This window comes from Bidens hawaiensis, unplaced genomic scaffold, assembly GCF_021521415.1.
Source record: "Bidens hawaiensis isolate Kalapana, Puna unplaced genomic scaffold, B.hawaiensis_p1.1 tig00012557_1, whole genome shotgun sequence".
Classification (NCBI taxonomy): Eukaryota; Viridiplantae; Streptophyta; class Magnoliopsida; order Asterales; family Asteraceae; genus Bidens; species Bidens hawaiensis.
The window spans coordinates 501,148-632,333 of NW_027492029.1; the positions used below are offsets into that span (position 1 = coordinate 501,148).

Consider the following 131,186-nt stretch of genomic DNA (forward strand, 5'->3'; position numbering starts at 1 on the left):
CGGATCTACAGTGTTAACGGGTGGTTCCTCGGAACCACCCGAGTTTTGAAATAATAGTGTAGTTATATATAGAACATAATAAAGGAACCACCTTATAAATTAGAAAGGAACTACTCCATAAACATTTGAAGCGCTTGTCTAGATGGTAACATGTTGGTTTTGTAACCCAGAGGTTGCAGGTTTGATTCCGGTTTTGAAACATTTTGTTTTTTCTTTTTTTTTTAATAACTTACCCAAACATCAGTTAGGGTTTCAAACATAACCAGTCCACAATTAGAGCCCTTCTCCAGCCTCCACAGTCCGCCCCAGTCCCTGAACCTCTTCAACCCCTGACCGTCGGCAGCCTCACTCCGTCAGGTCAGCCACTCGTCCCCGTCACTCCGACCATCGCGGAACGCCGTCAACCTCGTCTCTGTCTGCCACTCAGCCGTCCCCGTCCTCCTGTCATTGCCAACTCTTACTCGAATCCTCTTATCCTCCCACTTTGAAGGTAAGTTTACATTCATGATTCATTGTTAAATGTTAACTGTTCTTAATTGTTAACTGTTAACTACTTAATTGTTAAGTTATTTGCTAAATTTAGTTTTAGTTTGTTAGATTGTTGGTTTTAATTTGTTAGTTTGTTAGTTTCTTTTATTATTTTATCGTATTTTTGTTATGTGATGAACTTTTTCCCGAACCATCGAACCGACCCGAACCTCAAACCGACCCGGAAATTTTTTACCCGACTTTATGAAATTGAAACATCTAAAGTAGTGCACCACCCGAAAAAAATTCTTGGATCCGCCACTGGTGTCTCGCCACTTTTGCCATCATGATCTACCTTTAACCTGTGGTGATAAGATTGACTTGGATAGCATATTTCATGCTCAAGAATATATATATATGAAAACACATGTTTTTCCATCATGATATGGCCAAGATACTCGTGAGATTAAACATTTAATCAAGTTAAGCAAACACATAAAACCATTGAAGAAGTTGCATAAGCATGTTAAATTTATCAACTTAATCATCACCAATTATAACAAACATCGTCAAAGTTTAATTAATAGGGATTCATCTAATCTATAAGTGAATCAAGAATTTTAGTTCATGCTAGTTACAAAAACACCCAAACAACTTGTATAAATGACTTGAAACATAATCTAAGCTAGAATGTTTTAAATCTAATAATAATGAAATGATTTTAGACCGTTATATGCTTCCTTTGGAAGTGATAAACTTAACCTTTATGAAGCAATGCAAGAATCGACTTTGGGCATGAGAGAAAAGTAGGTTTTTGCTCCCTAAAGCGACCTCCTTGCAAATGAGTCAAATTAGGGCTATAATAGGTTATGTCAAGTTTGAACGGTCATTTAGATGTCCATCAGAACTAGGGTTTACGAGAACTACCATTTAACTCTAGTGAAAACGGTGTTTATTCCATAAAAATCCGGCTCTATGAAGATTCCATTAGATAAGATTTAAAGAGATATTTGTTAAGAAAAATGGGGTTAAAGAGAACAGCCGTTTAACTACATATGAGCATCGCTTTAAATCCTAACTTTAACCTCCAAACTTTCCACATCATCTTCATAAATCTCTAGCATAGGCATCTTTACACGCAAATCCAACTATAAGGCGATTAAGTGTCATTTCAGACATATTTGTAGCAAAATACACTTATAGTGGGTCAATATGATTTGTTAACACACATAATTATTCTCATGTCAACAATCATAGGCAGAAAACCCACAAAGGTGCTAGTTTATAGAGGAGTGAGCTAGGCTCAAAACTAAAGGTTAACATACGTTAACTGAACTAAAAGAATTGTCTTTTCTTATAAACGAAAAAATTAAAACTGTTTATAATTGAAATCGAACGTTTATGACAATATAAAAACCAAACGAGTTGTAACACCCCGGCTTTAAGCGGAATACGCCCGGGTGCAACGTACTGATCACTCATAAGCTCGTAACACTATTAATAGTGACAATATATTTATTTTATTTCATAATTTCGTAAGCACACAAATAGTTTGATAATGAGACAAAAAAACATCACATCTAAATGAAGCAAATATTATTCATTCAAATAATCCTAAGGTATAACTAATTTTCTTGTCTTGACACTTCATCGTATCAACCTGCAGCATGTTTAAAATAATATATTTTGTCAACAACACATGATGGTGAGTTTTCATAAGTTTTTTCGTATATAAATATATATCAAATGTGTGATTCAACGATCGCCATGCAATAAACATTCAAACATAATGTAAATGAAATTATATAGTGTCGTCCTCCCGTTCATTTAGCCAAAGCCGCAGAAGTCGGGGAAATGAGAACCACCTTACGTAAACAACCGAAGTCGTAACGTTAAACAGCGCAGGTACGTCCTGTCGGACCCTCCCACTATGTGTATGCGTTTGCGTAACTTCCACCATAAAAACAGTAAACATGTTGCAAGCAAGTTCACGTATAATCATAAACAATATGCAAGAATAATATTAACATCTACGATAAATGTGAATCGTTTTGTAAATAAGCGCATAACTAACGAAATAAAAATTTGTGAAATGCTACACCCCAAAAATATTGAAAGAGTTAAAAAGGGGTTATGAAAAACTCACTTGTTAAGTAAGCGAGTCGAGAGCGAAAAATGCCTTTAAACGAGTGAACCGACAAAGTTCGGTTCAACGACGGCCCTAGATAAATAAATAGCTAGGCTTAAAAATAAGTTGCGTAAAGAAAATAATTTGGCGAGGACGTTCGGTTTATGGCAAAGCAATTTATAAGAAAAAATATATATATATTTTGGGTTTATAAAAAAAGGCTTTTGGTTATTTGATTTGTTAAGTTAATTTATTTTAGTCTTAGAAAAACAAAAGGGTTATAATAAATATTAATTAATTTAGATGAGTTCGGTTTGTTCCAACCGAACAATTAATTTATAAAATTAGTTTAACGAGTGGTTCGTTTTTTGGTCGGACACGAACCCGGTTATTGAGTCGGGTTTGTGAGTAACATAATTTGAAAAATATGAAGTAGTATGTTAAAAAAAATGTTTGTTCTTGATTATTAGTTTGTAAAAATAAAACTTGACTTTTAAACATAAAATTCATAAACCGAAGATAAGCAAGCCAATTACGCATGATGATATGTCTCCATGAATCTCGTTTTGGTTGTCATCATGGAAACAATCGTTATGCGTAATGACAAGAAATAAATATTACCCGGGGATTGTATCACAAAAGAAGAAGAAAATAATAATTTTTGAGCAATTGTCTTTTGAAAGTCAAACTTGAGACTTGGGAGAAATTGACAAGCATGAATGATTTTGAGTGTAAATTAGTTGTGCAAGGAATGTAGAGAATGAGTGAGCTTTATATAGGCTCAAAATCGTTAATAACATGGTCAAGTGAGTTAATTTGCTGGCTAGTCAAGAGGCTAGTCATAAGGCTTGGAATCATGGATTTTAACTAATTGAATGTTTAAACCCATTAAATGTCTTTGACTCAATTGATTAAAGAAAAATAATATAATACTTAGAATTAAATTTGTACATCAAAAATAATAAAACATTATAAACCTAAACAACATCATGAACATAAATACAACAACAATTCACCATTTTATTAATAAATGAAGATCTGAAAGATAACGAAATTTTAAAATGGATTGGATTTTTTGGCTTACAAAAATGACGAGTCATCCTCCTTGAGTCCTTGACACCAAATTTAATGGGTAAATCTTGACCCGACCCTACCTGACTATAAAGTTAGTTGTGCATTTTAATAAAGTTGATTAAACCATTACGAGTAACAAAAGGAAAAGGAAAAAGAAAAAGAGGGATATATATTACGTTGAGATTGAGGAGCATATCGGCTGACAAGATCCATATGAGGCACGCACTTACTCCAATTTCCACTTTATTATTAAAAAATATATGGAAAAAGCTTACACATTTGCAAATTGCAATGGGAATTTAACTAAAGCCAATTTCAAAGATTTTACAGGGATAACAAGTGATTGAATTTTGTGTCTAAAAGCCTATTTTAGTCATTTTTAGAAAAAAAAATACATGTATTTGTCACTGGGAAAATTCTTAAAATAGCCCATTATAGAATGTGGTTTCAAGTTTGTCCCCCCAAATTCAAATTTCCAATTTTGTCCCTTTCGTATCTCGTCGCCGGCGATATGTTAGCGAACACCGACGATGTGTTAACATAACATAGGGTTGACAATGCTTTATGTTGCTAACATAGGGTAGCAGCGATGCGTTAATGTTTAAAGCAGAGGTTCCACGATGCGTTAGTTGATAGCGCATCGCTGCTACCCTATGTTAACTACATAAACGCATGGTCAACCCTATGTTATGTTAGCAATATAAACACATCATCGGCGACTTGTTGACATAACATAGGGTTGACGATGTGTTTATGTTGCTAAAATAGGGTAGCAGCGATGCATTATCAACTAACGCATCGTGGAACCTCTGCTTTAAACATTAACGCATCGATGCTACCATATGTTAGCAACATAACGCATTGTCAACCCTATGTTATGTTAACACATCGTCGGTGTTCGTTAACATGTCACCGGCGACGAGATACCAAAGGAACACATTTGGAAACTTAAATTTGAGGGGACAAACTTGAAACCACATTATATACATGGGCTACTTTGGAGATTTTCCCTTTCACTTAATATAAACTATGAAATTATGAAGTATCTTTTTTTTAACGACTAAATGTTATATTATATCATGATTGAACTATTGATTTCCAATTTTACAACTTAACCACACTCCACCAAAATGAGAATGCCATAATGACATAAACTATGAGGTTGTAATTTTGTGATCTTAAATTAGGAAAAACGTTTCTCCTAAGACTATGTTTATCAACAATTCAACCCAACTTTTTAATAAAAAAAACTAATTTCTCTTTCTTTCACATACAAAACCCAACCTAACCCAATTTTTCACTTTTATTTACAACCTAACTATACACAATTATTTTAATACATAATACATATATATTATTTATGTTTTAATTTATTATATAAAATCTATTAAATTTAAAAAAATATCTATCAAGACTAATACTCCATGTACTAGTCGCAGGACTAATACTCCATGTATTAGTCACAGGTCCATGAATATATGTTAGAATGAGTAGATAATATCATATTATTTTTATCTTACACATGAAAAATCAAATATCTTACACATACATAACTTGATAATTAAACATCTTACACGCTAATTAAAAATAAACTAAAGATAAAACATACAATAGATAATATTGCACATACATAATTTACATATAATAATATTAAAAAAATACATGTTTTTAAAAGTTGAAATTCTTATTTTCGTAAGTAAAATAAGCAAATCCTTATTTCGAAATGGATGAGATATCTGGAGTATTAAAATTTGTTTTACAAAAAATTTGTTTAAAGAATAGAAAAGAAAAGAATATTTAATTTAAAGGTGGTGGGTTGTGACTTAGGTTGGGGCTGTGACCTAGGTTTGGGGTGAAAAAGATTTAATTTTTTTGTTTATTTCTTGAATAGTGCCATGACCTCCTATGAGATCACCAATAAAACTAGTCTAAACGTTTTACTAATGTTATTTATATTTTCTTTTAATCACTATAAATTCCACCCCTGGTTCAAAATTGTTGTATTGCTGTGAAGTATTTTTAAATCAAGTTATAGACTTTTCGAGTTAAACTTGAAGTAAGCAGTATTCATGAATAAACTTATAAAAATGTTGTTATATAATAATTACCAAGTTTCATAATTATCATATTCTAGTGATCAAATCATGATATATATATATATATATCTATAATATATATAAACGAAAACATAAAAATCCTACGTGTCGCGATGTGGTCGCTCCCTCCTTTTTTGGAGTCACCACATTTGCTTGAATTTTAAATGGAGGCTTCTCATGCATTTGACCCGAATTCATGGGTATGAGTTTTTTCAAACCCAGATATTCCTTAAACGGGTTATAACATCCTATTAAATTAAAAATTATTCTCACCAAAATTAATGTAAAAATCCTATAAAATAGGATATACTAAAAATTAATATCTTATTTATTTTAAAAAATATATATTTTATTTATATTAAAAAGCCATTTTTATAGTAAAAAAATTAAACGGGTCTTGGGTCTCATCAAACCATAAGTGTATTATTAACTTTCATAAATATTATTTATAATTAAACAACCAATTTATAGTAAAAGAAATAAACAGGTATTGGGTCTCATCAAAACCATATAGCTTTTAAACCGGGTTATAACATCTCATTTATTTGTCAAACAATTTATCATCAAACTATAAGTATAGTATTAACTTTCATACAATAAAAAAATATAAATGTAAAAAATAAATAAATATTAGAACAAATAATATAAAATAACCCCCGTAATACATGGGATAAAAACTAGTATATATATATAATGATATGAAAAATATCACAATATCATGTAAGTTCAGAAAAAGAATGTAAAGAGAGAAAGTTGATACCACATATTTAGACTTGTGTTAGATATGTTCAAACAAATGATGTTATGATGAGATTATTAGTTAGGTGAAATAACAATATTATAGTATTCATTCTATATTAATTATAAATGATTATTTTATTCATACAACGAACAAAATGATTCAATTATAATAGAGAGACGTGTAAACATTTAAATATTTGTGTATGCGTATAATCATTTAAATTAAGCATTTAAATAATATATAAATTAGGTATCAAACGATATTAAACATATAAAGACATTTTAAGAATGTTCAAAGAAAATTTTATATTATTAAATAACCGATATAAATAAATAAAATTATGAGAGATAACGGATAAACTGGTATCGAATATTCGAAGAATAGAGTTTTAATAAATAAAAAAATGTTAGTTGTAAAAAAATCTTTGCTCGTTTTTTATGGTTTAACAATACTGGCAAAAAAATAAATAGTAGAGTAAACTGCATGAATCATGCCTCAAACAGATTGCCTTGTAACTTTATTTTCTACATTAATTAAATTCGAATAGCAATAAATGTTTACAATAACTAGTTTTACTAGTATTTAATTATTATTAGTTTAATCAACCCCTTTAAATATGTTGAAAACTTAAAATAAAGTTAATTAATAATTTATGTATTTTACAATTAACCTTGAATTATTTAATATCACGATTATATAAAATAAATATAAAAATAAAAATAAATAAAGGCCAACAGTGCCAGTTCATTAGTTGTTAAAAAGGGGGTCCACGTGTCACCACCCCAAAATAAAAAGACAAAAAGTGTCCCTCCGGTTGGTTGGTCTACTCTTCCTGGTCCCACCTGGGTCATTTTTACCATTTACCGTCTAATATAAAACGAAAATAATACATATTTAAGGAATAATATAGTTTTGTTGGTAAAAAAAAAGCAAAAATATTAAAATGAAAAATCTATTTATCTATTCTAATAAAAGTCTATCATTTTTGCCACTTGTCAATACCATAATCATCCTCATTTTTTTTCAACCAATTTTCATATATGGTTTTTATCTTTAAAGTCATTTCAATATATGATATTAAAATTAAAGGTTTATTCTAACTAAATCCATTACTACATATAACAAGTATTCTTCATATGGATTGACAAGAGACGATTAGTGAATTTTGAAGTGTTAATATGGTTTATATTTAAAATAATAAACAATAAACATTCGATTCCTAAGGGGGGACGGGGCACTGCGTGATAAGCCATCCATCACGCGTGATGGCTCTTAGCACACTGCCGCCGGTCATTTTGTCAAGCGTGATGGGGAGTGTTGCGTGATGACCATCACGCAAGTGATGGGGTGAAAATCTAGGAGAGAGCCGTTGGATGTATTCGTTGGGGATGGAGGAGCCGATGGAAGGAATGTGATGAGAAATGAACACCACCCGTTGTAAAATCCATCACATGTGATGGATTTGGGGTTGGTGATGTGGCACACTATCATTGGTGGTGGTGTGTGATGAGAAATGAACCACCCCCCCTAATATGTGGAATGAGAACAATCAACTTAGACTAAATTCCGATAACGTTAGCGGCTAAGGCTTAGCCTTTAACACCTAAAATACATATGATTTTAAAACTAAAAGTTTTCGGGTTGACCTAAAACCTATAATTCGGATCCAAGAACCAACCCGAATTACTTCGGTTCAGGTTTGGTTAGTATTTTCTTGGGTTCGAGTTTTCCGGGTCATGTTAGTTTGGGTTCAGGTACGACTTTTCTTGAGGTTGGGTTTCATGTTACAGGTAAAAGTGACAGAACTACTTTCAACGATTATAAATAAGAATCACTATATTCATTTTAGGCAACTTTAAATCTTCTAATATTATTTTAACTTAGAATAATCGTTATTCTTTAAACATGGTTTTAATGTTAGTATGTATTTTTCAATTACATTCATATGAAATAAACAAATCGTTTTGTTATATTTAAATTTTTGATTTTTATGTTGCTTGATTATACAATTTTTAATTGTAAAATATAAAGTCAATTAAAAATTTGTCATACACAAAACATTAATGACAACAAATTTATCATGATTAATCAATTTCAAATTGTAAAGATTCTAAGGATAGTTATATCATCAAAGTTCAGGTATATGGTTTTTGAGATAATCATGTTTTTTTTAGATAAACATGAGGAGATGTTCTCAAATGACATTATATTAATTGATTAAAAGCTATTTTTTTATTAGTATCATGGAGAACTTTCTTTTTATCATGGAAAATATATATTATCATTTATCTAGACTTGGTATGTACTTGGAGAACTTTTTTTTTGTCACACGGACAACTATATATAGCTATATCAAGAGTTATAAGCAGGCTTATATGTTACTTTATTAAGATTTACAAGCAGATATGGATTAAAAATTTTGATTTTTGATAAACAATGTATATCTGTTAATACAATCACATATGTAGTGTAAAAGAAAGTTTTTACCTATTTGTAACATATTTCTGTAATCTTAGTAAAAATAATGTAATTTCTGTAATTATAATTTAAAGGTAATTGTATTAACAACATATGATCAATTTGTTGACTGTATTTCACTTAATGATCAAAGTTTAAAATTTTCAATAATTACCCATGTAATATACGGGCCTCAAACTAGCAATATTATATATTATTAATATATTTAAAAAAAATATTAGATAAGCTATTAGTAGGTTGATACTAAGATATATATAATTATTAGATATGAACTAGTTACTTTCTTACGTTACTTATTTAAACAGATAGACAATGTGTTGTGGATGGGCTAGAAATTTGACGAATTGCGATACGTGACGCCCAATTAGTAAAGGGTAGATTTTTTTATTTTTTATTTTTGTGTAATGGTGTTGTAGTCCCCTCCAGTGCCACGTCACCATTTTTTATTATTTTCTTTTAATAATTAAACTAAACAAAAAAAAACCTATTAAATTAAATAATTAAATAAAAATACATTAAAATTAATAAGAAACATTAAAAAATACATAACAACAAAAAACTAATATCCATAATATTCATGTTTTTTTTCAACTCGTCGCCGTTGCAATAATACGGCATCTTCGTGTAACTTGTCCGCTCTAAGTGATTCGTAGTCTTTTTTCATTTGTTTTAGTTGAAGCGTCTGGGCTACCATTCCCTGATATTCTGTGGTTGCTTTCATGTCGCTTCCCATACTTACGACATGTGTTTCGAAACGATCGAACACCTTGTTTAGATATTCAGTTTCTTCACTAGCCGCGGGGTTGAATCGTGACGACGACGAACCCTCCCTTTTATTTATATTATATTTTCTTGCTCTGCCGCGGGGTCAAGCCACTCAGGTACTTGGTCGTCATCGTCGTATAAATTAATCGTGTCGTGTTCCTTAACGAGGTTAAAGTTACGAGCATCGGAGGGTGTGTTAGGTGTGCTCATATTTTTCGGACGATGTCCTAGACTTTTTTGAACCCGCGCATGCAGTTGTATATCCCGACAAACTTTTGGCAATCCGAATTAAGGCCCTTCCAGTGGGTTTGAACCGCTTCTTTGCCTCGGTAATCTTCGGGTTTACCTGTTAGTACGACCCAAGTTTCAAAAACTTTCCTCCAAAATAACTCGGCGCCTTGAAAGTTAGCTGCAAAATAAAATTATTTGTCACAATTATTATACATTTTTAATATAAAATGAATAAAGTTATATAAATAGTTAATATTAAAAAACTTACCGACGCCGATCATTCGAAATGACGATCCAAGCCCTTGCGAGAGCTACTTCCTCCTCCTAGGTCTATTGCTTGTATGGATCACGTTGCGCCATCGGCTCACCCAGTTGTTTTTTTGTTTACGACCCGACTTTGGCTTGAATCGGAGGCCCGTGCCATCTGGGTCTCCGGCACCGTCTCCGGCTACCGTTGGGTAGACCCGAACGCCGGCATGAGGTTTTGGGGCATGAGGTAGTTTGCATACATGTTTAGGTTCGGGTCCGCAAAACCAAACGGAAAATTTTGGTTTGGTTGGTTTTGGGTGTTCGGGTTCCATTGCATGTTTACGTTCGGTTGGTTTTGCGAACCGTGGAGTTGACCGAAAGGAAGGAATGGGTGTTTCGGTTGGTTCGGGTTGTTTTTAGGATTCATTTTTGTTGTATTTATGAATAATTTGGTTATGTGTATGTATGAAATGGGTATGAGTTTGGAGAAGAATGGTATATGTATATATATATATTGTTTAAATTAAATTTGTTCTTTTGTTAACAAAATTTTTTGACCGTTCGAACAGTATTATTATTATTTTCAATTATCGTCGGCGACAAAAGGTTGCCCCCCCTATCACCCCACATTTCGCCGGGGGGGGGGGGGTGATTGCCCCTGTCGCCCAAAATTCGCCCACTACGGATGGCCTTAACGAATTATTTAAGGGTAAGGCTAAACGTACCCTCTCCCTTACTAACCATACATCCCCTTGAACTTTCACTTTCTATTAACTTTTGTAATGGACATGTTAGTCCCTCTTATTTTATTTTATTTTATAATTCTATCAAAATATCAAATAAAAAACTATTAAAATTTTATTTTTGTTTACAGTTTTTTATATGGTTTTGGTATTTATTTTATTATTTTATTTCTTTAAGATCTTATTAAATGTTTGTTTAATTTTTTTACATGTATTAAAAAGTTTTGTATGTTTTCTCTAGCTAGTTTTATTTTTTTATTTTTTTTAAATGTATTCAAAACAATTTGATTTTTTTGTTAAGTTTGGACACTTAAGATTAATGTTATATGAGAAAAGAGCCACATTTGTTTATCAAGTTGTATGTTATTTTACCTTTTATTTATAAAAAATAATATGATTTTTTATAAAAGAATGTAAACTATTTCTTAATTAAAAAAAATGCTTTCCAAAAAGATTAAAACAAGTACATAAAAAAATATTTTATTAAACAAGAAAACTAACGGTTTTTAAATAAGAAAAAAAAAACATTCTTCTAAGTAAGAAAAAATATGTTTTTATTAAAGGCTTCTAAATATACATAAAAAGATAAATAGAAAATATTTTGTTAAATAAAAATAGAAAAAAATGCTTTTATAAAAATAATAATGATAATAAAAGATAACAAAATGACAAAAGAAATAATAAAAATGTTTAAAAATTGTATTATGTAAAACTTGAGGGAGGGATATGTTTAGTAAAAATGGATGTGAGGGAAGTATCGTTTTTAGATTCGATGAAAACCCTCACCTGGGCCAATACCCGTGAACATTCGCATTAAGGCACGATAATGTAGTGAGATAAAACTCGTTCAATTAAAAGATCCAACTAGTGAATGTCACATACTCGTCTAGTTTCCCATCACCACCCTAGTGCCGCTGAAATAAATGCTTAAAGCATGAATCGAACCTGAGTCACAAGAAACACCAAGTCTCTTCCTTACTACTTCACTACCAGCTCATTGGCACTTTCTAATATCATTGTAACATTAGTGTAATACTTATAAATAAATATGCTAAAATAAAGTTTTTATTTATTTATTTTGGAACGACCAACTAAGTAAAGCCGGGTACTTCGTACGCGGCCCCCATTGGCTAAAGGTAGCCCGATCCGGCCACGAGTCCGGACGGACGGAGCCCCTAGCGGTCCACCTATTGAGGGATTCCCCGGATAAAACCCGACCCCCACACCCGCCAAACAGCACGACAGCGAGAAGCCGGTAAAACCAGGTAAGATCAGGACTCGAACCCTGACAAGCCAGGGTCGTCCCTCATATCTCCCATATAAATTGGTGATAGTGAGGTTTGAACCCCTACCTCTCACTAGTAAATTAAATGCTCTACCATTGAGTCACATTCAATTTATTGCTAAAATAAAGTCATAAATAAAATAAATTAATTAATATGTGCATCAATTTAGTTTTTTCGATACATAATTATTTTTCGAACTAATTGAAAGCATTTATGTTGATATAATTATTTAACTGATTTTTATGACCCATCACCCATGTGTTGCGGCTAGAAGGTTATAGCGGATAAAAAAAATAGACGCAAAAAATGTTAAACCATCTACGCAAGTTAACTCGTAAAACATAAATTAAATAAATTTATAAAGTAGATATATAGAAAAACCATTAAAACGAATATCAATATGACACCGAAACATGCATCAATGTTATAAAGGATATCGAAACTTGTTTTACATCGAAAACCATAAAAAAATGATATGCGTTGCAACGGAGCTGTTAAACCACCCAAAAAATAGGCATAGAAACATTAAACCACACATTATTGGTGTGACGTGTTAACTCGTAAAATTTACTTTGAAGCATAAAACAAAAGTTTAATAAATTATAAAGCACATAGATTATTAAAATTCAAACTAAACTACAAGACTTATGTTGTATTTTATTAATACTTAAAGAGAACATAAGTAAAACTTATTAATACTCAAGAGAAAAAAAATGAAAACTTACTAAAGTCTAAGGGGTTAAACAAAAAAAATTATGTGATTTGTTACAAATTAAATAGCATGTTGTACCATTCAACTTTACTCGATTCAGCCTTCAACGCGGCCTGACCCACAACAAACCCACGGTCCCTGAGCCCAACAAGAGGAGACACTCCCGTAAGATCCACACAAGCGTGTTTCCCCTGCCCACCCGAACACAAGAATATCAGCTACTCGTAAAGTAGACATTCCTTCAAGAGGATACGTGAGAAAGTTAACATGGGCCTCATTTTTAGTAGAAATCTCTGTCCGTTTAAGAACATCACACAGAACATCCATAACCAAATCATGCCTGTCTTTAAAGCCAGACAATTCTTTGCAATGCACCGCATGGTCTCCAAGAGAATCCAAACAGACCTTGCACCAATTGGACAAGGCTCATCAGTCGGGAACATATGGATCATTAACCGGTACTTAAGGATAGTCTGATACTCCAAACCCGACATATGTTGACCCAATCCTTCAATGAGGATGGCCGTTAGAAAATCCTGAGCTCGAGGAGTCCGAATGCATTCAAACACCGCCTTTTGTCGAGGGGATAAATCACACTTCACTCTAAACTCTGGATGATTCCACTAAATAAGGCACTCACCACAATATGTTGGGCTTTAGGGGGCGGTGTCCTTATTAGAGAACCCGCTAAGATTAAATCTGAAAGTGAAGTACGTAAACGATCCATCACACACCTATAATTAGAGTTCAGCCCATAAATATATGCATACGTGCAAAAAATTTAGTTATGCAAAAAATATATGCATAACTATGTTCTTAAAAAAATTAGGTAATAGATGGCCTATATGCACACATGCAAAAATATATGCATAGATGCATTCATTCATACACTCATGCATATGTTATACTTCATGTTGCGATCCTCATACGATATTCTTCACGGTTTATCTCAACCTATGATATTCTCACTTTCTCGTCACAATGTATAAGGAGCTTCAAGTGAAAACTTATTCATGTTACTCTTCATCAATCATCATCTAGAGATTAATCTTGTGACGAGGTTAGAATCCTCAACCCATAACATGGTGTTAAGATGCGCACCGCCTCAATGATAATCACAAACAAATGGTTGTTTCATTTACTTAAATGACCACCTTCATTCATGGACAACTAGTTACTCTTGCTTCTTACCAGGCTAGTTTTGTAGAAGACATAAAATGGTTACCTTATACTATGGCTTTTAGAGTTATTTTTGTGAACAAAGAAAGTTCATTGTGACAACAAGGCTATAAAAAGCAACCCCTATTATAGATGACCTAAAAGCTCTTTAAGATATGTTTCAATAAATGAAGCATGACGTTCAATTGACGAGACATGACTTACCATTTAATGAATACGAAGGAAACATAAAGTCAAAAAATGATATATGATGCGATGTTATTTCAAAAGTATCTCCTACAATATGTGCTTGGTCATCTAAAAGACTAAAAGACAACATGCAACTACTGTCGACAACAACATTAACTACTAAATTTGTGATTAGATACTCGTATCCAATCTCGTTGATGTTGGTCTCTTGATATCATTAAGCATGAGGGAATACGTCTTTTTACGCAGAGCTAAAAAAATTATTGTTACTATATACACTAAACTCATATAGAAAACAACACACGACTACTACTGACAACATCATTAACTATTAAGCATGTATATAATCACCCGTATCCAACATCATATAAGTTAGCGTCTTGATACGAGTAATTGACAATAATGTGACTACTATTGACAACAACATTAACTGTTAAACATGTGTACATATACTTGTATTCAATCTTATTGAAGTTGCCATCTCAATAGCATTAAACACTAGGAAAAACATTCTTTTAAGGTTAATAGTTAACTCCCAAACGTCTATGTTCACCCTGTACATTCAAATAAGTCGAGAGCAAGCAAATCTTATTTGTTTAGTTAAGTTATGTAATTTCTTATTTACAACAACCTTTACTGTATATATATATATTAATTTATCAACAAACAAATTAATCATCAAAAGCTTCAAAAGTCCTCCTTGAAACTAAGAAACACTACGAACACATGCTTTATGCGGTTATCATGATTATATACTTCACCACAGGTTTGTAAGGAAAGACAAAATTAGTCATAAGCAGAGATCAATAAGAATCACATAGACTAGAGATGAGCAAATGGTACCGTGTATTTCCTTACCAATTCAGGACTCACTTTTTTTGCTTTTTTCGGAAGATATTGGTATTTTTAGTTGACTATACCTTCAAATACCGTACCACACCAAACACTTTCGATACCAATATCCATTTTTTGACAATTTTCGGGATCAATATCGGTACAGTACCGAACTTATCCCTAGCATAGACATTACGGTAGTCGCGTAAGCACGCAAACATCAGTGTCATCTTATAAGCAAAATACATCTACAAAAGAATATACTATTTTTGATACATTGAACATTAAGTATTCATTATTATTTTGATATTTTCCTATGAGGTAAATTAGTTTTACCATCACTACTAATCAATACATATCATATTCAATAAATATTATCCTCTCTCACATACCCTAAAACATAATCTCTCCCTCTACATAAGCTGCACTCTTTGCCTTTCATTTCCATCACTCTCTCTCTCTAACTCTAGAGTGAGACACAAACCAAATAGTGTGTCTCATCTGTTTGTTCGTCATTCTCCTATAAAATTTAATCTTTACAACAAAATGAAGAAATCCCAGTTTTGATTTGCATACATTCTTTCATTTTTATATATTTTTTCTTTTTTTTTTGGGTTTTTTTGTTGTTTTTCTAGGGTTTCTTGTAATGGCACCTTCTTTTGATTTTGGGCTGTTAAGTTTATTGTGTGAGGAAGAGAATGACAGTATTTCTTTTGATGTTTATGGTGATGTTGATGATAATGTTAGTCAGACTGATAATCAAAATCCAAACTTGAAAGTGAAAGATGAAACAGAGTATTATGTTCTTGATCTGCCTTGGCAAAATGAGGCTAGGTTGACTTTGTTGACTTCAAAAGAAAATGGACAAAATGAGGGTCTTGATGCTTATTTGATTAGACTGAAAAATCAAAACTTGTTTTTGGCTGCAAGACAAGCTGCTGTTGATTGGATTTCAAAGGTTTTTTTTATTTTTATTTTTTTAAATTTTGCAACTTTAATTATTATTATTATTATTATTATTATTATTATTTATGATTTGTGGGTTGAATCTGTTATAGCTCAAAAGAAAAATAAATGACATTCTTTTATGAATTAATTTTTGAGTTCTTGAATTTTGATGTTGTAATGTTTTCTTTTTGTATTAATTTTGACTTTTTTTTTATATATTCAGGTTCATGGTCAATTCAATTTTGGACCTTTATGTGGATATCTATCTGTAAATTATTTGGACCGATTTCTTGCAGTCTATGGATCACCTGTGAGTTTAATCATGATTAAATGCATACTTTTTTTTTTTCATCTATTTTAAATCATTAATAACTAAATTTAATGTTCATTAATTCTTGTTCAACAATTAATGATAGGAATTCGTGTTCAACAATTAATTCTTGTTCAACAATTAACTAAATTTAATATTCAGGTTTTTTTCATACTTTTTTTTTTCATCTTTTTCATCTATTTTAAATCATTGATTTGATAGACCTAAACCTCTCCGAGGACATGGTTGAGGATATGAATTCGTGGAGAAGTAGAATTAAAGTTAAGGATTTTTAGAGAGAATTGAATACCTTAGGGCTTAGACTTAACTTATTTAGGTCACATACCATAATGGTATTTCCCTTACATATTTTATTATTATTATTATTATTATTATTATTATTAGCTTTTATATTGCGGTTAAACTGTGACCTTATTATTAATATTATTATAATTAGTAGTAGTTTTTTATATAACTGTTAAACTTTGATTTCCTTTTTTTTGCTTCATACACATGTTCTTAGAGCCGAGGGTCTCTCTGGAAGCCACCTCTTTATTCCTTTGGATAAAGGTACGGTGTGCCTACATCCCACCCTCCCCAGACCCTACCTATAGCTCTGCTGTCGGTGGGATTTTACTGGGTATGATTGATTGATTGATTGATAATTCTTGTTCAACAACCAGGACACACCTTGGATGCTGCAGTTGTTGAGTGTAACATGTTTATCACTTGCTGCCAAAGTGGATGAGACTGAAACTCCAACACTTTTGGATTTGCAGGTCTGTAATGATTAATGAAATCAAGATTTGTGATTGAACAGTATTTTGACTTTTTTACAAAAGTCAAACTGAAAGATCTGATTTATTTTTGCAGGGTAGCGAATCAAGGTATCTGTTTGAAGCTAAAACTATTCTCAAAATGGAATTGATTGTTTTGGCCACATTGAGATGGAGAATGCAGTCAGTGACTCCATTTTCATATATTGATTCATTTATTTCAAAGCTTAATGATGGTGGTCAAAGTCAAACCATTTCAAGATCTTTGATCTTGAAATCTTCCCAATTGATTTTGTGTTTGATTCAAGGTAAAGATTGAAACTTTTGTATAAAAATCATTAATTTATGTCAAGATTGTGTTTCTTGATGAAAAGTGTGATTCATTTGTGATTTGACACAATGCAGGTATTGACTTTTTGGAGTTTCGACCATCTGAGATAGCAGCAGCAGTGGCCATTTATGTAGTTAACATTGAAGTTGAAAAGATTGAATTTTCAGCAGTTTTTGAGAATTTAAAGAAGGTAGTACATGGTGCATGTTTTGTTGTACATTTGAATTCATTTTTGGTATAAAATGATCAATCTTGATGATATATGATTTGGGCTTTTGCAGGAGAGGGTTCTTAAGTGTGTTGAGTTTGTGATCAAGGGTTGTACCATGGGCTTTAGGAGTGGTACAATAATAACATTGCCTGAAAGTCCAATTGGTGTGGTGGAGGCTGCAATCTTGACCCATAAAAATGATGATTCACCTACTTGTGCTAAAAGGATGAGGTTTAGCAAAGATTAGCTTCTGAAAAAAAAATGGATGTTATTTTTCAATTTTTGGTAGTATGGTTTGGTTGGTATGGATGTGAAGTGTCAAAACTACCCCCTAAGAATAAAAAAAAGGAAAAGATAAAGAAATTAGGAATAATACTATAATGGGTAGTAAGCTGTTTTTTTAATAGAATTTATTAAAGGAGAGTAGACGAGGAAAATATATAAATGGAAACATATACATCCAAATTTTGTTTTTATTGGTGGATACAGTTTGTCTTGATACATTTTTGTTCATGTTTAATTAATTACATTTATTAAATTCCTTTAATTTTTTATCTAACGTCTAAAATTATTAAAATTTTAATGATTAAAAAATAATACTATTAAAATTTAATGATTATAATAAATGAAAAGTTATGTTGATTTGAACAGATAATGTTAAAGCATTCACTATTATATAATGATTTCACTTTCATTATATTATTTCAATTGGAATGACATATGGTTGAAATTTGAGCTACCCTATCTTATCATACATGCATCTTATCAGTCGTATGTACTATGTTATAACTTTATAGGTGTGGACGTGTGGTATGGTATCAATAGGACAATAGTCCAACCTTGTTGAGAGCCCAAAATACATTAAAATAAGTCAGGCCCACCACATAGTGAGCTCCATTTGGCTGAGCCCAAGCCCAGAAGATAAAACCTGTTCAATGTTCGTGATGGTTTAAACCTTTTGTGTTTTCAGTTTTCAGGTCATTAAAATCAGATCTAACAATATAAATGTAAATAAGTTAAAACCAAAATAACAACACTCAATGAATACAATCAAATAACTACAAATACATATCTAAACGACCAATACAAGAACCTTAAAAGCACTAAGGAATCTGTAAATGCCCACTTGACGGGTACAAGCCTACAACCTTGGCTTTTATTTAACATCGCACGATTCTTTCCCGATCCCACCTTTAATTAATATTAACTTGTCACCGAAAAGTCAACATCTTAAATTTGACTACAATATTCAAACATTGAGCTGGTACTTTTAACAAAGTGGTAACAGTTTGACCACAAAATCAAACTTTACCCTCTTGGTTTTTAGACCGTTAAATATATGTCATTTCAAATCATGAAAGCTTTCGAGAGCTTGGAGGCCGGGTATCTAAGGCTCTAAGCAACGGGGTGGACAATTTTCTTTTTTGAATCGGCAGGATAGACAACTTGATTCATCATTCTCTTCCTAGTGTTTTTTTTTTCTAACAGAGGTTTGAGTGTGTGATCATTTTATGTGATAATACTTGAGGTGAAGGTAAAAGTTTGGGTTAACTGTGTTGAAGGCCAAATTTAGAGGGTCAAAATGCATCATTTAGTGAAAATTTATGCAAAACGGCTAATGAACTTACTAAACAATTAACAAATTCCTTTAGTTTGTTCAAATTTGCCCTAAGAGGTGTTCGATGTTGGCCCAGGCGGATCAAACAATTATATCAAACTAACTTATCAAACAAACGAACACGATATATTGGGGTGACAACCCGTGACTCTTTTCATATAATCAAACGAACTTAACAAACGAACATATAAAACGTATATGGAGATGAGACTCCTTGACTCTCTCTTGACTCTCTCTCAACTCTCTCCCAACTCTCACCAATAAAACTAATAATCTAGACCATATTTATATACCTACTTAACTTGCTCTCCAAGACAATAACTAAACTTCTTCTCCAAACCAAGACATTTCCTAAACCTACTACAATTCAAATAACTAAATTATAACTTAACAAAATAAACATTTAACTTTACTAATAATTCAAGATTAATTCTTCATTTGAACCTTTAATGCTAGCTAGCAAGATATTGTGATTTCTTTAAATTTTGTTTTTCACAATAAAAACAAATATTACCTGACTTCAAGTAGTGATTACATTGAAATCGAAGGAAAGCGGGTAACAAGTTACGCCGCTACCACCTTTAAATGTTGACTTTTCAATAAAGTATTTACCAATTGTGGGATTATCAAACCCCTAAACGGTGGTCACAAATTCAGAATCTTTTTATCGGCATCACTGTGTCTGTATGCTCAATTTATAAATCTCTCATGAACTGGATTGAGTTGAGTCACCTAAATTGAATGAATAATAATATAGCAGAAAATATGATGTTATTGGAAATGAATACAAACCACATGCTGTAATTGTCATCTGCATATTTTTATGTTTTGGAAACAACTTATTACATCTTTGTTGGAAACATTGTTATATACTTGTTTTTCTACGTATATACAACAATCATTAATAAAATCATCACTTACACGAATCCAACTTCACATTTTCAATGATTAACGGACACTAAAGAGGCTTTGTGTTTCAACGAACAATTTTAAAAGATTAGATATACATCATATCAACAAATCACAAAACTTTGACCATTTGTTACATTTAAGAAACAAAAATTCAACAAAATACTTAACCTGAAACATATTCGTAACCCAATCGTTACATGCCATGAAGAGCTATTCACAACCATCAGAGCGACATGATACTTTAAATCTAGACTTTGAAGATTTAACAATCTAAGCTTGCATGCGAAACATTCATCAACATGCATGCATTCTACTCCGTTCGATCTGGTTTTAGTTAATCTTTATCTTTGAAGTATCTCCTCTGACATTTGGATATATTTTACCACTTTAGGTGATGTATTTATATCTCCCATGCACGTTTAAGTTTCACTTAATAATTTTCATGTGTTTTTCAATTTTGTTTTGTCATTATGTTTGTCTAAGTCTAAAGTCCATGATTAGAGATCATGTGTTAGTGGGTCACTTTGTCTTTCAATTTTATTATTTATAAGTTATAACCGGCTTGTTATTTCCATTGCTAATCCAAGGGTAGCAACTTGGGTAGTGTTCTTTGGAACCTTTTCTTGATTTAGGAGTTGAGTTATGTATCCTAAACTCAAGTTAGGAAGTTCCACGGTTCAAATCGGGTGGTGACTTACTGACTTATGCAAGTGGCGGAGCCACACTATCACCAGTCCTTTTTCAGTTTTATGTATAACGTGATGCCGTTTCGACGGCTTTACTCAAATGGCTCAAGAACACATTGATTTCATTCAAACGATTTAAACCGAATGATTCGGTGAACAAGCTTAAAAGCTTACAAATACTTTAATTAAAAACAATCAACTGACTAAACAAAAGACCTAACAACCATATTTATAAATAAAAATAAACAGTTGGACCGGGCCAACTTAATGGACCGGATGCTCTTGCATCATACTCCCGCATCATACTCCCGCTCTTGAAAAAAACTCGCCCTCGAGTTTTGTTTTCGGGCAAAGCCACCTGGATCAAATGGAAAATCAACCCGATCCTGATTTATTATTATGGCCCATCTAAACAACTTAACTTCACAAATCGTCTCGCCCAGCTCTAGACGTATACCACCGGGGTCGAATGGAACATTGGACTGACTCAAGTTCACTGTAGACGTAACTTGCTTAAACATCTCAACCCTATGCACTTTGTTTTTTTGCCCTTGAAATTTATTTATCCCTTGGGTGGACTTGGGTATCCTTGATGTAAAAACCTCATGCAAAGTTGGCATGCTTATCCCATTAGCAAGACATTTTTCAGTAGAGACCGTGATATTTGGAGCAAAGTTAATATAGCTACTATTTTTAACTTCCAATAACAATGCTTTATGAATATTATTATTGGAAATATTATCATATTTATTGAAAATATCACCCACGAAAACGACAACAATAATATTTTCCTTACCTTGATTTTTCAAATAAATTAAATCTTCATTATTTTTGGTATCATCCGTAGACTTTGCATAAATTTCAAACGAAGATTCATCATTGCCGGTAGCCATCTTAGCGACACCATTAACCACCATATCAACCTTTATGAACTCATCAAATTTAACAGAGGATGTTTTTGCATACTTTATAGGCTCATGCTCTTGGCTAGTATTCCCGCTAAGAAGTGTTTGCACCAACAAACATTCTTCTTCGTTGGGGCCGATAGTGTCTTCATCGTATCGAGGTTCTTCGTCCGGTAAGAACTCCTGATTAGGTTCGTCTTCATAGATCGGTTCACAACACCGAGAGTCGGGATGGTCTAAAGGATGCTCATCTTCCTCGTTTACATCGTTCCAAACGATGGTTCCCGATTCGGTTTCCTTTACGCGCCTCTCCCGTTGTAACTCAAGATCTCGAACCCGTTGACTGAGTCTTTTGATCTCTTGTTTTATTTCAAGATCGTGGACTCATCGTTTGATCTCGTAATCCCATGGGTCGGGATAGACTCCATCGCTGCCTCGGGCGGCGAATCTGCGAGGGCGTCGATCTTCTCAATGAGCATGTGAATCGAACATACTTCTCTCGTTGCCTCTGGCGGCGAATCTACGATCGAGCAAGTATCTCTCTTCACGCAGAGCCATTTGAACAACCAAAGCTCTGATACCAAATGATGTCGTTTCGACGGCTTTACTCAAATGGCTCAAGAAAACATTGATTTCATTCAAACGATTCAAACCGAATGATTCGGTGAACAAGCTTAAAAGCTTACAAATACTTTAATTAAAAACAATCAACTGACTAAACAAAAGACCTAACAACCATATTTATAAATAAAAATAAACAGTTGGGCCGGGCCAACTTAATGGACCGGATGCTCCTACATCATAACCTATAGTGTTAAATTAACGAGCGAACCCATTATTTTTCGACGAACGAACCCATTATCGTTTTAAATAAGTATATTCGAACTCATTGATTATAAAAAGTTTAGTTAATAAACAAATAAAAACATTGGCCATCGACTCAACAACAATCAACGTTTTTCTTCGTAGTTCGTCTCAAGGTTTCAACCATCGCCAACAACCAATACCTGTTTGTCTATCGTTTGAGAAGTGTTTTTCTTTAATGAAGCATGTGAATTCGGATTTGCATAATCTTGTGGGCGACGATTATATAAATGATGCTTGTATTTGTTGTATAATGAGTTCTTTTACAAAGTCGCGATTGAAAATATTTTTCAAAACATGAAAACACATAAGGAAAAATTATAATATGTAATATCTTTATATTTAATGACTTTGTATTTTATTGAATGTTAACGGTATATTTTTGTAATGATAGTGATATTGCATTTTATTTATCTAACCGAATAATCAACCCAACCCTACCTGACCCATTTGGGCGAGAAAACTTAGACACCGGAAAAAAAATCAAGCATCGAAAATTCCGAACCCGTAGAGAAAAGTTTTGTAGTAGAATTGTTGGACACTGGCTCAGATTCGAACAAAATTTAAACTTGAGACTTTCGTCGATCTAAAAGTGGCTTCAAATCATGGACGTAGCTTTACTTGGGCCAGGGGTGGCCCCGGCCCCTCCGTTTTTTCGTTCGGTAGTGTATAGTTATCCTTTATCGGCCGAAATTTTGTATACGTATTGTAAATTTACCCGTTTTCGACCTAAATTTTGAGCTCGGCCCCCTCGGTTTTTTGCTCGGTAGTGTAGATTCATCCACTTTTTGCCTGAAAATTTTTATACATAGTGTAAATTTATCCATTTTCGATCGAAATTTTGAGCCCGACTTCCTTTTTTCCACTCGGCAGTGTAACTATATCCTTTTTCAGCCGAAAATTTTAATATATGATATAAATTTACCCGTTTTTTACCTAAATTTTGAGCCCGCCCTCCTCTAGTCTAGGAATTTTTTTTATACATATTGAGTCCAGCCCCCTCGACATGCATGTCCAATCTTCACCACTGCTTCAAATCATATCGATCAATATTAATGGTTTAAAGTCACGTAACTCTTGATAATTATTAGCATAATGTTCATCATTATTGCATTAAAAGAAATAGTTAAATGAGGAACAATCATCACTATTTGCGTTGGTGTTAAAATGGGACTATGGGAGATATTAGAAAAGTGTATGTGTTATTCCTATTCGCGTGACTTGAAAAGGAAAGGAAAAGTGAAAAAAGAAAGAGTAAAAGTAAACTAAGAAACTAGAAAAAAAAAATAAATAAGTGTTATTCCTGTAAAAAAAAAAGTGAAAAGAAAGTTAATCGAACGAAGTATCATAAACATGTGTTTTGAATCATATCAAATCTCATATTTTAATTCAGAATGTCACAATCAAAACTTATATTAATTCATTCAATAGGTAAACCTTATCCGACATCTTGATACCGTTAAACAAGTAACTAATAGATTTTTTAGCATTGTGTTTTTGTCATTATCTGTTAACTCAAAGGGTATATAAATTATTAAAGAAAAAAACTAGTACATGTAATAATACAAATTCTCTTGCTTATAAAGTTTGCATTTTAAACAATTTTTTTTGTCTTTTATAGATAAACATGTGTAAAACTTAATACATTACAAAAATTGAATACAAAAGTTAACGAGCCAACTTAGGCTCAACTATTTAGCTCGTTAAAATAAATGAGCCCAAGATGTTTTAGCAATCAGTTTTGAATTTTGTGCGCCAAATGATTCATCACTCCTATTTTTAAGAAATTAATATGATAATTAATAAGAACGATGAGTTTTAAGTAATATAAAACAAGTAAAAGTTCAAAAAACAAAAATATAAAATAAAGTAATCCGCTTTTAACGCTAAAAACATCAATCAAATGTTCAATTGAGTCTACATCGTAACAATTTATTTCTAAACAAGAATTGTGATGAAATCCTCGAGTCTCGTCCTACTTCGACGTACTAGTTGATTCGTGAACTCTTGGACATATAACAAACCAATTATGAAACTAAATTTAATCGCAAGTTTAGTGGAATTGTATTTTCGGGATTTTTAGACGAGAATCACTTGGTTTTGCTTCTGTTGAACACACATAGATTTCAATTCAATAGCAAATCTATAATATATGTAAACGAAAACATAAAAATCATACGTGTCGCAATGTTGTCGCTCCCTCCTTTTTTGAAGTCACCAGATTTGCTTGATTTTTAAATAAAGGTTTCTCATGCATTTGACCCGAATTCACGGGTATGGATCTTATCAAACCCAGATATTTTTTAAACGGGTTATGACATCTCATTAAATTAAAAACTAATCTCACCAAATATTTGATACAAAAACGCTATAAAGTAGGAATATACCAAAAATTAATATATAATTTATTTAAAAAAAGATATATATTATTTATTATTAAAAAACCAATTTTATAATAAAAAAAATAAATTGGTCTTCAATTTTATAACTATTGCAACTAACGGTGACAATTCTCTAGGATATTAAATGGCATGCTTTTTGTTATTATTTTTAATTTTTTTGTGTATAGTTAGTGTGTCGGTTTTCTTTAAGTTTGGTTGGTGTTTGCTTTTTAAGTACGGATTTTAGTAACTTTTTAAGAACTCTAAGGAAGCTTTCATGTTAAAACAATGGAGGATTTTTTTAATTGCTCTTTTATCTCTCATATTATCCCACTTTTCCTGCCCATGATTAAATTATATGTGCTCTAATGTTGACATTTTTATGCAGAAGTTTAATTACAAACTTCAAGACACTATGCATGATGACTTTGGTTGGCATGTGTGTTGGAAGAAGTAACATCCGATCGGTTGAACTAAGATGATTATTGTAAGCTTTTGTGAGTTAGAAAAATCAACATTTGTACAAATGTGTTATGTGTAACCAGGTTCATTATTTTTTGTATATTGACTGATGAAACAAGTACCACTAGTAGTTGCTAATACTTTTTGTATGTTCAGAATAGTAGTATAATCAACTACCCGTAAGGTTACTCTGTAAGTGCTCTAATACAACCGAGCACTGCAACGCATGGGTGCAAAACCTCGTATATGTTAAAAAAACATTAATAAGATAACTAATTCTGGTTATTGTTTTTGTTTGTATATGTTTATTTTTCATGTTGGACTAATTGTATAGGCCGCTGAGGATACAGTCTGCTAAGGAGTTGAGGAGTTGGGCTCCGCTAACTTTCTGGGCTTTCGAGTGCAATTGAATTCTCATGTGGTCAAGTTTAATAAGTCAAGAAGGGTTAAGAGGAAATTGTCTCTCTTGATCAATTTTTTTTCACTCTCTCTAGTTCGTTCATCTTCTAAAGTTTCATAAATTTTTTATGTCTCTATGCCTATAGCAGTTGTTGCTTCTTAGATGTTCATCAATGTGATGTATATTCTTTGTTGATTCACATTTTTCTTGGCTTTGTGTGTTTCGACTCTAGTTTCATGACAGTTTCTTTCTCTTATTTACTCATGGATAACGAAACCATCTTAAAATGGCATGACAAATTGATGACTTTTATAGTTTTAGCCTTTAGGGCATTCGAAGCAACTAGCAAGTAATACCATTTTGCGTACTCTTATAATACCATTTTAAAACAAAGACCTGAGAAGTGACAACGCAAGGTACTACACCATTCATTTTTAACCAAAAATAAGTTCATGAATTAAGATTAAATTAAAAACTATTTTATACGCCATTAAAATATATGTGCTTTCTTTTATATAAATTAGATAAAACATAGTTAATGATGAAATATTTCCTTAAATGAGAAAATAATTGAAAATTTATTTTATTGATTGTGTATTATTTGTTTTACTCCAAGATCATATGGAATAAATATTTTGGAAGTGGTGTCCTGTTAGTAATCCCACACTTGTGGCCACAATCAATATTTTGTTTTACTCCAGTATGATTTTTCACAATCAATATAATTTATTTTATTGAACGTAGGAGGTTCTTACAAAATAAGTAAAATTTAAAGAAAAATGTGTTTTTTTTAGTTAAATTATATCATCTTATTTGAATGAAAAAATCACCTAATATTACTTGTATTTGGATGTTTTTATTGCATATGCATGGCACGTAGTTTTGCAATTTCCATGAGCACATGTTTATGAATGTTTAAAGAAAGTGATGGTGATGTATATTTTGGAAGTGGGAATAATCCATGTAATGTCACTTTTGAAATTATATCTCATAATCATCACTTTGAAAGTGTTGTCTTCGATATTTTGTTCGAATTGATTGGTTTAAATGGACTTATGGACTACGAGTTAAGATTGTATATACGTTTATGTATACTTTACAAATTCAATGAAAAACGTGAATAGACATAAAGCAAAATTATTAGCATCTTGGTATAATTATAATCTTGATCTCCTTTTAAGTTGCTTAAGAGGAGATCAAATTATATTATCTTATTACATAAAATTATTACATAAAATGTATCGTATGTTAGCATATGTAAACCAAACAAAAAAAATCATAAAATTAATGTATCGTTGAAGATCATGCATGTATGTAGAGATGAGATTGGTACACAAAATACAAACATTGAAAATAAGGGAAAACACAAATTGAATATTGTATCAATTATGGCGGCAATCTATCAGCTTAGAACTGTCGGCGATAAAAATGCCAAAAATTGCCAACAACAAAAATAGCAAAACCGAAAAGACGGTAGATATGAATCGATTATTCGGTTATGACAATGCACGAGAAGTAATATTATACAATAGTAATATTTGTGTATATATCAACTTGGAAATACGTAAGATATGATACAGCATAGTCACGATTATATCTATAAATTACCCTACATAGATTTGCATACGGATGACTACACTTTTATCATGATAAAAGTAAAATTGATATGAATTTATTATAAACTATGTTACAAACTCATTTAATACACAAGTTGATATAAATTAAATATTAAATAGTTAGTAATGAAGATTTATAAACTATGAATTATGAAATGATATTTTGATATAGAAATTGATTGAAATTAGATCATGTCAACAAAGCTGGCCTGAGTGAGGTGGTGGGACGCGACTTGGTCGCGCAGTGTTAGCTTAACTGTGAAAGTCATCGTCCAAAAAAAACTAATAATTTATAATATATTTAAGGTTAATTATCTCAAATAATTACTATATTTAATTTAATATATTATATTTCATTACTATAAATTCGAAAGGGTAAATAGAAGAAGCGGAAATACAATTTTGGTTCACATGATTGTGACACATGGCGCAACAAGTTAGTTAATTTTAAGATATTAGATTTTTTATCAAACTATATTTTCATTTTTTTGGTTATCCAAGACTGAACATCTAGGGAAGGTTCAAACTAGGGTTGTAAACAAGTTGAGCCGTTTGCAAACTACTCAGGATATGACTGATGCAAAGCTTGAAGTGAGCCGAGTTTTTTCGAGCTCGGGCCAAGCCTGAGCCTCATATAATGAGTTTGAGCCTTATATGGGAAACTTGTTTACGGTAACGGGCCTTGTGTATTTTGAAGTTTTACCTTTTTTTGGACATTTATATATCAATTTACACCGCAAAGCCGAGCTTTGACTCACTTAAAGTATTGCACAAGCTCGAGCCACACTTAGACTCGTTAAAGGGTTTTCTCACAATATATACAAATAATTGAAAATGTATATAACTTAATTATTAAATATAAACGAGCCAAGCCCGAACTTGAAGAACAACTCATGAGATGGACTTGATATTTAGAAAAAAAAAACTTGAAACGATCTGAACTCAAGCTCTCATAAGTCAAAACAAGCCGGCTCAATTCTAGGTAAGCTCAGGTTCGACTCGTTTCACCTAATTCGAACCTAGGTCTATACATGCATTGACAGATCTATAATGGAAGCACGCGTATTTTATAATACTCCTAAACTTTTCTGACGAAGTTTAAGTTAATGTAATTTTTCTTCTTCTTCGTTTTACATATTCAAATATTTGAATACCATTATAGCCTTAAGTCATTTTTTAAGGCAAATTGGATTTTAATAATCCTAACTTAATGCAGTTGACCGATAATAATCCCAACTTTAAAAATAATTGTTATTGGTCCCAACTTTCACACTATTTGTTTTCATTGAACATCCATTAAAAACACTTAAAGATGTTAAGTTTTTTCCAAATTTCAAAAATGATATTTTAGTGTTTTTGATCGGAATGAGGATACGCGTCGATTGATGTAAAACTTACCTCCAAATGGTGGTCCAAACAAATAAAGGATGCTTCAATTCTAGTGTTTTTAAACTTTTAATTAACAAAAATCAATCTGCTTGAACTTTGAAGTTTCGTTTCGAGTTAGGTTTTACATCAATCGATTCGTTTTCTCATTCTGATCAAAAACCCTAAAACATCAATTTGAAATTTAGAAAAAAACTTAAAGTCGTTAAATTTTTTTTAACAGAGATCCAATAAAAACAAATAGTATAAAAGTTAGGACTAGTAACCGCTATTTTCAAATATATTAAATAAGGATTATTAAAATCCAATTTACCTTTTTTTTTAATATCCTCCCGAATACATTAGATCCGTCGATCCAAGCATCTTATTAGTTTTTATTTTTAATTTTTATTAATGTACCGAAATAGAAATTAAAAAAAATAAGTAATTTTACACCGATAGCGTGGAGTTTGTAACGGTGGCCTTGGAATGCTGCTGCTGCTGCTGCTGCTGTTGCTGTTGCTGTTAGTTTGTTTCAGAGCTTAGAAGTTAGAACCATCCACACACACACATCACCAGAACCCAAAAACCTCATCACCGACTCAATTATTATTAAATTCCATCGGTTAGGGTTTCAATTTATGATCGTATAATTCTCAATCAACCGCAATGGATTCGCTATGCTTTCACGACGGCAACATCACCGACTTCATTGATTCTCGAACTCTTCACGTTCGCACTGTACGTAACAGTTTCATCCTATTCATTTCATTCTTCTTATTATTATATTATTATTATTCGCTGTGCATTATGATCGTTTATCTGTTTGTAATTCTGCTTTGTGTTGCTTACTTGTGATTAATCTAGCTCCTGTGAGACTGTTACGAATATGTTTTAGGTTATATTTCACTGAAATGATATTTGGTGGTTTTGATGTTTGTGTGGATTTTTGATAATTGATAGATGTTTAGAGAAGAACAGGTTGTTATATCAACATTTGGTCAGTTTTTTTTTTTTTTTTAATATAATAATTGTTGGATGTTTGTTTGAATGTTAATCAGAACAGCTCATGTTGTGCCATTGTTTGTTAACTTTATTCATTTGTTATGTTATTCTCTTGTATTTGTTGCTTTAATCTATTTGTTTATGTGCTTTGTGGTGGAAAGACAAGTGGGCATAAGGAGTCTTGGTGGTGGAATGACGCAGTGCAAGACAAGATAAGAGACAAACAAGGATGTTTTAGGGAGCCAATGAGGTGCACGAATGAGGAGGAGCGAGTGGAATTGAGGGACAACTACAAAACGGCCAAGATAGAAGCGAAGAAGGCAGTGGCGGAAGCAAAGAAGGCGGCTTTTAAACGGATGTATGAACGTCTAGAAACAAAAGAGGGGGAACATGCTTTGTTTAAGATTGCCAAAGCCAGGGAGCGTAGAAGGCAAGATCTAGGACCTGTGAAGTTCATAAAGGATACAGATGGGCATGTACTGGTCAAGGAGCAGGACATCAAGCTAAGATGGCAAACCTACTTTCACAATCTTTTTAACAATGGGAGAGCTTACCAAGAAGAACATGACAACACAAACTTTCTACGACAACAACCGAATAACTGCTACTGCCAACGGATCACACGAGAAGAGGTGAAGGCTGCACTTAGGAGGATGGGAAGGTCTAAGGCGGTTGGCCCAGACAACATACCCATCGAGGTGTGGAAGTGTCTGGGGGAGGAAGGAGTCATGTGGTTAACTACTCTGTTTAATAGTATTCTCAAATCAGGTAAGATGCCAGACCAGTGGAGGAGCAGCGTTGTAGTTCCTATCTATAAGAACAAAGGAGACGCCCAATGTTGTGGTAACTACCGAGGAATCAAACTACTAAGTCATACTATGAAGCTATGGGAAAGAGTGATTGAGGTTAGACTTAGACGAGAAACTCAGATTACGGTCAACCAATTTGGCTTCACGCCGGGGCGTTCCACCACAGAGGCAATACACCTTATAAGAAGATTAATGGAAAAGTATAAGGAGAAGAAGCGTGATCTACATATGGTGTTTATTGACCTAGAAAAGACCTACGACAGTGTGCCACGACAGGTGCTCTGGGAGTGCTTGGAGGGTAGAAGAGTACCCAGGAAATACATAGAGATAATTATGGATATGTATACCAGGAGTGAAACAAGTGTCCGTGCGCCAGTGGGGGATACTGATTTCTTTCCTGTAGAGGTAGGTCTTCACTAGGGGTCAGCGTTAAGCCCGTTTCTTTTTGCAGTAGTCTTGGATGAGTTGTCAAAGTCGATTCAGGGGACTCTCTCGTGGTGCATGATGTTCGCAGTCGATATTGTGTTACTTGCTGAGAAAAAACAAGATCTAAACATGAGGCTTGAGGAGTGGCGAACAACCTTAGAGACAAAAGGTTTAAAGATTAGCCGATCTAAGACGGAGTGCCTCCACTGTGATTTTGGTGGGATAAACGACAATGACGACACACAGATCACCATTGAAGGGCAGGTGGTCCCGCAGATAACGAAGTTCAAGTATTTAGGATCATTTGTACAGAGCGATGGGGAATTAGACAGTGATGTGACCCATCAAGTTCAGGTAGGATGGTGTAGATGGAAAGCAGCCACAAGTATATTGTGCGACAAGAGTTTACCGACTAAACTAAAGGGAAAATTTTATAGGGTGGCAGTTAGACCCTGCAATGCTATATGGAACCGAATGTTGGGCCATCAAGAAGGCACAAGTGCGGAAGATGGAGGTAGCAGAAATGAGAATGCTACGTTGGATGTGTGAGCGCACAAGGCTAGACCGAATAAGAAACGCTGTGTTTCGAGAGAGATTAGGGGTGGCGAACATAGCAGACAAGATAAAAGAGTGGAGATTGAGATGGTTTGAACATGTGAAGAGAAGACAGACGACGAATCCCGTTAGATCCGTAGAAAACATTACTATAGAGGGGAGGAGGGGTAGAGGACGACCAAAATTGACTTGGGATGAGAGGATTAGGCATGATTTGATAGACCTAAACCTCTCCGAGGACATGGTTGAGGATAGGAATTCGTGGAGAAGTAGAATTAAAGTTAAGGATTTTTAGGAAGAATTGAATACCTTAGGGCTTAGACTTAACTTATTTAGGTCACATACCATAATGGTATTTCCCTTACATATATTATTATTATTATAATTATTATTAGTTTTTATATAGTTGTTAAACTGTGATCTTATTATTAATATTATTATTATTAGTAGTAGTTTTTATATAACTGTTAAACTTTGATTTCCTTTATTTTGCTTCATACACATGTACTTAGAGCCGAGGGTCTCTCTGGAAGCCACCTCTTTATTTCTTTGGATAGAGGTACGGTGTGCCTACATCCCACCCTCCCCAGACCCCACTTATAGCTTTGCTGTCGGTGGGACTTTACTGGGTATGATTGATTGATTGATTGATTGTTTATGTGCTTTGTGCTGTGAAATTAGTTTTGGTGAGATTGTTTAGATTTAGAATGTGTTTTAGGTTGAATATGACTAAATTGATGACATAATATTCAATTTTGATGCTCATATGGATTATTTATAACTATTAGGTTGTTATATTAGCATTTGGTTAGAAGTTTTTCATAATTTTAGGATGTTTGTTTGAGTTTTAATCAGAACAGCTCATGTTGTGACATTGTTTGTTAACTTTGTTCATTTGTTCTGGTTCTAGGTTTTTTTGGCATTGATAAGTTGTGGTGAATGTGAGTTTTTGATTTTACAGGATATAAACCGCAGTCTGCAATTGCATTCATCGTTCATTAGAAGGCTTTCTCTGGAAAGAGAACTGGAGGTGTGTACTATGTGTTTTAAGTCTTGGTATATCTTGCAAGAGATACTTTTCAAATAATGTCACGAATTTCAATTAACATGTTTGTTTGTGATCTTTCAGGGGCATCGGGGATGTGTAAATACTATTGCTTGGAACTCAAGTGGCTCACTATTGATATCTGGATCTGATGACACTTGTGTATGATTTCTCATCTTTGGCTTTATATTAGTGTATTATTTTTATTATTATTATTATTATTATTATTGTTGTTGTTGTTGTTGTTGTTGTCATTTTTGTATGTATTAGCATATGATGGTTGAACAACCAAGTGTTATGGACCTGAATGATGCATCTTTGTCACATGTTTATCAATACATATATCGTTTTCCATTTAGTTTTGCAATAAAAAACAACTTTAGTCATGCAACTGCTTCTGCATTTTGTTATATATGCTTTGGTGGCTTATGATATAGAAGTTAAAGGCTTGAAATAAAAATGTACCATTTTGTTACAGGTCAATATTTGGAGTTACCAAAGCCGCAAACTCTTGCATTCCATTGACAGTGGTCATACTGCGAACATATTTTGTACAAAATTTGTTCCTGAAACATCTGATGAATTAGTTGTATCTGGAGCTGCTGATGCTGAAGTAATATTTCAATTTTGGTCCTGAAACATCTGATATGATGCTTACATCTGATGAGTTGATTGTATTCATGCATATACTGAAAATCCTAATTAATTACTGCAGGTTCGACTATTCAATTTGTCTCGCTTAAGGAGGAGGGGTGTTGAAGATTGCACTCTTAGCCCATCAGCACTATTTCAATGCCACAGCAGGAGAATCAAAAAATTAGCTGTAAGATATATCTGGTTTCTTATTTCTAAGTTACATGTCAAGATTTGACATTAGGTTCAGATATAAAATTGGTTCTTTGTAAAATCTTTTTACTTGATTCCTTGAGATCACTCTTTTCTGTTGCAGGTAGAACCTGGGAATCCAAATTTGGTATGGAGTGCCAGCGAGGATGGGACATTGAGACAACATGATTTTAGGGAGTGCACTTCTTGTCCTCGTTCTTAAACCTCTCACCGAGAATGTCACAATGTGTTAGTAAGTATATTTATGGTCTACCACTTACCTAAATTTTTTATATTGCAACCTGATATCATGAATCTTTCTTTGAATGAAATGTTAAAATCTTGCTTTGCACTCCTTTGATATCATTGGACACTTGATTGTGAATTAAAAGTGGTCACAAAGATCTATTTAGCAGGATGACATGAACCTTAATTTAAAATCAAATTTGGTAATTGCATCATCACTTGATAGAAGGAGTTAGGAATTTTAAGCATGCTAGTGGGAGATTCTGATGAGCACATTTTGGCAGTCGACCAATTCAGTAAAGCTTCCTAACAAAAGTTAGGAGATAGTTTTGCAGAAACATATGGAAGAGGAGTGAACAGAAGCCTAGGCAACCTACGAATATAAAATGCATGTATATATGGATAGTCTTATCATCACATGAGCTGTGATAATTATATCATCAAAAGCAGGAGCAGGAACTGAGGATGAACCTCTATATCTCTCTTAACTGTGCAAACTGCTCTTGCATAGCTTTTACCCAACATGGATTCAGTACAGCTTTAGAAATCTTTTAGGTTTAATGAAAGATAAAAAGTTCACATAAAAACATAGATTACATGTGGTCTTAGATCTTGTTTGAACACCGGAATCGGTCTTTCCTATGATTTGATCAACTAGATGATCCGTAAGCTGCTTCAGTGCAGGGGATGAAGCTGATGGTGCTTCTGGTTCAGTATGTGCAGGAGCAGTAATATATGATCACGTTGGAATCAGAGGCCTTAGCCCTGCTTGCGGTGCGCACATATGATGTATATATGTGTGAAACCTCGGGTGGGCAAAAGTGAAATTGCACTAATTTTGACGTTATTTTACTAATCTCGTGAAAATAACGTTAAAAGTGACGGACGGTTAATCAGGCATCATGTAGTGGCGTTGATAGCCGAAAGACAAGGGTACATGCACCGATCAGCCGGTCCCGATGATTGAGTGCTATGTGCCTTATGTCCAAGGCTTGATGCAAAACTACTATCGAGCCGGGGGTCTCACCGGAAGCAGCCTCTCTATCCTTATGGGGTAGAGGTAAGGCTGTCTACATCTTACCCTCCTCAGACCCTACCATAGCTTTGCTATTGGTGGGATATACTGAGTACGATGATGATGATGATGATGATGTTGGAATCAGAGGCCTCAGTTTGGTTGACTGAAGATTCTTCACTGTTGTCAATGTTGTTTTTGATGAGGGATAGAAAAGTGTTCATTTGATGCACAACTTACGGAATGGCCTGAAGAGGTTAGGTTCTAAAGGAATGGTAGTGGGGTGGCAAGGGACAGGTGAAGATGGAACGATGTTGTCGTCCTCGTCTTAGGGGTCTTATGAGGGTCTTGAGGACTTTCTGGACAATCGTTATCTAGCTGACCCTTGATGAAGTGATCATCAAAATAAGCTCTAGTAGCAGTTATTTCCTCTTGACTTCAAATACAAATTAAAAGCTACTTGATTGGTTTTCCAATCACGTGTCTTCTATTGTTGAAGATCGTAAGCCTTTAAAATCGCATAGTAGCCCACGTAGACTTCTTCATCAGCTTTAGCCTCAAACTTGCTCAAGTGATCTCTATGATTCTTACTAAAACAAGCACTTCCAAACTAATGAAAAAAACTTATCTTTGATCTTCTACCATAAACCATTTAGATGGTTGAGTTGTTCTGAGTGAAGTCGGTTGTGTTCACTGCTTCAGCCTAGAAGTATGGCGTCAACATACACTCACACCATGGTTGTAGTCGCTTCTATCACGTAGCATGGTTCTATGGATTCAAACCATTTTCTTTTAGTTTTTGTGTTTGTAAGGAACTTAAATGGATGGTGTTTTGTGTTAAAGTGAGGAATATCTTGTTTTAAACACCGGATAAACAACTTCCTTCGGAGTGAGTTCTCTCACCATAGTTGTAATACTTTCTGCCCTTTGTGGTCTAGAACTTCATTAAATGGATGGTGTTTTGTGATAAAGTGAGGAATATCTTGTTTTAAACACCGGATAAACAACTTCCTTCGGAGTGAGTTCTCTCACCATAGTTTACTTTCTGCCCTTTGTGGTCTAGAACTTCATACTTTCTGCCATTTGTGGTCTAGAACTCCACATAATTGTTAAATATCCGTCAACAAGATTGCTTATGGTAATTAGAAGTTGAACCTGGATAGTTAGTTGCTGAAGCTGACATGCCATAAGCTGAAATTGGTCAGTATGTTAAGTATTTTGAGGTTCTGGAGTTATATTTGTTTTGTAGATAAAAGTTACCGGTATGGCTTTCTTTAGTTTAAGTTTACTTTTGTATGATCAACTTTTACAAAGTTGAATGTCTTCACTTACCGTAGTTGCAATTTGATTGTGTGAATAATAGGGTTACCGGTCACACAAGGGCCCTATACAGAGTTAGATATTACATTTAAGTACATAACTGGTCTAACACTCTCCCATAGCTAAGGGAACAACCATTAGCTTGGATCGTTAAGAGAGAATTCTATGCGGTAGCAACAACTTTGTAGAGATATCATCGGTTTGATCAGTTTTTTTATATATATTGTACGCAACTACTTCCCCTCTTTAAGATACCGAAATCAACTTCGGATGCTTTGTTCGGGCTCGGAAGATAGGATTAGTTGGGAGGTAGGTTGCACCTAGATTGTCTCATCATGCAGTAGGAGTAACCTGTACCAAAACCAAGTTAACGAAGAACTTTCAACTTCGTAAGTTTAACCATTATGTCAGCAAGAGCTTCGTATTTAGATTTAATATAGGAACAAGAAATTGTTTGTTGTTTGTGGTAAGTCCAATACCGGTGAAGGCATGAAGTGTTGATCAAGATGCTTGTTTGGTATGGTGTGTAGATAAGAAGTAGAAGATTGTATGGAAGCAATATTAGAGAAACTCGAGGATTGATTTGATAGATCTTAGGGATTTGCTCTCTGCTATCCTTTATATGTATGCATGTATGCGCGTATGTATATGAGTGTAGCTCATACACATGAAGAATTGAGGATATAGGTTTCTAGTTGATATCTATTACACATTGCTAAGAGAGTTATAATTAGGCACCCTAATAAGCTCTATGGCATCAGAACAGGTTACTACTTACAATCACGGATCATGTACCTTAACCACTGTTGGAAATTAGTTTACCTTACCTGATCAAATTGTAAGCTGAACTTAATTCCTTTTGCACACATTTTTTTTTCCTTCAACACATTTGTTGTTTAATGCCAGCTTGATTTGCGATGCGGAGCAAAAAAATCATTATCTGATCCACCAAGACAGTCACTTGTGCTGAAAACTTGTGACATCAGCAGTACTAGGCCTCATTTACTCCTTGTTGGTGGGAGGTACTCTTCATCACCCTTCTCACTAAACATTACGGTTTATATCCCATTTCATTCACCTTTTAACTGATATCATTCCAAATGTTTGCAGTGACGCATTTGCTCGCTTATATGATAGACGTATGCTTCCACCACTCTCTTCTGGTTGCAATAAACTACCACCACCTCCTTGTGTTAGCTACTACTGTCCAATACATCTCTCTGATCATGTTAGTTCTTTCTCAGTATCTGCCAGACTTCCACAAATTTCATGTTTTGAAACTTTTCTTTATTCTTTTGTTTTTTCAGGGACAGCAAGGCTTGCATCTTACTCATGTTACATTTAGTCCAAATGGAGAAGAGATTCTTCTCAATTATAGCGGTGAACATGTCTACTTAATGGACGTAAATCCTGGTATAATTCCTCCTCGACAGTTATCTTCATTAATGGCTAGTTATTACTTATTAATCATGAAATTATATGTTATTCAGTATTAACCTCTTGCAATATTTTGGTGGCTCTGTAGTTCAGGGAAGCTCTATGCGATACACGCCAGATGATGCAATGAAGTTTTTCAACCCAACTACCATATTGAAGGAGGTGCAATCTAAACCACCACTTTCGGATTCCCAAAACCGTTTTCCTGCAAAGAGAAACCTTGCAGCTAGGGTATACTTCCATTCTCACTTTTATTCTACGTTTGGTTTTATACTTTTGATGAATCTCCTTTTATGATTAACTTTGAATTTAATGAATGTGTGACAGCTTGATCAATGCAGAAAACTTCTTCAAATTGCAGAGAAGTCCTTAAAAGAGGGAGCCAATTATTACTACGGTATTGAGGCTTGTAATGATGTTTTACATGGTCATGGTCAGATTGGACACACACTGATGCTTGAATGTTTGTGTTTACGGGCTGCATTGCTTCTGAAGGTCTACATCATGCATATATATTTATATTTTTTGTATGTCCATTCTTTTGAATTATTATTATATTATCAGCGTGATTGGAAAAACGATACTCATATGGCCATACGAATAGAGCTTCAGACATGCAGTGTAGGGCTCTAAATGAAGTGGGATCAATTTCCACAGCTTTAAAACAGTCTCGTATGGCCATACGAGACTGTTTTAAAGCTGTGGAAATTGATCCCACTTCATTTAGAGCCCTACACTGCATGTCTGAAGCTCTATTACAGGCAAAATCCAAGTTCTGATCTTATAAATTCTTGTAGCTAGTTATGCTAAAAAGTTTGCATAACTAAGAATATATATTTATATTTATTTTTAGTTTCTATTGATATATCTGGTCTGTATATGCGTATCAGTTAGATAAGCTCAAAGAAGCTATGGACTTTATCATTGCTGCTCAGTTTGCAGCTCCATCTAATCCTGAAGCTGCTGAGATAGTGGCGAGCATAAAGAAACGTATCATTACTGGTTAGTAAAGACCATGCAAAATTATCTCTATTTCTTATATTGTTTATTTGATTAATTATATGTTTTTTAGCTGAAGCTGAAGCTTCTAATAAGGCAAAAGAAGGAGGTCCTAGTTCTGAAACAACACGAGCTAGTAGAGTATTATCGCTTAGTGACATACTTTATAGATCAGATGCGAGTAGTGATACTTCACAACCTATGTCTGAAAGAGAGAACTCTGATTATGAGGATGATTTGGAAGTTGATTTTGAAAATTCAGTATCAGGTGATGAAAGTCATGATGTTGAATCTAACAACTTTCACCCGACTTTAAATGTTAGAGCCCAAAGAAAAGGTGATTCAGGAAAGAATATTTTCAATACAAGTAGCTCTTGTGGATCACCAAAATCATCTTCTCCAAGTGACAAAATTACTCGTCAGGTTTTAGCTTTTCTCTCTGTTGGTTTGTGATGTTCATAATTGAAGTACTATCTGATTCATTAGATGGTTATTACTATTAATGAGTTGTCATTTCTGCAGCATGAGAGGGCAATAGATATGAAGCAAAGATATATTGGCCAGTGTAATGTAGGAACAGACATTAAACAAGTCAGTTTTCTTGGGCAAAAAGGTACTGATTATTTTTTTAATCCCTTTTTTATGTGCTTATTATTGACTGTTGGACTTGCATCGTTTGATCAACCAGTTTGTCACATAAATAATTTAGAATATGTCATCTTGTTCGTCGGTGGTACTAGAGCTGGAACTTTTAGAAACCATGTAGTTTATCATCTTGTTCATCAGTGGTACTAAAGCTGGATTATTTTTAGGGGTTGGGCAATGGATCAAAATGGGTAATTTTTACATATTGTCACAACGTGTCAAGGCTGACTTGGTACTAAAGCTGGAATTATTTTTAGGGGTTGGGCAATGGATCAAAATGGGTAATTTTTTCATATTGTCACAACGTGTCAAGGCTGACTTGACTTAACTCTTTCAAGTCATAAGATTAATCAATTTTTATTTTAATGAATAATCTAATTCTCTTAAAAGAGTCTTAGTTTAATGGGTATAAGAGTTTTTGTGCATAGAAATACAGTTTGGGTGACTTTGACCCATTTGACTAATTTCCTTTAAAGCTATTTTTTTATTCCACTTGGAACTATAACCAGCTAGTTGTTAAAAATGCCATTTCCAGTTGGTTTTGTGAACAATACTATAACCAGCTACTAGGGCTTAAGTATTTTATTGTTTATTTTGTAATCTGCTTTGAAACATTATAATATTCTTAGGACTTGCATATACTATCATGTTCACTTCTTGTTATGATGGCAGGGGAGTACATTGCTAGTGGAAGTGATGATGGTAGATGGTTCATCTGGGAAAAGAGCACTGGCAGACTAATTAAAATGCTTCTTGGGGATGGAGCTGGTATATACATACATGCATATATATATATATTTTCAACCTGAGTTTGTCCTCTTTTCTTGTCAGCTAATGCTTTGTTTTGTTTTCAGTTGTCAACTGCGTGCAGAGTCATCCATATGATTGTGTTGTAGCTACTAGTGGCATAGATAATACCATTAAGGTAAGCAGCATATATAGATTATAGATATCTGTTCTTATACATGGCTATAATTGGTTCAGTAGATGACATATAGATGTTATGTGGTCAGATTTGGACGCCGCTTGCTTCAGTTCCATCAGCTGTTGCCGGAGGAGCAGCCGGACCTGAAACTGCTAATGTTATAGAGGCAATGGAAGGCAATCAACGCAGAATATCACATAACCGTGAATCATTGTTGTAAGTGCTACAGCATTCTTTTTGTTTTGTTTTAGTTTTTGTCTTCTGGGAGACCGCCACGTGGTTCATCATCCTGCACTGAGTTTCTGTGCATCTTGTGGAAAATGATTAATGTAATAGGTTTTAGACTGCTATATATGCAGGCCATTCGAGATATTAGAAGGGTTCCGGATGCATGAGTTTCCTGAAGGATCGTTGCGCCCATTTGAGTGTATACAGAGCTAGGTTCACCCAACTTTAAGGTAATGCATTTTGGTTTTAGGGATGGTTTCATATATCCTTCTCAAACTTGGTATAATATCATGGTTATCCAACAAAAAATCTTTAATATCAAGTATACCAATTTTTTAATTTATGATGTTTCTACCCTTAGCTTGTAACTTGTGTTAGGATATAAGGATATATGGGAGAGCTTGGAGTGTAAGAGAAACATAATAAGGGTATAATGGTCATGAAATGAGTAAATATAAAATTAAGTATTCTTTAATTGGTATATTTGATATTGGTTCTTTTGCTTGGATACATAGGATATTATGCAAATTTCTAGGGGTCAAACCCGCGAAAACTTTTTGCTAAAGCTGTGTTTGTGTCAACCTATCGGGTTCGTGGGTTGACCCATTTTATAATGTGTATTTTATGCCAAAATTTAAAAGTAAAAAAAATTGACATAAGATTTTATAACTAAAATGTACTCATTAATATATATATACATATATATATATATGTGTGTGTGTGTGTAATTTTGGTTGTAAAATAGTAGTTTTGAAGTATTAATATGCAGAAAGTTAGAAAGACTCAGGTTTTATGGGGTGTGTTTGTGTCAGCCCGTGAATATTCCTGTTGTGCCTGAGTACATGCTTGGCATGATTTTCGGGTTCATGTCAAAGTTTTCGGGTCAGCCTACGATCACAAAACGTACCTTTATCTTACTTAGGAATTCGACTAGTAGTTGAACACCCATGAGCGCATTAAACAATATTTTTATTATCTAAGCTTCTGTACTTGAAACATCTAGGAATTTTACTAATAGTCGCCCTTAGGAATTTTCATTTTAAGGTTATTCGTCAAATATTTTTGGTTCTATTTTTAATAATTGCCATTGAACGGTTACATGACTTTTTAATCACTTATATCTTACGAAATGATTACGTTAATGATTCGAACTTCTAAAAGAAACAGTTTAGGTGGGAGGTTTTATGCAGATTTGACTCTCGAGTCGTTTGACCAGTTACTTTGACAGTTTGACTGGTGTTGCTGTGCATTTTGGCAGATGGTGTCCGGTGGATATCTATTGAACCAACTTAACTCGTTTTGAGGTTGACGGGACTTGGAAGTTTTTGTTACTATTGTGTTTATTCTTGATCTTTTGCATCATGGTTTGTCTTTTGAGGCTTTTGGTTCTCTATGTAAGTATTCACCTTCTCTGCTCCTACAAGATCAAACTTATATGTACAGTTTAATAGTTTAACTTTAAAAAAAATACCAATAAATCACATGTACACAAAAAACGTGGATATATTTGTGTATTAGTGCTTGTTTCATTGCATTTTTTAAGGATGCGATTTTGTTTTGATTTTAATCTTGACCCGTCTGACCTAAAATACCCATCAGGGTTGGAATTTTATCTAACATACCAAAGTAAATGTTTGAAGCCTCCGGCTAAAGTTGAAATTGGTCTAAAGGAATCTTACACATTGTAAGACACTACAATTTATAGTGTGCATATGATCAGAGTGGGTTAAGTTGCATAAGTGTTTTATGTGTTGCTATTAAGCAATGGTTTTAACTGTTTCTAAGCTATTGTTGCACCGAACTTAAAATTGGTACGGTGAGCATGCCTCATCTCTATACTAAACGTACTAAAAGGAGTGTATCTTTCCGTGTATCAATAGCCAAAAAGGATTGTTTATAGCCAATAGTTATATGGGACAAATCGATCGATATGGCATCTACCCGTCTTTTTATAATGTTCCGGACTTCTAAAAGTACAAAATGAGTGAGGTTTGATATATTTGAAAGTTCTTACAATTTAGATGTATATTTAGTTATTTACTTGTTTCATGGTGATATCTGCACAGTAAAATTTTTATAGTAATTTAGGATTTAGTAAAATTATATGTGAAAGTGGTTTAGCTTGTGTGAGGTGATGTGTGATAGAAACATATCAAAGGAGGTAATTTTGTCAAGATAATAAATATGGTACCCTCATTTTTTTGATCTATTTAGTTGGGTTCCACGATAAAAAAATAAAAAACATAGAAAAATAAAAAAACAAAAAGATGTTTCAAGTTTGGCGAGGCCTGTGAAGGGGTTTTCCATTTATTGTGAGTTTCTTCCTGATGATGAAATATCAGGATAAAGATGATTGGATAAATCAGTGGTTCATCAATGATTCAATTACATGTTAAAAAAGTGAAGTTTGGTTTATTTGAGTAAATCTTAAATGCTACCAATCCAACTTCATATGATTAACCGCGTCTTCTTTCCATGTGAGGTTATGATATTTTTTATTAGGAAAATTCTCAAAATGTCCTATTTTTAAAGAGAGATTTCAAATATATCTTTTCAAAATTCAAATTCATTCTTTGTCCCTTTAATAACTCGTCTTCGGCTCTACGTTAGAAAATCGAGACGATATGTTTCTTAACTCGTCGCCTCCCCGCCATGCTAGCTCAAAACCCATCGTCTCCGCTCCATGTTAGCTCAAAACTCATCGCTTCCACCTTATGTTAACTAAAAAAAATCTACCTTATCTTTACTAAAAACATGGATAAAAAACTTAATTAAAAATATTTGAATATTTTAAATTTTATTGGTTTTTAAGTTCTTGTATATTGAACTTTGGATAATAATATGATTTAGAAAAGTCATGCATACCATCAAATTGTTTTATGTGTACCTTTCTTATATATATTTTTTAAAATAACAAGATATATTAAATTTAATTTTTAGCTAACATAGGGTGGTGGTGACAAGTTTTGAGCTAACATCAATGTTGTAAAAGTAGGTCTACAAGGCCGAGTACTCTCCGAGTACTCGCTACAAGGTATGGTGCCGAGGAGAGTTTCTTTTACCCCACCTAGATACTAAAAATTGTTCAAAGGTGGTCAACATCAGTCAAAAATGCATCTAGTCGGTTAATTTGGGCCTATTTTACCTTAAAAATACAACATAATTCGTATTTCTATAGTATTAAAGAACGGATATTATTTTTTTAAATTAATTATTAACATTTTTTAGAATAATTTAGTATTTAAAAATGTATATATCTTATTTATATTGATATTCACTTATTTTTTTATAAATATTAGTAAACTTATGATATTTGAAATATATATATTACCCAAAAATTAATTTTCTTTATATTTATCATGTCCGAGTAATTTGAGTACTCCCTCCAAGGGGGTCGGCCGCCTAGAGACCCCCTAGCGACTTTTGCAACATTGGCTAACATGGAGCGGAGGTGATGAGTTTTGAGCTACCATGGCGAGAAGGCGACGGGTTATGAGCTAATATGGAGGGGAGGCGGCGAGTTAAGAAATATATCGTCTTGATTTCCTAGCGTAGAGCCGTAGACGAGTTAATAAAGGGACAAAGAGGGAATTTGAATTTTGAAGGGACATATTTAGAATCTCTCTTTAAAAGAGAGACATTTTGAGAATTTTCCCTATTTTTAATTAATTCTAACCAAAGTAACATTTAACTATTTTCTTATTTGTTGACTATAATATATTAATATTATAAGACTGAGTAGCCGAAACACATAATACACATGAATTACGAGGTGAGTTTCATACAAGCTTTTGAAACAGAAATATTAATTTGTTTTTCAAATTCATTATGTTTGACAGGTAGATAGATGTAGTCACAGAAGTTGCACAAACTATACTCAAGTAGGTATTGTTAAACCTGAAAACATGGTTTATTTACGGTCGACTAATGAATAAAGGTTGTTTCAACTTTCGGTTTTGTAGTAACAATCTCGTTACTAGTGTACCGTTGTTAACCCACAAGCAGTAGTTGACCCCTTTGTGTGTGATGATGGTCCTAGGTGTGAATGTAGCCTTGACCAAGTGACAAAAGGGAAAAGAGCGTGCTTTGCTCTTGAAAAACCAAAGTTGTAGAAGTTGTGTTTGTATCCCGATTTTAAAATATTTGAAATGAAAGCATAAATGTAAGAAATTATGAACATTATAAAATATCGTTGGAGACATCGATCACTTCTTCTGATAAAACAAATGGTACTGATGAATTTAGAAACTATGAAATATGTGGGTTGCATGAATTTAGAAATTACGGATTACCAAAACAAACTATTAGTGTCTGATAGTTTTTCCCTCATTCCTATTAAACAATCGATTCACATGACACAATTATATTGGTTTATGCACTTCACTAAATTATTGTGTTGTGTTTGATACTACCTCATCTATTCTATTAGATAAAATCACTTAATCTACAAACTGCGGGATTCTAACCCTCATCATTTTTACGAGGGGATAGTATTACCACTTGGATGCCCTTCTATGACAAACCGATTCTAAAAATAAAATAAAGAATTTTATTTGATAACCAACTTAAAAGTAAACTCTAAGAACTTCTTGGGAAAGCAACGTATAAAACATCAGTTTGTAAGTGTTCTTACTAATATAATATATGTCTTATTTTAGTTTGACGTGTGTAGCTTAAATGATGTTAAAATACTATAAATAATGTTTAGAATTTGTCCTAAGTGTTTGGTTTCCGTTCCAGTTGAAGTTTTTACAACAATTGTGTTTCCCGTATGGTTTTTGACTTTTGGGTTATTCGAATCTTCTTTTATGCAAGTGGGTTTGAATTTCAACAGATTTGAATTCGGTTCCATCCGAATAGTAGAAATATGAGAAAAACAAGTCACTGATATTTCATAAAAATATTCCATATGAGAGATTGAGAGGTCACGGGTTTCAAGTGTGTACCATTTTGTTCTGGGTTAAGTCACAGGATTTTCCTAGTTATGGGTTTTCACTTGAGAGAATGGGTCAAGACACCATGTTCTATGTTTCGGGCGAAATGATGATACATTTTGTCAGCGTAACGTCAGGTGTTTGGGCCTTTGCTGCTAAAATATAAAAAATTGAAGCAAATATTCTTTTTATTGTAGTCATTATTTTAAATGCTAGACCGCTAGTTTCATACATAATTATGTTCTACTTATTAATCACATTCAACTACTACACACATAACCTTTATTGACAATACCACAAATTTGTTTATATATAATAAATGGATATAATTGATGTTCAATCCCCACTTTGTATTAGTTCAATAATTCCAACATTGTAGTTAAATATCTATAAAAATAGTTTTATAGCGAACTTTGAAGTTTAGAAGGATTTTAAAGACAATAACCAATGAATATCCCCTATGTATATTACATGAGTCAATAAACTAACCAAGTGTTACTCGATAGGGTCGTTCACGTCTAGTTCAACTGGTTTTAATGAAAATTCTGAAATAAACCGCTAACCACAATTTAGGAGATGACAAATCAAACCAACTGATTGCTTGGCAAGACAATTGGTTTTACCTGTTTAGCAGTTAACAATTTAGTTTTGACATTTTAAACTAATTATTATTCTTTTAAATCATTGATTTATATTAAGGTTTTTAACACGATAAAGGTTATTTATGATTATAATCACATGTTTAAAACCGAAAAAAATTATATAAATAATTAAGGTATTATGCTAAAACCAAATAGTGAACTAAACTGTTTGCATCTCAAATCGTCTAGCTTGCTTTGATTTACACGGTTTAAGTAAGTTGAAATGGTTTTTTTCTTAATTTTCAAGTTAGGTTTTGGAAAATGAAGAAAGAAATTGTAACAAAAGCCATGAAACAAATAAAAGGTCCCAGTTTCACCAAACGTAAAAATTGACATCATACCAAATCAGTTTGAATTCTCCACAATTTTCCATTTACTAGAAGCCATAAGTAGATATATATAAACATTGATTTCCTAAAAAAAGTAAAAAATGATATACCTTTCGTTGTTATTATTTGACAAACTCTTAAAATCTAGATTGTAAAGTAAAGAAACTTATATAAAACGTTATCAACACATACACATGCAAACATTTATAAAATATATATTTGTCTGAACATGTAATATTGGGAAGAACATCTAGATAAACAAATATTTTATTGTGCTACATATTTCAAAAGGAGTGTGTTGTTAATTTCAAGCCCCACCCACCCTTACCTATTGTTGACAATCTTAAACGTAGCTCCAACTTAAAACACTAAAGAAAAAACATTGTTAAATAACTCAATTTAAATACACCAAGTCGGAAAAGACCAAACCGTCCAAAGTAAAAATAAATAAATAAATAAATAAATAAATAAATAAAAATTAATAAATAAATAAATAAAGCTATAAATTTGAAATATATATGAGCTGATTCACCCTTCCACGAGTAATGATTTGAAACCTTAAAACAGACTTGCAAATCATATTCTTAACAAACATCAATTATTTCTTTAAAATTTAGTGCAAAACTATGCATTGAAAATTTTCTCTGTCTAACCTAAACACTGTGACCCAAAATATTCATCAAAACTGGTTGAACGGACCATGGGCATCGTCCATAGATTTTCAGTGTGGGATCCCACGGGTATGCGACAAATTTTAATTTTTTTATGAAGGCATAAAACGGGCATAAAATTAAGTGATATTTTACCTAACAATTCAAAAGTATTAGAATTCAGTAAAATAAACAACATTTAGATCACTGTCATTTCAGTAAAAATAAAAGTACAAAAGAAAAAATGGGTGGTTAAAATATCTGACGGATGCCGGGTCCGGGTCAGAAACTGTGTCCATAATATCGCTGTCTTTTCACAATGCATTGTGATTTGTGAGATTCGGCCCGACATGTTAGGCCACAAGCCCATGCTATCCGTTTAACAAGGCAGGCCTACTTTAATGTAAACATTATATCATAGCGTCATCTTTCTTAGAGATGTTCAAAACGGTTTGGGACTAGAAACCGGAACCGGTTCCTAACCGGTTCCTATATTCAAAATCTCATTTTAAACCGGTTCCAGGCTCGAACCGGTTAGGGAACCAAACCGGTTCTCCCACCCTCGGACCCCTAACCTATCTAACCGGTTCCTAACCCGGTTCCTGTCCAACCGGTTACAGTGTAAAATTTTTTTTTTTTTTCGTTTTTCGTTTGCGATTTGGATTCTAAACTACGATTCGTATTTGTATAACATGAAAAATAAAAAAAACAATTAACATAAAATTCATTTTATTTACTTTAAGAAGTTCAAAAAAAAAAAAGGTTACATGTTTTAAAATCTTCAAAAACAAACTAACAAAACATTAAACTTATAAATATAAAGTTGTGACATATTATTTCTAGAAAAGCCTTCTTGTTCGTCGTAATTATTGAGCGGCGACTTCTTCCTCGGAATTACTTGTAGAAATGCCTTCTTGTTCGTCGTGCACTCGAACATCAAGTGGTGTTTCATCTTCGAGAGTGGTTACGTGTTGAATACGATCGATTGAGTCCAAGTGATCCTTTAAGCAAATGCACATCTCCACCGACTCCGAATTTAGTCTTGTTCTTCTCACCGATATTACCCTGCCACTAAGAGAAAAAGCGGATTCCGAAGCTACCGTAGAAGCTTGGACGGTTAGTAAATCACGGGCCATGGTGGCAAGAATCGGAAACTCGGTTTCCTTTACCTTCACCAAGCCAAAACATCAAAAGTGCCATATTCCTCTTCGGATAAACCGGTAGAGTAATCATTTGCACTATACCTTCCTAGTTCGCTTGAAGGGGTGTTACCCCTTTGTTTTTTAGCCGTTACGTTGCAAACGGTGTTCATAAGGCTAATCATGGGATCTCGTACTCTAGTAGCACTTGAACTTGATGAAGACCCCCCCGGCATAGGCATGTGTATGTTTGACCCATATTTATTTAAATAAAAGTCATACATAAATTTAAAATTCAAGTTAAAATAATTTTTTGCCTCTGTTGAAAAGTTTGGGTCAACTTCATGCATATCTAAGGCTGAAAAAATTTTGTTTATCACACATTCAACCCCCGTAATATTTAACATTGGGTTTAAAGCGGCGGCGCAAGTAAAAACCGGTGGCAATTCAAGAAAGTATTTTTTTAATTTAAACTTCATTGGTAATATGATATTTGAAAACATTGGACTTTTATTTTCAAATTCTTTAAGATTGTTAACCATTAAAAATAACTCCGAAAGAACCAAGGGACTTGTCGGATAATACGTTCCCGATAGTTTCGTAGTTGATGTTTTAAAAATTTCAAGAAAAGTCGATAAGTCATTGATAATTTCCCATTTCTCATTTGAAAAGGGGATTGCCAAATCATTCTCGGCAAGACTAGAATGAAACATTTGTAAAGTTTCTCTTGTTCCAAAACACTTTGAAACATTATGCAAGTGGAATTCCATCGATGAGGTACATCCCAATTAGCTCCCAAAGCTTTTCTTCCCGTATCTTTAGAAAATTTTCTATATTCCATTTGTCTTTTTTTACTTTTCTTAAAAACTTCATGTATCATTAGTCTAAAATCGTTTATAACCGATGTAACCTCATCCGAAGCAAGTCCGTCTTGCACGATTAAATTAATGATATGTGCAACACACCTTGAGTGAAAAAATACACCATTGCAAATCGGCGTATATTTTAATTTTAATTTATCAACCGCCGATGTATTATTCGACGCGTTATCAAATGCCATTGAAAATATTTTATTTTCTAGTTTATAAGTTTTTATAACATAATCTAAAATTTCAAACAAATTATCTCCCGTATGTGGATACTCAAAGAGTTCGAAAGCAATGGTGCGTTTCATCATTTCCCACGATGACGGGTCTACCCAATGAGCGGTGACACAAAGATAAGATTCGGGTAGACCATGTGGAGCCGACCAAACATCACTAGTTAAGTTTATTCCCGTATTTATATTTTCAAAATATGCAATTAGTACCTCTTTGGCCTTCTTCCACAATTTTAAACAATAACGTTTAAGAGTATGACGACTTACGTGAGTGTATTGTGGTTGAATCGTATCTCGAATCATGGCGGTTAAGCGAGGGTTGTCGAAGTGGCTAAACGGCAAAGCTTCTTGAATCACAAACTTCGCCATACGATCTTGAACTCGATCAATTTGGTATGTAAATATTCCGCCTTCACTATCCATTTGCGTTTGTTGCGAATCGACGTTCTTTTTCAACGCCTTGCAATACGGTTTTTCGATGTGTTTCTTCAAATTTGAATTCGAAAGTGGGTTTAAATAAACCCCACAAAACTTGCACCGAGCCTTCAATGAATGGTCACTCAATTCAACCAAATCCCAATTGCACCAAATCTCTTGATTACGATTATGAGGTACAATACGAACGAAACTTGGTTCGGCGTTGGAACCTTGACCAACCGATGATTGTGAGGCAGCCATAACAACAAATATGAATATAGAAGAAGAGAAAACAAGAGATTAGAGAACTCAAAACGTTGTAATAGCGTTTTTTTGTATTTTTTTGCGTTCGAGTTTGCGTTTTGAGTGTTGTGATGAACACATGACACCAAATACCTATTTATACTAGTAGTGAGGTGCTTGGGAGAGCCAAAAAACGGCTATTTTTGACCCCAACGGTCAAAAAACGGCCAAAAAAACGATTTCCAACGGCTATACTCGATCCAACGGCTAGAACCGGTTAGGAACCGGTTCCGGATGGTTCGGTTCCAGAACCGGTTCCGGTTCGGTTCCGGTTCCTACCCGCCCCCACTCATAAATGCAAGAACCGGTCACGGATCATCGGGTTGAATCAGATAGGGTCCGGTTCCTACAAAAAGCGGGTAGGAACCGGTTCGGGTCCTGTTCGGTTTCACCGGTTCGGTTCCAGGAACCGGTTTATTTGATCATCTTTAATCTTTCTCACATAAATGGATGCCATGAACATCCTTGTACCTTTCATGTGTTCATTCTAAATTTGATGTTAATAAATAAATTACTATAAACATAGATGGAACCAATGGGTCCGTTAATACTCTGCCTAACCTATGTTTCTGTTAATAAGGGAAATTATTTCGTCGTTTTCTTGTAATATAACCTACCAAATTGTCCATGATGAAAGCATTCACACTGCATTCCTTAAATTCATTATTATAATTTAAGCTAAAATCCGAATTTATTGGCAAACTTGTTTAATTTATAAAAACTTAATTTATTTAACCCTTTCAAATAGCTAAATTAGAAAAGATTTTTTTGATTGTCAAACACCTATTTAATTTATTGTTTTTGTAAAATCAATAAGCCAATAAGTTGTTTTCAAACTCAATCCCTAACATGCTCTTAACTGATATGATTAGATTATATATATTTTTTTTTGAAAATTGACTTTCATTAAAAACAAACACAACCAACGACTATCGCCAAGACGGAGAAAGACGCCGAAAACCAAAAACCAAAAACAACAATCACGTTACATCAAATAAACACCATCTTTTCCAATCCACTACCCCTATCTTAGATCTATTTTTGTACCAAAGAAAACCCAAAGATTTTATATCCGCAACAATTTCTACCACCTTAGTGTTCTTGCCCGAAAAAATCTTTTCATTCCTAGCCCGCCAAATCCTCCAACAAGTAATGATGACAATGCCATGAATAATCAATCTCTTGTTCCCCGTCGCACCACTAACCTTATGCACTTCCACCAAATCATTGACATGGAAAACAAAAGATCTAGGGATGTTGCACCAAGAACCAATCGCATTCCAAACGGCCATAGAAATGAAACACCCGGTTAACAAGTGCTCGAGCGATTCCTCATTACTTTCACATAAAGCGCAACTATGATCATCACAATGCAAATGACGTCTAGTTAAAGCCTCCTTGGTTGGAAGACTATCCAGAACGGCCCTCCACATAAAAATATTACATTTTTTCTGGACCCAATCTCTCCATTGAAAACCGAAACTCCCATCATCCACAACGGACCGCACCATCCATCTTTTAATCGACGAGACCTCGAACTCTTTGCAGCTACCAACTGCCCAAGACCATGAATCTTCACGGTCAACCATCACCACCCCTTGAAGGAGATCTTCCAACTCTTGCTTCTCGATCACCTACTGTTGGGAGCAAGGAGCTCTAAGCCAATCCCACACAATGCGACGGGAGGATCCAGTGACCACCAACCGATCTGCAAACAAGACATTTTTATGTTTTTCTACTGCATATAAGGACGGATACTTGTCCATAATCGGCGCGGAACCCAACCACAAATCCATCCAAAACCGAACTTGGCGACCATTCCCAACTGTGGCCCGGATCACTCTATTAAAACCCACACCATCAACCTTAAATTTGTTCCAAAACATAACACAATTCTTCCAAACCCCGGGAACCCTATTATTAACCGGAGCAAGCCCCGAACAGCGCGAGGACCCGTGAATAGACAACACTACTCTTCTCCACATCGCGTGATGATCATTTAGAAATCTCCCAAGCCATTTAGTAATCAGCGCTTGATTATTAACCTCTAAACGAGCGATACCTAAACCCCTTTCTTTTATAGGTTTGGTGGCTACCTCCCAAGCCACCCATGACATCTTCTTCAATTCATCCGAACCACTCCATAAGAACCTTCTCATCAAAGCTTCTAAATCATTGATAACCTTCTTGGGTGCCTTAAAAAGCGAAAAATAATAAGTGGGAAGACTATCCAGCACCGATTTAATAAGGGTTAACCGACCGGCAATAGATAACGAATTAACTTTCCATTTAGAAAGCCTCTTCTTGAACTTGGACACAACCGGTTCCCAATTAACCACCCTATTCATGTTAGCGCCAACCATAATCCCTAGATAAGAAAATGGGATTCTACCCGGCTTACAACCCATGAAACCAGCTTGGATATCGATCTCACCATCTTCTACACCTACTCCAAATAACACTGATTTATGGAGATTAATCTTTAGCCCCGAACACAAGTAAAATATGCGAAGAATACGTTTCAAGTTATCAAAATTAAAAGAAGACCACTCTCCCATAATCATAGCATCATCCGTATAAAAAAGATGGGATAAAGTAGGACCTTCATTAGGAAGAGTAATACCATGAAACGCACCTATATCACAGGCTTGTTTCAACATACCTGAAAAAGCCTCTATCAGAATAATAAAAAGAAAAGGCGATAGCGGGTCACCTTGACGAATGCCTTTATGACACCCAAATTCGAATGTAGGAGATCCATTAACAAGAACAGATGATCTGGTCGCCAACAAAATACCACTAATCCAATCACACCAGACCGAAGGAAAACCCATCTGAGAAAGAACCGACAACAAGAACTCCCAATTCACATTATCATAGGCTTTATCGAAGTCAATCTTGAACATAAAAATTCTTCTCTCCCTCTTCTTAGCCCAAGCAATAACCTCATTAGCCACCAAAGGGCCATCAAGAATATATCTCCCGGATAAGAAAGCCGACTGATGCTCTGAGACAATCTTATTCATAACCGTTTTGAGCCGATTCACTAACACCTTCGACACAGTCTTTAAAATACAACCAATGAGACTTATCGGTCTAAAATCCCCCAAAGATGACGGATTGTTTACCTTAGGAATTAAGGTGATAAAAGACGATCCAACCCCCGAGCAAAAACTTTTAACACTATGAAAATGATCAAGAATATCCGCAAAATCCTTCTCGAACAACTCCCAAAAAAACCGAATGAACCTAAAATTAAAACCGTCCGGCCCAGGAGCTTTGTCACTACCGCATTCAAAAACCACCTTCTTGATCTCATGCACGGAAAAATCACTGATCAAAAAATCCGCCTCCACCGAAGACAAGACCGAAAACCCATAACCAATCAACCGAGGCCGATGTGTAATAGATTCTTTAAACTTACCAGCAAAGAAACGCAAAACTTCCTTTTTAATAAGAACCGGATTTGTTTCCCACGCCCCATTCACTTCCAAACCCAGAAAATAATTTGAAGCTTTACGTTTATTAATAAAACCGTGAAAAAATCGAGAATTTTCGTCTCCATGAATCGCCCAATTACACCGAGCCTTTTGTTTCAAATCCCGGTAATAATGATTATCCAACTCGCTTAGCCGTCTTTTAATTTCGCTTAAAGACCATGTCTCTTCTTCCAACAAATCCCGAACCTCCATGGTTTGGTCCAAATCACGCAACTCTTGCTCCAATAAAACCCTTTCCTCCTTTTCTTTGGCTTTACAATCGATCGCCCATCTAGAGATAGCATCACGCAAAGCTTTAAATTTATACAACAATCTCGCGTCCGGAGAACCATGAAACGAGCCATCAACAAGCGTCTTCTTAACCAACGTCCCAAAATCCTCTCTACCAAGCCATGAATTGAAAAACCTAAACGGTTTGGGACCATAGTTATTGGAAGAACCAATTTTCAAAACCAACGGACTATGATCCGGCTTATTCCTTTCGAGAGCAATATACTCCGCACACGGCCATTCCATAAAGAAATCCCAATTAACGAAGATTCTGTCAATACGGCTTAATTTATTTCCTGCAACAAAAGTAAAACGCCTCCCTTTCAAGGAGTACTCGTGAATATCCGAATCATCAATGAAATCGTTAAACTCATTGGCCTCACCCACATTAAACAAAGAATTCCGCCTATCCTCGGCACACCGAACCGAGTTAAAATCTCCTGCCACAATCCACCTCCCATTACCCTCCCCGATCAAATCACGAATTTCCCTCCAAAGTGCTCGTTTAGTAACTAGATTTTGAGGAGAATAAACATTGAGAATATGAAACAAGCTACTCTTTCCTTTTACAGTGCCCGAAACTAGAAGCCAATTATTATTCTTGACCACCCTTTCCATACGAAAGACTTGGGAATCCCAGATCGATAATAACCCACCCGACCTTCCAGACGAAGGAACCCAATCAAAAGAATACTCACCATAACCCCAAAACCGTCCCACATCCACAGAATCCAAGGAAACAAATTGCGACTCTTGTAAAACAATAAAACTAACCCCATGATGGACTCGAAGACCTCGAATCCAATCGGCTTTGCTAGAACTCCCTAACCCACGAATGTTCAGAGAAAAAACATTCATTGAACACCTTCTTGATAACCTTCGGAAACAAGAACCTCTTTAACATTAGAAACAAAATCTTGCAAATTCTTAACACCTAACGCCTTACTCAACTCAATGGTCTTCTCCAACTCCACCTCAATCGGACCTTGGTGTTGCACCGGATCAATACCTCTACCAATCATCGAGGGCTCCGCAGTCTCTCCCTCGATGTCTCGAACCACCTCCTTATTAGTAGACAGCCCTTTGTTAAGATCCGGTGTTAAGAACACTCCTTCAACACCTGTCTCGATACCCCTAGTAACATCCGAAGGCACGTGCATAATACCGATAAACCTATCAAGATCAAACATATCTTTATCCTCCCTTGGTCTCTTCTTAGGACGCTCCCTAGAACCACTACCCCCACTCCGATTAGAAAATAAAGACTTCCGTCTGAACTTCTTATGTCCCTTGTCTTTCAACACAAAAACATTTGTACTATCAACGTTACCATTCTCGACCGCCTCCTCATTAGAATGATCATAAGAGTTCGAAAGCTCACCGACCATCACATTAGAATTATCGTTCACACAACCATCCAACCCATTAACACCATGTTCCCTGACTGAAAACTCATTAGCTTGAGAACATTCGCCCTCTTCACGATGCACATTATGAAACTCATCCTGCACAATATTATCATCACACTTATCCTCATCCGGTAAAACGGAACCATCATCCTCTTCATACTCTACTACACATTCCGGTATCCATTCCCCAACATCTTCATCCACCCACACTTTAAAATTTTTTCCCCTCCAATTAATGTCCACCCGATCCACAATCCGTTTGCACTCTTTACTCAACACACCGATGAGAGTATACGATAAGGAAGCCGATTGAACCACCTTGCCAAATCTGCTTCCAATCAAATCGAATACCTCGTCTAACACCAACTGAGCCGGAACCCCATGAACTTGGAGCCAGGCGATCCGACCCTCCTCCACACTAGTTCTATCAGACCAAGGTTCTAAAAACTCAAACCAGTCTGACCATTTGTCTTCGTCATTCAGGAAGGCATCCCTATCCCCACTAACGTAGAATACCAACACCACTGAAAGCCCTCCCAGATACTTAATATCTAATGATCTCCAACCATGCTTCCGAACCAACTTTTTCAAAGAAGTTAACGTGTGAAGATTCACCACCCTCCCCGTAAGAGCACATCCCTTCCAATGAGAAAACCGTTCCACCGAATCATCCACCTTAATATCATCTACTTTGTTCCGATTTAACAAAGAATCAACAAAGGAACGCCCATTACCAACTGATGCATAAGGAACCCCATTCCTATCGGATCCTTCGGAACTAGGGTTTGCTTGACCACTAGGTTTTGCATGACTATTAACAGGAACCGAAGCCGTCTTCCTCCTATTACCAGAATCGGGTCTATCTAGATTCTCACCATCCACAAACCGAGCAATCGCAATAAACAACTTATACGAACCGATCCATACATCTGATAACTCATCTCCCAACCGTTTGACATCTTTCACCTCGGAAAACGATACGAAAGCAAACCTCTTGTCCCATTTATCCAGCTTCCTAGCTATATAGGAACCTTCGTAACGACCAAAGCTACCCATAACATCTTTTAAGTCTTGCGAAGAACACTTTGGGGGAAGATTTGAGACAAAAAACTTCGATAAAACCTTGTTATTACCTTGAGCCTGATGATCATTCCGTTTCCCTTTCCGATTACGTGGTTGTTCCCATTCTTCTGAATCCATGCCACCGTGGATCGCCCGAGATTTTCGGAGCTAGGGTTTGGTTTTAGACAAGTCTTGAAGAAATAAACATGCCAAGGTAGATGGTAGATGGTGGTGGGGGTGGCAGCTATGGCAGGAGGTGGCGAAGCAGTGTGCGGCGGCGGTGATGTCGGAAGAAATGCAACGCGGTCTGCTGGGGTTAGTGGGGGAGCGGCGACGGCGGCTAGGGGAGGAGGCAGGGGATCGGCGGCGGCTAGGGAGGTGGAGGAGGATTGGTAGCGGCGGCTAGGGGAGGTGGCCGACGAGGCGGCTAGGGTTTATTGTACAACTTGGATACTTGATTTCCGGCGAAAGAAGCAGGCGGCGAAGGAGGCAGGGGTGAAGGGCATCGGCTGGCCGGAGAGGCGGAATGCGGTTGGCCGGAGGGGAGAGGTGGCGGCAGCGACAAAGGAACCAGAGGTGGAGGGGGCTTATGTGTTTTTTTCGAACACATATGGGGAATGAGATGTCTATCTCTAAAATGGACATATATATTTCGAACGTATTTTCTTGTTAACTCATAAGTATAACTGATATATCATTTACTTTTTTATTACAAGTTCCAGGCAACAACTTAACTTTTACATGTTAAAGTTCCACAACTTAAAAAAAATTACACAAACCACTAATCTGACTTTTGTATATTAAAGTGTGTAGTTCACATACTTTTTATTATTTTTCAAAATAAAAATTATATAAACTTTTATCTTTTGCAAAAATGTCAAAAGTTATTTTATCAAAATTTGACCAATTTACGTAAAAAAAACCTAAAAGTACATCAATCTTAAACAAATTTGATAACTTGAATATATAAAAAAATTTCTTTATTGACATTTTCATGTATTCTTTTAGACCATCCGTAATGGCTTAATTGTAGCCGGTGTTTTGGGTCAAAACATCGGGGCACCCCCTGATTTGGTCTTCAAATTTGTGGCCGCCGTTGTGTACACAATGTGTGGAGGGGGTGGAATAAAACAATAACTGTAGAAGAGTTGTGAGCATTTTTTACTACACTTATTTTTTAGAAAACTTTGAAATGCTGATTGGGTGTCATATAACGTAAAATGCTTCGGGTTGTATAGTTTTGACTACACTTGGACTTACAATTTTGTCTTAAAGCCAATAACTTTTTCATAAATAATTTTTTTTAAATACATTAGTTTCTTAGGCTATGCGTAGTGGAGGGGCTACAAATTGGGGCGTTTTGCGCCGTGTGGCGTCCAGTCAGCAAGGGGTGAGAATTTGTTTTTAGGGTGTAATGGTGTAGGGGCTACAATAATAATATAATAATATATATATATATATATACATATACATATCTCTTACACACAAATATATATAATAATAAAAACAACACAACACGACAAACATGCAGGGCGAGAAATAGTTACCGCCCCCGTCCCTTTTCACCCCAATATTGCCGGGGGGCGGTGTTCCTCCAATTTGTCGCCCAAATTAACGTCCCACTACACCTAGCCTTACCTCAGCCTTATGTGTCAATCCTAATCAAATATCAATAAAGAAAAGAAACTATCAATAAAGAAAAGAAAAGTAAAAGCAAGAATAAAATGAAAGAATCTCATATTGCTTTTCTAAAGCCAAAAAAGAAAAAGATGACTTGTATAGTTTATTTTATTATTGACAACAAATAGTATAACTTTATAAAAAACAAATCATATTTATACTTGATAAACCCTCCCAATATGTTCTTTCTTTCCCTCCCTTCTCTTTCAAACCCCTAAACCCCTTTACATTTTTATACCTCAACCTCCATTCCATTACTTTACTTAACTTTACAGCCCAACCACTCACCACCACCTCCACCTCCACCTCCACCTCCACCATTAATCACTTCATGATTCCATTTATCATGAACTATGCATTATTATTAACTAGCTAGCTACTTCAACTTGAAATTAAAATTCAATCAAGTATAGAGTTAATGGGTTACCTTTCATCATGTAACGCCGAATCCGCCATTAAAACATGCGACACTTATAGCTTATCCAAGAAATCATCACTATCCAATCCACATAACAAGCTCTTTAAGATCACAAAATTCAGCTTCGCAGATCTCGAAGCCGCCACTAAACAGTTTTCAAATAATAACTTCCTTGGTAAAGGAAGCCACGGCTCCGTGTACAGAGCCGTACTCAACGACGGCGCCGTCGCCGCCGTGAAACGAACGACGGCGAGTCATTCACCGGACCGTAACAGTAACGGATCACATTACGCTAGTCCGGCTGAGAACGAGATCGAGACACTGTTACGAGTTCGAAACCCTAGGTTAGTGAATTTGCTAGGTTTTGGATCCGATCCGGTTGACGGAAGGAAGCTGATTGTGGTGGAGTACATGCCGAACGGTTCGTTATACGATTTGTTACATAAAACCGATACGAGAACGTTAGGTTTAGCGAGACGTGTACGGATAGCTATCCAGGTAGCTAAAGCGGTATGTCATTTACATTCCTCTAATCCACCAGTGATACACCGAGACATAAAATCTTCTAACATTCTGTTTGACGGAAAGTACAACGCTCGTCTAGGCGATTTCGGACTGGCGTTGAGAGGACACGTGGAGGACGTGAAGGTGCAATGCACGCCTCCGGCTGGTACGTTAGGTTACCTGGATCCGTGCTACCTTGCGCCGGGTGATTTAACCGCGAAGAGTGACGTGTTCAGTTTTGGAATATTATTACTTGAGATATTTTCCTGTAGGAATGCGATTGATTTACGGTACAGTCCGCCGTCGGTGGTGGACTGGGCGTTACCGTTGATTAGATCCGGCGAGTACGGTGAGATATTCTATCCGGTTATTGACGTTTCGTCGGAGGATTCCGCCGTGAGGATGCTGGCGGTGTTGGCGGCGAGGTGTGTGAAATCCACGGCGGCGAAACGGCCGGAGATGGCGGAGGTGGTGCAGTGTTTGGTCGCCGCGAGTAAAAGGATTACGTCTCAGGTGTGGAATTGGAATAGTTTAGGGCGAGTACGGCGGCGCGTGAGAGTAACGCCGCCGTTGGTTCAGTACGAGCCGCTGGTTAAAGTATCCGGTACGACTAGCGTGCAATTAAAGGGTGAATCGGACGGTTGTGGTGGTGTGGGGAGATCGAAATCGATTGGGTTTGTGGAGGATATTAAATGTGGACCGTCAGATGGGCGGAAACGTGGAGGGTTAGGATTGAGAGGGATGATGAGTAGGTCAAAGTCAACAGGGGAGTTACGAGAGACCCACAAGAGATACGGTGGGATTGTGTTACAGATGATTAGGAATCCAAATGTTCGAGAATTGGAATCATCCAAGTTACTAGTGAGATTTAGTTGATATGATTGAGGGTTTAGTGATATATGATTTTTTGTATATTGTAAAATCACAATTTTATCCAAACATCTACAAAAAGATTGCTTTTGTTGTGTTGATTTTGATAGTTAGGATATAGTTATTAATTATGATATGGTCCATTTTGAGAGAAAGAAATTAGAAGTGACCAGAAGATAAGATGGAGTAGACTATTAGTATACATATTCTATATATTAAATAGGACCAGGTGAAGTAACTACTACTTCTAACACTAACCCACTCGACTAGCGTGACTCGGTGAAGTAACTACTACATGAACTAAATATAAACTATCAAAGAAATGTGAATATGGAGTAAATTGCACATGAGTACATGACAAATGTTCATGCTTATTGGAACCTTATTCACAAGGTTAGGACTCCGAAAACGACATGGGTGAATTCTCTACGGACAAGTTGTAGCAATGTCTCACGGTGGTCACCACTCGGATTCTCGTCTACCACTTTGATTGATGTCATTTTTTGTCGTCGTTTGATTTCGCAACATACTTCAACGTGTGGTGTTCGCAGAGCATGCTATGGTGCCTGTATTGGGGCTCGTTTAGGTGGTGCTGGCAGCAGAAAGGGTGGCGGTGTGTTTCGGTTATGGTGGTCGTTGGGGAGAGTGTAGGCTAAAGAGGGCCCGAAGCTTAGAGCTTCAATTGTATGGATTGAAATGTGTGATCACAAGTGGCAGATCCTGGATTTTCCGTCAGTGGGGGCAAAAAATTGGTTAGGTTAAATAGTGTCATGTCGTAAGGGGTCAACTGGTCAGGTAAAAAACCACCAAATTGTAGAAATGTAAAATGACTTTAAGTTGTTTTATATGTGAAAACCAAAACCGCAATAATTAATATTTTAGTTGAACTTAAGTTTGGGCCGGTTAGATGGTGTACCGAAGAAGCAGAACCAAAGGGATGGTTTTCAATTAAGGAGTATGTTAGTTTACAGAAAACAATAGTGGTACCGAGCTCACAACCCTCACAAATTTGGATTACGCGTGAGTTCTCATGGTCTCGTAGAAATGTACAAATATGAATAGATAATTGATATTAGAGCAATTAAAATTCATACATAAAATTCATATAGAATCTACCGTGTTACAAATTTAGTAATTGTGAGTAGATACAACGAGTGTTTGAATGGAATAGACCAGAAATTTCAAGTTCGTATTGGATTGGGTTTGGTAACTAAAGGGTTTTAATGGGCCATGCATAAATTGAGAGGGGGGGGGGGGGGGGGGCTAGTTATGAAAATTAAGATATTACTATTAGTTATTTGACTTTGAGTGTGGGGCTTAACCCCCCCTCAACAACACATCCGGTCATCCGTCCGCCATAGGTGATCACAAAGGTCCATAACTGAGTGACTATGAACCTACTCTGATACCATTTAATATGGTCCAATTTTGATACTCGGAAATTAGAGATGAACCAAAAGATAACATGGAAAGTTGACTCAATTAATATTCAATATCACATAAAATAGGGGTATACTCGCATGAAGAAATAATTGATATTTATTTTCTGCATATCAAATAAAATAGGACCCGACTATTATATAGCCTTACATTTAGAAGTTAGAACACATGTTACTTCTAGCACTATCCAACAACCGGCATGCACTGAAAGAGAAACTGCTAAAAGAACACGGGGTTGCTGGTTATGCATAAATGCACGGGAAGCTGCACATAACAAATTATATAAGATGTCTCTCTTTCATTTCTAATTAACAATGTGTATACATTTATTGAATTTTTTTTATTATTTGAAACTTGCTGTATGTCAAACATGTGTTAATTTTGATACCAATATTATGTTGATAATCACGACAAATTTATAAATACATATTAGAAAAACAACTAGAAAAGCACAAAGGGGAATCTCCTATCGACATGTCCAACCAAAATAAATTTCATTATCATTCCCTGGCATCCCTGCCTCTCCAGCCATCAGCGGATTAAACAAAATTTTAAAACCACGGAGCTCATAATCAGTTTTACTTTTTTTTTTCCGTACACCCGTTAGAAGAGATTTACAAGGAATTGGTTTAATACTACGAACGTTGAAGTGAAACCGGTTACAACCCTTCTCCATAATTTCTCCGGTTCCGTTTTATACCTCCACCACTTAGCTAGGAGATTTGAGATTAATATCTTTTAGTTACCAGAGACCCAATCCACCTTCTTTGCTATTCAAGACAAAATGCCTTTACTCTTTAATTTCAGCTAATTTCTTTTGAAAATTTAAGTAACGTGTAAAATTTTGTACACAAATGCATCTATATATGCGTGTGTATTTAAAAAAAAACAAACAGTCAATAACATAGTTTTAGAAATATATAATCATTTGACATATTAAAATCCAAAAGAATTCTTTCTAATATATATAATAAAAGGTGCAATATCACAAACTTACATAAGATTGAGGTAACCCAGATATAGGGTATGCCAAATGTTTGAAGCTCGAGGTCCACATGCTATCGTAACAGTTAAGTGAACTCAAGATTCCCATTGAAGACTGTTGCTATAGTTTGACTATCTTTTTCAGATTATTATTATTATATGTTAATGTTAGTTTAGTTTCTGGTCGTTTTGAGAATTTGAGCTTAAATACATGCTAAACTGTAAGATTGACAAACTAAAAAAACTACATTTAAAGATTTAAAAATAGCATGTAAAAGACCCCACAGTATATTAACTGATAAAATTGAACCAATCCAAAGAAATAATTAGAGCACACACTCACTTTGACACATTATCATGGGAGTTTTTGTTATAAAAATGTGTTTTTTTCAATCAGGATTTGCATATATGAGCCTATTTTCTTGTAGTGAGTGTGGTCTTTGCTATTCAAATGAATTCAAATATCAGAAAATGGTAACCGAATTTAATGAGATTCCATTGTAACAAAAAACCAAGATCTATCCCATGTGATAATGAAGCCACGTTGCTAGAAATCAATGTTGCAAAAGTCGCTAGGCGGACCCAGACGGCCGATTAGGGAGCAGGGCCGGCTTCGAAAAGACGAAAAAAAATTTGGGCCAAAGGCGTGTTGGGTTTCTATGGAATTTATAAACTTAGTTAACCATTTAACTAGTCACAATTAAGGCGGAAGCGTGATGTTTACAAACTAAACATATGTATCCATGTTTATATATATGTTACAAGTTTATAAAATGTGTACATGAACAACCTAATTTATTCATGTTATAAGATTACCAATAATCTATTTACTAGAAACCCGAAACAAGGATCAAATGATACGGAAAAGCTAAACTATCAAAGCTTGTAAACACTTACATTCTTAACCCTTTAAGAGTTTAGTTGGTGGTTGAAGAAGATGATGATGTTGATGCTAGACTTTCAAAGGGAAAATCCTCAAACGGAATGTACCCCGAGCCTCCAACACACACCGAGCTATGTTAGGAAGTTTGAACACGAAAAACCGAGACCCGAGCCTTCTTTTCTTCCTTGGCCGTAAACAAGAAGAAAGAAAAAGAGTGTTGTGTTTTTTTTGTTTACTTGAAAGTGTTGTTATAATGTATCTTGATCTTGATCTTTTATCATTACACACCATCATCCAACATGGTGTTAGGTTTTTGGTTAAGTTCACACTCAACCTTTTCATGACAAAATATTGACCAAGACATGGGGTGTGGGGCCCACCCAAAACCGGCCCCAATTATTATATATATATATATATTTTTTTTTTTATTTTATTTATTTTATAAAGTATAAAATAAATATATAAACACCCCATCTTTTATAAACCATTTTACAAAAGAACACATAGTTAAATAATCATTCCAATAATAATTATTTGAATAAATAAATTAACCAATTAATTTATTTAACACTTTCAAGTAATTATTCAGAAACCCGTTTTTCTGAATGTGTCGTGTTCTGTATTTGTCTTATAGATCTTATCTTAACAAATACATAATTGGTGTGTGTCTAACTCGTTATTGGGTATGACCCGACTTGGATCAAACACGGCTAGCCACATTAACCTAATTATGTGTCTCGGGCATACGGTATTCCAACAATCTCCCACTTGCACGAGACTCATAGGAAGTTAATGCTAATGGTGAATACCGCCTAACAACAGGTCACCACCCCTAGTGTGTTTGACTAAGTGCCATTCAATAACATCATCCCCTTCAAGTCCATACTTGATATGATATAGGTAAGTCTTATCATTACATCCCTTTATTACTAGATGTCCTGTCAAATCGAAGAGACACAGATTGATCATTCTCTCATTGATTTAACTTAACAGGCCTTAGACATCTAAACTCTCAACACATAAGAGGAACAAATCCCATCTTGACTGCATACATCCTTGTTGACATCTCGTATGATATTTGAGCTCTTTCTTTTACGTCATCGTGTTACCGAAAAACAAAGAAGAGAGTCAAGTTATCAGACTTGATGAAAAACAGGATCCAATATGCATCTCAGGTCAAAGGACACAATGATACTCGCCTTTACTCAAGGATTACTTATGATCAGTTGCACTAACTCCATGCAGTGATCCTTGATAGCGGATCATGTCCAATATTTGTATCCCACAAATATTTATGAACCTTGGTGGCAAACCTATGCCTTATATTCATCACATGAATATCAACCAATCCGGGTTCATAATAGTCTTACCTTCATACTTGTTCCCACAAGCATGATCGACTACGGACGTTTAGAACAACATAAGTTATTCATGGATTAAACATGCAAATATAGAACATAACTCATTGATTAATTAAACATAATTAATTTTCATGAGATACCCATTACATTCGTTCTTATACAAACACTAAACACAGATTAAATCCACTCACTAGAATACCGAAGTCCTAATGCACAAACATGACCCTCATGCTTTGGCCTATCGAGGAGCTTCGTGAGTGGGTCCGCAATATTTTGATCGGTATGAACTTTATGAATACATATCTTTCTCTTTTCAACTTCATCCCTTATGTAGTTGAATCTGCGCTCAATGTGCCTCGTTTTCTGATGAGCACGAGGCTCCTTGATCTGTGCAATAGCACCTTCATTGTCACAGAATATTTCTAGGGGCTCCTGAATGGTAGAGATAATCCCTAGATCCATGATGAACTTTTTCATCCATGCAGCCTCTTGGGCTGCCATTGAAGCGGCGATGTACTCAGATTCTGTAGTGGATAACGCGACAACATCCTGCTTCGAACTCTTCCAAGAGACAGCGCCTCCATTCAAAATGAAGACATATCCCGACTGTGACCGAGAATCATCTCGGTCAGTTTGAAAACTCGCATCCACGTAACCCTTTACGACGAGTTCCTCCTCACCAGACCCATATATTAAAAACATATCCTTAGTCCTTCTAAGGTATTTTAATATATTCTTGACAGCCATCCAATGACTGTCACCTGGGTTGTGCTGGTATCTACTCGTTATGCTTAAAGCATACGAGACGTCCGGTCTGGTGCACATCATTGCATACATAATAGATCCTATTGCCGAAGCATAAGGAACATGCTTCATCCTATCCTGCTCTTCCTTAGAGCTAGGACTTTGGGATGAGCTTAACACGGTTCCTCTAGGAATAGGTACCAAACCTTTCTTAGAGTTTTCCATCCTGAACCTTTTCAGGATTTTATCAATGTACGCACTTTGATTGAGTCCGATCAATTTCCTTTGTCTATCCCTATAGACCTTTATTCCCAAGATATATGTCGCTTCTCCAAGATCCTTAATTGAGAAACGACTACTTAACCACGCTTTAACGTTTTCCATACTTGGTATATCATTTCCAAATAAAAGTATATCATCGACATACAAAATAAGGAAAATGATTATACTCCCACTAGCCCATTTATACACACACGCCTCATCACCGTTTTGGACGAAACCAAACGCTTTGATTTCTTCATTAAAACGATGATTCCACATCCGTGATGCTTGTTTCAACCCGTAGATTGATTTCCTTAACTTACAAACTTTATCAGGATTAGATGGATCAACAAAACCTTCAGGCTGAACCATATGGACATCTTCCTCAAGATATCCATTAAGAAAAGCGGTCTTGACATCCATTTGCCATATCTCATAATCAAAATGAGCTGCAATGGCAAATAATATCCTGATCGACTTAAGCATCGCGACCGGCGAGAATGTTTCATCATAATCAATCCCTTGAGTTTGCGTGAAACCTTTTGCTACAAGTCGTGCTTTGTAAGTTTCTAAATTTCCATGCATATCGGTCTTCTTCTTGAAGACCCACTTACATCCAACCAGTTTGGAGTTAAGTGGACGATCAACCAATTCCCAAACTTGGTTATCGTGCATGGATTGCATCTCGGCGCTCATGGCTTCAAGCCACTTGTCACAATCAGGTTGTGACATAGCATCTTTGTAGGAGATCGGTTCATCCGAATCGACCAAGTAGCAATCATCCACGAGAAATCCATATTTCTTGGGAGGTCGACTAATCCTACTAGATCTGCGAGCAACGTGTGTATGATCAACCATTTGATCATCTTCAACATCCTCGTGTTGAAAGCTAGTATCGACCAACTGTGTATCATCAAGTGATTCTTGAACCTCTTCAAGTTCCACTTTCTTTTCACTAGGTCCTTCCATAAGGAACCTAGTTTCTAAGAAGTATCCTTTGCGTGAAACAAACACTTTTTGTTCACTAGGATCATAGAATATATATCCTATATCATCCTTTGGGTATCCTATGAAGATACACCTGATGGATCGAGCCTCAAGCTTATTTGGGGTGTCACGTTTAACATAAACTATGCATCCCCATACCCTTAAATATGAAAAAGATGGAACCTTTCCATGCCACACTTCATAGGGTATTCGATCCACCTTTTTGGTCGGGGCCATATTCAAAATACGAGCCGCTGTAAGTAGCGCATATCCCCAAAATGACGGCGGTAGTGAGCTTCGTGCCATCATTGATCGAACCATGTCCAACAGTGTTCGATTCCTCCTCTCGGATACTCCGTTATGTTGAGGAGTTCCAGGAGGAGTGAGCTGTGAAATAATTCCACAATCTCTAAGATGACTTTGAAAAGCATCACTTAGGTACTCGCCTCCTCTATCGGAGCGGAGTACCTTGATTGTTCGGTCGAGCTGATTTTGTACTTCATTTTGAAATTCCTTGAATATTTCAAAGGCTTCATGTTTGTGTTTCATTAGATACACATACCCATATCGACTAAAATCGTCGGTAAAGGTAATGAAGTACCTTTCACTATTCCTACTAGCTGGCTTGAAAGGTCCGCATACATCCGTATGTATGATACCTAACAAATCCTTAGCCCTTTCATTTGTACCTTTGAAAGGCTCTTTGGTCATCTTGCCTTGAATACAAGATTCACACTCATCAAACGAACCTAACTCGTTTGTTTTCAAAAGACCTTTCTTTTGGAGAGTATTTATACGATTCTTGTTTATGTGTCCAAGGCGACAATGCCAAATGTAGGAATCACTCAAATCCTTTTTGAGTCTTTTAGTAGAAGTTTGATATAATGAGCTATTTGAGGTATTATCATGAACCAATTCATAAATACCGTTGTTTGGTACAGCTTTAAAATAAAAGATACCATTAGATGAGACATGCATTTCTGATCTTACAAATTTAAAGTCAAAGTTACATTGTCTAAGAAGGTGCACAGAAATAATGTTCCTAGTCAAACTAGGAGCATACAAAACATTTTTCAAAACAACTTCCAAACCACTTGGAAGCGATAAAGTGAAGTCTCCTCTAGCGACCACGTGCACCCTTGCACCGTTGCCCATGAAAAGATTCACTTCGCCCTTCTTTAAGTCTTCATTCCTTTTGAACCCCTGCAACCAATTGCAAATATGAGTTCCACATCCGGTATCCAATACCCATGTGTTAGAAGAAATAAGATTTAGCTCAACATTAATCATAAAGACATTACCCGAGGTATGCGCCACATTCCTCTTGTCTTTTAGCTCTTTTAGGTAGACCGGACAATTGCGTTTCCAGTGTCCGGTCTCCCCACAACCAAAACAAGGATCATCCTTATGACCCTTCGGTTCCATAACCTTTTGTTTCTTTGCCATAACCGGTGATTTGCCCTTACCCTTAAGATGCACAGGGGGACCCTTTCTTTTTGCTACCTTAGCCTTAGGATTGGGTTGAGACCGATTCTTGGATCTACCTTCATTGATCGCAAACATGGGTAAAACCCTTTTGCCCATGCTCGCCTCGGCTGTTTTAAGCATTGAGTGAAGTTCTCCAATGGTTTTGTCCCACCCGTTCATGTTATAATTTAACACGAAAGTGTCGAACCTTTTCGACAAAGAGTTAAGGATCAAATCCGTTGCTAACTCTTTTGAGATGGGACAATTGAGCTTGGCGAGGCGATCAATGTAACTTTTCATCTTAAGTACATAAGTTGAAACTGGTTGATTATCATCCATTCTACATGCATGCAAGGCTCGAACCGTTTCGAACCTTTCAACTCTTGATTGCTTAAGGAACATTTCCTTAAGTTGAGTAATCATGTCGTACGCATTATGGTTTTCGAAATCCTTTTGGATTTCGGGAACCATAGTCGCCAACATGAGACATGACACTTGAATGGAATCTTCCGTAAGTTTGACCCAATTCATATATTCGACCTCACTTCCCTCTTCCGGTTCTTCGGGGATAGGTGTTTCCAAAACATGATATAATTTTTCTTGTTTTAGAACAATCCTTAAATTTCGGAACCAATCCGAAAAGTTATTGTGGTTAAGACGGTCTTTAGCGAGAATAGATCGGAGAGAGACATTTTGGACGTTAGGGATTATGTTGTCGTCGACGTGTGCGGCCATCTGCAGAATTTTAATTAAGTTCATTTTAGTGTTTTACCTTTTTAATTATTAATACCCTTTTATATATATACCAAATATAATTAATAATTAAAATCTAGAATCCAACGATAAACCCGACTCCGGTTAGGTGACCTTTTTCCCATTGTCGATTTATCAAGGTAGTTATTCATAACAATTGCAAACCCTTTTGCAACTTCTAGAGTTTATGGGACCGGTTCGAAATCATATTTCGTGTCGGCATGTTTATCCCATCAACACCTATTAGACCCCATGTTTGGGTGACCCTCTTCACATGGTTCTAATTTAAGTCGTCCTACTTGTATCAACTTGTAATATTAACATACAAACGGTTAGGTGACCTTTTTCCCATTTATATGCCAATATTACCTTAACATATTAATTTACTCTTACGCGGTTAGGTGACCTTTTTCCCACTAAGAGCTTACTAATATTTTAAGCGTTATACAAAAGGATGGTGTTTAACTTATTATCCTTAATTTTAAAAGGGATTTTTAGTTTTAATAATTCTAGTTGTAAAACTTTAAATCATGTTCTAACATGCATTTAGTAACATGATATTTTGAAACCATTTTCAAAATTCTAATTTATAATAAAACCATTTTATTATGGGCGTGAGACGGCTAGTTAATAAATCCATTTTATTAAACTATGTGTCACGTAATTACCGATAATTATTAGAACCCATTTAATGCTTTGTTAATTAATTCTATGTGACGAAGTTGATATCCTAATATCTAACAACCACACAATCAAACAATCAATTAACAAGCATACACAATTATACTAGACACGAGCCACTAAGTTAGACCACACTTGTTAGCCGAAACAAGTGTGTGTCTTAGGTCCAATCCTAAGGGACACATGACACATGGATGTTGTAGCTCTCACTCGATCCCGCATCCAAATGCTTCGAGCATCTTCTTCAACCCCGTTGTGATCCATTGGGCTTGAACTTGGGCCTTAGCTTCCATAAGCTTCCATTTGGGCTCAATTGGTGGGCTTAGGTCCTTTTGGGCTTGAATCCCTTTAATGGGCTTGTGAGACCCATTATCACCATATCCGGCCCAATTAGGCCCAAACTTCCAATTTTGCAATCTTCTTTATTTTACAAAAACAAATGTCCTAATACATATTTCTATAAAATAAAGATATTACAAATAAACTATTTATTACATACCCATATGAATAAATAATTACAAAATAGCCCCTAATTAATTATTACAAACCAAAACTTTGAATAATTAACAACAATCACAACATCAACCACAAACAAACATCCACTTTGGTCTACGGCTCGGTCTAGTTTTAACAAACATAACCCGTTATGTTTTAGGAACCCGTTCCAAAACCCCTTGACTTTATCGGGCCTAGCCCAACCCATTTGGGCTTGACCCAATAACTAGATTATGGGCTTCGGCCCACATGTGCAAAACACATGGGCTTCGGCCCAATTAAAAAACTCATGGGCTCGGCCCAATTAAAAAACTCATGGGCTCGGCCCATTTAACCAAAAATGGGCTTCGGCCCATATAGCTTTTCCCTTTAATTTCCGGTTAGCCCAATAACCATATTAAAGTGGGCTTCGGCCCAAATTCACCCGAATTGGGCTTCGGCCCATTTACTCGGTTTTAAATTTTTTTTATTTTTTTTTTTTTTTTGAACAAAGCCAAAAACAATAACAAGATTAAATACAAAAAAAAATCATGCATGTTAATTTTTGTATAAAATCTTTCAAGGGGAAAAAATATAAAACCGAGAACCCGAAGCTTAGTTTCCCGTATCCCGGCTCTTGATGCCATTTGTTGGGTTTCTATGGAATTTATAAACTTAGTTAACCATTTAACTAGTCACAATTAAGGCGGAAGCGTGATGTTTACAAACTAAACATATGTATCCATGTTTATATATATGTTACAAGTTTATAAAATGTGTACATGAACAACCTAATTTATTCATGTTATAAGATTACCAATAATCTATTTACTAGAAACCCGAAACAAGGATCAAATGATACGGAAAAGCTAAACTATCAAAGCTTGTAAACACTTACATTCTTAACCCTTTAAGAGTTTAGTTGGTGGTTGAAGAAGATGATGATGTTGATGCTAGACTTTCAAAGGGAAAATCCTCAAACGGAATGTACCCCGAGCCTCCAACACACACCGAGCTATGTTAGGAAGTTTGAACACGAAAAACCGAGACCCGAGCCTTCTTTTCTTCCTTGGCCGTAAACAAGAAGAAAGAAAAAGAGTGTTGTGTTTTTTTTGTTTACTTGAAAGTGTTGTTATAATGTATCTTGATCTTGATCTTTTATCATTACACACCATCATCCAACATGGTGTTAGGTTTTTGGTTAAGTTCACACTCAACCTTTTCATGACAAAATATTGACCAAGACATGGGGTGTGGGGCCCACCCAAAACCGGCCCCAATTATTATATATATATATATATTTTTTTTTTTATTTTATTTATTTTATAAAGTATAAAATAAATATATAAACACCCCATCTTTTATAAACCATTTTACAAAAGAACACATAGTTAAATAATCATTCCAATAATAATTATTTGAATAAATAAATTAACCAATTAATTTATTTAACACTTTCAAGTAATTATTCAGAAACCCGTTTTTCTGAATGTGTCGTGTTCTGTATTTGTCTTATAGATCTTATCTTAACAAATACATAATTGGTGTGTGTCTAACTCGTTATTGGGTATGACCCGACTTGGATCAAACACGGCTAGCCACATTAACCTAATTATGTGTCTCGGGCATACGGTATTCCAACAAGGCGAACTTTTTTTTTGGGCCTTAAGTAAAAGAAACATTTTGTTGGGTTTAAACAACTTAATTATAAATTGCCTTATTTGATTATGATTTAAGTTGTGAAAAACTTTTGTATAAAAATAAGCTTAAAATTGTCTCAAATAAGACTAGAACCCACAACCTTTTGTTTGATGTCATACCCCTTTACCATTAGACCAAGCTAGTGGTTATCTAATTGTGTTGAAACATTGATTATACACATGTTTTTGATAAAAATACATATAATTTTTTTTTGAAAAAAAAAAATTCTGGCTTAGCGGGGTGTCGGGTCTGTGGCCGTCGACTACCCTGCCATGCCTCAAAGACGGCCGGCCCTGTTAAGGAGTTGGGTGTACTCGGATATGGTAAATATAAAGAAAATTAATTTTTGGATATTATATATATATGTCAAGTATCATAAATTTACTAATATTTATAATAAAATAAATAAAAATCAATATAAATAAGATAAATACATTTTTACATTATAAATTATTCTAAAATTTGTTAGCCATTTAGTAAAAAAAATGATATTTATTATTTAATATTAAAGATATACAAATTGTGCTTTATTTTTAAGTCAAAATCGGCTCAAATTCACCGATTAGATGCGATTCTGACTGAGGTTGACTACCTTTAGCATGGTTAGCAGACCATGTGACAAAAGGGTTAGACTCCAATCAAATTTGTTTCGATGAGACGCCCAGTTCATTCCAAAACATGTTAAACTTAATATGAAAAACTCACTTAGAAGGCTTAAAAGAGACAAACCAAACAAGTGATCATCTCCATACATTTTAATTACACGAAATGTCATTTGCCACATAATATAATAATATAATATACAATAAAACCATACCGTAAATCACGACAACGTAACATATAACACAAAGAAAGAACCAATCATCACACAAAACACTAAACCGTGCCCAACATGTAGGTAAACACATAATATATGCAGCAAGAACCAAAACCGAATGATATTCTGACCATAGTATATTATCTTATTATTATTATCGGTGACTGCTGCAAACTAATCTTTACCTAAACACAAGTTTTTATAACATTGGCACGCCGTAAATGATCACATATCATAAGAGTGAAACCATGAAGAAACGAGGTTACACTTGATGATGTGATTGAAGGGCGCCTTGAAGATTCTTTACAGCACTGTCATAGTTAACAAAACCCATGAACCAGAATTCATGATTATCAACCGAGATAATCTGGATGTACTTTTCAGCAGGATTGGCTTTGCTTTTCGAAGCATTCACGGCTTTCAGTTGATGCAACGGGATAACCACCTGTTATTACAAGGTTTTAGTCCAATAGGCTAGTTGTTTATTTATAAACTAGTTATTTTTACCTTTAATTGATTAAATAGGTTAACTGAAAATAAAACAGGTCAAACGGGTCCAAAAATGTTTTTAAAACATGATACCTCCTAAATTGCATCGGTAAAATACTTGGATTATTATGTAGTGTTTTAAAATTTCGCAGCTTGGGGTCGACTCACTTATTGATTAATTATTTTATTTACATATACTTATAACTATTTTTTATATATATTTATAACATTAATTTTCATATTAACTATTCAGTTATATCTTATTTTAATGAATTATTATTATTATTATTATTATGTAAATACATATTAAATAAAATTATATACATAATAGACCTGTTTAAGCTCGTGGTCCTAGTCAAGCCCAATGCACGAGGCTGAGGCTTGACTCATTAACTATTTGATTATTTTATTTAAACATACTTATAACTATTTTTATATATGTTTATAATTTTATTTTTTATAACATAATATTTTATTAAGTTATTTTTATCATAACTTAATACACTTATCTTACACACACCCACAAATAACAGCCTCATTTAGACTCGTGAGCCTAGTCAAGCTTGATATGAGAAGCTCGGACTCGAGCTCATTTAATCTCAGCATGATTCACACTTTTAACGAGCTGATCTCAAATATCTCATAAGCAGCTCGACTTGCTTACACCTCTAATTTAATAAATGGTAAGAAGAAAGCTGACCTTATAATAGCTCCATTGTGTCTCCTCACCAACTTTGTATGAAAGTGGATTGTCACTAGAAAAAGCAAGCTTTGCGGTTGACATGTAGAGGATTCCCATGACGGGACCCGCAGATGTGGAAAGGTAGCAGGGATAATATTTCACAAGTTTCTCATCGGGGACCGTCTCAAATGTTGTTGCAAAGATTTTTTCATAGCCACCTTCGGTTAGAGCTTTGGTTCCTTGAGCAATTCTCCCAACCGCAGCATCAGTAATACTTGGTGCAGTCTTCACTGATTAAGAGGGAAATAAATGAAAATAGCTTAATAAAAGTTAACAAGTTAATGGAGTACTAACTTAAAACATGTATCAGATGTCACAGCTATAATGGGATCATAGGATGTAGTCTCAGCCATTTCTTTTTTTCGATTTAAGTTCTTCATTCAAGGCTCCACAGGGAAAACAGAACACTTCAAATAAATATTTGATATAATGTGTGTACAAATAGATACAATAAATTTGTACTCTCATGCTGACTGCTATCTAATTATTGGATTTGACATTTGTGTTTGCAATACTTTGTTTTTATTTTCTTATTCATATGCACCTGTCTCCTTTACTTGTTTGTAATAATGTATGGCTCCCTTCACTTATTTCTTGTTCAGTTTTCCACTTTTCCCAACTAAGCTTTTTGTTTATTTGTTAATAGGATGTGACACCTCAGCAGAAACAAAAACTATGCGCTGTTTATTTGTTAAGTCATTAGTCTCAGTGATTCCAAATTCACCCTAAACAGCTACAAATCATGAATCAGGTGACGAAGATGCCCTCTACTTTTATTTAAACACAAAAATACCTTTGATGAGGTATTTTAACATATTTTAAAAATTAAGGACCCAAAGAAACCAATATCTTTATTGGGTAGCCTTAATAGAAAACGTCCAACACTTGGATGGCCGGCACATACAATATCTTTATTTATTTTTAAATTCTATTCTCAAATATACTAATTTGTTATAATGATACGTTTTCCTAAATGCCGTTGTAACAACACAGCCGCTTTAGAAAAGTCGAGGTCTTGAACCAGTCATACTTCAAATAAAATGATACTACAAACAAATTATGCTACTAAAATCAAGTCATATATAAAGCATGTTGTTATTAAAATCATCCGCATAAAGCAGGCCCTGTCGGGCTTTACTAATACCACTTGCATTACAAAAAACTTGAGGGTCCAATAAATGATCATGATTCAAAATATTTCAATATCATCACACCAATCAACTTCTTGAAGACAAACTTGTCATCATATTTTGAAATTTACTATTCAAAATATGAACTATTACAAAAGATAACCTTATAAACAGGTCATGTTTTAAAAGTTTTGTCTTGAAACTTTAGAAGACAACTTGTAAAAATATGTCAAATTTTGAACTTAATTATGAAGCAAACTAGTCTAGCTATATAGACAATAAAATATAAATTTCAGCATTATAACCATCAATGATTCAAAAATGTGCTTCCAAAAAGGTGTAGTATATTTAAAAATATACAACTAACTTTGACGTTACAAGATGACTTTTTGAAAGATAGTTGCAAAAAACGATACAGAAAAAAATTTAAAAGAAAGAAGGGAATGATATGTGGGGTACTGGGATGCGTGCTTAGGAGTGAACAAAATAAAAGGAAATGGTAAGAATATAAATAGTTATCAAAAGTTTCAGATGGATTGAACAGCTTGGATCATTGACTGGCCCAAGTATTGATCCGCTTACAAAGGTTATTATTAGATATGCTAGATAGTCTACTTAATCGCGTAGATCAAGTTTTTCATATATGATCCATGTCATTATAATCTTGGCTTCAAAAAGCACACTTAAGGGAACAAGCATACCCGAGGCACGAGGCGGGCACATCAGCAGTGCCTCAAGTACATGATCAGTTTTTGTGCATGAGTGCCTCAGGAGGTTGTTTATATAGCGGTTATTTACATATTTAATCATATAAAGAGATTATTTATATATAAATTTCGGGTAGCAGTGATAGAAACCTACTAGAAATGTATAGATATTGCATACAAACCTACTAATGGTCTCACTCTTAATTAAATTATGTTAATCTTCCTGTAAGAAGTCAACTATACAAATGCTATGGCAGCAAAAAAATAGTTGAAGGCTTTTTAACATTTAAGATGATGTTTCATGAATGGAAACCATACAGTTGGTTTGAAACTGACAAAATATTAACTTATTTAAAATCTAATCACGCCCACTGTGATTTGAACTTTGAGTTAACCTTTACATATTATTAATCCTATCATTCAGCCAATTTAGATGAAACCAGTATAAAGTGTTTTTACCAAACTTACATTTGATAAAACCATAGTTATCAAATGCGATAAGCGCTCGAAAGCGTTGAGGCTGGGTCTAGTGCCCAGGCGATGAGCGGAAAAAAAGCGCCCGATTTTGAAAAAAAAACGCACACTATAAAAACAAAATTTTTAACTTAAATAGAACATCTTATGAAGAACACATACATTCATTCTTCAAATAGTTTATAAAACAACCAAAATCCAAAACAAGTAGTACCAAGTACATCATAATAATTAGAAAAACGAAAAACCAAAACACAGAAAACCCAAAAACTAAAACAACTCAATCATCATCGGTCGTGTCATCAGCTTCCACCACAGTACCTTTGGCTTCCTTCATTTGATCATCAGAATCTTCGTAACTAGGAGGCTTTAGATGTGGCCCGTAGTTTTCAACAACGAAAATCATTTCTTTGAAGCTGTCCATATTGGCTACATTAAACGCAATTTCAGCTCGATAAAAAAAGGAAGCAATGGTTTTCTTGGCCTTTTGATTCTTCATGTTGTCTTTCAACTCTTGTTTAACATCCTCGGGACAATTTTCACAGTCCTTGACATTTCTGTCACCTCTGATTTGATGTAATTTGGCTCTAAAAATACCTCCTTTTGTTACCTTTTGTTACCTCCTTTTAATTAAAGCGGCAGGCGCATTAATTGCGATTAGCATGCAGCAAATATTTAAGGCGCGGTCTTATTTTCCCAAACCTCCCCATGTGTATTAAATTCCCTTTAATAATATGTTCCTATTCTCTAGGAGTCTAAGACTCCACTATTTAAGGGATTCCACAATCAATATTATAGCACACAAAATCATCAATAAACTAAGATTTTACAGGTTAGCTTTTTTTCTTAAAAAACCTAAATTCGGATTTCTTTCTTTACTCTGCAGTTTTTGTTCTTTGTTTCTTATAATCTTATCTAACTTTAATATTTGTTTCAGCAAATGGCTTCTTCACAATTTGACGTTGCAACCTCCCAATTCAACCGAAAGGATCCGGGCTGGAAATACAATTTCATTCAAAATGAAAACGACAAGAAATCCATCACATGCAAATTCTGCCAAAAGGTAACAAAAGAATGTATTTTTAGAGCCAAACTACATCAAATCGAAGGTGACATAAATGTCAAAGACTGTGAAAATTGTCCCGAGGATGTAAAAGAAGAGTTGAAAGACTACATGAAGAATCAAAAGGCCAAGAAAACCATTGCTGCCTTTTTTTATCGAGCTGGAATTGCGTTTAATGTAGCCAATATGGACAGCTTCAAAGAAATGATTTCCGATGTTGGAAACTACGGGCCACATCTAAAGCCTCCTAGTTACGAAGATTCTGATGATCAAGTGAAGGAAGCCAAAGGTACTATGGTGGAAGTTGATGACACGACCGATGATGATTGAGTTGTTTTAGTTTTTGGGTTTTCTGTGTTTTTTGGTTTTTCGTTTTTCTAATTATTATGATGTACTTGGTACTACTTGTTTTGGATTTTGGATTTTGGTTGTTTTATAAACTATTTAAAGAATGAATGTATGTGTTCTTCATAAGATGTTCTATTTAAGTTAAAATTTTTGTTTTTATAATGTGTGTTTTTTTTTCAAAATCGGACGCTTTTTTTGCGCTTATCGCCTGAGCACTAGACCCAGCCTCAACGCTTTCGAGCGCTTATCGCATTTGATAACTATGATACAACCAAAATGAAATTTATACCTCGTTAGCATGCACCTTGTTGAGTGTCCTCTATACACATGTTCTCAATTAACTTTATCATAACTCTTTATACTTATCTAAATCAAACTCAAACACAGACCTCATAACTTCTCTTGGGCACTAATTAATAGGTATCCTAGATCCACTGCCACCTAAGATATACAATGGTACAGCAAACTTAATCCCAATAAACAATTGTCCGCTTTCTTATTCATTTGATTCATAGTTACCACCTACCTTTATGCATTTTATGTTTCATGTATTTGAAACACTTAAGGAACATATACAGTATGAAATAGATAGACACTAATTTTTGATATATATATATATATGACTATATGTGTATATGTGTGTGTGTGTGTGTATACATACGTGTGTGTGTGTGTTCTTCAATATCTGCTTAGCTATAAAGATGCATTTCAAACTAAAACTACTCGCACTATGCTTCATATATAGAGAGTCAAACGATATGTAAAGCAAATTATCAAAAAGCAATTAAGTAGTAGTAAAACTCACAGTGTTGCCAGACTTCTCCAGCATAGTCCTGCCCCTTCTTTGTTGCATCAGCAGCCTTCTTTCCCCATTTCCCAAGCACATCCTTCACCGTATCAATCGTTTCTAAATTAACAAACATGTAAACATCAAAATACAGTTTTAAGTGATCAATAAACATCTAATCAAACACGACGCAGTTAATGTAGAAAAATATCGGATATCGGTCAAAGACCGATATTTGAGATATTGATTATCGTAGTGGGATATCGGTAATTTTAATATCATGCAGAATTTATATATATATATAGCAATTTAACACTAACAATTCAGTATGCTCTTCTAACACTAACAAATTAACTTATTGCAACTTACAAAACAGTAACAATTGTAGCAAGTAGGAACTGATTATTAAGACTTAATATACTAACATTAAACACTAAAAATTGACAATTAAGACTTAAAAACTGGTATCGATAAAATCGGTCAAATATCGGTAAACATCGCCTATATGCTAAAGCACAGATATTGAGTGCATAGATCAACCAGGTAATTTTCTAAACCTAATGGTTCCTACACAGTCAATATAAGTATCATGTTCATATCACTTAGCATCAAACCCTAACAAAACAGATCTATTACAAAAATATATATATAAATTCAACAACACACTCACTCTTCGTAGAAGACGTGGGCACGGGAGCTGGTGTGACGTACGGATTAGACTCACTAGGCATCGTGGTTGCCTGACCTCCGGCAACACCGTGCGAAACTTGCGGCGGAGCATCCGATGCCCTGGCGGCGGACGTATACACCGGTTGACCGGTAACCGGCGGCGGCGGAGTTTGCGGTTCATTACCGACAGGCACAGATGTCCAGCTCTCACCGGCGGCAGTTGGAGGAGGTGGAACGATGTCGTTTGGATCGAGTTTGGGGTACGGAGCGTAGTCGGTGGAGTGAGATTGAGATTGAGATTCGTCTGGTTTATTAGCAGCTGATTGATTTGGATTCATTATTAATATTATGTTATGTGAGTGAATATCGGATGAAAAGAAAAGAAATTTGGTTGAATTTGTTTGATTATTTGGTTTCCGTCTGATAAGGGTTAACGATTTCGATTTGATTGGAACGTGTAGAGCATCAGGCGTCACGTTATCTAACGGTTAACTATCCTATCTATGTATGTTCTAGAAACTCTAGTCAATATGGAATGGCGTTACAAATCGACGTAAACAGCATTCCCGATCCATTCTTTAAATTATGCGAGCAGGAGATAGTAAAAAATGGTTGCGAGAGAAAAGAGAGAAATGTTAATGTTTATGGTTAAACATTGTAGGTTACTAAAACGGGAAGCTAAGGTATTTCATGCGATTTGTCTAATGACGGTATGGTGTATTTGGAATGTGAGAAAGAAAATCGGTGAACACTAATAACATAACTGGTTAGATAAGAACTTTGAGTTTTTTATGGGTTCGAATATGTTGAAGAACTTCAACATAACTGGTGAAGAGGGGTTGGGTGAAACAATGTTGCGATAGAAAATGTAAACATGTTGTTGTACAATTGGTTTAGCTACTTGCTAGTTGTCGACGTCTAAGTATTAATAAATTCCTATTGATTGCTCGTTCAAAAAATATACTATCGGTAAAGTATATTTATTGTATATCATTTTAATGCACACTTACCATAATATAAGCATGCATGTTGGTATACATCCTTATAATACTTTCACATCGTGATATTGGTGCTTCTTGGAGTTGAAAAAATGTATAAAAGGATAACTTAAACTTGGTACAATTTAATATATATTTTTTAATTCTTTATCTTTTTCATTTGATTGATTTATCAAATGGAGAATACATGTATCTTAAGCTAACATTTCACTTATATGTTTAGTCAATTAGATTTAACATCGCCAAGAAAAATTCATGTATGGTAAATTATGAAAATGGTCCTATGCTTTATATGAAACTATATTTTTGGTTTGTAGGAGTGAAATTTAACGGGTGATGCTACTTTCTTAAACTTGTTGCATAAATGGTTCTAATATATTATTAAACGGTTGTTAAGACATATCATGTCAGCACATGCAAGTAATGGGTCATTTCTATTTTCTAGTTTCTACTACTTTTTATTATATGAATTATAAAACTATATTTTATAATTTATTATTTCTTCTTTATTTTTTAATAAATATCTATGATATAATGAAAAGGTGTATGTGTAAGAATAAATATATATAATGTGTTTATTAATATGGTCATCGTTATCATTTATATTATAATACATTAAAATAATTATTTATATTTTATTATATATTAATTTGGTAATTGTTGATAAACCATATTAACGTTACCAGTTAATAAAGGGGTTCACATTGGGTGTATATAAGGGAGTAATCAGATTAACATCATAACTTAATCACATAAACATTAATTACTTGTGCCTCCTCTCTCCCAAAATCGATTACTGTATAGAACTTTAATCCTCATCCTAAAGGAGAACTTGATAAAGGTGACAATCATGTTGTCTGTATCATAGTCCTTTGTTGTGGCCACCCCCTTTGTTGTAACAGCATATGTACGTACGTATGTTTTTCCATTACTAACATGAAGAATTTATCAACATTATGAACCATTAACAATCACTTCCTTTTAACAACCATTCGGTTTGAATGTTTCTAACTCATCTTTGATCACTCACCGCCAAGGTGGAAACTTCCTAATGGCGGGTGGCCCGCGACCCCCGCTTTTTCTAAGTGTATAAATTTATACGCTTTTGTTCGAAAATTTTTACACGTAAGACCAATCAAGAAATAGTGAAAATAGTTAAAACGGTGTTGGGTTGTCTTGATTATTGGTCTGAGAATCATAAGATCAGTCAAAGAATAGTGAAAACGGTTTGTGTAATTGTTTTGAATTTTTCTCCTAAAATTTACATATAACTATATGTAATAAACCACAACACACATGAAAATGAAAGAAGCATGGTTCATTATTGTAGGTCTTATTAATTTATTATCTTTATATCATGAAGACAAAAACCATCCTAAATGGGATCTTGATTTTGACAACTTTGATTGAAACTAGTTTCACTTATTTCCCAACCAGATATATTAGGAGAGGGAAAGAAAGACGATTATTAGGTTAGAAAACATATTACATACTGCTTACAAAGAATTAAGTTGTTATAGAGAAAAGTTTGTTTCAACAGAAAAATTGCAATTTATTGGATAAACTAAATTATTATTAGATATATATTGGATCCATTTGAAGATTAATATCTTTTGTTGGAAAACTACATTAAATAGAATAGGGATTACTCTATGGAATAGTAATCAACTTTGAAAGTTGTCATAATCAGGTCACTGATACAAACTTTTGTTCCAATCAGGTCATTGAACTTTTATTTGTGTTCCAATCATATATATTTTACCTGTATAGCAGGTAATCTAGGCTTTTTTTTATATTTTTAATAGTTTTCATTTACCATCTCATGGAAAACCCTTTTCGCTCGGTTTGGCCTTATCTCTCTCTAGGGGTATTTTAGTGATAGGTTCTATAGGAACTGGACGATCTTATTTGGTCAAATACCTAGCGAAAAACTCCTATCTTCCTTTCATTACGGTATTTTTGAACAAGTTTCTGGATAAAAAGTTTCAAGGTTTTGACGATATTGATGCTAGTGACGATATGGAGCCGGAACTGCTAACTAGCATGAATGCGCTAACTATGAATATGATGCCTGAAGATGAAGACCTACTTTATATCATCCTTCATTTCGAATTAGCAAAAGCAATGTCTCCTTGCATAATATGATTCCTCCAGAATAGTTAACGAGTTTTTCGGTTTGATTCGTCTCCTATTCATCTCCAAAAGGTGGCTCTCGGCCTGAGTTATATTAAGGTAAGGTGGCCAAACGCCCCTATGGTCCAGTGGTTACGACCTTTCTCTTTCACGGAGAAAACGAAGATTCAAGTCCCTCTAGGGGTATACCAATACTCAAGACTATAAGGAGTAATAACTTTTAAACTTTTAAAGGTTGCGAAAATTAGTAAAAATGCGAAATATAATTTAAAAATTCCGAAAATTTGCAAAAGAAATTCGGAAAATTGCAAAAATTGAAAAAAAAAAACGGGTCGGAACGGGTTAGGGTCAACATGTTCGGGTTAGAACAGGTCAAGATCGAAACTGGTCAAAACGGGTTTCGGGTCAGCTTTTTTTTTGGACCAACGAATCAGCGCGTTTTCAACACGTTACAACTCGTTAAAGCAATTTTTTCAATTCGTTTCAGAACTTAACAGCTCGTTTAAGCGATTTTTCAGCTCGTTTAAGCTACTTTCAGCTCGTTTAAGCTATTACAACTCGTTTAAGCGATTTTCAGCTCGTTTCAGCACCTAACAGCTCGTTTAAGTGATTTTCAGCTCGTTTCAGCACCTAACAGCTCGTTTAAGCGATTTTTCAACTAGTTTAAGCGAGTTGTTAGGTGCTGAAACAAACTGAAAAATCGCTTAAACGAGCTGTTAGGTGCTGAAACGAACTGAAATATCGCTTAAACGAGTTGTTAGGTGCTGAAACGAGCTGAAAAATCGCTTAAAACGACCTGTTAGGTGCTGAAACGAGCTGAAAAATCGCTTAAACGACCTGAAAAATCGCTTAAACGACCTGTTAGGTGCTGAAACGAGCTGAAAAATCGCTTAAACGACCTGTTAGGTGCTGAAACGAGCTGAAAAATCGCTTAAACGAGATGTTAGGTGCTGAAACGAACTGAAAAATTGCTCAAACGAGCTGTTAGGTGTTGAAACGAACTGAAATCTCACTTAAACGAGCTGTTAGGTGCTGAAACGAGCTGTTAGGTGTTGAAACAAGCTGAAAAATCGCTTAAACGAACTGTTAAATGCTGAAACGAACTGAAAAAATCGCTTAAACGAGCTTTTGCTGTTAAAACGAGCTGTAACATGTTGAAAACGAGCTGATTCGTTGGTCCAAAAAAAAACTAACCCGAAACCCGTTTTAACCCGTTCAAACCCGAATATGTTGATCCTAACCCGTTCCGACCCGTTTTGAACATTTCTTTTATTTTTTTTTACAATTTTTGCAATTTATTACAATTTTCCGAACTTTTTTTGTAAATTTTCGGAATTTTAAAATTATATTTCGCATTTTTACTAATTTTCGTTATTATGCAAAGTAGAAACATTGAAAAATTAGAAAAACCTAGATTACCTGCTATCCAGGTAAAATATCTAGGATTAGAACAAAAATGAAAGTTCAATGACCCGATTGAAACAAAAGTTTTTAACAGTGACCTGATTGAAACAATTTTCAAAGTTGGTGACTATTCTATGAAGTAATCCAGAATAAAATACTAACAAACTATGTTTTGAACAAAAGTATAGGAACAAAAATAATACCAATCGTTTGTGGAAGTTGTGGTAAAAGTAAACACTAGTGCTCATGAATCATTTACTGGTACTTGCACTTTTGCAAAATCGTTGTGGCAACCAAGAAACTCATGGTGCAAGTTTCATTCATAGCTAGGAGCTCGGTTGTCGAAGTATTAGGCTTTGCGGAGATATTCACTGGGTTCAAACTTCATAAGACCATCCTCTATGGTGAAGGGCTTCGAAGCCCCTCCCCAATGTCACGTCAGTGGCACGTGGGCACTAGGGGTTTCAAAGCCCATCCCAAAGATACCCCTCTATGGTGCGGGGGCTTCGAAGCCCCTTTAATTTTTTTATATAAAACTAAAAAACCAACAACTTTATTTAACTTGGAATATAATAAAAATCAAACTTAATTAAACTACAAAACATAAAAAAAAACATACAAATAGAAAAAAACATCTAATATTCGGCGTCCGAGTCATCGTTTGCATATTTTGCCATTATCCTTGCTTTTTTTCTCCAAAAACGCCCGCGTGGCCAGATCTAGATACGAGAGATCCTTTGCGAGGAGCTTGAAATCCTTCTCTCGTTGCCACTCTGATGTAGCATTCCTTCTTTCTTCATGCATGGCTTTGTATTCCGCATGCATCGCTTTTCTTTCTTCGTGACTTTGTTTTTTCTCCTCGCAAAACTCTTTAAGTACAAGCTCCAAGTTGTCAAACCGCGCGCTCACATCGGAACTCATCGAGGATGTCGTTCTAGACGAAGACCCCCCACCTCTAGCCGCCGCCTTGGCCTTCTCTCTTCCTACCGGACGTGACAACTCATGCGGTTTATCAAAAAGAAAATCGGGATCAATATCGTTCAAGTTAAATTGAGAATGAGCATCCGATCTGGCTTGAGACGTCGATTGATTGGCCAAAGTAATGACAAAGTAGACGTTGCAATAAAAACACGCTTCTTATCAACTTTGTGGTTTATTTGAAAAACACATAATGACAAAGTTTTCACCAACAAAAATATATAGTTGAATAAACAAGTAGAGGAGATAAAAAGAACTTATATATTGCAATTATTGGAGTATATTTAATCACTAAATTTTTAGTTCACATGCTGTTAATTACGTTTTATCCTATCTACCGGTTAAGAGAATATTATAATTTTTTTAACTTCATTAAAAACGGAGAAAAGGTAAAGTTTTGGTGATGAATTGATCATTATTTGTTATAGAGGAGCACAAATCGGGTTTTTCAAATACCCGGGTTGGATTTGGATTTGGATCCGGTTATTGTCTCTAAAAACCATAGCCTATGCATCGGGTTCGGGTTGGGTATAGAACTGAGTATTTGAATACTCTATTTTCGAGTATTGAAAAAAACTATTTTGGGTTTTTTGGGGCTTTTTACCGGAGATTTGATTTTTTAAAGTTTGCACTTTTTAGGGGTATTTTTCGAGTATTTTAAGGTATTTTTCGGGTATACATTCAAATACCCGGTTTTTCGGGTATTGGAAAAACCCGGTTTCGGATATGGAACCAGTTCGGGTTTTTGGGTATTACCGGGTACAAATCAGGTCCGGTTCGGGTTCAGGTTTTAGTACCGAAATGCATACTCTATCCGTACCCTACAGGTAGGGTCGGGTACGGGTTCGGGTATTAAAATCCCGGGTATTAAAAAACCAGTTCCGAATTTTTGTTTCAGATCCAATTCCGGGTTCAGGTTTTTTGTATTCGGAATTTAAATTTGTTGTATTCGGAATTTAAATTTGTTGTATTCGGAACGTTATGGGTTTTTTTATCAATAATATTTGGGCCTCTTGAAAAATTAAAAACTAATCATTAGCAATTTGATGAAAGCATAGATTTTTACAACTTGTTTGACCACCACAAAGTCCCTTAAATAAAACCCCCAAACAACATCTTGCATCTACAAACAAGTGAAGCATAGAGAGTATCCCTATGCCCACTTCATTAAATAAAAAATAATAAAACCCCTAAACTTATGATAATAACAATAATAATAATAATAATAATATCTAACTCCATCTCTGATCTAAAATGTCTAAACGCCTCATCTCCGGCGCCGATCAAGTTCTCGAAAACGTATTAGAAAACGTATTAATCTTCTTAACCTCACGGCGTGACCGTAACGCCGTCTCACTGGTGTGCAAATCATGGTGCCGTGCGGAAGCACACACCAGATCCGACCTCTTCATCGGAAACTGCTACGCGGTGGCTCCACGCCGCGTGACGGACCGGTTTAAGAGACTCCGGTCGGTCTATTTAAAAGGGAAACCCCGGTTCGCTGACTTTAGTTTAATGCCGGCTGACTGGGGTGCGCATTTCACGCCGTGGGTGTACGTTATGGCGGGTGCTTATCGTGCGCTGGAGAAGATTAGTCTGAAACGGATGTTGGTTACTGATGATGACCTGGCGGTTATTGCGAAATCGTTTAAGGGGTTTAAGGAGTTGGTGTTGGTTTGCTGTGAAGGGTTTGGAGCTAGAGGACTTGGGGTTATTGCTACCGAGTGCAGGTAAATAAAATTAGTATTTCGGGTTTCGGTTTCGGTTTGGATAGATTTGAAATTGTTACCGATAGGGGTGCAAACGAGTTGAGCTGACGAGATACCCGAGATTGGATTGATAAAAAAAAGCGAAATGTTTTGAGCCTTATCGAGCTTGAGCTAAGCCCGGGCCTCAAATAAAGCTCGTTTAGTTATTGAGCCCGAGCTCGAGCTCGAGCTTTGTATGGGAAGCTCGTTTGGCTCTTTGAGCCTTTACGGGCGTAGTGTTTTTAAGTTTTAACTCTTTTAGACTTCTAACTCAGAGTGCTGCCGAGCCGAGCGCGAGCTTGACTAGGCTCGAGCTCGGCTTGTTGAACGTACCTAGAGCTCGAGCTCAGCTCATTTACTATTTATCAATTATTTTTTATATAATCATAATTATTTTTGTATACTTTTTTCTATTGTAATTTTATGTATAAAATACGTAATATATATCATTTAGTTATTTTTATTTAGTTTTTCATAACATTATATATTATAATTAATTATAATTAAATATATATTTTAAAAAATTATATAAATGACAAGCGCATTTAGGCTTGCGAGCCGGCTCGAGCTTGATAAGTGAAGCTCGGGCTCGGGCTTGCTTATTAAACGGGCTTAATTTTAGGCTCGAGCTCGGGCTTGATTCAGCTTGGCTCGATCGAGCTTTTAAACGAGCCGATCTCAAGTAGTTTGTGAGCAGCTCGGCTCGTTTGCACCCTTATCAGTTCTATGTATTAGTTTCACACTGCACAACCGAGCTATGGTTTGTTTAAGGTAATGCACACTAGCTCGAGTTGAGCTAAGGCCAGTTAATGTTTTTTTTTGTCAAATTTATAAAAATAATTAAATATGTATAAATTAAATAGTAAGTAATGGCCGGTCAATCTCAAGCTTGAAAAACAACTCGTGAGCTAGCTTTGTAAAAAGAGCTTGAGATCTCGTAAGTTAAAACGAACCGAGCTAAAGCCTAGTTGAACTCGGGCTTGCTCGCCTCATTTACACCCCTAGTTACGGACTGAAACCATTGCAAGGAATGAGAGTTGCTCCACATTTGTTGCCCACACAACCGATGATAGCTTGCAACGGTTTCAGTCCATAACAGAAATTGACTCTGTTTTTTTATTTTATGAAACTAAGCTAATTTGAATCAGGAATCTTCGTGTTCTTGAGCTGAATGAAGACGAGGTTTTAGAAGACGAATTCGATTGGATTTCATGTTTTCCGTCTGATTGTACAACCAGTCTGGAGTCGTTATGCTTCGATTGTCTAGAATCCCCAGTTAATTTTGAAGCATTAGAAAAACTAGTAGCAAGATCACCGTTGTTGAAGAAGCTTAGATTGAACCGACATGTTTCAATACAGCAGCTTTACCGGTTGACTTCCCTGGCACCACAGTTGACCGATTTGGGAACTGGCGCCTTCGGGTTACAGGATATTATTGACCCGCAACAACCTGCATATCAAGAGCCCGATCATGGTCACACTTTTGCTGCCTGCAAATCAATTGTTTGTCTTTCAGGTTTCCGGGATCTTGCACATGAATATCTTCCTGCCATATTTCCAATTTGTGCGAATCTCACTTCATTGAATCTTAGTTATGCTCATGTTGATGCACAACAGCTGAAAAGCGTTATTCGCCACTGTCATAAGCTAAGGATTTTTTGGGTAATTTACACAACTTTAGAAGTTTAGATACAGATTACGCGTCTCTATATCTAGGGGTGTTCACGGTTCGGTTTGGCCAGTTTTCACATTCTGGGTCGAACCTGTAAGAACGATTTTTTGGAAAAGGTAAACCTAACAGTTCGGTTTTGGTGGGTTGCTGGTTTTTTTTCACGGAATCTTACTATTAAATTTTTGAAAACTCAGTAAAATGTTAAGTTTACAAAAAGATCAATTCTTGTATATTTAAAGTACTAAAGGATTGATAAAAAATGTGAAAAAAGAAAAATTAAAAGTAAGAAATTGTTTAAGTTAGTAATATATTCATATTTTAACTAAAAATACTTATACATATTATAATTGTTTGATTTCTGTACCTGAAAAATTTACATCATTTTTATTAATGTTATATAGATTAAGTAACTATTTTTTTTTAAATTATTTTGTTGATATTTCGGCAGGTTCGGTTTTGGTACTCTGTTCCAAACCGTACAACTAACCGTTTCACTCATAAACATGCCAAACCGACCGATCTAGTTCGTTTTGAACGGTTTCAACGATTTTCGAACGCCCCTGTTTATATCTATATTTAGGTCTAAATTTTGAAATGATGGTTTAATTTGTGTTTTTAATCTTTTACCAGACACTTGATTCAATTTGTGATGAAGGGCTTCAAGCAGTAGCCAATGCATGTACAGATCTCCGTGAGCTTCGTGTTTTTCCAACAGACCCTTCTGAAAATGCCGAGGGGCCCGTTTCTGAAACGGGCCTCCTTGCAGTATCTTTAGGGTGTAGAAAACTACAATCTATTCTTTACTTTTGTCAACAAATGACAAATGCAGCGGTTATAGCCATGTCCAATAACTGCCCGGATCTTGAGGTGTTTCGTCTTTGTATTATTGGGCGATACCGACCTGATTGGGTCACGGGTCAGCCCATGGACGAGGGTTTTGGAGCCATTGTCAAGAACTGTAAGAAACTGACTCGGTTAGCCGTTTCTGGTTTGTTAACCGATCGGGCATTTAGTTACATAGGGCAATATGGTAAATTGGTAAGAACATTATCCGTGGCGTTTGCTGCTGATGGTGATACCGGGCTGAAATACGTGTTGGAAGGGTGCACGAATCTGCAAAAGCTTGAAATCCGAGATAGCCCGTTTGGGGACTCGGGTTTACAGTCAGGTTTGCACCATTTTTATAATATGAGGTTTGTTTGGTTGTCTTCGTGTCGAGTGACTAAACAAGGGTGTTTGGAAGTTGCTAGAAGGTTGCCAAAATTAGTGGTTGAAGTTTTTAGGAGGGATGAGGAGGATGGAGGCGAGAGGGGCGATTTTGTCAATACGCTTTATATGTATCGGTCACTCGATGGCCCACGAGCCGATGCACCACAGTTTGTCAAGATTTTGTAAATTTCAATGATGTAAGCATAAGCAATCATCATAATATTTCTCAGAAGCAATAATGCTGGATTGATATCATATAGTTATACCAACTTCAAGATATGTTGGGTGCATCTTCTTCATGAATTTTCAAATTTCAATAAAGTGTAAAGATCTTCAGCAACGATTATTTAATGCGTACGTACCGAAATTCGACTGTTGTGTGGCACAAGATACAAGTTTGTTGTGTATAACGCGACAAAGATTCCATCTTTAAGGTGGGTTGATCTTGATTAATGAAGTTTGTTGTGTTTTATGCGATAAAGATTTGATCTTTGAGGTGTGTTGATCTTGATCAATGAAATTTGTTGTGATTTACACGATAGGTATTCGATCTTTAAGGTAGATGGATCTTGATTAATGAAGTCTTTTGAAGCAGCAGATGTTGATGTTTTGAGCCATGCTTCATGTTGTATTTAGATGTTAGATTTGAAATGCCCATTTTTTTCTGTTTGTTATATTCATATCTTCTTATTTAGAAGACTTTGTTTTCAAGATGTATTAGTCAAAAAGCCCTTGATTTTTTGATATATTGGATAAAAGACTAAAAGACTGTATTAACTATTAAGTGTATGTTTTGGATTGCTTCTTTGAAATGCTTTTAGGTGCTTTTGGAGGGGGGCATTTTGGACATTTTGCCTCTCTAAAAAGCAAAAAAGCATTTTAAAGAAACAATCCCAAACACTCACTAAGTTTTTGATTTTTGTTGTATTAATAATGGTGAAACTTTCACCTCACTTATGTACTAGTTTTTGATGCATAAAGTACAAGTTAATTTCCGACTTATCAACTAGCTTTAAACATAGAGGCATCAATTCGCGACAAGAAATGATATAACATTGGAATTTACGGGTTTGGGTTTTCTTCTAAACGAGTTTAGGTCAGGTTTTGGATCAAATCTTGGATCGAATCTATATTTATGAATTTTACGAATCTTCTTGTAACCATCATATGAAGCGAGGTTTCTTTAAAGAATGAGGATACGAGCAAAGTACTAACGAGTGAGATAACATACCCGAATTCTTTCTAATTTGTGATATTTAAGGACATGAAGTAGGGCTGATGTTATTAGTCACCTCTTTGGTCTCCACTATGTGGCAACGCCTAGCAGATTGTTATAATGACATCTTCAATTCTATTGGCCAACGGTAGATATATATTTTGTCCCCATGTTATAAAATGCCTCGGATTATTCATGCTCTTCTATCGGGTTGGGTTGTTACCGTGAATAATCTGGACCATTTATCTTCATGAAATATAAATGGTTACAAAATACAACATAGTGATGGTGAGAAATTGTACAAGTACAATTGTACAAACACAGGTGGTCCTTGAGTAGAGACCTCTAACCTGTATTTCCTATTTTGTAGCATTAACAAATTGTACAATATTATGCATCTTCTTTGTTTAAAGGGTGGGGGTCACTGCAAATCTTCTTCATATGTCACACCACCACCCGAATTTGCTTTGGAAACCAGAGAAGTACTAATTTTATTAAATGTATGTTGCTTGTCAAGTCATAACAATTTCGAATTGAACATGAATATTTGGTTGTATCCCTATTTTTATTATTTACCTTTTACGCTATCATACACCATTGTTTTTTATATATATCATAGCATAAATAATATGTGAATGCTGGTGATGATAATGAAACCCAAACTTGATAAAAACCACTTAACATGATACATGTGCGTATAGGGTTGGGTACAATGTCGTCCCCTAGATCCCTAAAAATTGTAGGGCCCGAGACGAGTTAAAAAAATTACTATTAAAATATAAACTCAATAACTCATATACGATTGTCAGATTAACCATCAATTTCTTATATAACTTTATGGTTGTATCATCAAAATAATTTATTTTTTTTAAGAAAGAAAATCATAAAACATAGCTCTCTTTTGGTCATATTATCCGGTTAAGCTAAACCATATTATATTGCAGGAAAAAAATTTATCACTATTTTGGTCAAATTGAAATGATTTGTGACATTATAAGAACCAAATTGAGACAATAAATGCACAAAGTTACAAAAAACAATGAACGCAGTTATTGACAAAATGGTAGATTTTGACAATAATCTCATCCATTTCTTTATGTTAATGTCAAATGTCAATCTAAGATTTAATTATATGCACATTTTTATTGGGAAAAAGCACAAAAAACAAACCAAAAGAGATGAAGCACATAACATCTATCTCATCCTTTATCATCATGTAATGTAACATAATTTCCAATCATCCTACTTTTTTTATAGGCTTTAATCATAATAAAATAAATAAAAGATGAGAACCATCATTAATTTATGAAAGAGATTTCAACATATATGATCTAATAATTAGGTTTTAGTTTTAACATAGGTTTTAAAATTTAATGATGATTTAAAATTGAATCATTATAAATATATTTTTTTTAAATCAAATATAAAGTCTGGTATTAACATAGCAAGGTGTACGTAGCAAACTTTAAATTGTCTGGCTTAGGATAACCAAATGCTGAACCCAAACAATGATTTGAAGGAGTGAAGGTCACGAACTGAATATTAAGGCGGTTTGTTATTTAAATTTCACATTATTATTGACAAAGATGCACACATGTAATCCATCAATACCAAGTGGATCTAAACGAAAATGCATGTTATGGGTTGTCAAAATATATACATAATTCGTGTATAAAAGTTTGCATTCTCTACTGACATCAAAACAACTTCACTCTGCGTCAAACAAAATCATTCTAATTGTTAGCGAAACTAACAAACTTTAGTATTATTTTTCACCAAGTTAACCGTATCAACAAGAATATATAAAGTTGCCATAACATACAACTTATTACAAAAATGATCTCCCTTAGCCTCAACCCTATAAATGAGCTCTTGATGTCCAATGAGTGTCTATTTGCCTTTCAAACAAAAGAATGGGACAAGATTTAGCTTCAAGTGATCAAAAGAAACTATTATGAAAGGAAATATACAAGATGTGTTCCTCATGGGTGGGCCCTAGTTTGGTCAGGATCAACCTGCATGCACATAATAATATACTATATATTATATATATATAGTATCTACAGGTGCCATTACATAACATACAAAAACTTCCAAATTTTTGGGCTTTTTTTCCACTCATTTGACAAGAAATAAACCTACTATATATATATATATATATATATATCTTCTTTATCTTTCACATAAATAAATAAATAAATAAACAAGGTTTTCATTGAACAGCAAAAAGTCAAGGAAATCATGCACAAGACATCACACTTGTTGTTCACTTTCAGTTTCACCAATTATTTATCTTGTTTGTTCAGATTGTTGGTATGAGAAAGATTTTATAGGACCCAAATTATATTTCTAATAAAAATCAAATTAAATATTGTTCTAACACAATGATTCCATCGGATTATGAGAGACGGGTCTCTCCTCGGATCTCAGTTAACCGAATTCAATAACCTGATATCTAAAGGCAGTTAGTTAATAAATGATAATGATGATAGTTGCTACATTTCTCTAATATTACACACAAATCCGTGCGTGTGCAGAGGTAATGCATATGATATGGTAATGTTACAAATATGCGCATACTTTAGTTACTTCTTGCGCTATAGCGTTTTAAAGAATGTTCGGTTGAAGTACTTAACTAGACTGTATATTTGAGACCTATAAACTTTATGCATTGTTCAGAACCTACATTTATATCAAATAGTTGTGAGAGCAAGACTTTGGAAGAAAATGCTTATGCATTTAGATAAAAGACATCAGTACTATATTTTATATAAACAAATCTTAAAAATATTATAATCTACATGCATTCTAGTCAATTCATATAATAATTAGTACAAGAATTAACCAACTCTCTCAATTCTTAACATATTATTGGTTCTGAAATGAATATTCCACTCTCTGCGCACGGGCGATAAGCAAGAAAGAAAGTTGTGATTTGGTATTTCATAATGCAGCTAGTCAGGGAGCCAAACGTTTGATATGCCACGAGATTGTGCTATCGGCTTCTTGAGGAAAGTAACATAACCTAAAAACAAAACAAAAAACATGCGTTATTAAACACCAACGATCCTTAACTAAAAGTTGAGAATCCGCTGAGGTATATTGACTGATAGTTAACAACATCGATTACTCTTAAGACAATCATATCATATGAAATCGTCTACCAAAATTTAGCAAATATATAATAGACATGAAAATTACCTGTCATGCAATCGCGATGTCTGTCCTTGCCAAAACTCAAAAAACTCAGGTTTAAGCCTGTAACCACCCCAGTTTTTCGGCTTTGGAATTGGAGCTCTACAAAAATTAAAATAAAAACAAACAAATTATTCACTACTAAATCATAAGCAATATATCTTACAAAGCTCACAATTGAGATATATATGTATCACACTCACCCATCAGAGAATTTTGTTTCCAAATCTTTATACTCTTGGTGGAGAAAATCGCGTCCAGGTATTACAGTGCTCTGAAAAAATAGATAGCTATTAAGTTGTTTGTAAATATATGAAAAATTGTGAAAACCAAAAATAATAATAATGACCTGTTTACTGGCTACTGCACCGATTTGACTTCCACGAGGGCGACTGTGGAAGTAACTCTCGGATTCTTCTTCTGAAACCTTCTGCACACGACCTTCTATTCGCACCTGCCAATTAAAAAACATGAGTTACTGCTATGATTATTAGTATATCATTAGCTGAAATTACAAGAACAGTATTACTACAATAACAATCTCAATCTTGGAATAAAACAGTAAAGCTTGTATGCATTAAAAATAGACTTTTTACCAGTTAGCTATTTTTTTGAATTAATTACATGGACAGTCCTTGTGGTTTACCATACTTCAGTCCCCAAGTTTTAAAAATTACAACTTTAGTTCAATATTTTGAAAAGCTTAACAATCTTGGTCCATGCAATGGATGGGGGTTAACTTTTCTGTTAAGTGGATGCGAAATGACCAAAATATCCCGGGATTTAAAAGAGAGAAGGAATCATTAAAATCTCATTGGCCCCATTGATTTTATTAATAAATAAAATATACCAATATAACCCTCTATTTAAAAGATAACAAAAAATAACAGGTTTATGCTTGTGTTTTTTTATGTTTTTTTTCTTTATTTAGTTTTTGTTCTTATTTAACATTTTAATAAGGGTATATTAGTTATTTGGTAAAAACTTACCATGTATTAGCGTCAAAGACCATTTGCATTACGCGTTTGCAAACTATTGGTCTAAATGTGTAATTTCTAAAACCTAACCACAGGCACCGTCCTTCGAATTAACTCTACCCCCCCCCCCCCTCTTTTTTTAATAAAACACAATAAGCGTCAACCAGTTTATAAACAATTGGACTGAAATTACCACCTTTACTTAAATTGGTGAGCATAAAGTTGACTAACCGAGCAATCAAGCATAATATTATATAAAAGCATATTCTTTACAAATTGCATGACCAGAATAACTGTCAGGCTGACCTGGCGGTTCAATTGGTCCCAATAAAATAAAAGTGATGCATTATCATTTTCAGATAAATCCTTTGCTTTCCGGCTTCCATAATTAGTGTACCTAAAGACACATTATAATGAACGTAATTAAAACTGAAATCAAGAAAGAAAGAAAGTAAATGTTGTTCTAATAAGTAAATGAACAGAAGATAACTAACCAGACAAAACCGGCTTTGTCAAATCCTTTCAGCAACACCATTCGTGATGAGCTGCGCCCGTCACAAAAAAGAACATTGTTAAAGGCAAGAGAAGATTCTTTTGTATCTACAAAATGAGTATTTTGAATTTTGGATAAATAATGTAAAATACTTACGGTTTGCCATCTTTGCCAGCTGTGCACAATGCCATAGCATTTGGTTCCTTCAAGCCGGCAGCCAATGCGTCATCAAACCATTTCTGGAACTGTTTCAATGTGTTTTTACAAAGTAGTTATTGCAACTTGAATAATCATACTCTAAATTAGAATCAGTTATTTGAGCCAATGAAAGTTACGTAACTTTACACTTATTTCAACTTCGTTTCGAGCTCTATATATAGGGATCGAGCTCAACTCGTATACTATTTTTTAATTAATTTATACCTATTTAAAATTATTTTTATATATATTCTAATTAAAACTTTTATACATAACACAATATATATTTAATTAGTTAGTTTTTATCAAACTTTATATATGTTGAGCATCTAGATTATTATTTATTGTCTTTAGCCCACGTGCCCGTCATAGGTTTCTTTAGGGTTTCTGGTTTTCTATATATTGAGGGTTTCTTGCTTTCTCCTCCATTGTAATCAGAGTTATCATATATTCATATATTATCATCCCAGTCTCTTTTACAGTATATAATTATAGGCTCGCAAGCCAACTCAATAAGTGAAGCTCAAGGTCGTTTATTATTAGCTTATTTTTAGGCTCAGGCTCAAGCTCGTTTAAGCTAGGCACGATTCGAGCTTTTAGCGAGTCGATCTCAAGCAGCCCACGAGCAGCTGGGCTTGTTTACACCCCTAACTGAAATTGCAATCATATGCACATCCAAATACCCCAAAACCCAAAACAAAAACCAACACAATATCAGTCAAAGGCTCAAAGCAAGGAAAAGATTGAGTTTTAACATGATTGAAATAGCCACATGGGTCATACCTGAACAAACGGGTCGGGCTCCACATCATCCTCCTTCAACTCGGGAGAGATATAATTTTCCCTCATTGATGATATGTCAACTTGTGGGGCCTTCCCAATTCTAACACACATAGAAGTTCCCGGATATGGCGGAAGTTGAAGCTTAAACTTATCAACGATAGAAGGTGGAACAAACCTCCCACCTAAGAAATGATGGGCCCCATTAAACTTCTTGGCGCAAAGCTTAGGAGCAGTTAAGGAAACCTGAAACATGCATTGGCTTAGCTTACAAATAAGCATTAAACGAACTGAGCGTTCAATGAACAGTTCGGCGGGAAGTTCGTTTATAAAATAAACGAATGAAGATGGTCAAAAAAAATTTGTTCATTTAGTTAAATGAACGAACATGATCACATGTCTCGTTTGTTTATTTATGTTCGTAAATGTCCGTCTAAGTTCATCCATTCAAATTCGTTTATGTTCGTTAGTTTACGTTTGTTTAAGTTCGTCTGTTCAAGTTCGTTCGTACGTTTATTTTGGACCATTACAACTTAATCTAATTTAATAACTTTTTAGGCCAATACATTGTTCTTCAGATTACTTGTAACCAGTTTTAGCTCGGTTATGTTCGTTCATCTATGTTCAGTTATGTTTGTCCGTTTACGTTCATGAACTGTTCGTTATACTGGTAACAAACGAACATAAACAAACATGTTCAATTTCTTATCGAACGGACACAAAAAAGCACCGTTCGTGTTCATTCGGTGGGCTTACATGCCTACTTACAAAAGTGTACAGGTGGCAAAATGGGCGGGTCAGATAATGGGTCAAAACAGATATTGGCTGAAAAGTCCAGAGTTGGGTTGACCTAAAACACTTTTTTGTCCAGTACTCAAGTTGACCCATTCCATTTCCATATTTTTTATATATATTTCACCCATTTGACACACTGAAGATAAAAAACGGCCCAAACCAAAACTTCATAAGTAAATAGGTTAAATTTCCTCTAGTGATGGGGAACCAAGGATAATATATATCAACTTATCAGATTATATTGCTTTTAATATTGCTCTAAGATGCAAGAATTCAATGAGAACATACCAACATGTCAGGCTTGATTCCATCACCAGTTATATCTCCTTCCTCCACATGCCACCCTGATGGGATATCTATAGATGCAATCACTGCTCGTTTTTTGTTTATTTCATTATAGTTTTGAAGGTTTACTAACCGCTGAATCAAATCATCAAATGGTGGCCTTGGTGTGCCTGATATCAGATAAAAGCATGCAAGAAGTTTTAAATAATGCAACATTACATACTAATTAAGAATGTAATAATGATGGAATGAAGTTAACGGATGTAAAAGATCATTCTTTTTCAGTGTTTCTTTAATTGTCTAGATAATTCATTTGTTAAAAATGACTACAAAACTATTATGAGATAAAACTCAAAGCTCTAAATAACCCATTTGGCCCGTTAGCAATAGAGCATAACCCAAAAAGATCCATGTACCAAATAATTTGCATTAGAAAGATTTAATTTACCATGGAATGAAAAGCCAAACATGGCATCAACTAAAATGTTGAAATCCTCTGATAAGTTAATAGGCAGATCGTCCGTCGATAAGAAAGGTATGCCCAACGATTCTAACTGCAAAGACACCAAACAAGAACTGTTAATTTTGATTAGAAAATAATAATATTTAAATATCAAGATGTGTGCATTGAGATACACTTTGGACAACTTTCAACTATTTGGCCCGTTTGAGATATCACACGACCCGAGTTAACTGATTGTGTAAGTAGAGATTTGCGGCCCACCTGAGTCACTAGACCAGTGTAAAGAGGCTTTGCAGTTCGTTTTGGATAACAAACAAACGGTTTATATCCAAAGTGATATAAATGGCGGGCAGCTACAAGACCATCACCACCATTGTTTCCCGGGCCACATATGGTCAATACACGATTATAATCCTTAACGTTGTACACCTGTCATAAATTTCGACAACATGTTACAATAGTCAAACACAGACTCTTGAGAGTTGCATAAAATGACATAATTGATTCATAGACAAAAAAAATCAGTTTGTTTATTGTAACGACGCCATAAGTCCATAACTCACCTCTGCAATCGCGGTAGCCACGCTCAAACCAGCCAATTCCTGTAGATATGAAACCGTGTCAGCATTTTATTTGTGTTAAACTGTTAACTAGGGTGTTCATGAACCGAAATAACCAACCCATAACCAACATAACAGACATAACGAACCGAAACAACCGAACCCAATAAAAACAGACCCTTTTGGTTTCATGTGTTCTAATAAAACCTATTTTCGGTTAGGTTTCGTTTTTGCTATCAACCAAAAACCGAAAAAACAAATCATTTGGAACTGAAAAAAAAAATCATTTTTAAGTAGTTTATGAGAACTTAAAAAAACAGTGTGGCCGAAAACTTTAGGTCCAAATATGACTGAATGTTTCAGGTCCTAATTTATTACTCCGGACCCAAAATTTTCAAGCCGAATGATAAGACCTAACAGACCGAAACCCATCCCACTGTGAAAACCAAAAACCAAAACTGAACGGTTTTCAAAAACCCGAAAACCGAAACTTCAGTTTTTTTTGCATGGTTTGAGCCGAAAACCGACCCATGCACACCTTGCTGTCAACTAATTCTCAAATTCTCATTATAGGCAAATTATATTCTTTTAATAATCTGTTTTGTTGCTGCTACATTGCTAGTATCAAAATCATGAGTTAACCCCAAAAATTGGATAAAGACTGTAACTTGATGATGAAATTGCACATCAAAACACATAATCCAAAAAACCCTAATACCAAATTCAGTCCAAAATCACTAACCATAAGCTGATCAACACTGAACCCAAGAGGACCCATGAGAATCTCATCAACCTCAGCAGCTTCACGTTGATTCAAATACGAAATGGTGTCTGGATTCTGAACCACTTTGATGCTGTTCGCCATCACTCTTAAACAACAATAACCCTTAAACTTGTACCGCAAAATTGAACCGAAAAAACCCTAAATTGGCATTCAAAATCACACAAACAACTCAAATTACGCATATAATATGAAATAGATAGATGGGTAATAGTAATAATAATGGGTTTACCTGGGGTGATGGATAAAGGTGGGAGGAAGAGACGGGAGTAGAAGAAGATGATGAAGAGAGTAAATGAGTGATGAAAGAAGAAGAGTGAGTCAGTGTTGATATCATAGTCTTGTTTTTGCTTAACAAAGACAGCATTTTTATTTAACTATTTCTTCTAGCTCTTTCATGGTATTTTGTGTCATGATATTTTATGATTTTGGTCATGAGTTTCTTGTTTTGTTGGCACCATGATATCCACTCTACAAGACCCTTCGTAGTGTGGTGCTTCCCACCTTCAAAGCGCCCGAAAACACCGTACTTGGGGCGTTTTGAACGTTTTGGAGGGAGCGCTTCCCACACAGCGCGGGATGGGGGAAATGGTAGAATGAGACTGGTGAATTTGTTTTCTTGTTTATTTTGATAATAAAATATAATAATAAAATAATCATAGGGTAATGATTTGAAGAAGCTTCGTCCACAGATCCACTACACTCATTTTAGCCAAAAAGCCTCAATATTGATGTTGTGTCACATGTCGCACAACGCCCATAAAGGGGTTTCATCCACTACACATGGTCTAAGTTATATTTTAGTTTTGTTTTGTTATAAAGAATTTTAAAGTTGTTTCTTTGATGTGAATAATAATCGGTAGTAAAAGTTATTTTTCAAATAACAAAACAAAATTTGTGTGATTTTACCTGATCTCGATACAATGTTGAATGTAATGTGGAACTGTATAAGGTTAGTGAACATTTCTTGGTAGTGGTAGCTGACAGGTTGGTGTAAATTTCTAGCACAACATGCACTTAATATGAAAACAAAATTTACGTTTGGTTTTATTATGGACAGGTTGAGATTTGTATGATATTAGTGAACATTTCTTATTAGTGGTAGCTGACAAGTTGGTGTAAATTTCTAGCACAACATGCATTTAATATGAAAACAAAATTTACGTTTGGTTTTACTATGGACAAATTGAGATTAATAGGATACAAAATGTGGAGTGGTCAGGTCAAATGTCTTTTAGCAATATGTAAATTGACTCTTCATGCATTTCTTTAAGTAGGACACACGAAATGTGTTGTAAACCGCTTAAGTTCCTTCACTAACTCTTATTGTTGTGTCATTTAATCCGTTTGTGCAATGAAAAGACAACCTGTTCTCTTATTCTCTTGTACGTCCTTGGTTACGTTGAGTTGATCATAAGAAATTTGATTGGAGCAAGAAAAGAAAGGACACAAGAATGTTATAATTACCTAACCGATTGAATCATCCACACATGGCGCTGCTAAACATTTCACTTTACTTCTTTTTATTTTTATCCTTATTCCATAACATGTTAGCTTCAGACTCAATTAAGGATTACTGGTTTTTCATTGTATTATTAATTTGCATAATATGTTCCGGTCAATCTTTCTTCAAAACAGGTTTATTTTAGTGATCAACAACCCGAACTGGTTAGCCCAAAACCGGTTTTTTCCCGGCTCACGGTTTAAAGAAATGTCTAAATGAAAAGTCAAAAGTTGTTATGGTCAAATACTCATTTTATTTGCTTTTGCGTGATTCCTCTGTTTTGTTCATCAAGCATCCAGGTACTTTAAAACCCTAGCTTTTACTTACTGCAAAATTGATTATCAATAAGTCTCAATTGGCATCGTACATCTAGCAAAGAGTAGATGCTATCATGATAATAATTGTGTGTTTTCTGGATTCGTAAGGTGTGAGATCACACATCTATTGAAATGAAGTTTGATTTAAATGTTTTACTTAATAATATTATTATTCATCTAGGGTTTGTAGATCCGTGACTTGCAAAAGAGGATGTTGTTAGCTGTGTTGATCGCCAACTCTGAGGGCAATATTCTCGTCGAACGGTACACTTCGAAACCTTATTATCTCTAATATTCTACATTCTGCATTTGTACTATAATATACCTTAAGGATTATGTAGCCAAAAGCATTTATTAAGGCCAATTTCATATGCTTTGTAACGCGGATTTAGGTCAACTTTGTTATTACATTGTAAAAGAGCTTACTACAGACATTTGATCTTATCTATTTGCAATTCTATGGGGTGAGCAGAAAACCGAATTAACCGAACCGAAACCGAATAACCGAAAAAACCAAACCGAAAAAAACCGAACCGAAGCATTAATTGACGGTTAATTTTGTAGTTTTTTGAAAAACCGATTTTTGGATTTAGGTTTGGTTATCCATTTTAAAACAACCAAAAAAAAGTGAACCGAACCGATTAATCGAAACAAAACACAAAAGAATCCACCATTGACGGTGATGAAGATTATGAAGATGATGAAGATTAGGTCTAAACTTTGAAGATGAATAAGATAATGAATGAAGATTCAGGCCAAACTTTTAGTGTTTTTTTATTAAGAACTTTGTTGAATTTTAAACTCTACTACTAAAACAACTTTGTATTTGTTTGGTTCCACGTAACACGTGTCTATTTTTGTTTTTTAAATTCAATATATATTAGGTACTCTATTTTTTGAATTCTTTTTTATTGTTGTAATGTCTACTCATAATAAAAAAAAACCGAAAATAACCGAAAACCGATCGGTTGGTATTCTAAAATAACCAAACCGAACCAAACCGTGCTCACCCCTAATATACATATAATCCAATGCACATTTTGAACTAATTTATAGGATGTCACACTATACAAATACTGGATTTGTGTATATGGTTTGCGTATTATGACATACAAGTGTGCAGATTTAATGGCGTTCCGGGTGAGGAACGGTTGCATTGGCGATCTTTCTTAGTCAAACTTGGAGCAGAGAACCTTAAAGGTGTCAAGAATGAAGAGCTTCTTGTTGCATGTCACAAGTATGTTGTTCTTTCATTCTAATTCTATCCTCTAATATTGTTGATACCTTTATTTATCCCAAGTTGATTGTATTTATATGAGTTTTAGGCTAACCTGATTGATGCATAGTTGGCCATGCTTATTGCAATACATGAAATTAGCCTCCACTTCTAGTCATAATATTAATTAATTTATTTTTGTTGTTGTGTTTTACAACTTAGAATTGTTTCTAGAACTAGGAATCAATGGAGAAGCTTGAACGAAAACGCCGGGGTGGCCGACCGCAGTACAAGCTTCGCCCTTGGTAGGAATCTTTTTAGGTTTGCAATCACTTTGGGGGCTTGCCTTTTTTTTAATCACAAATGGGGTCGTAGCATTTAGTATTGGCAATCAAGTAGTTTGTGTAGGTGTTTAAGTAGTGAATCAGTGAAAATCCGTAGTAGTATTTAGTATTGGCGAATAAGGATGATGGGGTAAGAGCTCCGGACTGGACTATATGTCCAGCTCGGCGACTGTGTCTTTTAATCAAAGAATTTTATTTAAGTATCATGATTTATTTGCTATTTTAAATGTGTGTCTTTTCTTATTACTTGTCTCTTGTTGCTAGTCATTTCTTGCATTAACATACAGCTTGAGAATAGTTATCCTTGTGCAACTACAACAGTTTGTAATTAAGGGCATCTGAACTATGCAATTGTATTGGCTTGTTTAATATGATCTCAAATGAATTTTGGATTTACATCATCAGTAGTAACCATGATGAAACTTCCATCCTTCCCCTTTATGTACTCAGATATCATGAACAAAGCCTTATAAAATCAGAAACATGAAAATGAATAATCACTCACTCGATTCTCGATTTGAACAATATATCAGTGTGTATATAAATCTATGATAGCCCTGCCCATGCGGCGTCATCATCATATTACATCGCCTTAAGTTAGTTAATAAAACATGCATAGTGTTTTTCCATCATCATTGATGTATGAAATTGCATGAAGTTATGAGCACCTCATAATTTGTTGTCTGTTAATTTATCTATTAAATGTTGATCCTGTTGATCATCTGGTTTACTACGTGCGTTGACTTTGCTCACACCTCTTGTTACGTATCAAATGGTAATATGATCGATTAAGAGAAGAAGAAGAACAGAGAAGGAGTTAACTCTCTAATTATCGATATCATTCTCATTCGCGACTCTAGTATATGTATATGAACATATTACAGATATAACCCTAAACTATTAGACATTTACACTTTAGTCCTTCTACTATTTAATACCTAACATTACTCCACCCTCAAAAGATTTTTGTCCTCAAAAATCAAAATAAGAGTAAAAAAAAATGAGAAAACTCTTGTAAGTTGCTTTCCATACAAGCAAGCATGAGTGAAGTTGCTTTATCATCATGTACGCCAATGCATACCTTAATTGTGGCCTTGTAAGTTCATCTTTGTAAGTATCATATGGGCCAATAACATCCATGTTGGAGACTAATTCCATCCAAGCTTTTGTGATGAATGAAGAATATTCTCAGGAATACAGGATGCTGAAGAGGCCATTAGCAGAGCTAGCTATATTATTTGAACAAGAATCATTCTTCCTAACTTGTTTTTCATCACCTAAAAGCCCTTTTGTCCACAACTCAAATTTCATTTCATCCATGTCTAAGGCAGAAAACTCAGTTGCAGGTAGTTTCTGCAAGTAAAAAACAGTCTTGTATTCGACACTGCGCCAACCATGAACTCGTTCTGCTACTTCAAAAATTATTTTAATTCTTGCAGTCATATACAATGCCTCATTTTCATTCAGATAATACCATGGATTTTTGTTTATTGAATAAGAAGTCCATTTTAACTTGTCAATTTCCAACATTTGAGCACTCCCTTGTAACCATTCTTGTAGAGATGGATTGTTGCACCAAACCTGCTGATGGAATATAGCATACGTTATTAGTACGAAACGAATGAGTAGAACCAGAGTCGAGACTTCAGTTGTCCATATGTGCCACCAGTATTCCCTAGCCAACACGTTATACTTCCATTTGAGCCACATGTATACCTTCCGTTTCAAACGATTCCATTTCATAACTGAAACCAATTGTAAGTAAGTCTCTAAAACAATATAGTCAATTCTATCCACTGCTACGGTTATGATCTTCACTTTTGTTGCTGCAACTCCCACCACCAGTCTTTTTGTTTGACTAATCTGCAGTCTTGTTTGACTATCTTGTGACTGCAGTCTTATTACCCATCCTAACATTAGGATGATCTCTACACTGAGTTCATCAAATGGAAATGGGAAATAATATTGTATGAACTCCAAAACTTTGGATTTCCATCTATGCCAAGTATATCCAACTTCACCCGTTTCTATCGCATTCAATTCAATCTCTTCCACAACATGAAACCGTGCATCATGAGATGTTATTAGAAAATAGTTGGTTTGGACCCCTACATGTTTTCTTACCAACTTTTGTATATCACACCTGTCATGTTTGGATAGTTCTACAGGAAATGTTTTTTTCTGTTTAACACCATCTCCATCCACTTCACATGGATGGAAGTCATCCACTGCCAAATTAATTCTCAAATCATATTTATCCTCATAACCATCAGACAATGGATCTGTGTTTGGTTGCTGATTTGTTACAATTTCAATCAGACAATGGATTTTATATTGGGTTTCAGATTCATACTCATGGTTAATGGGCTCTTGAATGTTATTATTAACCCATTCATGAACATCACTATTGAGTGAATCACTAATCTCAGTTCTAAATTCTTTATTTATTTCACTGTCATCTTCATTTCTTTTTGAATCATTGTTATTTTTCTTTGAATCCAAACTACTTGCTTCTTTTTCATATGCGTCTTTACAAAAATCACTATGAACCTCATTCTTTTCAACATCACTTTCCTTTTCTTGATTTAAAGAACCAAATTCTGTTTCAAACATGACATCTTGATCAATGGCTCCTTGAAACTGAATTTCAACCCTACTAGGCATTTCATCAAACACTTGGTGGGCAGATTCCACTTTTGTGACTTGAGACAAATAGGGTGATTCAAGAACTTGTTCATTATCATTAGAGATATCAAGATTACTTGTTTGGTGTGAATCAAATATACTTACCTCAAAGTTTGATGAACCTTCTTGAATTGACTAATGAACAAAAACCCTATTTAGAATTCTTTCTTTTAATCTAGCAAAAGCGAACGCCTTTTCCAAAGTTAACCCGTTGTCCAGATTGTGATATCCCATAAGAGCATCACCAAATTCTGGTTTAAGGCCTTTAATAAAGAGATATATTGCATAATCTTCATTTATTTCTTTAGAATCTTTGACCTGATCGAACAGAAATTGGAATTCGTCACAATAATCGATAACCGTACCTTCTTGCCATATTGACATAATATTTTCCAAGGCGATATCCATGATATATTTGTTAATGCTGGTGTGAATTTGGATTTTTGAAAGGAATGAACTGATCGAACAGTGATCAAAACTGAAACGAAAATCGGAGACAATTGAGTGTAACTGAGTTGAAATTGATCAAATCAATGGTCTATTTCAAGAATCAAAACCAAACGAATGAAAATTGAGTGAATTAGGGATGAACTTTGGTAAATTGGGGTTTGAAATCACGAGCTTCCAAGGATCGGAGAGCTCTGATACCACTTGTTACGTATCAAATGGTAATATGATCAATTAAGAGAAGAAGAAGAACAGAGAAGAAGGAGTTAACTCTCAAATTATCGATATCATTCTCATTCGCGACTCTAGTATATGTATATGAACATATTACAGATATAACCCTAAACTATTAGACATTTACACTTTAGTCTCTCTACTATTTAATACCTAACACCTGTGAAGCAGGTACTACTTAGTAGTGTATATTTGTTTACCATAAAATCTCTTTTAAACTAAGTTTTTCTATCTATTAAATATTAATTGATTGATGAAGTCTATTAGATGCAATGTCTCATATATGAATTTTTATGTTTACCATTAAATATGAAATACCATGTGTCATTTATCCTTTTGATCTGCCATTGCCTTTTCAGGTCTGTATACATTGTGTATACTGTGCTTGGACATGTCAGCATCTATCTTGTCGGCAAGGATGAGTACGATGAACTTGCTTGTAAGCTTATCTTCATATCTGTTGCTCAACCATTAATTTTATTACAGATTAACTGTGAATGTTGTTTTATTTTAAATTTTTTAAAAAGTTGCCAACACCTTATTTAAACTGTGAAAAGTTGAAGTTACAGTTTTTTATGAAATTGGATATCAGTAATTCAGTATTGTATTTTTTAATCAAAGTATTTATTGTAATTATGAATTGTTAATGCTGGTTCCCCCTCCCCCCCCCCCCCCCCCCCCGGTGAAGTGTCGGAAGCAATATTTGTTGTGACCTCAGCCATTAAAGATGTATGCGGGAAGCCACCAACAGAGCGCCTATTTTTGGACAAGTATGGTAGAATATGCTTGTGTCTTGATGAGATTGTATGGAAGGTGAGTTCTGTTCTATTCTTCAACTCACTTTATAAATGCATGCTTAGAAAAATAAGAAAATATATGACAAGACTTATGTTTGATCCCGTTTGTGATATACACATAAAACGGGAATTAATAGGAAAAAAAGTCCAAACGGGTTTGTGATATATGTATGTGTGTGTGTGGTGTTTTAAGTCAGAACCAAGAAATATGTCGAGAATTGTGAAAACCGCATAATGCACTTGTACCACTTACTTTGAGTGTTATACAAAAGAGGGTTACATAACCTCCTACCCCCTATTTTATTAAATCATTTATGCAGTTTGTGTTTTACAGTGAGGATCACTACTGAACACTAATTTAGTGTGAGAACACATTTATAAGTTATGGACATATCATCATCATCATCATCATCATCGTACTCAGTATATCCCACCAATAGCAAAGCTATGGTAGGGTCTGAGGAGGGTAAGATGTAGACAATCTTACCTCAACCCCATAGGGATAGAGAGGCTGCTTCCGGTGAGACCCCCGGCTCGAGTTATGGACATATAAAATACCATCAAATTAATTTAAGTTATATAGATAAACAAACAATCAAAGTATTATGTTCTTATTTTTATTTTTAATTTCTGGAGAGATGGATGAGAACATTACATTTATACCAATTTCTTTTATTTATAAAGTTTTTAAGATTAGAAAAACGATGTTCCATTTTGTTTTGTGTGTTTGCATATTCTCTCAATATATAATGTTTTGCATAGACCCCTCCCCTATATTACAACAGTAAATGTTAATTAATATTTTTAGCTAACTTCTTTTGTTGGGTCCATTTGAGAATTGAGATAAAACATAACCTACATCGACCCATAAATAAGTACAGCGGTCAAAGTTGCCACTGATGTAGGAAAATGATAAAGCGGATGTTTTAATCGGGCATCACCCCAAAATATATGCACCAGACTGTTGTCATTTATACGGGTCGCAGAGGTCTTGTATTTGCCTTACCAATCTGACAACTCTGCAGAGTTGGTAGACAACTCTGCAAAGTTGTCAGGCCTGACACTATCGTGGAGTCACACTAGTCATATACGCCTATACGAGAAGTATAGAACGGGTAGTATACAACCATACGACACGTATGGATGCCAGGTTTCTGAATATCATAAGCATATTTTTAATATTCATACTAATGTTGGGAATTGATTATGAAGGGGTTGTTGGAGAACACAGACAAGGATAGAATCAAAAGGCTGATACGGTTGAAGCCTCCAACAGAGTTCTGATTATACTCCTGCTTATCATAAGCTTCTCAGAGGTTTTTGAATCATTGTATAAAAAAAGGCAAATGTCTTCTCATGGTATGACATTTCCTTTTATTTCTAAATCATGTTTTCAACCTTTTATGCTCATTTTGATGCTACTGTTGCTCCTATGTTGTATTTTCATAGTTTCTTTTAGTGGTGTCAAAGTTAGGACATCTTTTTACGCCCGTAAGGGATTGGGTTTACCCAGTGCACTTATTTTCTTCAAAAAATTTTTTTTAATAAATAATCATTGGTGTTATACATATTATTGCAAAAACTACATATATTTTAAAACTAATATAAGATATAAAAAAGATGATTTAAGAGGCTAGTTTGTTAGGACAGTCACTGATCACGATACCAAGACCACAATAACAGTGAAGTGCACACATTATTTCCGAATCATGAAATTATATACCTTTTAGATTAATTACATAATTAAAAATGTATTCGAGAATAATGTAAACCCTTTTATTTCAAGCTACATGTCATTGTGGTCGTTACCATTCTAAGAAATAATTATAGACTGGTTATATAACTATCAAGAGTATTTATAAAAGCATATTATGCACATAGCTGGTTTAAGTATACCTGTGGCTGTCAACACTAGGGGTGGCAATCTTGACCCATACCTTTTAAAATGAGTCAATTTGAGTTGTTTTAAAAGTTAAATGAGTTGGTTTAAGTAAAAGGTTTTAACTAAATGGGTCAAAATGTGTCATTTGAAATTCCATCCTTTTATTTTCGGGTCAAAATGGGTCGACAAGTTCAAAGAAATGGGTCGATGTGGGTTAGTGTCCTAAGGAAATGTGACAGGTTTCGGATCGGAACGGGTTTTCGTACAAGACAGGTTTCGGCACGAAACGGGTTTCAGATTGGAACGGGTTCTGTTCAGGTTTCAAGCCAACACGAGTTTTCACCCGTGACATGTTGGGTTTTGGTTTCTTTTGCTTCTTTCTGGTCAATGCCGGACTCGTTTTTGTTCGTTTTTTCAGTTTTGTTTTTGTTCGGTTTGAATTCTTTTAGTTTCGTTTTGATTGATTTTTTCGATTTCGATTGATGTGGTCCGGTTTTGGCTTTTTGTTTCTTTGTTTCATTTTCGTCGATTCTTTCGGTTTCGGTTCGATTCTAGGTGAGTTTTTTTTAATGGATCGAGGACAACGTAGAAAACATTTTAGTGTTTTTACTCATTTCAACCCATGACTCGTTCGACCCAACCCAACCCAACCCATTTGCCACCTCTAGTCAACACCATTAAATGCACCTTTTAATTGATCAGCTACGCTGGCCATGTTTAAATGACCATAACTATCTATACATGATTTGATTCGTGAAGCAAATGATGCGTGAATCTTAGAAAAGAGAAACATGATCATTTATGAAATACTAAACATCCGTGATGGACATATTATATGATGATGGAAATTGTTTTTAGTGACTGACTACAGTAGCTAGTCTTATTTGTAATTGTATAGACTAAACTGTAACTACATCTTCCGTGTTGGGAACAATATTTTGAATCTTATCTTTGTCGTCGGAAACAATTTTCCGAGTCTTATCTTCGTCATCTGAAACAATTTTCTGAATCCTATCTTCCTTGTCATTAACAACTTTTTGAATCCTATCGATAAATTTAAGCATCGTCTCCAAGCCTTTATCATCTGAAACAAAAAAATGTTTAGTCACTTTTGAGTGTGTTAGAAAACGAATGTGTGTTACTTTGATACGGGTTAAAGTAAAGACTTACCAAGTCTTGGAATAGTATGACCTTTAGGATGAGTAATCACCATAGGATTTTCAACCGATTTCAAAAGTTCAGTCCCGTATGGCTTTAAGAAATCGTTATCACCTATAAAGATGTAACATAAGCAGAATTGATAGTTAGGCGTGCATATAGGGATGTTTAACAAGCAAGCCTTGCTCGGGCTCAAATTTAAACGAGCCAGCTCGGCTTGTTATTTCTTAATATTTGAGCTTGAGCTTGGCTCGTAAAAAGCTCTAGCCAACTTGTTTAAACTATATTCATGTTTAATAATTATATTAATAATTTAAACAAAAAAAATTCGGAATTAATATTTTTTTTGGTAGTATTCGATGTGCCAATTGACTATATTACGCGAGATTGCTTAGTTAACCTTGACTCGAGTTCGACTTGCAAAACGAGTCACCTCAGCTCGTTAATAAGACGATTTTTTTAGCGAGCTTTTTTCGAAACCTCCACAAAACTCTAGGTATATATTGTTAACTTTGGGTTTCGTAATTCTTTTTTTTTTTAAAAAAAACGGTTGGAATATTTTTTGTTACAATGGAAACAAACCCTATATTTGGAAAGAAATTTGTAAACTTTTGGGGAATATCAAATGGGAGCTACGTGGGTACTATAGAAATCATCAATTATTATTGGTGTTTGGTGAATCATGTGGACAAGAATAACAAAGCACACAACTATTTGCTATAAAATTAATTAATTTAATGAATAGGTATCACTTCACTTGACATGTTAGCCGGTCGATAGTTTTTTCTTTTAATGACTTCAAATTTATAATGGATATTAAAATTGAATTGTAAATAAAAGCATCTAATTACATAAAAGTGTAAACACTAGCAAACAGAACATAAAAAGTGCCAAAAGAGTACCTAAAAAATGGAGAGACGGACATTGAATGGGAAGCGAATATGCCTTCTCAGCCCATGATTCATTTTTAAATTTTGCTCCTGAAATTATCATCAAAAATTCGATTTTCGGTACCCTCTTCAAAGCTATTCCCTGTAATATTATTTTAAAAAAGAAAAAAAAATTAAATGAGTAACTTAATTGAATCATGTTGAGTTAGGTGCTGTTTGTTTTTGCAGACATAAACTGTCTGCAAGCTGATTTCATCTGTTTTCATGTCTGCAACTGAAGATGTGGTCTGAAGATCTGCAAGCTGAAAATATAAGACTGTTTGTTTTTATAAGCTGATACTGTCTGCATAACTGTCAAACTTATCTCACAAGATAGAAGTCATTTATTCAAGTTACATAGAAAATATAATAATAAAATTGTGGCGGCGGACGGTGGGTAGTGGCGATGGATGGTGGTGGTGGACAGTGGGTGGTGGTAATGGACGGTTTTGGTGGGTGGTGGACGGTGGTAGTTGACGGTGATGGCGTCCGACAGTGGGTGGTGGTGGTGATGAACGGTTGTGGTGGGTGGTGGACGGTGGTGATTGGTGGTGGCTGTGATGGATGGTGGTGGTGGTGGTGGTGGCGGACGATGGGTAGTGGTGGTGGATGCTGGTAGTGGCGGCGGACGGTGGGTAGTGGCGGTGGATGGTGGTGGACGGTGGCAGTGGGGGATGGTGGTGGTGGCGTACGGTGGGTGGTGGTGGCGGACGGTGGTGGGAGGAGTGGATGAGAGGGTGGCTTCAAAGGGATAAGAGTATGATTTTTTTGCGAAGATGTTTTAAGCAAGATTTCTTTGCTTTTCTTTTAAGATGAAAGAAGATAACTTAAGATCTGTTTTAAGAAAAAAAACAAACAGTCTTCAAGGGTAATGTCTGCGCGCGTGCAGAGATTAGCTCCCTTGAAGATGTTTGAAGAAAAAACAAACACCCCCTTACACAAGTCAACCTAAACACAACTCAGTATATTTATGTGTCACATATATGTGATCTAATACTAACACACTTAAAATCATATGAGCCGTGTATGTAAACAAGTCAAACACGTTGGAGAGTTGTAATCAAGCCGTGAACATGCCGATATGTTTTAATTTAGCACTATCCGAATACGGCACGTTTGATTGCACAAGTTATACATAAATCAAAAAAACCACACCTTATTTAATTCCCCCTTAAAAAGGGACCCGTATGCATTCTTTTTCTTATATTAAATGTAATCCCACCAAATTTGAAAACTAAAACTCATCGAATCACCTTTTAAGCATCCAGCTCTATACACACGTTTTGTTGTATATCGTAACACATTTCCCATGTTAACGCACTAAAATTTGAGTAAAAAAAATAAATTCAATAATAAAAACCCAAACCATCAAACCAAACTGCCGTTTCTACCCACGCAGCTTGCATAAGAGCATTCTCATCATATCGCTCAAAATTATGTGTAGAACGTTTGCAAATTATATGGTGAAGTTTTGAGTTGGTTGTGAAAGAGAAAATTTATTGACTTTGTAAATTTGGGGAAACAAAGTTTGCCCATATTTATTGAATTGGTTGTGAATAGAGAGAAAAAACTGTAATAAAAAAATATTATTTAATTAAATATGAGAGAAAAATATAATGCTTTTTATTGTAATTATTGAGATGAGATTGTGTAATAGGTTGTGATTGCTTATTTTCATCAACTTATGACTTATTAACTTTTTAAAAAGTAACAAAGTGTTTGGGATAAGTTACATTTTTTTAACTTATTGCCTTATTAAAAAGTTATAAGGAGGAAAATAAAGAATCCCAAACACCCTTAAGATAAGAGTTATTTTCATTAAGAAAAATACTTTTTATTTTTACTTAAAATTCTGGAATATAGCAGTACCCATATTTTATTTTATTTTTGGGTATATTTTTTCTAAAACACACAACCTTACCAAAAAAAAAAAAAAAAAATAAATAAATAAAATCAACAAGTAGAGGTCGGAGTTAGTTAAACCTTAGAATTAACTAGTTAAGGGCTTATTTTATATCCACGAACGCCTTAACGTATCAACTGATGAGACCTAAACGTTAAATCATGTTCACGTAACTAGATTGCTTTGCTTGATTAACACCCCGTATGTTTTGCATGATCTATTTCGTTTAACACTAGGATTGCTAGTTGTACCACGTGCATTAACGATTGTACTTAATAGTGTATCTGGTCGTACCTTAGCTTGCAGTCCTGGTAATGCAGCTGACAAAATCGCACCCTAAACAAACACAACGCCACCAATTCAATAATAATAATAATAATAATAATAATAATAATAATGATAACAAATCACCAAAGAAACCTGTGAGAATCCAAGCAAACCATCAATGGGTGCGTGCTTAATCATGCATTCTTCAATATACGCAAGACACTCTTCAAAATTCTCATAATCCGTAAACTCCTACAATACAAACCCAAATCTCAAAAACTTAATTTAATTCTCAAAAAAAAAAAACAGAGTTATTATTATTATTACCTTATTGAATTGAAACCACTCGTAATAAGGCGGATCGAATATTCCTTCAACCTCAGATTTACCGTTGCAAGGAAACGGTGCATCCGGGAATACGAAATCGAGCTTCTGGAGCACGGATTCGGGCCATTTATGTAACTGGGTTTTGAGTATTAAGCCGCTGGTTCGGAAGCCATGGAGGCAGAGGATCCGTGGCTTTCGGGTTGTGTATATGGTGTTGGAGGATTCAGTTGTTTCGATGTGAGCTTGGACCATTGTTGGTTTGGGTATGTGAGTGTGGATGATTGATTCCACGGAGTTTGGAGTGGTATATATATATATATGGAGGATGGTATTGGTGGTGGTTTGTTATTAATGGCGGAAGAGAATGTGGATTCGGTGTTTGGGAATCTCGATGGTGGGGTTTGTGTTTTCAGATTGGTTAATAATAATAATAATAATAATAATAATAATAATAATTTTACATTTTTAACGTAAGGTATCTTTCAATATCTTTTTTTCCTGAAATGTATCGTGTTGATATCTAATGTTGGTTTATCCGTATAATTTGTGTAGTGTTTCTTGATTTTGATCTTTTATGTCATCCAAATAACATGTTGGTTGTAGTGTTAAACAAACGAATACACGTAACAAGTAAAATATTACTCGTAGAACATTTAGCATTGGCCTTTTTAAAAAAGTATATGTACACTTCCCTAAAAAAAGTAACCAATTTCACATTAAGGAAAACAAATAAGCCAAATATAAACATATAAGCCCCACCAGAGCATAACGGGAGGGTGAATGTGAAAAGGGGTGTGACATCATTCCCCACAGGCTTAGAGAGAGGTATCACTGTCATGAGCCAAGGTCGAACAACAGGTGTTAGAGCCAGAAAAGAACTGTTGCGCTTGTCGACCAAGCATATATTCGCAAGACGACTGGTTTATTACAAAACCAATAATAATAATTTCAATAAACTAACCAATATATATTTTATACAAACATGAACCCAAATTGCCATTTAAATCCAAACAACTCATTCTTTCATGAACGCTCACTCAACCGAAACCAACAAGTTGACCCGAATAATATATGATAGGGTTGAGAACGTTTTGGTTAAATAGTGATGGTGACTACAATACAAGTCCTAATTGTAGGTGAGGGTGACCGCATCTTCCTTGTTAGAAACAATTTTCTGAATCCTATCGATGAATTTCAACATCGTCTCCAAGCCTTCCCCATCTGAAATACCAAGATATGTTAGTTAGTGAATCCAAGTTCGCTAATTCTATCACTTTTGAGTGTGATTGTGAATTGTGATCATAAGAAAATAAATACATGTAGTATACCTAGTTAATTTGATATAAGAAAAAGTGAAATTAGCGTATAATAGTAAAGGCTTACCAAGTCTAGGAATCGTATGGCCTTTAGTATGATGAATTACCACAGGATTTTCAACCGATTTCAAGAGTTCAACCCCGTATGGCTTTAAGAAATCTTTATCACCTAAAAAAAGTCTAATAAATTAGCTGGTGTATAACTGTATAATAAATAGAATACATTAACTGTGATTAGATTACGACTTATTGTAATTACTGTTATTCTATTTATATGATTACTTGATCTAATACCAATAAGGCAATAACTTACTATGTTCTCATTGTTCTACATAATAGGTAATATGATATGTTACAGTTAAATACACAACTCATTGTTCTAGATGGACCGGTTAAATATCGGGGGTTCACACTACTCACTAGGCCTAGGACAGGGAATAGGGTTGGCTTGCCGTAGCTCAAACGATATTTAGGCGTGCGTATGGCCAACTTTCGTCATCATAAGTCTTAATCCTTTTTAAATGCAGAGATGTTTTTATTTAATGAAAAGAATTGCAAATTGAATCGTGATGGAATTAACATCTGCAATATATCAAAGTGAATACATCATCAATTATTTGGCCGTTATAGGTGTTAGGCTGAGGGGTGTGGGGGGGCGCGAGAGGGGGGCGCGAGTGGGGGCTCCAGCCAATAATATTGTGACGTGTGGCAGAGAGAGAAACTTGATAAGATGGGTGTTGGAGCCCCCGCTCGCGCCCCTGGCCCTGGTGTGGAGGGGATCGACCAGGGGCGCGAGCGGTTTTTTTTTTTATTTTTTTATAAATGTATTAAAAAAACGTATTATTAAAAAAACTCATAAATTATTTAAAAAAACACACATTAATTAAAAAAACACATTAATATCTAACGGCTCTATTTCTAAGCCCCAACGGCTTAGAAACTAAAAAAACATACATTATAATCAAAAATCCAAAACATTCATCACAATTTTAGTCTTAAAAATATTGACATGTAGTTTTTTTTTAAGTAGACATATTTAACAATCCTTTTGTAAAAAAAACTTAAGAACAAGAACATAAAACTACACACATTAGCATAGGTTTAAGGTTAACTTTTATAAAACTAAAACTTGCAGGAGGGAAAGTGTAACTTAATAAAAAAAATTTGGTAAATAACCTAAATATATAAACTCACGTTCTCTCCTCTTCCCTACTCTAAAAACTTCAAACCCTAATTAGATACTTTATAGCCACCGCCACTCAGCTGCCTCAATCAACATAATCATAGTTTATCACACATCTTTGTCAGATCTTCATCACAATTCATTTACAAAGTCTAAAATGGTTTAAATGGCCGGAAAAATTGCATTCATTCTTACCGGATCTTCATCACACATCTTTTTCTTACCGGATCTTCATCACAATTTTTTTTTTAATAAAAATAAAGAGCCAACGGCTCTATTTCTAAGCCCCAACGGCTCTTCACGCATTCCCAGGCCACCTTTACGCCCATCCTCACCCGCGAACCACCTTGCGCCTGCTTTGTTTTTCGTGCTCGCGCCCCTCTCGCGCCCCTCTCGCGCCTCGGTGGTGTGGTGCTCGCGCCCTTGCGCCTGCTTTGTTTTTCGTGCTCGCGCCCCTCTCGCGCCCCTCTCGCGCCTCGGTGGTGTGGCGCTCGCGCCCCGGGGCGCGAGCGGATGGGCTCACGCGCCCCCTCTCGCGCTCCACACCCCTCAGCCTTAGCTGAATTTTGTGGACAAGAATCGTGAAATATCCTCCACATATTTTTATGTAAATTTTTTCTTGAAAGGAATTATTTTTATGTAAAAGTAACATGGTTTTAGAAATACAATTAATACATATAATAACAGTATAATGGCAAGCAAGCATGATAACACCGCCATATTTTTCGTTAAAAAAATCATTCCAGACTTCGGCAAACATATAGCCATATAGGCACTATGAAAATTGATATAACACCGTAATTCAGGTAGCTATTAAAAAAAACTCATTTTCTAATAAAAGATATATCAATATTATACACATATTAAAAAAACAATGTTTGACTTTATAGTATAGTTTTTTTTAATAACAAAATATATAAAGTTACTTGATTAAAAAGGCTAACACAGGAGAAAATACCATCTTTTACCCTTCCAACCTTAATTTTTAAATCAATTACAGAATTGTCAATGATTTTATTATTTATTTTTTTTTTGAACGACCAATCAAGAAATATATTAAAAAGAAGAAAGCGAAGACCAACAAGAAGCTAGCCCAGCCAAAAAATAAATAAATAAATAAAAATATATTTTAACAATTAAACTGATTTTATTTTAAATGCAGACATGTTTCTTAAATTTTGTTAACAAAAAAAAATAATAATAAAAAACAAAAATAAAAATATTGGATTGTTGTTGTGTGTTTGTTTAGGGTGCAATTATATCAGCTGCGTTACCAGGACTGCAAGCTAAGGTTTGTTTGTGTGAACAATTGAACACCATAAGATGATCTAGTCTTCTTACAATGTGTAATATACGTTATGCAGAGAATGGCATTGACGAAAGTACCAAATATCGGACTTTTAGTGAGAGCCCCCATGCCTATGTGGCAGTGACGTGGCAATCCCTTTTATTCAAATTTTAGTTGAACCACTACACACGGTCTAACATTACTTTGTATTTGATCATGACTCTCAGTGTATGTATGCATGCGTGTGTGTGTATCACAATACCTATAAAATAAGTACAAATGGTGTGAAGGGTGCAAAGTGATTATGGACTTTAATCTAAGTCAAATCATCATATAAAGTGCCTTAGAACATGCTTAAAAAACAAGTTGACGTCATAAACATTTAAAAATTTTGAACTACATATATACATAACATTTTAAAACATTAGAACAAACTATTAAAATAGTTTATCTTTTAGCGTGAATATATAATGTTAACAAAACATAAAAATTATTTTTTCTGAAAATCTTGTTAGCCGATACCCATCAAATAAAGTAGTTGAAAAGCATACAACAAGACCAGTTTTGTATCATACCCAACCCAAACTGTGAGGTTATAACTTATAACAATATTACAAAAAAGTACCTAGAAAATGAAGAGACGGACACTGAATTGGTGTTGAATATGCCTTCTCAGCCAATGCCTCATTTTGCAACTTTGCCCCTGCAATTATCACCAAAAATCCGATCTTTGGTACTCTCGTCAATGCCGTTCTCTGCATAACGAATATTACACATTGTAAGAGCACTAGATCATCTTATGGAGTTCAATTGTTCATACAATCAAACCTTAGCTTGCAGCCCTGGCAACGCAGCTGACAAAATCGCACCCTAAACAAAAACACAACAATTCAATAAAATTCAAATCCAAAAACTAATAATAAAAATAACCAAATCAGCATCAAAACCTGTGAGAATCCAAGCAAACCATCAATCGGTGCGTGTTTGATCATACACTCTTCAATATATTCAAGACATTCATCGAAATTTTCATATTGCTTATAATCCTGAAAGAAAATACACACAAAACCCTAAAATTAGTCAAACAGAATAATTAATTTGAATTTTTGATTCAGTAGATTCATGATTAATCATACTGCATACATTCTTCAATATATTCAAAACATTCATCAAAATTCTCATATCACTTAAACTGATGCAATTAATTCACACATCAACCCCTATATTTTGTCAAACAGAAGAACTATTTCGAATATCGACCAATCATTGCATGTTTAATCGTACATTCATCAATATATTCAATACAACCATCTAAATTCTCCCATTGCTTAAAATCCTATATGTTCCCGAGTTCATTTATGAAAAGAAAGGCAAGGAAAATAAAGTTTTCTTTTGGTATCTCCTCTTTCTTTTCGTTTTATTTTCCTTTCAAATCTTTCCAATTTGAAAAGATACAAATTCTTTTATTTTACTCATCATTTTCTCTTCCCACCCCTCCTTTTCTTTCTTTACCCTTTTAATATTTTCCTTCCTTTTCCTTTCTTAAATGAAACTCGGGAACACAACATATTTTTTTCATCCCTCATTTTCCTTCCCTTTCCTCCTTTAAATGAAACTCGGGAACACTAAAACTCGTTAAAACATAAAAAATATTTCGAATGCCGATTCGATCAGTACATGTTTAATCATGAATTCTTCAATATATACAAAACATTAATCTAATTTCCCATATTGCTTAAAATCCAGCAACTAATTCACACATCAAACCCTAAAATCTGTAAAAACATAAGAATCATTCCGTATTTCGATTTGATCAGTGCATATTCAATCATAATTCTTCAATATATTCAAAACATTCATCAAAACTCACACATTACCAACCTAAAATCCTGCAATCAATTCACACAGTAAACGTCTAAACCCTAGAATTCATCAAACAGAGCAATAATTCCATATTTCAATTATCAAACACGAACCGAACCTTATGAACCTGAAACCATTCGTAATACGGCGGATCAAAATAACCTTCCACTCCAGATTTACCATTACACGCGAACGGTGCATCAGGAAAGAACAGTTCGAGCTTATCAAGCACTGATTCCGGCCATTTGTTTATTTGAGCTCTGAATATTTGGCCGCTTGTTCGGAATCCATGCAAGCAGAGGACCCTTGGTTTTCGGTTTATAATCGTATCGGAATGTTGACTCCGTGTGATTTGCCTACGAGTGTGCCGATTAATAATATTATTATTATTATTATTATTATTATTATTATTATTATTATTGTGTAGGAATTGGAGTCGACATTTGGAGATAGTCAGTGGGGTGTGAAGTCGCTGCTGCATATCGTGAGTTTGGTTTTTTTTTTAGATTATTGGTCAAACGCATTTTTGTTTGCTCGGGTAGATGTATCATCTTATCTTACTATGCTACTAGGGTATAGACCCGCGTAATACGCGGTTTGAAACAAATATGTCACTAAACATAATCAAGTTAAACATTAATTTAAATAAACGTAATACTTCTTAAATGATTCGTACCAAAATGTTATAGATTTACATTGTCTCTATATTAAAACTTCAAAATTACAAGAAATTAATTTAAATCGAACAACCAAAACACATCTACAAAATAACTAATAATGTTCATTGATATACAAAAAAAAAATCCATTTTCCTAAGACACCTGAAAATTTATACAAAACAATAGTAGATTAAATAAAATATAAACCTAACATAACAACATGTTTAATAATTACTAACATATAAATAACAAAATAAATATTGACAACCATAAAATTTCATAAATAACATATTAGAGAAAACAAATATTTAACATTAAGATGACCTAACAAAAATATTAAAGGGTAAGATTGTCTACATAAAACGCTAACAGTTACACAAACTTGTCTATATTAGCAAAGTCATGAACATGATTAAATCGTATTATCCTAGCATGAACTTCAAAATTTTCGTCCAAAAACAAAAACATTTTGCTTTAGAATCTGAAAAACAAAACAAACCATGCAACCTGATTAACTATTAAACTAAAATTAAGTATAAACTAAAATGTTAACGTATGTCATAATGAGTTTATATTAACATTAATATCTAGAGGATTATGTAAAACTAAAAACAAAATGTGTGAATGTAACAATTACCATATAAATATAGACAATCATAAAATTTCACAAGAAAACATTTTAGAAAATCATAAATTTTAACATAATTATATAACCACAATCTTAAAATTCAGATGCTTTTAAAAAAATGTAACAAACTGGTCATCAAAATCATAATATTTTTTCACCATCATATTAACAAACACACATATTAAACATAAGTTAGGATAGTACCCGTGTTACACACGGTGGAACATATTTAAAAACATAATATATATGTAACATCATATAAATTTAATGAAATGCAAATGCTGTACTTATAAATAAATGATTATTTTACATGAATTATAAGATATCATAACTTATTTGAATCAAATACAAAGACTGACAAAGATAAATGAAAAGTCAAAATATTTTATAACTTGCAGCACGAGTCCATGGTTTCAAATCCATTTTATAACTTGATCCCGTGTTACACACGGTTGAAAATATAAAAACAATAACATAAGAACTTTTAAAAAAATATACTTATTTTTTTCAAACCCTGGTCATAGTTCCAAATCCATAATAATCCAGCTAGTATTTGAACTAACAATATACCAAAATATATCTATAATCTAATAATACAAAAGAACAATATGGTAGCAAACTACGAATTAAAAGTAAACCATAACTCACAACCTCCATCTCCTTGATGCAATATGAAATTTGAAATGAATGATCAACTTTGTATTGTGAGTTTCTTGAACTTGCTTAGCTGCAAAATTCGAATTATTTCTAAAAAGGTCAGATTGAAAAAAATATATATATAGTTAGTAAATTTCAATCTTGAAAAAAAATCTACTTTTGAATTAAATAACCTAATGAGTGACACATGTAACACATGGACGGGAATTTAGAAAACATAAAATATACATATATGTTTTGAATTTAAATGATTAATTTATTCAAATTCAATTTTTTAAAATATAGTCAAAGTACAACTGTGTAAATCAATATGTAAAGTGATAAAAAGAATGAAAACAAATGTATAAATAGAAATGAGAATAAATCATTGTTATTATTAAAATTATAATAATGTACACATTTACCAAAATTAGAGTCAAATCATATCAAAAAAATAGTCAAATTCAGTAAAATTATTAACCTATTAAAATTCGGTTTTTAAATATATGGTCAAAGTTCAACTGTATCAGTGTATAAATGGTTAAGAATTCGAATTTTAAAATAGTTTAAATAAATATTTTTTATTATTCACATTTTGATATACAACCTAAAAAGAATCTCCATTGTATCTCTCACAACCTTCATCTCCTTTATCCTAAGAATATAAACTTTGAAATGAATAATCAACTTTGTATTGTGAATCTTTTGGACCTGCTTGACTGCAAACGTAAGAACAATTTAATTGTAAAAATATTAGGAACACAAATTCAAAAAATAAAAATAAAAATTGAACATATATAACCATATTTAAAACGATGAATATAAAAAGAAAATTATGTTTTGGGTGTGAAATCCCATAATCAATTGAATCTACTATAAATAATAACAATAAGAAATTAATATGTGATTAATTTAATTTAAAAAAAAACAAAGTGAAATGTATATTAATAATTTGTTGAAGAAATTACATGCTTTAACTTAAACATCGGTGTGGAATCCCAAACCATACATTTTTGTTTCATGGTATATGTTTTAAATTATCATTTTTCTTTATTTGTCTTTGTATGTTGGATTCTTTTAAGTAAAACAACAATGTGATACCTTATATAAATAATATTATATTATCTGACGTTTACAATTCATTTAAAATGTATATAACACACACACACACACACACACATATATATTCACCCGTGACATATTCAATAAATCATATGTGTCGAATAATATTTATAAATGATGATAAAAAGGTTATTTAATTTATGATATATTAAGTATTGATGATTAGAAAATATGTCAATTTGAATATTGTGTTCTAAAAAAACGCGGTTATTATTTTAGTATTAATTATTAATTAATATTCACGTAAATTAAAGTAAGATTACATTACAATTATGGCAAGTATTTTTAGTTTGACAATCAGTTTTTTGAATATTAAAATGATAACTTATTCTAGTTAATGCAAAATCACAAAATTAAAATCAAATATGTTCATAATTTTACTAATATGACTAATTAACTTAGAAATAATTACAAAAATGAAAATCAAATCGGTTAATTTGAAAACTTTAAAAAATTATGGAAAGATTTTGAAATGAGTTTAAAATTATGGAGTGCATTAAAATCTTTAAAACTTCGTTGAAAGATTGGTCAAATTCCGAATTTAAAATGAGTTTAAATATGTTAATTAAATTGTATTAAAACCACTAATACAATTTATTGAGTTTCTTGTAAGTTATTTAAACAAATAAGGATAGTCAAACTCAATAAATTGTATTAATTAGATACCTAAATGTGTAATTTATGTATATTAAGACACGCCGGAAAAAAATATATATCAAGGCATCTCCGATATACATCAATATATTATTTTATCTACAAATAATGAATATAATTGAATATTCAAAAAAGAAATATACATCAATATAAAAAAATACCTCTTATAAAATAATGCTCAATCCATGAAAATTAGCTTGTATCAGTCGCGGCATTAGCATGAAATTATAAAGTAGAATATTAATATTGATATTATGTAAAATCTGATATTTATAACCGGAAAAATTGAATGTCTTACCGGAAAAAACAATATAATGATAATAACCATGGTATCTCAGATTTTGATTTAGAAGGCAAACTGAAATATTCCGTAAATCAATCGGGTAAATAATATGAAATAATAAAATTTTGTTATAACATTGATATTATGGAAGATTATAATTATAATTTATAACCGGATAATTTAAATGTGTCTTACCGGAAAAACGAAATAATGATATTTTCCATGGATGAAGGTGATTTTTTATTTAAAACCTAGAAGAACAACATGTAAAACAAAAAACAGGAAAGAAAAATATAAAACTTCAAATAAATATAAAACAACCATTGTTATAGGTATAACAAATAACCGGAAAAACTTAACGGAAAAATTTAACAGAAAAAACTTACCGGAAAAACGTAAATACGTCCACATATTAGCTTCAACGCCGTTTTTGATTTACAACCTAAACTGATTTTAATAAAATCAGTTAAAAATGAAAATAAAGATAGAAATGTTAGAGGAAACAATAACCGGAAGAAAATATAATGTAGCCGGAAATATATATATCAACAATCGGAAATTTTTTATAAAATATAAACTTACCGGAAAACGATTAATACAAATCTAGATCTAGATTAGTCGGAATATTTGAGAGGAAAGAAAAATATAAAACTTCAATAAATATAAAACAATCATTGTTATAGGTATAACACATAATCGGAAAAACTTACCGGAAAAACGTAAATACGTCCACATATTAGCTTCATCGCCGTTTTTGATTTACAACCTAAACTGATTTTAATAAAATCAGTTGACAATGAAAATAAAGATAAAAAGGTTAGAGGAAACAATAACTAGAAGAAAATATAATTTTGCCGGAAATACATATATCAACAATCGGAAGTTTATTATAAAATATAAACTTACTGGAAAACGATTAATATAAATCTAGATCTAGAGTAGCCGGAATATATGAGAGGGTGAAAAGAGACCTGGCTAATAGAGAAAGAGAGAAAGTATGTTTTGGGTGAAAAATTATGAATTATTAACTCAAATATACATATGATTTATTTCCATTTTTGAGTTAATTTCCAATACAATATGATTTTTAATATATAGGATATATTTTTCATTCTTAAAGACATCAAGATAGCTTAGTTGGATGGTTTGTGTGCTATGTATTAAGACTTTCATCTCGCTCAAAGCCTAGGTTCGAATCCTAGTCCACGCAACTAATTTTTGATTCATTAAAAAAAGGTTTGATGATTTGACAATGACGTGACATTGATGTGGATAGACTAGTTGAATGACATGTGGACAATTGATGTGGAAAGGCTAGTTGAATGACATGTGTACAAATTGTATTGCTTTAATAGTATGTAAAGATTAAAGTAATACAAAGTTTTCATGTGACATTCAACTAGCATGTTCACATAGTCTTCTAACTCATTAATTTTCCATTTATATAATTTCCACATGTTGATTTGAACATTAATTTTAAACATTAACTCCAAGGTTGAAGAAAGTTTTAAAATGTTATAATTTTAATAACAATGATAGATTAGTAATGATATTAAAAGAAGCTTGGAGATGATGATAATAGATATTGTTTTTGAGATGATATTACTCGTACATACATTCGGTATTTATATTACATCAAAATCACTATTTGAGGAGACAATCCTCACTTATTGGTTTGAAAATTTCATCCACCACTTGCAAGTGTCTTACCGACACTCTTATAACACTCCCCCTTGGATGACACTTTTCAAACTTCAGGGTCTTGAAGTACTGCCTCATTAAAAACCTTGCTAAAGAAAAACCCAATGGGAAAAAGCTTTAGCTAAGGGAAAAAGAGTGCAGTATATAGCTCCCCCTCAAGTTGCAGGTCGTTACATCATCCGTACATGGCGCATGCCAATATCATGAACGTGTTTCCGGAATGTTGCTGTGTGAAGTGCTTTTGTGAAAAGATCAGCTGGGTTGTTGCTGGATTGGACATATCTCATCTCAACCTGATTGTCTTTAATAAGGTCCCGAGTATACTCAAAATATCTTGATGGTATATGCTTTGTTATGTCACTTTTGATATACCCTTCCTTCATTTGTGAGACACAAACTGCATTATCTTCATAGATAGGAATTGGAATTTGATCTTTCTGTATACCACAAGAAATCAATATGTGTCGTGACATAGATCTTAACCATACGCATTCTCTTGAAGCTTCATGCAATGCAATGACTTCAACATGATTTGAAGATGTTGCAATGAGTTTTTGTTTCTGGGAACGCCATGAAATCGCAGTTCCTCCATTCTTAAATACGTATCCAGTTTGAGATTTTGCTTTATGGGGATCAGATAAATAACCTGCATCTGCATAGCCAACTAACCCTTCTTTTGAATAGTTAGGATAAAATAAACCTAAATCAGTAGTTCCTTTTAGATACCGAAGAATATGTTTAATGCCATTCCAATGTCTTTTAGTAAGGGATGAACGGAATCTTGCCAATAAATTAACTGCAAAAGAAATTTCAGGTCTTGTACAGTTAGTAAGATACATAAGTGCTCCAATTGCACTGAGGTATGGTACTTCGGGACCAAGAATCATTTCATTATCTTCGCAAGGACGAAATGGATCATTGTCAACATTGAGTGATCTAACAACCATCGGTGTGCTTAAAGGGTTTGTTTTGTCCATATTGAAACGTTTTACGAGTTTCTCAGTATAAGTTGACTGATGCACAAGTATCCCATTATGCATATGCTCAATTTGTAAACCAAGACAATATTTGGTTTTTCCAAGGTCTTTCATTTCAAATTCTTTCTTTAAAAGAGCAATTGCTTCATTAATTTCTTTTTGTGTTCCAATTAAATTGATATCATCAACATACACAACTATGATCACATATCCTGATGTTGTCTTCTTGATGAAGACGCATGGACAAATAAGATTATTTGTATATCCTTTGCTTATCAAATAATCACTCAAACGATTGTACCGCATCCTTCCAGATTGTTTCAGTCCATACAAGGATCTTTGTAACTTTATGGAATACATTTCCTTAGGCTTTGAGATTATAGCTTCGGGGAGTTTAAATCCTTCGAGAATTTTCATAGAGATGTCACTGTCTAGTGATCCATACAAGTAAGCCGTGACAACATCCATAAGACGCATTGTAACATCCTAAATATTATAATGTTAAATAAAGAAAGTTACGTTTAGTGATTTCGTGTTATTAATTAATTAATTAATATCGAGTAAAGAACGGATCATGGACTTAGATTAATTAAGGTGGATTAAGTGGTAATGGGCTTTAGGTCCATGGGCTTCAAGAGGTATAAATACCCTCTTAAACCAACCTAAAACCCTAAACCCTCATTTATATCCATCCTAATCTCTACACACTCAAAAACACACACACACACTTCCTTATTACTATTTATGGCCAAGAGAGAGGAAGAGGGTGAAACGACCAACGAACATCGAATAGTAATAGATCTCTCATATACGAGCTAGATACAAGATAACCAAGCAAAACGCGACCAACCGAACGTATAAAAGGTATGTTTTGATCCTAAAGTTTACGTTTTTATAAACGTTTAGCCTTGAAACTTAGAACGAGAATAGATCGGGGGTAAACGAAATGTAAAGTTGTAAAATTGATGCTAAAACGAAACCAATGAACCCTTAAACCTGTGCGAATCGATTAAATGGAAAGATATAGTCTTGAGCGTTTAAAGGTCCAAACTTTATGCGCTTTTGGGTCAAGTTTTATCCGAAAATGAACATGAGAACGTTTACGGGTTTGGTTACTATCATCTCCAAGGTTTCACGACGAAACGGATATGAGTAAGGGGTTTTAGAACGAACAGGACCTGCTGCTGAGCAACTTCGCCTGCAAGCCAACTTTGCCTGCAAGCTAAGTTCGCTGCAAGCCAAGTTCACTGCAAGCCAAGTTCGCCAGCAGGCAACTTCGCCTGCAATGTAAGTTCGCCTAAGGTTTAACTTCGCCAAGTTAAATTCGCCACTGGTCATGTTCGCTGATGCCAAGTTCGCCTAATGATAAGTTCGCCAAGTTAACTTCGTTGAATGATAAATTCGCTTAATATTAAGTTCGCCAAAAGTTAAGTTCGCGGGGGACCCTGGCAGCTCGACCCCAGCCAGGGGCTCTGCCCCTTGGACCCTGCTAGGGGTTGCCTCCCCTAGAACCCCGCTGCCAGGGGCGCTGCCCCTGGACCCCCGTTCGTTGTGGGTTATAATTGAACTAGAAACACAATATAGATAACGATAGATGATTGATACGTGTACTGTTATACAGTTAGCCGTGCACAGCTTAAGAAGGGAATAACAATTAACCGTGAACGTAACCGTGTTCAGGTGAGTTCTAGTCCCATTTATGTGTTATGTTTTCGGGGCTATGTGCATACTCTACATGTTTGTTAATACGCTTATCCTAAGTGATAAGTGTATGCCTTATGTGAATGATGTGAAATGTATGAATGATTGCTTGATGGTACGTGAACGATCTTCGGATATTACACGTACTGTCAGGTTGTAATGCTATGTATAAGGAAGGTATGATACGTATGCTTATGTGTATGAACGTGATAAAGTTAATAAAAGAAGTAAAGGTATGGTTGTTTGGATACGAAAAGGGTACCGAGTCCTAATAATACTCGAGGTACGATGTATGGTTGTATGGTAACGAAGAGGGAATCGAACCCTACTAATATTCGAGAACTAGGGAACCGAACCCTACTAATATTCGAGGAAAGAGGGTACCGAGCCCTAATAATACTCGAGGAAGGAGGGTACCGAGCCCTAATAATACTCGAGGAAGGAGGGTACCGAGCCCTAATAATACTCGAGGAATGTAGGGCGTAATGCTCTTTATAACGTAATATATGAAAGCAAGTTAGTACAAAAGAAAGTATGAAAGTATGAATGAAAGAATATAAGTTTGTGTGTATTGTATAATGTATGATTAACTAGAACTCACTCAGCGTAGCTGACTTTTAGTATGCACGCAGGTGAGTAGGATGAGGCAGCTCGCTTGAGGGGACACGTGGCGTTGAATAAGAGACTGGCATCGGAAGGCTCAGGGCGTGTTATGTTTTAATTACTTAGTTTTCGAAAGACAAGTTGGTTGTTTAAGACAAGTTTTGAATTGTTATGAAATGTTTTATTAAAGTTTTATATTCCGCGAATGTTTTTAATTAAATCTGATATTAGAACTGCGTTTATGAGTAAATCCAACACGAAAGTAGGGCTACCGGTAACGGGGCCTTACACGCAGTTCTAAATTTTTAGAGACTGTTAAGCTGATTAAATATCTAAACGTAAAAGCATCCATGACAAGAGAATACGTTTCTTCATAGTCAATTCCTGGTCTCTGAGAAAAACCTTGAGCTACAAGTCTTGCTTTATATCTTGTAACTTCATTTTTCTCATTTCGTTTTCTCACAAGAACCCATTTATATCCTACACGTTTCATTGACTTTGGTGTAATGACAATAAGTCCAAAAACCTTTCGATTATTTAGGGAATTTAATTCAGCTTGCATGGCATCTTTCCATTTGTTCCAATCTTGTCGATTTTTACAATCATTTACAGATTTTGGTTCAGGGTAATCATTTTCTTCCATGATATCACTTGCCACAGAATAAGAAAATATATCATCAATATTTTTCATTTCATCTCGATCCCACATTATATGTGATTGACCAGATTGACAATTCTTTATTGGAATCATTTATTCCTTCCTGAGGAAATGTTATATCATTTATTCTTTCATGAGGGAAGGTTTTGTCAATCATTCCTTCCTTAGGGTCAGTATCCTTTTCAGAGCCCTTTCTTTTTCGAGGATTTTTATCCTTTGAACCAATTGGCCTTCCACGTTTTAAACGTTTTTGGGATTCATGAGGTGCATTATTATGGTTTTGCTTTCTTGGAATCTCAACTCGAGCTGGAGCATTAGCAGCTGGTATATGAGATTTAGTGACCCTGTTTATATCAGTAAATGCAGCAGGTAACTGATTTGCAATTTCTTGTAGATGTATTATTTTTTTAACCTCTGTCTCACTTTATTTTGATCTTGGGTCTAGGTGTAACAATGATGGCACACACCATGATATATCTCTTTCTTGCTTTTTCATTTCTCCCCCTAATGCCGGGAACATTGTCTCGTTAAAATGGCAATCAGCAAAACGTATTGTAAATACATCACCTGTTAAAGGTTCAAGGTATCTTATGATGGAAGACGTTTCATATCCAACATATATTCCCAACCTTCTTTGGGGACCCATTTTTGTGCGTTGTGGCGGTGCGATAGGAACATACTCAACACACCTAAAAATTCTAAGATGAGAGATATTTGGCTCATTTCCATAAACAAGTTGTGTGGGAGAGTATTTATGATTTGCACTTGGTCTCACACGGATTAATGATCCAGCATGCATAATTGCATGACCCCAAATAGAAACAGGGAGTTTTGTCCTCATTATTAATGGTCTAGCTATTAGCTGTAGGCGTTTGATCAACGATTCGGCTAAGCCATTTTGTGTGTGTACATGAGCAACAGGGTGTTCTACAACAATCCCCACAGATATGCAATAATCATCAAAAGCATGTGATGTAAATTCTTCCGCATTATCAAGCCTTACTCTTTTAATGGTATAATCCGGAAAATGTGCACGTAATTTGATAATTTGAGCAAGAAATTTTGCAAAAGCAACATTACGAGTCGATTATAAAGAGATATTAGACCATCTGCTGGATGCGTCTATTAAGACCATGAAGTATCTAAATGGTCCACATGGTGGATGAATTGGTCCACATATGTCACCTTGAATTCTTTCAAGAAACATTGGTGTTTCTTTATCGACTTTTAATAGCGAATGCCTTGTAATTAATTTGCCAAGAGAACAAGATGTACATTGAGACATTTTATCTATTTTGTGGATCTTTTGACCTTTCAGTGGATGCCCATGTGTATTTTCAATGATTCTTTTCATCATTGTGGATCCTGGATGGCCTAATCTGTCATGCCATAAGTTTATGATACCAGAATCGCAACAATTTTCTTTGTCTGCCATATGTGCTTGAGGCACATTTATATATGTATAATGCAAACCAGAATGGAGCATTGACAATTTTTCCAATATTTGATCTTTGCTTATGATATGCAAATATTTTTCATTACTAACAGTCCTTGACTAAGTATCATATCCATTATGATATATGTTTCTGAAACTCAACAAATTTCTTGTTGATTTTGGGGAAAATAAAGCATTTTCTATATTGAGCTATGTACCATTTGGTAATGCTAAATTAGCTTTTCCCACTCATTCTATCAAGTTTGTAGGACTTGATATTGTATTGATGATCCCTTTTGTTGGTTCCAGTTTATAAAATTATTTTTAGATCTAAGTATAGTATGCGTGGCTTCACTATCCGCTATACATATATCTTCTTCATTTGTTTGATCTTGTGCTCCAGTGATTTTCATTTTAAATCTTGAAAAATATTAAGAAAAATAATAAGTGTATAACGAAGACATATGCTATTTTAATAAGAACTTTATTTAATTGAAACACAAGCAGTACATGAAAGAGGAACTACATAATTAAAGATAATGAGAACACACTTATTAATTTCATCTAATTATAGTCGTCAAACAACTTTGTTTCAGAGTTCCACCTCAAAGTCTTCAATGCTCGGCTCAGCATTAATATTATTAAAGTTATCAACATGGTTCACTTCTTTCTCTTTTCATTTTAGGGAGGCTTGGTACAGTTCACAAAGATGTGGAGCTGTGCGACAAGCCTTTGCCCAGTGGTTTGTACTTCCACATCTAAAACATGAAATGCCATTGTTTTCGGACCTACCAGCTGCATTCCATTTATTTTGTTGGTTGGAATTGTTATTTTGTGGAACATGGTAATTGTTGGCTCTCTGGCCACGACCACGGCCACGACCACGACCACGACCACGACCGTAAAAATTAGTGTTCCATTTAAATGAATGGTTACGATCATTAAAATGTCTTCTGTCAAAATGACCACGGCCATGTCCACGGCCTCGTCCACGGCTTTGTTCCCATTTATGACCAGAATTTTTATGAGAATTTTTGTGAGAAACATGTGCTTCTGGTATTGCTAATGAACCCGTGGGACGAGATTGATGATTTTTCATCAATAATTCATTATTTTTCTCTGCTACAAGGAGTAATGCATTTAGATCAGAGTATCTCCTAAAATTCTGCAATCGATAATGTGTTTGCAAGTTTATATTTGATGCATGAAACGTGGAGAAAGTTTTCTCTAACTTTTCTTCCTCTGTTATGGGATACCCACAAAATTCTAGCTTTGAGCAAATTCGGTATAAAGCAGAGGTATAATCATTTACCCTCTTAAAATCTTGGAACCTAAGACTGTTCCATTCATCTCTAGAAGTAGGAAGTAAAACTTCCCTTAGATGACCAAATCTGCTTTTCAAATCTTCCCATATCATATATGGGTTATCATAATTAAAATACTCATGCTGTAGTAATTCATCAATATGTTTATGGATGAAAACATCAGCTCTTGCTTTATCCTGATCAGAGCAATCATTGTCTTCTTGGATTGTTTCTAACACATCCATTGATTTCAAATGTCTTTTGACATTTTCTATCCAAGACATATACTTTTCTCCAGAAATGTTGAGTGCAGGGAATTCAAGTTTTGATATATTTGACATTTTGTTGCAAAACATAATAGAGCGAATAATAAGATAAATATTAGAATTCATATATATCAATCAACAATGAGATACAATGCATTGGTAGAGCTATAAACATATAAAAGAAAAAGAAAATGTCGAAATCTTCAGATGGGAGATTAAAAATTAGAATGAGAAGTAGTATAAGCATTATAGTGACCAACATCAAAACCGGGTGAATCATTTTGAAAACTTTATCTTGGATAAATTTAATAAGAAGAATGCTTGTTGTAAATGAAATAGGGTTTATAATTGGTTATTTATAGTGAAAATTTATAACCGTTTTACAACA

General features: G+C 34.5%; 7 protein-coding genes and 2 pseudogenes across 9 annotated transcripts; 5 read left to right on the top strand and 4 right to left on the bottom strand.

The window, feature by feature from the left end:
* Nucleotides 1-15,408: 15,408 nt before the first annotated feature.
* LOC143541375 (cyclin-D3-1-like) lies at nucleotides 15,409-18,130 on the top strand. The gene is made up of 6 exons (XM_077034213.1): nucleotides 15,409-16,132; nucleotides 16,346-16,432; nucleotides 17,116-17,211; nucleotides 17,306-17,516; nucleotides 17,614-17,729; nucleotides 17,821-18,130. The coding sequence occupies exons 1-6, from the start codon at nucleotides 15,821-15,823 to the stop codon at nucleotides 17,995-17,997; spliced, it is 999 nt and encodes a 332-aa protein (XP_076890328.1). The 5' UTR covers nucleotides 15,409-15,820; the 3' UTR covers nucleotides 17,998-18,130.
* Nucleotides 18,131-29,476: 11,346 nt separating this feature from the next.
* LOC143541391 (protein ALTERED SEED GERMINATION 2-like) lies at nucleotides 29,477-42,384 on the top strand (annotated as a pseudogene). The gene is made up of 21 exons (XR_013136748.1): nucleotides 29,477-29,700; nucleotides 32,716-32,784; nucleotides 32,884-32,961; nucleotides 33,278-33,412; nucleotides 33,515-33,622; nucleotides 33,749-33,877; nucleotides 37,112-37,227; nucleotides 37,316-37,433; nucleotides 37,513-37,618; nucleotides 37,731-37,873; nucleotides 37,970-38,137; nucleotides 38,207-38,233; nucleotides 38,311-38,403; nucleotides 38,533-38,644; nucleotides 38,715-39,064; nucleotides 39,164-39,254; nucleotides 39,959-40,054; nucleotides 40,141-40,211; nucleotides 40,300-40,427; nucleotides 40,571-40,669; nucleotides 41,698-42,384. The product of XR_013136748.1 is annotated as a protein ALTERED SEED GERMINATION 2-like (transcript).
* A 15,817-nt stretch (nucleotides 42,385-58,201) lies between these two features.
* LOC143541376 (serine/threonine-protein kinase-like protein At3g51990 pseudogene) lies at nucleotides 58,202-59,752 on the top strand (annotated as a pseudogene).
* Nucleotides 59,753-72,124: 12,372 nt separating this feature from the next.
* LOC143541393 (GEM-like protein 1) lies at nucleotides 72,125-78,970 on the bottom strand. Its single transcript, XM_077034234.1, has 4 exons — nucleotides 78,628-78,970; nucleotides 77,976-78,077; nucleotides 73,407-73,678; nucleotides 72,125-72,662 (listed from the first exon to the last, which is right to left on the bottom strand). The coding sequence occupies exons 1-4, from the start codon at nucleotides 78,962-78,964 to the stop codon at nucleotides 72,480-72,482; spliced, it is 894 nt and encodes a 297-aa protein (XP_076890349.1). The 5' UTR covers nucleotides 78,965-78,970; the 3' UTR covers nucleotides 72,125-72,479.
* Nucleotides 78,971-85,315: 6,345 nt separating this feature from the next.
* LOC143541392 (transport inhibitor response 1-like protein) lies at nucleotides 85,316-89,536 on the top strand. 2 transcript variants are annotated; one of them, XR_013136749.1, is made up of 4 exons: nucleotides 85,316-85,869; nucleotides 87,036-87,549; nucleotides 88,190-89,268; nucleotides 89,331-89,536. XR_013136749.1 is itself a non-coding variant. In XM_077034233.1 (3 exons), the coding sequence occupies exons 1-3, from the start codon at nucleotides 85,394-85,396 to the stop codon at nucleotides 88,952-88,954; spliced, it is 1,755 nt and encodes a 584-aa protein (XP_076890348.1). In that variant the 5' UTR covers nucleotides 85,316-85,393; the 3' UTR covers nucleotides 88,955-89,536. The 2 variants fall into 2 exon arrangements, 1 of the variants encoding a protein (XP_076890348.1); XM_077034233.1 differs by having other exon boundaries at nucleotides 88,190-89,536.
* A 3,201-nt stretch (nucleotides 89,537-92,737) lies between these two features.
* On the bottom strand, nucleotides 92,738-98,940 carry LOC143541394 (pyridoxine/pyridoxamine 5'-phosphate oxidase 1, chloroplastic-like). The gene is made up of 14 exons (XM_077034235.1): nucleotides 98,744-98,940; nucleotides 98,473-98,652; nucleotides 97,734-97,772; nucleotides 97,432-97,599; nucleotides 97,156-97,261; nucleotides 96,711-96,877; nucleotides 95,631-95,873; nucleotides 94,806-94,894; nucleotides 94,651-94,701; nucleotides 94,463-94,553; nucleotides 93,529-93,633; nucleotides 93,383-93,453; nucleotides 93,186-93,281; nucleotides 92,738-93,009 (listed from the first exon to the last, which is right to left on the bottom strand). The coding sequence occupies exons 1-14, from the start codon at nucleotides 98,876-98,878 to the stop codon at nucleotides 92,943-92,945; spliced, it is 1,608 nt and encodes a 535-aa protein (XP_076890350.1). The 5' UTR covers nucleotides 98,879-98,940; the 3' UTR covers nucleotides 92,738-92,942.
* A 1,563-nt stretch (nucleotides 98,941-100,503) lies between these two features.
* On the top strand, nucleotides 100,504-107,506 carry LOC143541377 (uncharacterized). Its single transcript, XM_077034214.1, has 5 exons — nucleotides 100,504-100,596; nucleotides 101,456-101,569; nucleotides 105,618-105,697; nucleotides 105,947-106,071; nucleotides 107,268-107,506. The coding sequence occupies exons 1-5, from the start codon at nucleotides 100,544-100,546 to the stop codon at nucleotides 107,337-107,339; spliced, it is 444 nt and encodes a 147-aa protein (XP_076890329.1). The 5' UTR covers nucleotides 100,504-100,543; the 3' UTR covers nucleotides 107,340-107,506.
* Nucleotides 107,507-108,604: 1,098 nt separating this feature from the next.
* On the bottom strand, nucleotides 108,605-112,821 carry LOC143541395 (uncharacterized). Its single transcript, XM_077034236.1, has 6 exons — nucleotides 112,522-112,821; nucleotides 112,348-112,446; nucleotides 112,222-112,263; nucleotides 109,998-110,127; nucleotides 109,108-109,209; nucleotides 108,605-109,021 (listed from the first exon to the last, which is right to left on the bottom strand). The coding sequence occupies exons 1-6, from the start codon at nucleotides 112,771-112,773 to the stop codon at nucleotides 108,837-108,839; spliced, it is 810 nt and encodes a 269-aa protein (XP_076890351.1). The 5' UTR covers nucleotides 112,774-112,821; the 3' UTR covers nucleotides 108,605-108,836.
* An 800-nt stretch (nucleotides 112,822-113,621) lies between these two features.
* On the bottom strand, nucleotides 113,622-118,652 carry LOC143541371 (uncharacterized). Its single transcript, XM_077034210.1, has 6 exons — nucleotides 118,290-118,652; nucleotides 117,256-117,354; nucleotides 117,137-117,178; nucleotides 116,934-117,063; nucleotides 113,905-114,006; nucleotides 113,622-113,742 (listed from the first exon to the last, which is right to left on the bottom strand). Exons 1-6 carry the CDS (start codon nucleotides 118,650-118,652, stop codon nucleotides 113,648-113,650), a joined length of 831 nt encoding a protein of 276 aa, XP_076890325.1. The 3' UTR covers nucleotides 113,622-113,647.
* Between the last annotated feature and the right edge of the window lie 12,534 nt (nucleotides 118,653-131,186).

Excerpts from the sequence above, each read along its gene's own strand:
- LOC143541375 (XM_077034213.1), top strand. The coding sequence starts at position 15,821 with ATGGCACCTTCTTTTGATTTTGGGCTGTTAAGTTTATTGTGTGAGGAA. Across the intron at positions 16,133-16,345 it reads CTGTTGATTGGATTTCAAAG|GTTCATGGTCAATTCAATTT; the intron begins GTTTTTTTTATT and ends TTATATATTCAG. Across the intron at positions 16,433-17,115 it reads TTGCAGTCTATGGATCACCT|GACACACCTTGGATGCTGCA; the intron begins GTGAGTTTAATC and ends TTCAACAACCAG.
- LOC143541393 (XM_077034234.1), bottom strand. The coding sequence starts at position 78,964 with ATGAATCCAAATCAATCAGCTGCTAATAAACCAGACGAATCTCAATCT. Across the intron at positions 78,078-78,627 it reads GCCCACGTCTTCTACGAAGA|AAACGATTGATACGGTGAAG; the intron begins GTGAGTGTGTTG and ends TTGTTAATTTAG. Across the intron at positions 72,663-73,406 it reads CACAATGGAGCTATTATAAG|GTGGTTATCCCGTTGCATCA; the intron begins GTCAGCTTTCTT and ends TTGTAATAACAG.
- LOC143541392 (XM_077034233.1), top strand. The coding sequence starts at position 85,394 with ATGTCTAAACGCCTCATCTCCGGCGCCGATCAAGTTCTCGAAAACGTA. Across the intron at positions 85,870-87,035 it reads GTTATTGCTACCGAGTGCAG|GAATCTTCGTGTTCTTGAGC; the intron begins GTAAATAAAATT and ends AATTTGAATCAG. Across the intron at positions 87,550-88,189 it reads ATAAGCTAAGGATTTTTTGG|ACACTTGATTCAATTTGTGA; the intron begins GTAATTTACACA and ends ATCTTTTACCAG.
- LOC143541394 (XM_077034235.1), bottom strand. The coding sequence starts at position 98,878 with ATGCTGTCTTTGTTAAGCAAAAACAAGACTATGATATCAACACTGACT. Across the intron at positions 97,600-97,733 it reads TGGCTACCGCGATTGCAGAG|GTGTACAACGTTAAGGATTA; the intron begins GTGAGTTATGGA and ends AATTTATGACAG. Across the intron at positions 93,010-93,185 it reads ACATCGCGATTGCATGACAG|GTTATGTTACTTTCCTCAAG; the intron begins GTAATTTTCATG and ends TTTTGTTTTTAG.
- LOC143541377 (XM_077034214.1), top strand. The coding sequence starts at position 100,544 with ATGTTGTTAGCTGTGTTGATCGCCAACTCTGAGGGCAATATTCTCGTC. Across the intron at positions 100,597-101,455 it reads GGCAATATTCTCGTCGAACG|ATTTAATGGCGTTCCGGGTG; the intron begins GTACACTTCGAA and ends ACAAGTGTGCAG. Across the intron at positions 101,570-105,617 it reads CTTCTTGTTGCATGTCACAA|GTCTGTATACATTGTGTATA; the intron begins GTATGTTGTTCT and ends TTGCCTTTTCAG.
- LOC143541395 (XM_077034236.1), bottom strand. The coding sequence starts at position 112,773 with ATGGTCCAAGCTCACATCGAAACAACTGAATCCTCCAACACCATATAC. Across the intron at positions 110,128-112,221 it reads TACCAGGACTGCAAGCTAAG|GGAATAGCTTTGAAGAGGGT; the intron begins GTACGACCAGAT and ends ATAATATTACAG. Across the intron at positions 109,022-109,107 it reads TCATACTATTCCAAGACTTG|ATGATAAAGGCTTGGAGACG; the intron begins GTAAGTCTTTAC and ends TTTTTGTTTCAG.
- LOC143541371 (XM_077034210.1), bottom strand. The coding sequence starts at position 118,652 with ATGCAGCAGCGACTTCACACCCCACTGACTATCTCCAAATGTCGACTC. Across the intron at positions 117,064-117,136 it reads TGCCAGGGCTGCAAGCTAAG|AGAACGGCATTGACGAGAGT; the intron begins GTTTGATTGTAT and ends TTCGTTATGCAG. Across the intron at positions 113,743-113,904 it reads CCATACGATTCCTAGACTTG|ATGGGGAAGGCTTGGAGACG; the intron begins GTAAGCCTTTAC and ends TTGGTATTTCAG.